Source organism: Homo sapiens, chromosome 13, assembly GCF_000001405.40.
Source record: "Homo sapiens chromosome 13, GRCh38.p14 Primary Assembly".
NCBI lineage: Eukaryota > Metazoa > Chordata > Mammalia > Primates > Hominidae > Homo > Homo sapiens.
In genome coordinates, this window is record NC_000013.11 from 32,808,386 (window position 1) to 32,952,564 (window position 144,179).

The 144,179-nt window shown below is 41.9% G+C and overlaps 1 long non-coding RNA gene across 1 annotated transcript, besides 3 other annotated features; it reads right to left on the reverse strand.

Annotated features, from left to right (window-relative positions):
• Positions 1 to 804: 804 nt before the first annotated feature.
• LINC00423 (long intergenic non-protein coding RNA 423) lies at positions 805 to 103,267 on the reverse strand. The gene is made up of 5 exons (NR_047020.1): positions 102,638 to 103,267; positions 102,252 to 102,335; positions 98,509 to 98,632; positions 69,046 to 69,112; positions 805 to 1,255 (listed from the first exon to the last, which is right to left on the reverse strand). It is a non-coding gene; the product is annotated as a long intergenic non-protein coding RNA 423 (long non-coding RNA).
• Positions 12,845 to 13,013: a silencer, noted in NCBI's record as "fragment chr13:33395368-33395536 (GRCh37/hg19 assembly coordinates)". NCBI's record gives its function as "represses an EF-1alpha promoter that drives an FKBP-Casp9 reporter gene in an ReSE screen in HepG2 liver carcinoma cells {active_cell/tissue: HepG2}" and the evidence as "EXISTENCE:reporter gene assay evidence [ECO:0000049][PMID:32094911]".
• Positions 29,016 to 29,175: an enhancer, noted in NCBI's record as "active region_7565". NCBI's record gives its function as "activates an Ori minimal core promoter by ATAC-STARR-seq in GM12878 lymphoblastoid cells {active_cell/tissue: GM12878}" and the evidence as "EXISTENCE:reporter gene assay evidence [ECO:0000049][PMID:35858748]".
• Positions 96,903 to 96,982: an enhancer, noted in NCBI's record as "active region_7566". NCBI's record gives its function as "activates an Ori minimal core promoter by ATAC-STARR-seq in GM12878 lymphoblastoid cells {active_cell/tissue: GM12878}" and the evidence as "EXISTENCE:reporter gene assay evidence [ECO:0000049][PMID:35858748]".
• Positions 103,268 to 144,179: the final 40,912 nt, after the last annotated feature.

Consider the following 144,179-nt stretch of genomic DNA (forward strand, 5'->3'; position numbering starts at 1 on the left):
AGAAAATTTCATAGTGAAAAATAAATTAAAAAGGGCACTATCCACATTATTTAATCTTTGTTATTATTGTTTTGTTGACAAGGCCAATGAATGTATGTCATACTCTACAAAATTGTTATTTTAAAATTGTCTTGATGACATATTAGCTTACAATTTATATCTCATGGGAGAAGATCGCTCGTGGGATTTTTTTCTTTTGAATTTTGACAGTTCCTCTGGGACAAAATACTAGGTAAAGAGTGCTTTATTCTAGTGTGTGAGTAGATTATAATCTGTTAAACTGAGGGTGAAGGATAGATTAAGAATAACTTTTTTCTAATGTAGATTCAAATAAAATATTAATCATAATGAAAACAGTTCATTTAGTTCAATTAGTCCTAGGTAATTTTTGTTATGTTGAGCTTGGGCTTTTGATTTTTTAAGAACATTTAATACCATGAAGTTCAGTTTCTGAAAAATGTACAGTTCAGTGGATTTTAGTATATTCACAAAATGCTGCATTAATCACCAGTTTTACTGCAAAACATTTTTATCACCTCTAGAAGAAACCTCATACTCACTTTTCCCTTCCCTCAGCCCGTGGCAAGTACTAATTTACTTTCTGTCTCTATGGATTTGCCTATTCCGAATATAGCATATAAACGGAATCATAAATACATGTTTTTTTGTGCTTGGCTTCTCTCACTTAGCACAATACTTTTAAGATTCATCTGTATTGTATAGCCTGTATCAATACTTCCATTGTGTGGATGTACCACTGAATTAGTTTCCCATGGCTGCTATAACAAATTACCACAAAATTGGTTGCTTAAAACAGCACACATTTATTGCCGTACAGTTCTGGGGGTCAGAAGTCTGAAATCAATTTCTCTTGGCTGAGATCAAGGGTCAATAGGGCCATACTTGCTCTACAGGCTCGGGGAGAGTCCATTTCTTCACCTTTTTCAGCTCCCAGTGACTGCTGGCATTCCTTGGCTTATGGCTCCTTCCTCCATCCTCCAAGCCAGCATGTAGCATTTTGCTTCAGTTGTCACATTGCCTTCTGTTCTGTAGTCAAATCCTCCTCTACCTCCCTCATATGGGGACCCTTCAGATTACATTGGGTCCACCTGGATAATTCAGGATATGCTCCCTCTTTTAAGGTCCTCAAGGTAGCCAGGCATGGTGGGTCATGCCTGTAATCCCAGAACTTTGGGAGGCTGTGGCAGGAGGGTCGCTTGAGCTGAGGAATTCAAGACCATACTGGGAAACATCTCTATAAGGAAAAAAAAAAAAAAAAAAATAGCCAGGTGTGGTGGCATGCAACTGTAGTCCCAGCAACTTGGGAGGCCAAGGTGGAAGGACTGCTTGAGCCCCAGAGGTTGAGGCTGCAGTGAGCCAAGATGGCGCCACTACACTCCATGCTTGGGTGGCGGAATAAAACCTTGACTGGAAAAAAATTCTTAACGTGATCCCATCTGCAGAGTGCTTTTGCCATATAAGATAACAACCACAGGTTCCAGGGGTTAGGGCCACTGGAGGCCACTATTCAGTCTATCAGAACCACAGTTTGTTTATCCATCATTAATTAACGAGCATTTGGTTTGTCTACATTGTCGCTGTTATGAATAAGGCTGCTCTGAACATTCATTTACAGGCTTTATGTGGACAAGTGTCTTCAGTTCTCTTGGGTGTATACCTAAGAGTAGAAATGCTGTGTCACATGTCACAGCAATTTGAGGAATTGCCAAACTGTTTGTTTATTTATTTATTTATTTAGACGGAGTCTCGCTCTGTCGCCCAGGCTGGAGTGGCGCCATCTGGGCTCACTGCAAGCTCCGCCTCCCGGGTTCACGCCATTCTCCTGCCTCAGCCTCCTGAGTAGCTGGGACTACAGGCGCCCGCCACCATGCCTGGCTAATTTTTTGTATTTTTTAGTAGAGACGGGGTTTCACCATGTTGGCCAGGACGGTCTCGGTCTCTTGACCTCATGATCCACCCACCTCAGCCTCCCAAAGTGCTGGCTGCACCATTTTCCATTTCCACTATCCATGTATGAGGGTTTCAATTTTTCCACATCCTTACCAACATTTGTTATTGTCTGTCTTTTTGAGTATAGCTATTTCAGTGGATGTGAAGTGGTGTCTCGGTGTGGTTTTGATTTGCATTTCCCCGATGACTAACGACGTTGAGCATCTTTTCATTGGCTCATTGATCATTTATCTGTCTTTCAAGAAATATCTATTGAGGTCCTTTGCCTATTCTAAAACTAGGTTATTTTGTTGAGTTGTAAGAGTTCTTTCTATATTCTAGTTATAAGTCCCTTATTAGATATAGGATTTTCAAATATTTTCTACTGTCTTGTACATTGTCTTTTCAATTTCTTCATGTTGTCCTTTGAAGCACAAAAGTTGTTAGTTTTAATGAAGTTTACCTATCTTTTCTTTTGTGCTTTTGGCATCCTATCTAGTACCATGGCGACCTACCATGGTTCAGACCAATGGGAACCACCCCTTTTGACACTTATAGCTGTGTGGGTTATCTTAGAAAAGCAGGGCTAGACCAGGTGCGGTGGCTTACGCCTGTAATCCCAGCACTTTGGGAGGCTAAGGCAGGCGGATCATGAGGTCGAGAGATCAAGACCATCCTGCCCAACACGGTGAAACCTGTCTCTACTAAAAATACGAAAACTTAGCTGGATGTGGTGGTGTGCACCTGTAGTCCCAGCTACTCAGGAAGCTGAGGCAGGAGGATTGCTTGAACCCGGGAGGCGGAGGTTGCAGTAAGCCAAGATCGTGCCACTGCACTCCAACCTGGAGACAGTGAGGATCTGTCTCAAAAAAAAAAAAAAAGAAAAGAAAAGAAAAGAAAAGCACAGCTGGCCATCACCAGGGTCCCCTGCAGGTCCCCCAGGTCAGGCAGTTATTTATCACAGTACTTGGATGGGTTTTAACCACAGAACTCTATAAAGTCACAGAAAAATTACTTCAATGTGACAGAACCCAAACTAGGAAATAAGATCTCTTTGCGGTTTATGTTACACACACACACATACTCTCTCAACCATAATTAGACACAGCAAACCATAAATAAGATGCAGCGGGGTTCACATGTCACCTTCCATCTCTCTCATGAGAGAGCTGGAGGGCGCCTTCGTCAGTGTGGATCCTGTCCAGCCTGCTCCTCTGTGAGCTCCCTGACGTGGGAGCAGTGCTGTTCTGTGCTGATCTCGCCCAGCAAGTTGCTTCCTCCTTTTGAGACTTTGTTGTCATTTGTCTTGGCCTCCACTTACTCTCGATCTGTGTTCACTGAATCAACCACCCAGGGCTGTTGCTAGTGTCACATAACCTGGGAATGGCTTTACAAACAAAACAACACCCATTCCTGGGACCTGCTGCTCCTTTCTAGTCTCTGACCTGCAATCAGCTGCCTCTCTATTGCATCCCTGCTTTAGCCACAGGAAGGGTGCTTTGTATTCAGCATCTTTTTTCTTTAATTAAACAAAAACAAAACTTCTGAATTGGATCTTCTGTTGTAGGGAAATGCAATGTGTGTCATTCCTGGGGGACACTCCAGTGGGCATCTCTGCAGCTCCTGCAGCCGGCAGTGCTCACTCATTACTGCATGTCTACTGCGGCACAGGTGGGACAGGGACCCCACGGGGCCTGAGAATCACGTAGTAGGTCTTCAGCAAAGGCTGACTGAATGAGTACAGGTTACTGATGGAAACTGAGATCCTTAGAAATGGAGTAACTCTCTCTAGAGACAGAGGACGAACTAAGTGGCCTTTTCTAAGTGAGTACTCATCAACCTTTGGGGGAACAGATACCCAGTTTCATTATAATTCACTTTTCAATTTATTGGAAATACTGAATTTATTATTCAGTTTATTGATGAAATGGAAGTAACAGTCCCCTGCAGTGTGTGTATGTGTGTGTTTGCTGAAGGAGGTGGCCATGTATTTAATGGTAAATTTCAGTATCCAGAGCATTTCCTGCTTTTAGTTTTGATTTTCTTTTATGTTACTAGATACGTTCTTAACGTGATCTTAATGTAGTTAAGTTAGCTTATAACGGCTACGGGATAAAATAGGCTCCTAGACAGCACATTATAATGCCCCTTCTGAGAAAAGAATTACAGCAAAAGCTGGACCCAATTGTAATAACATTAAACTTATAAAAGCATGAAATTGCTTCATAGGGTGTACATGAATTAATATCTTCTTTGCACTGGTGGTTTTCCCATATAGTACATCACTCAGGCTCAGCAACACACAAGTATGCTTTTGTACCAGCGAAGATTGCATTGCAAAGCTGTATCATCTACTGGAAAAAAAAAGAATAAAAAAGGAAAAGAAATACCCAGAATAGTTTGGGCTGGTCCAGGAGTGAAGGACACTTTAAAGATTGCCTTTCTCCTGAACTCCTACCCTGCTCTCTGCCCTTTCTTGTGGACTGATGGCCTTTCATGAGTTGGCAGGACTTACCTATCTTGATCTTCTGGTCCCATGTAAAACGCACGTTCTTATATCCAGAGGATCAGAGCCAGCCTAGACAGCCCAACACCATGCAGACAACCGTGCCATGGACACTTCAACTCAACTGCAATGTCGATTTGTTTGCAAAGATGAGCCAGTACTGTAAATGTCAAGCAACATTGCTCTGTGCAGCAGAGTCAGCCATCTTTGAACTCACCAGAAAGTACCTATGAGACTTGCGGACTTTTGAGCATATTACATTGATCATGTTGAAAGGTAGAGGCAAAAAGAACCTGTTCCTGCCTGTGTAGCAGTTTTTATTCTTTTGATTTTGAATAAGAGTAACATTTTTTGGCCAGCACTTTGAAAATGGCCCTCTCTGAAGAACGGTTCTCTAGCATACTTATAAACGGGCGGTAACTTTTTTACTTTGGAATGACCTGCAAGGAGCTGCATCTTCCAGAACAGGTGAAAAGGCATAGGCTCTGGAATCAGAAAAAGCACGTTTAGCTGCAGGCTCTTAACACAGGGGGCCATATTCATCTCTGTATTGTTCCAGTTTTAGTTCATGTGCTGCCAAGGCAAGCACAGCCATAGCCTTTTAACATGTTTCCTGGCTTTACTAATAAATCCACAAAAATGGGAAAGATTTAAGACTTAATATTTTTAAAATGCAGATCTGATTCTGTCACTCTCACCCCTACCCTGATTTCCTCAGTGGCTTCCCACTGCACTTGGAATAAATTCACACTCTTTGCCATGGCCTAACGGCCCTGCACAACCTGGTACTTTCTACTCTCAGACCTCACTTTATTCCTCCTTTCCCTGGCCCCCAGCTCCAGTTATAGTCTCTCTTCCCTAGAACACCCCAGACTTGTTCTGCCTCTGGGCTATTGCACCTGTGATTCCCTTTGCTCGGAACTCTCTTTCCCTAGAGCTTCAGCTCTTCATATGCCTGCCTGTCACCCTTCAGATATCAGCTCAGCTGGGTGCAGTGGCTCACATTGGAATCCCAGTGTCCCCGTGCTTTGGGAGGCCAAGACAAGAGGATTGCTTGAGACCAGGAGTTTGAAACCAGCCTGGGCAACATAAGGAGCACCCCCTCACTACAAAGTTAGCTGGGTATGGTGGTGTGCACCTGTGGTCCCAGCTTTTCGGGAGGCTGAGATAGGAGGATCACTTGAGCCTGGGAGGTTGAGGCTGCAGTGAGCCACAGCACACCAGCCAGCGTGACACAGCGAGACTCTCAGAAAAACAAACAAACAAACAAACAAACCAAAAAACCAATCCCACTCCCTTAACAAAATTCAAATATCTAGCTCACATGAAAGTAGCACCTTTTAAGAGGTGATACTTTTTTTTTTCTTAAGTCAACTTTTATTTTAGATTCAGGGCGTACATGTGCAGGTTTGTTACTTGTGTATATTGCATGATGCTGGTGTTTGGGGTTCATAGTTGACCCTATCCTCCAAGTAGTGAGCATAGTCCCCAATAATTAGTTTTACAACTGTTGTCCTTCTTCTCCCTCCCCCTGTATTAGTTCCCAGTGTCTATAGTTGCCATCTTTATGTCTATGAGTACCCGATATTTAGCTCCCACTCATAAGTGAGAATATGTGGTATTTGGTTTTTTGCTCCTGCATTAATAATAGCCTCCAGCTGCATCCATGTTGCTGCAAAGGACATGAATTCCTTCTTTTTAATGGCTGCATAGTATTCCCTGCTGTATATGTACTTCATTTTCTTCATCCAGTCCACCGTTGATGGGCACCTAGGTTGATTCCATGTCTTTGCTATTGTGAATAGTGAAGCAATGAACATAATGAACGCATGTGTCTTTTTGGTAGAACGATTTATTTATTTTTGGATATATACCCAGTCATGGGCTTGCTCTAAGTTCCTTGAGAAATCTCCACACTGCTTTACACATTGGCTGAAGTAATTCATGTTTCCAGCAACAGTATATTAGCATCCTCTTTTCTCCATAGCCTTGCCAGCAGCTGTTATTTTTGGACTTTTTAGTAGTGCTTCAGACAACAGAATTGCTGTCATGGTGGGCTATAGACTGCATTCTAGACCCTGGAGCTACTGTAGCCCACGCCCCAGACCCTGGCTCCTCAGCTGCTGTACTAACACCCATTCCTGGCACACCATCTCCAACACTGCAGTGGAGGAGGGGGTGGCGCCTGCATCCCAGGCACCAGTGCCACTGCTGCCTCAAACCCAGGGGCCATGGTTCTTCCACAAGTACCTGAATTCCCAACCTTGGCCCTGTGGATACTTCACAGGTGCTGCACACCAGACAGTAGTGCCACTGCCACCATGAGCATGCCTGTGAGCTGGCTCTGGCTTCAAGAGGGATCTGTCACAACTTCACCTGTGGGAGAAGAGATCAGGAAGACCCCAGCATCCTTCACCACCCCATAAGCCCTTGCTGTCTTTGTAGACACCTGCAGCCTTGGCCACTGAGGACCCCTACCTCTCTACAGTTCTGTCAGCTGAGGTGAGCATTAGTGAAGATTATAGGGGAGGTTCTGGCCAAAGGGACCTCTTGGCACAATAAATGACAATAGTTAGTTCTTGCCTATCAATAATTACTTTAAATGTGAATGGATTAAATTCTCTAATCAATAGACATAGGATTTAAAAAATAAGATCCAATAATATGCTGTCTACAAGAGTTTCATCTTAGCTTTAAGGATACAAATAGGTTGAAAAAGATATTCCATGCAACTGGAAAGCAAGAGAGGGAAGAGGTAGTTATATCAGACAAAATAGACTTTTAGTCAAAAACTGTAAGAAGAGACAGAAATGTCAATATGTAATGATAAAGGGGTCAATTTATGAAGAAGACATAATAATTATAAATATATACACATCCAACACTGGAGCACCTAAATATATAAAGCGAATATTAAGAGATCTGAAGGGAGAAATGGAGAGCAATGAAATAATAGTAGATGACTTTAATACACCACTTTCAACAGTGGGTAGACCATCTAGGCAGAATACTAATAAGGACACATTGGACTTGAACTACACTTTAGACAAGGGGTGTCCAATCTTTTGGCTTTCCTAGGCCATATTGGAAAAAGAAGAATTGTCTTGGGCCACACATAAAATACACTAACAATAATGATAACTGATGAGCTAAAAAAAAATCACACAAAAAAATTTCATAATGTTTTAAGAAAGTTTGCGAATTTGTGTTGGGCCACATTCAAAGCCATCCTGGGCTACATGTGGCCTGCTGGTTGTGGGTTGGACAAGCTTGCTTTAGACCAAATGTACTAAGCAGATATATGCAGAACATGCCATTCAACAACAGCAGAATACCCATTCTTCTCAAGCTTGCATGGAATATTCCTAGGATAGATCATATGTTAGGCTACAAATGAATTTTTATCAAATATCTTTTCTGACCACAATGCTATGAAATTAAAAATCAACAACAGGAAGAAAATTTGAAAATTCACAAGTACATGGAAAGTAAAAACACTTCTAAATAACCAATGGGTCAAAGAAGAAATCAAAAGGGAAATTAAAAAAATTTTTGAAATAAATAAAAATGAAAATACAACACACCAAAACTTATGAAATGTAGCAAAAACAATTCTACAAAGGACGTTTATAGTGACAAATGCCTACATTATGAAAAAAGAAAAATCTCAAACAAATAATTTAACTTTACATTTCAAGAAACTAGAAATAGAAGAGAAAAAGAAGCCCAAAGTCAGCAGAAGGAAGGAAATAATAAAGATCTGAATAGAAATAAATGAAATAGAGGCTAGAAAAACAAACAGTAAAAAAAAGATCAATGAAACCAAGGGTGGGGCTTTTGAAAAGATGAAATTGACAAAACTTTAGCTAGACTAAGAAAAAAAGAGAAGACTCAAATAAATAAAATCAAAAATGAAAGAGGTGACATTACAGCTGGCACACAGAAATACAGAAGATTATAAGAGTTTACTCTGAGCAATTATATGCAACAAATTTGATAACCTAGAAGAAATGGATAGATTTCTTCAGGTACATTTCTATATGTACCCATGTAGGTATATATAACCTACTTAGAATTCTGAAGAAATAAAAAATCTGAACAGACCAATAACAAGTGATGAGATCAACTAGTAATAGAAAGTAATAAAAAGACTCTATCAAAAAACTATTAAACTAGTAAACAAATTCAGTAAAGTTGCAGGATACAAAATCAACATATAAAAATCAGTAGTGTTTCTGTACAGTAACAAGAACGTATCCAACAAGGAAATTAAGAAAACAATCCCATTCATAATAACATTAAAAAGAATAAAATACTTAGGAGTAAATTTAATGAAGGAGGCAAAACATCTGTACACTGAGAACTATAAAACATTGATGAAGGAAATTGAAGAAGACACAAATAAATGGAAAGACATCATGTTCATGGATTGAAATAATTAATATTGTTAAAATGGCCATACTACTGAAAGCCATCTACAGATTCAATGCAATTTCCATCAAAATTCCAATGACATTTTTCATAGGAATAGAAAAAAAAATTCTTAAATTGATATGGAACCACAAAAGACCCCAAATAACCAAAACACTTTTGACAAAAAGAACAAAACTAGATTTTAAATTATGTTATGAAGCTATAGTAATCAAAACAATATGCTACTACTACACCCCCCCCAAAAACCTCAGACGTATAGACCAGTAGAGTAGACAGCCCAGAAATAAACCCATAAATATGCAGTAAAGTAATTATCAATAAAGGCACAAAGAATACACAATGAGGAAAGGATAATCTCTTTCATAAATTTTGATGCTGGGAAAATGGAATATCCACATGCAAAAGAATGAAATCGAGCCGTTATCTTTTTTTTTTTTTTTTTTTTTTGAGACAGAGTCTCTCTCTGTCGCCAGGCTGGAGTGCAGTGGCACCTCCGCCTTGCGGGTTCAAGAAATTCTCCTGCCTCAGCCTCCCAAGTAGCTGGGACTACAGGTGTGCACCACCACGTCCAGCTAATTTTTGTATTTTTAGTAGAGATGGGATTTCACCATGTTGGCCAGGATGGTCTTGATCTTGTGACCTTGTGATCCGCCCACCTTGGCCTCCCAAAGTGCTGGGATTACAGGCGTGAGCCACTGTGCCCAGCCAAGCCTCTATCTTACAACACACACAAAAATCAACTCAAAATGGAGTAAGGAGTTGAAGGTAAGACCTAAAACTGTAAAACTCCTGGAAGAAAACATACGGGAAAAGTTCCTTGATAATAGTCTTGGCAATGAATTTTTTTGATTTGACACCAAAAGCACAGGCAACAAAAGCAAAACTAAACAGATAGAACCACATTAAACTAAAAAGTCACAAAGGGTACATAAAGCACAGCAAAGGAAACAATCAACAAAATGAAAAGCAGCCTATAGGATGGGAAAAATATTTGCAAACCATGTTTCCAACAAGGAATTAATGTCTTAAGGTACACGAGGACTCATACAACTCAGTAGTAACAAAAGCCAAATCACCCAATAAAAAATGTGCAAAGGACCTGAGTAGATATTTTTCCAAAGAAGACATATAAATAGGAAAGAGGTATATGTAAAGATGTCACTAATCATCAGTGAAATAGAAATCAAAACCACAATGATATGTCACTTCATACCTGTAGGATGGCTATTACAAAAACATTAAAAGTTAAGTGTCAGTGAGGATGTGGAGGAAAGGGATCCCTTATACATTTTTGGTAGGAACGTAAATTGGTGCAGCCATTATGAAAAACAGCGTGGAGATATCGCAGAAGCTTAAAAATAGAACTACCCTGTGATCCAACAATCCCACGTCTGAGTATATATCCAAAGGAAATGAAATTACTATCTTGAAGAAATATCTGCACCCTCATGTTCATCTCAGCATTATTCACAGAGGCCAAGATTTGGAAACAACATAAATATTAGTCAGTGGATGAATGGATAAAGAAAATGTAGTGTGTGTGTGTATACATATTTCATTTTATATATACATATACATTGTATATATAATGGAATATTATTCAGCCAACAGAAAGCTACCCTGACATTTGTGACAGCATGGATTGACATGAGGTTGTTATGCTAAGTGATATAAGCCAGACCCAGAAAGACAAATATTGCAGGATTTCACTTACATGTGGAATCTTAGGAAAAAAAAATTGAACTCATGGTAACAGAGAGTAGAATGGTGGTTACCAGGGCTGAGTGATTACAGGTGGGGTAGGGATTAAGGGTACAAACTTTCTGTCCTAAGATGAATAAGTTCTGGATACCTAAAGTACAGCACAATGACTACAGCTAATAATAGTGTATTGTACACTTGAAATTCTCTCAGGGAGTAGATCTTGTGTTACCAGGCACACGCAAAAAGGACACTATGTGAAGTGATGGATTTATTTTATTTTAGTTTATTTATTTTTTATTTTTTTTTGAGAGGGTGTTTCACTCTTGTTGCCCAGGCTGGAGTGCAATGGCATGATCTTGGCTCACTGCAACCTCCGCCTCCCATCAAGCAATTCTGCTGCCTCTGTCTTCTGAGTAGCTGGGATTACAGGCGCCAACCACCATGTCTGGCTAATTTTTGTGTTTTTAGTAGAGACGGGGTTTCACAATGTTGGTTAGGCTGGTCTTGAACTCCTGACCTCAGGTGATCCACCTGCCTCTTCTCCCAAAGTGCTGGGATTACAGGCGTGAGCCACCATACTCGGCCAGAAGTGATGGATTTGACTGGGGTAATCATCTTACCATGTATACATATATCAGAACATCACATTGTACACCTTAAATACACACAATTTTTGTTAATCATACCTCAATAAAGCTGGAAAAAAAGAATAAATTCAGTTCTATCATCTCTCTTCTTTTTAAAATTTTCACTGACTCTCCTGCCCTCATACACACATTTGCACAACTAGACACGTCCTAGCACATGTAGGTACCTTTCTTAAGACTCTCATTCAATCCTCACTCATCGATTTACTACGTTAGTCATTCATCCATTCACAAACCTATCTGCCTACTTCTTTCTTCTATGGGCTTCTTGAGGACAGAGTGAATGCATTTTATCTTTGTGTTCCAAGCACATAGTGGGGATGTAATACATCTTTCTTTAATGAATGAATGAATGTATGAATGTTTTCTCCAAAGAGCAGAAGTGAGCAGACAGTTGGCAAGTGAATTGGGAGAAGAGGAGAGAAAAATATTTTTAAAATATTAAAAAAATCTAATATGATTCTCTGTGGCATTACATGTGCTTCCTTATATAGTTACTGATTTGATCCTCACAAAAATCCTCCAAATGGGAGCAGATAATACTATTTGCCTTCAGAAATGAAGGGCCAGAGGCCTCGTGTGTTTGAGTCTGGACTGACAAAGTTAGCAGGTAGCGAATCTAAGACAAAAAGCCAGGTTTTTGGATTCCAAGTGCAGTGCCTTTTTGTTTTGTTTTGCATCCATCTAGGGTGAGTTTGTTTCTGATACAACACAATGAGATGCATGCTCTTTTTTTTTTTTTTTTTGAGACCGAATTTCACTCTTGTTGCCCAGGCTGGAGTGCAATGGCATGGTCTTGGCTCACTGCAACCTCCTCCGCCTTCCAGGTTTAAGAGATTCTCCTGCCTCAGCCTCCCAAGTAGCTGGGATTACAGGCACCTGCCACCACGCTGGCTAATTTTTGTATTTTTAGTAGAGACAGGGTTTTGCCACATTGGCCAGGCTGGTCTCGAACTCCTGACTTCAGGTCATCCACTCATCTTGGCCTCCCAAAGTGCTGGGATTAAGGGTGTGAGCCACTGTGCCCCGTGGAGATGCATGGTTTTTTGTGTGGCTGATACACATGTGAAGGCAAATCCATAGAGGACAGCTGACATTGCTTTAGGCAAGTGCAGCATCACTGGAATAAGAGTGTCACTGCAAAAGGGCTAGGGTGGGAAGACCCACTTAGGTGTACAAAGCCATGGGGTTTTTTTGCTTGTTTGTTTTTAATTGTTTTTAATTAAGAGTCTCAGCTGGGTGTGGTGGCTCACACCTGTAATCCCAGCACTTTGGGAGGCCAAGGTGGGCGGATCATGGGGTCAGGAATTCGAGACCAGCCTGGGAACATGGTGAAACCTCGTCTCTACTAAAAACACAAAAATTAGCTGGGCATCGTGGCGAGCGCCTGTAATCCCAGCTACCCAGGAGGCTGAGGCAGGAGAGGCAGGAGAATTGCTTGAACCCAGGAGGTGGAGGTTGCAGTGAGCCGAGATTGTGTCACTGCACTCAAGCCTGGGCAACAGAGCAAGACTCCATCTCAAAAAAAAAAAAAAAGTCTCAATTTCATTCCTCGACTAAAACAGGAGCTGAGAAACAAACGAAGCATGGGTCAGAACTGGGGGTAGCGTAGGGAAAAGAGTGGCCGGAGCAGGGCGTGGTGGGCCAAATGAAGCCGGCAGCCTTGAGGACTAGAGGAAGCTGGGTGGTACTTAAAGGGACAATGAACCTTTGGTGGCAGGAAAGTGGCCAGAGGCCAGAGTGCCTTGTGCCAAGGTGAAGGACAAAGTGAATGCCCCAAGGCAGGCACTGGGAGCCGGTGTGCCAATACCCGACATTCTCCAAATCCACAGCAGTGTCCTGATCTCGGGAAGCCTCTGCAGGGAGCCCTCAAAGCATGGCTGCGTGCATTTCCTATGGGCTCTTTTACTCTCTCTATACCTCAAGCTTTGTCTTTGAACAAGCTGAACGGTCTACACTGGATCCTGAGAGCAAAATGCCGTAAAGTTGCAACTTCATTCTTTTCTTCCTTCATCCTTCGGGCAGGGCGCTTTTGCTGTGTCTTTGTGTCCTCTCTGGGTGGTGGATGCAGGGGGATGAGGACCGGCTGAGGAGTCCCCCTGGAGCCCTTGAGGGAGCTTGGAACATAGACAAGTCCCCCTGGCTGTTCGAGGCCATTTCACCTTCGCCAGCGGTTCATCCCTGGGGCTTGGCAGCAGCCTTGCTCAGCGTTGGTTGCCTTTTCTGAGCACTGGCCACTGCTGTGGCTGGTAAAGGCATTTTGGAAGTCCTTATTACGCCCGCCAGCTTCACCTGTCCCTAAAATTTTGATCCCTAAAATTTTCCTCACTTCTTCAAACAACCCCCAAATGTTGCTGCTTTTCATAATCTCAGATTTTTCCTAACTCTTCCTCTCCTTCTTTCCTTTGCAGCACAAAATGCCCACGGGAACCACACCCCTGACATCCATCACCACCCTTTCAACAGTGGCCCTCAAACCTGTCTGGAAAATGATGACATCTGAATTATATCATTTATAAATCATTTATATAATACCAAAGTGCTGGGATTACAGGCGTGAGTGGGGGCAATTTTAAATTAAGAAAATTCTATCGATGAACATAGTCTCCCGTCCCCAAATGGGGATGGAGGGATGATGAAATCCTGGCAGTGGAGCCCCTTGTGCTGCTGTTGGGAGGTGGCAGTATTTTAAGGAAGAAGTAGAAAGCGGGTGAGAATAACATGGATTGAGCACCTGCCATTGACCAAGGCCGGGGCTTTAGAGTTTTCACCCAGGAGTCATTGCGGGTGGGCCCAGAGGACTGGAGAGAGTTAAAAATGGCCAGCGGGTCCCTAGGAAGCTCCAGGCCAGCATTTTTACACCCTGGAGGAGAGCTGAGAAGAAGCTGGAAAGGATAATATTGTAAGAGCTAACACTTATAGTGCTGATTATGTTACACCAAGCACTGTTTTAGGTGCTTACGTGTATTAATTTGTGGAATCCTTGCAACACTGTGTGAGTAGGTGTATTTGAATTATCTCCATTTTACGGACGATAAAACTGAGGCACAAAGAGTTAGCTAGTCACCCAAGGTTACTTAGTAAAGGTGGGATTTACACAAATTATGCTTTTTCACTGCTGCCTTACACCACCTTGCTGAGAACTTCTCCACACGCCACCAGTGTGCTGGCTCATGAAGTCGTGTGTGTGTGTGTATGAATGTATGAGTGTGTGAGTGTGTGCCTGTGTGTGAGCTTGGGGTGAGCAGGAAGCTCCAGTGGTGCTGAGACTGTTTTACTCACTGCTTTGTCCTCGGCACCTAGCACAGTGCTCAGGAAATGTTTGTGGAATCAATGCAGGAATAAATACACTTAGATTTTTCCAAGTACAGGCTCCTGTAGCTCCTTTGTTAGGAGCTATTTTGCGGCTGTCATTATGGCCCAATTTTCTTTTTTCATTTGGGTGAAAAATGATTTTGGCATTTAAACAGCATGACTTCATTATTGATTTTTTTAAAAAATCTGCCCCTACTATCAAATTCCCCTCTTGGCATTTTGTTACTCTGGATATATTTAGAAACATCTTTGTAGTGTTCTCCTTCGTTCTTTTGTATCTAGGATGCATTTTAACAAGGAGTATTCTATGTATGCAAAATTGTTGTATTTTTATTTTTGTTTATCTCCTGCAGTCCATAATAGAGGTTAAGAGTATGCCATTTTGATAACAAAGAACTTTCTTACTATCTTTTTGATTGACTGAATAGGCAAAGGAAACACCATAATTGTGTGAAATGGTCTGATTTAGAAACCAATTATAAGGAATGTAATTATCTACTAATGAAATATGCATGTAAGTCCTTGGTTTGCTGCTTCTAATGTCACTGTAGACAAATGCATAGCCAGGAGAAAACTTGCATAAAGTAAATTGAAAATCACCCATTTCCAGATTATTACTGAAAATCTCCTGACACCTAACATCTCAGAACCAAAAAGAATACCTGCTTTTCACCTGCAAGTGTCTCACTGTGTGTGTATGTATATGTGTGTGTATATGTAACATGCATGTGTATATGTGTATGTATTTGTGTATATATGTGATACGTATGTGTTTATATGTGCATATGCATGTAATATGTGTATGTGTGTACTTGTGTGTGTATGCATGTGCCTGTATGTGTGTGAGTGGGTAAGTGTGTGCGTGTATATGTGTGTGTGTATATGTGTGTGTGCGTGTGTGTGTCTATGTGTGTGCACGTGTATATGTGTGTGTGTATGTGTGTGTATGAGTGTATATGTGTGTGTTGGGGGGTGAGTGGGGTAGTGGGGGCTCAGACGGGGTGTTTTCTGGTCAAACCTTAAGGTCCACAACTACCCCTTTCTGTCTACTGATAATTCTTGATGATTAAATCCATAGGTTTCTCTGGGCTACAAAGCCAGAACTCTAAGGTCCTTTTTTTAAATTATAAGAACGAAAATAGAAGAAATTCCCTTTGGTTCTCTTAGGAAATGCATGATTGAGAAACAGCCCGTTGTCCTCTTCAGTTTTCATATGCCGTGCACAGTGAGACAGGGGAGCAGAGCCCTGGGAGCCGGCGCGCTCTCGAGACGTGGACTGTCGCCCCGGGGAGAAGACAGCAGACTGTGCTTCTGAGCTTTCGCCCTCTCCTTCCCCGGCAGAGGCGCTTGTGAAACGTTTGCTACAGTTGGGGCAGGATGGAGAAGGCAGGGTCAAGCTGCACAGCCCCAGGGCAGTGGTGCCATTCTCCATGGTGCTAACAGACTGTGAGTGGGATGCTGAAATTTTAGGGTCCCATTTCCCACAGACGTTTGCCTTGCTCATGGCTGTGGTATAAGAGCAAATTCTCCTTATCCTAAGCCAACCAAGCTTGCTTTATTAAAATATCTTTTATGCCTTCTTGTCCCCACTTCACTGCTCCAGTCTCTTCACTTCCTGAATTTTGTCAATTCTAAGACACGTTTGGGTACATTTGAGCAATTCGAAGTGGGGATGCCTCTTACAGTCAATGCTTGTCATAGTTTAATTGGCAGCCTTGGGACATAACATAATGGTATGCTTTATAATCTATGGTGCCCTAGGTTTGATGAAATATGACAACTCTATGGGCTTTGCAAAACTGTCTCCCTTTCGAGCCTTGTCATATGCTACTGCTTCATACAAACTCTGTCCCGAAGGATGTTTTGTGATGACTTGTGTCCCTGGAATGCACTTTCTTCCCGGGCGATCTTTGCTCTGGTTTTTCTCTGCCTCTGACGCTTTCTATTACAGCTTCGTCTCTGCCTATGGAAATCCGTCCTCTTCTTCAGGGCCCAGCTCAAAGGCTCATCACCACCTGGAGTCTCCCCTGATGATCTCATCCTGAAATCATCCCTTCCTGCCCTAAAATCTTACAGGGATTTGCTTGTGCTTCCTCATGGCATTTAGAGGCCTTTAAAAAACTAATGATCAAATTATTTATCTTTCTTAATAAATTCTTATCCTTATCTTTCTTGGTATTTGGAAGCAAATATTACATTTATATTCTCAAACAGTTGATTTTTCATGGACAATGTGGTAAGGAATGTTGGGCAAAACTCAACTCCAATTCAGATGGAATATCTGTGTCAATTTTATGCAAAACCTTTCTTTTTTTTTTTTTTAAAAAAAACCACTTTTTGAGTTATGATTGAGATATAAAAACCTGTACATATTTAATGTATACAATCTGATGAGTTTGGAGATGAGTACCATCAGCCTTCCAGATCTACAGTTTCTGCATCTGGGGATTTAACTAACTCGAATCAAAAATATTTGGAGAAAATATATACAAATAATACAAATAAAAAGCAATGCTGTATAGTAACTACATAGCATTTAGGTATTATAAGTAATCTAGAGATGATTTAAAGTGTATGGGAGGATGTGCTTAGGTTATATGCAAATATTATACCATTTTATATCAGGGACTTGAGCATCTACAGGTTTTGGTATCTCTGGGGGTCTTGGAACCAATCCCCCTCAGATATTGAGGGATGACTGAAATCGCCTTTGCAAAATTATAACTGAGGAAATTATGACAGTGCAAGAGATCAGACCTAACTGACTCCATCTTTCTTCTAACTTTTAAGCTGTCCTTGTTCATTCCTGGGCGTAGGCTGAACTAACTTTGGGAAGGAATTCAGTTTATGGATTCCTTAACTGTTTTTGTTCTGAAACAAAATTGATAATAGCCCTTTCTTGAAAAGACCTCTTTCCTGCCTGGGGACAAGTTTGCCTTTGCAGGACTAACAATTTAGCTACAATATTAGAAATTACAGTTTAGGAGTCGTGCAACCTCTGGTTCCGGGAGTCTGAATCTCCCCACCTTGCTCCTGGAGATAACATCATTATTGTAAAACCTAAGATCAGTGCTTGAGTATTTTGCAGACCCTGCACTTGATGGATTAGCTGACACCATGGAGACTGGTAATTTGGCTCAACTAGTTCTGCAACCCCACCTAGGAACAGAAGACAGTAAGAAAACCTCACTTCGACCCTGACCCGCCAAATTATTTTTAAAAACCCTACACCGGGCCTGGTGGCTCACACCTGTGATCTCAGCACTTTGGGAGGCCGAGGTGGGTGGATCATATGAGGTCAGGAGTTCGAGACCAGCCTGGCCAATATGGAGAAACCCCGTCTCTGCTAAAAACACAAAAGTTAGCCAGGTGTGGTGGCGCATGCCTGTAGTCCCAGCTACTCAGAAGGCTGAGACACAAGACTTGCTTGAACCTGGGAGATGGAGGTTGCAGTGAGCTGAGATTGTGCCACTGCCCTCCAGCCTGGGCGACAGAGGGAGACTTTGTCTCAAGAAAACAAAAAACAAAACAAAACAAAAAAAACTCTGGTCCCCAAATGCTCAGGGAGACTGATTTGAGTAATAATAAAACCCTGGTCTCCCACACAGCCGGCTCTGTGTGAATTACTGTTTCTTCACTGAAATTCCCCCGTCATGATAAATTAGCTCTGTCTAGGCAGCGGGCAAGGTGAACCCACTGGGTGGTTACAAATTTGGGGGCTTTCCCGGGATTGCCCTTGTGGTTACCTGACCATGGTTTGGTAGCCCCTCTCTGGCAATAGATCCAGAGGCCAGCCCAAGTGGCTGCCTAGTTCTCTTGAACTGGGGGCTGACTCTGCTACCATCTCCATCCATGGGGCACTGCCGACCCAACGTATATGGATTTAATTGCAGTGGAGAAATAGTCCTGGGGAAACATCCCATAACTGGCCCTATCACAGGGTGTGTCTGTCTGTAGCCCCATTGCAGGGTGTCTCTCTGTAGCCCCATGGGGGGGTGTCTGATTTGTTGAGTATTGTAGGCGCTGCCCACAGCCCCTTTCTTCTCCAGATGTTGGCCTCTCTGGAGGTGCTGTTGTCTCTTGGTAGCCTCTTGGGGTATCTGTCTGCAGCCCCATCATGAGCTGTCTATTTGTAGCCCCGTTATAGGTGTCCATAGCTGTAGCCCTGTTACAGGGTGTCTTATTGGACAGAGAATAGGGGACTTGTTTGGAGGAATACTCTTGGTTTGAAACTGGTTCTGGAATTTGTGTCTTGAAGGCCTTCTGTTCGTTTTACTCTGTGTGTGTGTGTGTGTGTGTGTGTGTGTGTGTGTTTATATGTGCGGAGGGGAACCCTGAAGGAATTGCTGATGAACGAACGTCCAGCAGGCCTAACTCAGGGTGACTGCTCTTCTATCTTGCCTAAAGATGCCCATTGAGTCTGTGGTGGGAGGTTATCTCTCCCCACTGTGAGTGGATTAAAGACAACAGGGACCAACAGGAGACGGTTTGAGCCTTGCCAGATATTGGGTGCTGAACGAGGTGACTAGTGTCTGGTTTGTTACGTGTATTTTGCCTCGGCTGGGATGAAAAATGTTAATTCGGTTCCCCGTGCAACCTGCTGGGCAGCATCTTGCAAAAATAAGAATCTTTTGCCTACGGTTCCGTAAAAGAGAAAAGAGTGATTTTCTTTTATAAAGTGGTTTGACCTCTATAGCTATGGCACAGGGAACTGGGTCATCAAAAGCCGCTTCGTTCTTCTGGAAGCTGCAGAGAAGGGGAACCTGGAAACCTAGTATGCAGGCAAAAAGGGTAAGAATTTCTTACCAGACAAATTTCTGGTATTTCTCTCTCTCTTTCTCTCTCTCTCTCAATCTCTTTCTCTGTCTCTCTATGTGTGTGTGTGTGCTTGAGTGCAAACAGTAAACAACACTGTTTGTCTCCTCTGCAAAGGCAGACTGGTCCCCAGGCAACAAGGGGGACTTTTTGGGAAAGGGTTATTATCAATTCTGTTTCAGAGTCAAACCATGAACTGAATTTCTTCCCAAAATTAGTTCAGCCTATGCCCAGGAATGAACAAGGGCAGCTTAAAGGTTCGAAGCAAGGTGGAGTCAGTTAGGTCTGGTCTCTTTCACTGTCATAATTTCCTTAGTTATAATTTTTGCAAAGGCAGTACACCATATATCTGTGAAACCATCACCACAACCAATGCCATAAGCCTCCTTCAAAAGTTGCCTCTTACTCTATTAATATTTTAATGTGAATCTTTCCATTTAAGGCTCAATTGGAGGATACAAAAATATAAGTAATTAAGAATATTTTACCCTAAACATCTTATTAATTTTTCTAAAAATTCCAGATATATTTTTTCAAATTAAAAAATTTCAGGGAAAGTACAGAAATAAACAGATTTTAGGCCAGGCGCAGTGGCTCATGGCTGTAATCCCAGCACTTTGGGAGGCCGAGATGGGCAGATCTCCTGAGGTCAGGAGTTCGAGACCAGCCTGGCCAACATGGTGAAACCCTGTCTCTACTAAAAATACAAAAATTAGCCAGGCGTGGTGGCGGGCACCTGTAATCCTAGCTACTGAAGAGGCTGGGGCAGGAGAATCACTTGAGCCCGGGAGGTGGAGGTTGCAGTGAGCCAAGATCACACCACTGCATTCCAGCCTGGGCGACAAGAGTGAAACTCCATTAAAAAAAAAAAAAAGGTTTGAATCTGAATTTTTGTCCTTCGTTCTCCAGTTCTAAGCCTTTCATTTTTGGCATTGATGGGGACAGGGAACTAGCCCTTATTCTGAGGGATTTGCCTTAAATGCCAGGATGAATGTTTGGGTTCAATTCTCCTTAGCTCTGAGAAGCCATGGAAAGTTTTGAAGTGAGGGAGGTGGTTGAGAGTGACACCAGTTGGGTGGGGACTGCATTTTCCCCTGTCATGGCCATGGGAAGATGAGCATGGCACCAAGTCAGCCCACAGTTAGCGCTTCGACTGTGTGTCAGGGAGAGGAGGAACGCACGTGTTTGTGAGGAATGCATACCTGGCACCGGGCTTTCCATACTGTATATAAAAATGAGTAAAACTTTGGACATGTCCTAGGTTAAAAGTGTCAAATGTTGAGTCTGAATAAACCGAAGGATGGGACCACAGTAAAAGTAGATAAATAAGATAGAGACATAATTTTAAGAGACCAAATGAGGAGTTCAATTAGGCTCCCCAAGGAAATCTGTACTGTCTTGTGAACCCCAAAATATCTGAGTCAGGTCTCAATCAATTTAGAAAGTTTATCCTCAGGAGGTCCTGACAACATGTGCCCAGGGTGGTCGGGGTACAGCTTGCTTTTGTACATTTTAGGGAGACATGAGACATCAGTCAATACGTGTGAGATGTACATTGGTTCGATCTGATCTGGAAGGGTGGGACAACTCGAAGTTGGCAGAGAAGAGTTATTATCAGTAGAAAGGAATGTCTGGGTTATGACAGGGGGTTGTGGAGACCAAGGTTTTATCATGCAGATGAAGCCTCTAGGTAGCAGGCTCCAGAGAAACTAGATCATAAATGTTTCCCATCAGACCTAAGGTCTGTGTTGATGTTAATGCTGGGGGGATCTAATGAGGCGTGTCCACCCCCGTCTTTCATCATGGCCTGAGCTAGATTTTCAGGTTAACTCTGGAATGCCCTTGGCCAAGAGGAGGGATCCATTCTGATAATTGGGCCTCTTAGAATTTTACTTTTGGTTTACAGTCTCGGCCTTAGATGAAAAACTTCTTTAAGCTATTATCAGCATGTCTGCCTCAGTGTGAGTGAGTTTCAGTTTTCACAGAGCAGGTTTTAGAACAGCAGGAGTGGGGAGCTCTCTGCATCGCTGGTGTAGGGAAAGGGTGGCTGGGGAGGAGGCTCCTTCCCCATGAGCCCAAGGCTGCCCTGGAGGAAGAGTCAGGGCCCAGGCCTGCTCCTGTTTTCCTCTGGGCAAGGGTTATGCCTGCTGGGTGACCTGCAGATTCCTGAGAAGCTGAGTTCCATCTCCAGCACCTCCCCTGCAGGACACACAGTGAGTCAGCCACTGTCAGCCTCTGCTGGGTCTGAATGCTGTGAATAAGGTGGCCTTTGCAGCCACATGCCTTGCACGCACCTTCATCAGCCCTCTTTCCACAAGTCTTACTTACACCTGTGATGCAGCACATAAAGAAAGCTGGGTGAGTCACCGAGTGTCATGGTGAGAAACGGACTTTTTGTCATTTCTCCTGGAGACACCAAGAGTTAATATTGCATGGGCGTTGAGGCAGCCGGTGTCATCCGGCAAATAAGTATTCCAGTGTGTTCTCACTCCCCCATCACTCAAGATTCTTCCCTGCAGGAAACTCGCAACCAAACAAAAGGGTTGTTTTCTTACTCCCTTAGGTGACAGCAATATTGAATCATTGCATCGATCTGTCTTCTTATGGCTGGCTTTGTGTCTTTTAAGTGAGAAAGGGATACACAGCCTAACTGCACATCTTAAGAGCTTTGCCTTGTTTTTCAGAGCACGGCATGGCAATGGTAACAAGCATATACTGTCCACAGAAGGCGTTGTGGTCTCCCCACGGAACGGTTTATTGGCAATGCAATTTTCTTAATTCAGCTCCAAAGCAATTAAACATATTGAGCATCTGTTATGGGTAGTCTCGGGGCAGGGAGGGGGAGTGCAATAATGAATAAGAAATCATCGTTCACTGAGAGTTTCATTCATTTCTTTATTCAACAAATCCCTGTTCTAGGCACTGGTGACACCACAGGGAATAAAATAGAAAAAGTTCCTGCCCACATGTTGTTTTATTATAGCAGGGGCAGGAAACACCATCATAGCAGGCAGTGATACGTCATAGGAAGCAGGATGGTCAGAAAGACTTCTCTGAAGAGGCGGCATTTGGGTAGAATTGAATACCTCAGTGAGTGAGTGTGGGTTACCTGGGGGAGGAAACCCCTAAGTGAGGGCAGAGGCCTTGAGGTGGGAGCCTGTCTATTATGTCTGAGGAACAATGAGGAGGCAGTGTCGCCAAGCTTAGGGAGCAAGGGGAGCTCTGCAGGCCATGAAGGTCAGAGAGCCAGGCCAGATGGTGCAAGGGTTAGGGGCCACTTACGGACCTGGATTTTATGTCATTTCAGTTTAATTTTTGCATTTGGGTTTTTTATTCTTTTTTTAGCATATGGGACTTTGAAAAGTAAAACTTTTTACTGAAACATAACCAACACAGAGACATACAAAATCCTCAATGCATAGACACAGCACTTGTGTCTGTGTTACACTTGTGTAACCAGTGCTCAGAGTGAGCAATCGAATTTCACCAGCGCCCCCACCCTAGTGGCCTGTCTCAGTCACCCTCCCCTCCCCACGGAGAGCCACTATCTGATTTCTAGAAAGATAGACTGAGTCTGAACTTTATGTAAGTGGAATCATACGGTATGTACTCTTTTATATCTGGTTTCATTCATTCAGTATTATGGTTGCGAGATTCTTTCATGTTATGGGTTATAACTGTTCATTCTTGTTGCTATTTTCCAGTGTATGAACATTCCACAGTTTATTTGTCTATCCACTAGGGTTGTTTCCAATTTTTGGCTAATACAAATACAGCTTCTAGGAGCATTCATGTATGTGTCTTTTGGTCTATATATATGCGTTTCTGTTGAGTATAATAAACCTAGAAGTGGAATTGCTGGTTCGTGGGCCATATATGTGTTCAACTTAGTAAATATTGCCAAATATTTCCATAGCGCTTGTATCAGTTCACTCCCACCAACATTAAATAAAAGTTCCCATTGCTCCATATTCTTGTCAGCACTTGGAATAATTTGTAATGTTTGTTTTAGCCATTTTGATGTATATGTAGTGGTATTGCATTGTGATCTTAATTTGCATTTCCCTGATAACTCATGAAGTTAAGCACCTTTTCATATGTTTGTAGGCCATAATTAGGAAATCTACTTTTGTGAAGTACCTGTTCAAATCTTTTGCCCAGGATTTTTTCTGTTAATTGACCGTCTTTTAAAAACAGGTTATAGGCATTCTTTGTGTATGCTGGACATAGGTCTTTGACTGGATATTTATACTGCAAGGAACTTCTCCCACTCTGTGGTTTGCATTTTCATCTCTTAACGATATCTTTTAGGGGAAAATTTCTTGATTTTAACATAGCTCATAGGTTTTGATGACAGGCCTCATAAGTAAGTTACAGGGTAATACTGGCCTCATAAGTGAGTTGGGAAGTATTCCCTCATCTTCTAGGTTTTTTTCTTTTTCTTTTCTTTTTTTTTTTTTTTTTTGAGATGGAGTCTTATTCTATTGCCTGGGCTGGAGTGCAGTGGCTCAATCTCGGTTCACTGCAACCTCCACCTCCCGGGTTCAAGCGACCCTCTCTCCACAGCCCCCTGAGTAGCTGAGACTACAGGTGTGCACCACCATGCTTGGCTAATTTTGTATTTTTTAGTAGAGACAGGGTTTAGCCACGTTGGCCAGGCTGGTCTCGCACTCCTGACATCAAGTGATCCACCTGCCTCGGCCTCTCAAAGTACTGGGATTACAGGCGTGAGCCACTGCACTCTTCTCTGTTTTTTAAGAGTTTGTTAAGAATTGGTTTGAGTTCTTCAAATGTTTGGTATAATTTCAATGGTGAGGCCATCTAGGCTTGAGCTTTTCTTTGTGTATAGTTTATGGATTACTAATTTAATCTATTCACTTCTTATAGATCTATTCAGATTTTGTATTTCTTTTCAAGTCAATTGCAGTAGTTTGTCTTTCTAGGAATTTGTCCATTAATCATCTAAGTTATCCAAGTTATTGGCATACAATTATTTGTAGTATTCCTTTATAATCCCTTTTATTTCTGTAAGACTAGCAGTAATGTCCCCTCTTTTATTTCTGTTTCTAGTAACTTGAGTCTTCTTTCTCTTTTTTTCTTGGTCAATATAGCTAAAGGTTTATCAATTTATTTGATGTTTTTGAAGAACCAGGTTTTGATTTCATTGATTTTGTCTGTTATTTTTCTATTATTTTCTTTCATTAATTTCTGCTCTGATCTTTATTATGTCCTTAGTTTTGCTTGATTTTGGTTTATTTCGCTTCTTTTTCTATGTCTTCAGGTAGACGTTTAGGTTAGGTTATTGATTTTAGATTTTTCTTCTTTCTTAATATAGGCATCTAGAGTTAAAAATTCCCTCAAATCACTGCCTTCACTCTATCCCACGAGTTTTGGCATGTTGTGTCTTCATTTTCATTTAGCTGAAAGTATTTTCTAATTTCTGTTTTGATTTCTTATTTGACCCTTTTTTTAATTGAGAAATGTATTCTCTTATTTTCACATATTTGTGAATTTCCTAAATTTCTTTCTGTTACTGATTTCTAATTTCATTTAATCATGGTCAGATTATATGCCTTATATTATTTTTATTCTTTTGAATTTATTAAGATTTGATTCATGGTCTAGCATATGGTGTATATGGGAGAATGTTCCATGTGCACTTGAGAAGAAAGTATATTCCATTGTTGTTGGGTGTAGTGTTCTATAGATGTCTGCTGGACCTAACTGATTTATAGTGTTGTCCAAATTTCTATCTCTTTTCTCATTTGTTGCCTAGTTGTTATATCTATTATTGAAAATGAGGTGTTGAACTCTCCCACTATTATTGTTGAATTGTCTATTTTTCCCTTCATTTCTGACAGTTTTTGCCTCATATATTTTGGTGCTGTGATATTAGGTACATATATGTTTATAATTGTTATATCTACCTGATGGATGAAACTTTTTATCGTTATAAAATATTCATGTCTGTTTTGTCTGATATTGGCATAGTCATTCTAGTTTTCTTGTGGTTTCCGTTTGTATGATATATCATTTTCCATCTTTTTACTTTCAATCTATTTGTATCTTTTAATCTAAAGTGTGTCTCAGGTACGTAGCTAACATATAGTAGGATTTTTAAAAATCCAATCTGACAGTCTCTGCCTTTTGATTATATTGTTTAATCCATTCACATTTAATGTTTCTAGTTGGATTTACATCTGCCATTGTACTTTTTTTCTATGTGTCTCATGTCTTTTATTCTTCAATTGCTTCTTTACTACTTTCTCTTGCATTATTTAAATATTGTCCAGTGATATATTTATGTTTCTTTAATTAGGTTTTCACTGTGTTTAAAAAATTTCTTTACATTGGTATCTCTAACACTTACCATATTCACCTTGATTTATCAGAATCAGCCTCTGATTTACACTAGCTAATTCTAGTGAGATATGGAAGCATTACTTCTGTTTAGCTTTATTCTCTTCCCCTTCTTTTGCATTATTATTATTATTATACGTGTTACATTTATTCACATTACAAGCCCAACAATATATTGCTATAAAGACTTTATCATTTGTAATCATTTTTATACAGCTTTGCTTCCACCCGCCTCCTTTTTTCTATCATTGACAAATATATTACACAGAAATACATTACATTATGGAAATTTAATATAGATATCACATTTCTGTATGTTATGGGTTCAATAATATGAGGAGTCTTCACAAAATTCATGGAAAATGAATATTATGAAAAACTATGCATAGGTTTCAAACTTTTTTTGTACCAAAATAAACTTGTATTAATGTTTTATTAATGTCTGAATAGGATGTAGTTTGAGTTGATGTTGAAGATGGAGACCATGGTGCAGACTATACACATCAATTTTTGGTGCCCTAATTTATGCACCAATTGAAGATAACTAACAATAATACTACAAATAATGCCAACACCACAGACATCTCAGTTGGTTCAGCTTACACAATTCTGAAGGAAGAATTAATGTTGAGCAAAGTTTCCCCTTGATGGGTGCCAAAACTGTTGTGCCCACACCAGCTGCAGGCAACAGAGCTTTCGATGGAAATTTTAAACAAGTGGTATCAAGATCCTGAAGCATTTCTTTGAAGAATTGTAATAGGAGATGGAACATGGCTTTGCCAGTACTATCCTGAAGACAAAGCACAATCAAAGCAATGGCTACCAAGCGTTGGAAGTGGCCTAGTTAAAGTAAAAGGAGACCAATCAGAGCAAAAGTCATGGCAACAGTTTTTTGAAATGCTCAAGGTATTTTGCTTGTTGACTTTCTGAAAGGCTAAAGAACAATAACACCTGCTTGTTATGAGAGTGTTTTGAGAAAGCTAGCCAAAGCTTTAGCAGAAAGGTGCCCACAAAGCTTCACCAGAGTCCTTCTCAACTACTATGAATGCTTTTGTTCATTCCTCTCATCAAACAAGGGAAGTTTGGGGAGAGAGTTTTGATGGGAAATCATTAGGCATCCACCTTACAGTTCTGATTTGGCTCCTTCTGATTTCTTTTTGTTTCCTAATCTTAAAAAAGTCTTTAAAGGGCACCCACTTTTCTTTAGTTATAGTGTAAAAAAGTGGCTCTCAAGTAGGGACATGTTTCACTAACCAGGGACTACAGTTCTTTAAGGATGGACTAAATGATTGGTGTCATCACTTACAAAGTTGTCTTGAGCTTGATGGAGCATATGTTGAAAGGTAAAGTTTATACTTTTTGTTTTTATCTTTTAATTTTATTTTCCCATTAACTTTCTGAAGGCCCTTTGTATATTATATACATATTATTATATACAATTGCTTTTAAAATCAGTGAAGAGAAGAAAGGAGAAAAAAATTGCAGTTAAACTGTCTTTTATAATGGCATAATTATTTTACTGTTGCTCTTTGTTATTTTCTTGCAGATTTGAATTACTGCCTTGGGTCACTTGCTTTCAGCCAGAATCTGTCCACTCTTTTTTAGTATCTTTCACTGGTTGATTCTCTTCTTCCCACCCAGAGTTCATGTTCCCTAGAATTTAGTCTTTGGCTTTTTTCACTGTCTTTAAGCAAAAATTTGTTTTCTCATGGCTTCAATTTCCATGTAGTTGACAAGGACCAAATTTATGTATTAATCTTCAGTCTTGATTTCTCTTTTGATCCCCATATCCATCAACTTACTATACAACTCCTCCTATATATCCCTCCCCGTGGGGTACCTAACACAAAATGTCAAACCAAATTCATTACCTTTCCTAATAAAATTTATGCCATGGGATTCCCCCATCCACCCCAGACTACGTATCTACACATATTCCTTTATTGCTTTTCTTCCTTGTCTTCCCTAGACCCAGTGCTCACTATGTTCTTCACAACATCTCTGTTCTTCCAAAGCTCCTGTCCCTCCTTTCATACTCACCTCTCCATCTTGATTCTCTTCCTCTGCTTTTATAGCCATTTGTAACCTCTTTTATAGCTTCTTTTGTAACCTTTTATGATGGTGGCTCTCAAATGGGCACATTTGGCAATGTCTGGAGATTTTGGTTGTCACAACTGGCAAGGAGGTAGGGGAAAGTGCTACTGGCATTTAGTGGTAGAGGTCAATGATGCTACTAAACATCCTACAGTGCACAGGGCAGCCCCCACAACAAATAATTATCCAACTCCAAATGTGAACAGTGGCAAGACTGAGAATTCCTGTTTTAATGCAAAAAGGAATAAGTTCAGATTTTGTAGCAGCTGAAGCAAATATAATTTGGGGGAGCCTCTTTAAGCAAAAAATATAAAATCACAAATAGAAAATTGGCTAGATTCTTTTTTTTTTTTTTTTTTTTTTTGAGATGGAGTCTCGCTCTGTGTCCCAGGCTGGAGTGCTGTGGTGCAATCTTGGCTCACTGCAACCACTGCCTCCCGGGTTCAAGCAATTCTCCTGCCTCAGCGTCCTGAGTAGCTGGGACTACAGGCAATGTGACATCACGCCCGGCTAATTTTTTTGTTTTTAGTTGAGATGGGGTTTCACCATATTGGCCATGCTGGTCTCAAACTCCTGACTTCAAGTGATCCACCCGCCTCGGCCTCCCAAAGTGCTGGGATTACAGGTATGAGTTTCAGCGCCTGGCTGAAAATTGGCTAGATTCTTTGTTTGGTCTGCTATAACAAATGACCACAAACTGTGTGGCTTATAAACAAAAAAAAATTATTTCTCATAGTTCTGGAGGCTGGGGAGTCCGAGATGGAGGTGCTGGCAGCTTTGGTGTCTGGTGGGGGTCTGCTTCCTGGTTCATAAATGGCTGTCTTTTCACTGTGTCCCCGCAGGTGAAAGGGACAAGAGAGCTCTCTGGGGCTTCTTTTATAAGGGTAATAATCCTATTTGTGAGGGCTCTGCCTTCATGATCTAACCATCTCCCAAAGGCCCCACCTCCAAGTACCATTACTTTGGGGATTGGATTTCACCATGTGAATGTGATGTGTGGGGGGTTGGGGTACAGACATTCACATATAGCAGCTAGGAATGCAAATATTTATCTAGCATAAGAAAAGAAATCACAAAAACTACTAGAGTTTTAGATATCCAGGTCTCATTCTTCAGAGATATTTTTAGGGACATTTTCAGAAATGCCTCCTGTTTGCAACCTGACTTCCACTCCCCACCTAGACCACCCCAGGAACCAGTCTGGTGCAAGTAAAGAGCCCAGTTGCTTAAGCTTCATTATCTTCAGGATAAATCTGCTTCTGACTGTATCATTTGTCATATTTGCATTGCAATTGTCTATAGCAGGAAGGGAAAGACTAGAAACCTAACACAATTTGCTTCCTCCTTCTAGAAGATGTTCATATGCATGAGTGCGTGTGTGTGTGTACATGAGTGTGAGTATGTATGTATGTGTTTATGTATGTGTGTGTATGTAAGTGCATGTGTAAATGAGTGTATGAAGATATGTGAGCGTGCATGCACATGTGTGTCATGAGTCAAAGCATAAATGAGATAAATCTCCACTGCATCTTTCTGCTCAGAGGTGCTATTAAGAGGGGGAGGGGCCTGAGAATCTGATCCCGTTAAAAGACTGTAATTTGCACTGTCAAAACCTGGAGTCTTCTACTAGATGGCGCTTGGTTAGCAGTCAACCCAATGAGCCTTCTAACTTATAAGGCAAGAGCTGGAGAGATACGCAGGCAGGGAAGGGACTTTTCATGACAAAGTGGGAGAGAATCAGGTTTTTCTGCCACAGAGAGAGGGGAAGCTGGGTGCTCTGCCGGAATGACCCCAGCAGAGTGGTTTCTAGAGTGAGATCCAGGATGCAGGCCAGAGCAGTTTGTAAAAGCCTCAAGGCCAGGTGAGCTATGGAGGAGGGAATTTGGAAGGCGCAGAAACTAAGAGCCAAAGATCAGTAGGCGGTGGGAGGGGGTTGGGCTCAGAAAAGCTATTTTTATTAAAATATTACAAAATGTAACTTCCCAATATTGGTGACATCGTGAACACCTAGGCAGCCTGATTTGTTCCTGTTACTGTCTCCCAACATGGGAAGTGAACTCCTCCGGAAAATGAAAAGGGCCTTCATTTGAGCACACCTAGAACATCTGACATCCAGCACAGCAGGGGGCTTGGTTGTTGAATTAAATCAATCAATGAGTGAGGGATGAATAAGGATGGGAGAGAATCAAGAGAGAATAGAGAGACCAGGCATGCTAGAGCGGGCCAAACAAGCCCGAGTAATCTAGGCTGAGATTAGACATGAAATCCACAAGATCAAATTCGGCTGGGCTGAGACGCGCAGCAGCCACATTTTCCTGAGCAGAGAGGTGAGAGCGCTGCAGGGTCCCATCCAGCTGGGCTGTGAGGTCGCAGAGGAGGATCTTTACTCTGGCTGGGGACTGTATTTCCAGGCTTTTTTTTTTTTTTTTTAAGGCAGCCGCTGACCACTTGCCTTGATTATAAGAAGTATTGCTTGAGTGACTTTGCTCTGCCTGGACAATACTCAGTGAAGCGATGATGTACGGCAGCCATTGAGAGCAGTTGCAAACCCATCCCTGGGCCAGCGAGATAATATTGCTGTGTTCTCCAGAAGGTCCTTCTCCGGAATTTGCTATCCTTCTTGTGGCTGTAGTTGAACAAACTTACATTTGACTTAAAGGGAGGTGTTTATCTAAGCTGTCTTCCTTTTAGGAAAAATAATGGACACAGTGACGTGTAAATCCACTGAGCACCTTGGACATCACAACCAGAGGGTCATGTGCCCCTGAGATTGAGTGGACTATACCTTGGGGGATGGGAAAGGTGGGGGCGGGGTGAAAGCCCGCAGTTACATTCAGACAGCACAGCCCTGGAAATGGATCTTAATTCATTTCACAAGCAATTCCAATGTGCTACAGCAGCTGAGCCCTGTCTGCATTTGCTTGTTTGTTTAGCAAAGGGAAATGTCCTTAGCCTAGCAGCCTGCACGAACTGTTTGCCTAGAGACAGTCACAATAATTGAGCCAACCTGGAAGGCAGGAAATAGGGCCTTAGAGGCCCTACTTCTACTTTTAGAAGTAGGTTTTGGTTTCTTTTTTTAAAGAGGTATTTAAAAAATGGCTATGCAATTTTCCATCCCCCCCAAATGAACCATATTTTTAAGACTGTCTCTGTTTTGTAGCTCTTATTTTCTGAGTGTCACATAGAAGGCACTCAAATAAATATTGCTTCAATACATTTGGTTTGTTTCCAGTTTTTGCCTTTTTTTTTTTTTGAGACAGAATCCCACCCTGTTCCCAAGGCTAGGGTGCAGTGGCGCCATCTTGGCTTACTGCAACCTCCGCCTCCTGGGTTCAAGCCATTCTCCTGCCTCGGCCTTCTGAGTAGCTGAGACTACAAGTGTGTGCTATCATGCCTGGCTAATTTTTGTATTTTAGTAGGGACGGCGTTTCTCCATGTTGGCCAGGCTGGTCTTGAACTCCTGGCCTCAAGTGATCCACCGCCTTGGCCTCTTTAAGTGCTGGGATTATAGGCATGGGCCATCAGGCCCTGCCCCAGTTTTTGTCTTTTTAAGCAATGACGCATTCAACCCATGGGTACCTGCAAGCTGTGCATGCATCTGATTACTTTCTTGGGATAAATTCATTTATTCCTACAAATAAATTAGAGCACCTTAGGGTGTGTATAAATTACTTGGTGGGGTGGGTCTTATTTCAATGCGGGATCTGATTCCATAGGTCTGGGATGGGGCCTGAAAGTCTGCTTTTTTAAGAATCTTCTGAGGTGTGCCAGTGCTGCTGGTCTGGGGACCACACTTTGAGATGCAAGGCCCTAGGTACCACCATAAGCAAGTGGAGCAGTGCCCAGCCAGGGTGGTGGCTCACCTCCTGGAGGCAGATTAGAGCAAACCAGGCCCCTGTAGATTCGGGGAAAGGAGAACATTAACCCTGTCTCCAGTATCAACTCCCAGACTCTCCGGTGTGAATTTCTGCCTCTGCTCTCATGAAATGTCAGAAAGGGTAAAGATATCTCAGTGGCGAATTTTGTGATCTATTTGGAATCAAATGGTTGCTTTGGGAGCCCAGAGGAATTATTAATGAGCCAATAAATGGGATACTGGCAACTTGCCAATTGCTAATAGTGTCCCTCCAAGCGGCAGATGGGGAGCAGGTCATAATAGTGGTCAGCTCAGAGGCTGGCTTTGCTAGGGATAGTCACACTGTGGTCCCCCCAACTTTGCTTAAGGCTTAGAGCAAGCTGCTCCCCGCCTTTCTCCTCTGTGGAAATGTGAGGAGTGCTTGCCTTATCCTGTCCTTGGTCAGCAGAAAACCCTTTCTTAGGGGAAATTTGACCCTTGATGGCTATTTTCCTTTGTCCAGTTTTCCGCCTTTATTTATTTATTTTTTAAATTATTATTATTATTATTATTATTAATTATTTTGAGACAGGGTCTTACTCTGCTGCCCAAGCTGGAGTGCAGTGGCATGACCTTGGCTCACTGCAACCTCCACCTCCTGGGTTCAAGTGATTCTCCTGTCTCAGCCTCCTGAGTAGCTGGGACTACAGGTGTGCACCACCACACCCAACTAATTTTTTGTGTATATTTTGGTAGAGATGGGGTTTCGCCATGTTGGCCAGGCTGGTCTTCAACTCCTGAATCCAGTGATCCAACCGCCTCGGCCTCCTAAAGTGCTGAGATTACAGGTGTGAGCCACTGCGCCCGACCAATTGTACTCCTTCTTATACTTCCAGAAACTGTTTTCTTCAAGGCAGTATCCAAGGGGGCTTGTCAGAGAGAGGCAGGAAGACCCTGTGGGTAGCACGCGGCATCCAAGAACATCCCTTCTGGCAGATTTCCAAATGAAATCTGAGATCTGGCTTTTGGCTGACCTTCAGGGATAGCCTTAAAAGTTGCTGCGGTTTTACCTGGTCTTATGAACGGTTTCATTTGGAGAGCTTTCCCCCTGAGGTGGAATGCAATCTAAAAACTAAATAAAGAAATGATTCATCAAAAGCATCTTTTGACCAACGAGGGGAACAAAATGACTGCTTCCATCCAGCCCTGTGTCTGCTAAGAGCTGAATGACTTGAGAATGTGGAAGACATGTCACTAAATGCTGCAGTTACTTTCAGGTGGTCTGCTACATCTGTGTTTCTGCTGGTTCGACCGCCTGAGAGGAAATTTTGCCCTCAGCAGGCAGTTCCAGGGAGTTGAGGCATGCAAGCCACCATCCAGGCCCCCTAGGAAGGTAGGAGAGGCCTGGAAAACTTGGGTGTGCTTTAGCTCGGCTACATGACCCAGCTGGGGAGACAAACTGGAGCCATGCCCACTGTTCTGGGACCCCAGCCAATGTGGCACATTCACAGGAGTGAAAACTAGAGACCAGCCTGACCCACACATCAGTCTCATTTCCCAGGGGAAGCCGTGTCTCCCACCATGAAGTTCGGTGATTCCTGTCTCTTCTGTGTAACACTCTCATGTCACTTCTGCTTTTCATCTTGAAAAAGTTATTTACCAATTCATCTTTACTCCCTAACTTCTAAGCTTCTTGGAGACTCTGTTAGGTCCCTCTCCACTCGGTAGCCTTTGCACATAATAGACTCTTGGGCTCTTTTGAGTGAATAACTAGTGGAGGATTAGATAGGTCCCAGTCAATCTAAGAGGGCTCCCTGGAGGAGATGACTTCCCTCCTAGGTTTTAAAGGAAGCGGTGGTCTCTTGGATTTGTTGAATTATCCCCTAGGTTCTCCTTTTCCCTATTTTATTTATTCTCTACCTCCCTATTCTTATTTTTAAATGTGACTGATCCTCCATGTCCATATATATATGTGTATCTATATACACACACACATACACATATACATTAGAGGTTGAGCATTCCTAATCTGAAAACCTGAAATCCAAATTTCAAAACTTTTTGAGTATCAACATGACACCACAAGTTAAAAATTCCACACATAAGGACTTAACATAACTTTGTTTCATGTTAACATAAACTTTGTTTCATGCACAAAATTATTAAAAAATTGTATAAAATTACTTTCAGTCTACACACAAAGGAATATATGAAACAAATGAATTTTGTGCTTAGACTTGGGTCCATCCCCAAGATATCTCATTATGTATATGCAAAGATTCCAAAATCTGAAAAAATCCGAAATCTGAAACATCTCTGGTCCTAAGCATTTCAGATAAGGGATACTCTTTGTGTGTGTGTATGTGTATGTGTGTGTGTGTGTGTGTTTGTATATATTATCAAAGGAAAGAGTATTGTGTGTGCGCGCGCGCACACACACACACACACACACACAATACTCTTTCCTTTGATAATATTAACCCTCATCTACATTTAGATGACTTCTCCCTTGCTCTCAAACTTCAATTTCACATTTCTAAATACCCTGTGGCTGGCAGCCTCTGAGATAGACCCTAATGATTCCTGCCTCCTGGTACTGATGACTTTGTAAGATTATATTCCCTTTGAGTAACTTGCTTCTAACAAATATGGCAATATGAGAGATGTCACTTCCATGATTAGGTTACAAAAGATTGTAATGTCCCTCTTGCTAGAAGACTGTCTGTGTGGCCTCCTTGGCTTGCATGCTTCCATGCAGCTGCTGTGTTGGAGAGGCCCACATGGCAAGGGACTGAGAGTGGCCTCTGGCCAGTAGCCAGCAAGGAACTGGGGTCTCCAGGCCAACAGCTCATGAAAAATGGAATTCTGACAACCATATGAGTGGGCTTGGAAGTGGACCCAACCCCAGCTGAGCCTTCAGATGAATACGCAGTGCCAGCTGATGCCTTGACCACAGCTGTGTGAAAGATCCTGGAACAAAAGCACCAGCTAATTCCTGACCCACATAAGTTGTTAGATAATAAATGGGTATTGTTTTAAGCCACGGATTTTTTGAAATAATTTGTTACACAGCAACAGATAACTAATACATACTGTCAATCTAAATAACAAACAGAGAGAAGCTCTCTAGAAGAAAAATATATTTATTCCGGAGTAGGACATTGCAATGGGAATAGAGGTGTATTAGCAAACTGTGTGTGTATCCAGGGAGGTAAAGGAGGGAAAGGTTTTTAAAGAAAAATGAGGAGGATTACATAATTGTTTTGAGATAATTATCCTTGGGTACAAGGATCAATAACAAGGGTGACGCCAGTTTGAGGTTGCACAGGCGGTTGCTGGGCAGATGTCCTCAAAGACGTATATTTTTGTGTGTGAGGTTGTGATGGTCTTTGTGCAAAGTTGTGGCTTTTGCAGTTTTTTGAGATAGTTTTTGTTATCAGGCGTTTAGGTATGAGAATCCTCTCATCATAGCCTTCCCTGGCTCTATTTGTCAGGGTTTTTTTGTTTTTGTTTTTGGTGCCACACACTTTTAAACAACCAGATCCATGAGAACTCACTATCATGAAGACAGCACCAAGTGAGGATGAAATTAAACCATGAGAAATCACCCTCCCCCCAAGTCCAATCACCTCTGACCAGGCCCCACCTCCAGCATTGGGGATTACAATTCAACATGAGATTTGGGTGGGGACACAGATCCAAACCATATCAATGGAGAAACAGTGTGGGAGGCTCTCTGAGGTCCATACAGTTCTTTCTGGGCTGCAGTACCCCACAAAGGAGGCTTCCCTGCCAACGTTTGTGTGGTCACAAGCACTCATTTGTTTATGGTGTATGTCTTATCAAAATGGCAAAAATACTCCTTTTTACTGCCATTTTGGAGGAAAAATCCCATTAAGAGCTGATCATTTGAAAGGGAAAAAAGTCTACATGCCAAGAAAAAAATTTTCTCTTCTAATAAAGACCTTTTCCTGTTAAAAAAAAAAAACCCAAATAACCCAAAAAACACTGGTGACTCCAGTTCAATTCTGACAACTTTCACAATATGCCATGACTTTTGTCGCTGGAATATCAAGACTGAACTCATCACCTTCACCCTAGTTTTCCCTGACCAGCTCCTTCTGCTAATCCCCCTGCCCCGGTTCTTGGCCTCTCAGTCCCTATCTACCCAGTCTGTAGGCTTGGAAGCCCTTCTCACTCCTGCTCCCTCATCTGTATTTCTACATCTTGGGTCCTGCTCATTCTCCTTGTGCTGGTCCTAGGAGTGTCTGCCACGAAGGCCTTTGCCAGGTGGAAAGCTCCTTCCTCTTTCCCAGGGTGGGCCTGCATCATCGGGCTCCTCTGCTTCCAGAGGCTTCCTCCTCCAAACAAGATGCCAAAGGAACCTTTCAGTATCACTTTCTCTAGGCAATTCTTTTTTTTCTTTTTTTTTCTTTTTGAGATGGAGTTTCGCTCTTGTCACCGAGGCTCGAGTGCGATGGCATGTCCTTGGCTCACTGCAACCTCCACCTCCAGATTCAAGCGATTCTCCTGCCTCAGCCTCCAGTGTAGCTGGGATTACAGGCACACGCCATCACACCTAGCTAATTTTTTTGTATTTTTAGTAGAGACTGGTTTCGCCATGTTGGTCAGGCTGGTCTTGAACTCCTGACCTCAGGTGATCCACCTGCTTCAGCCTCCCAAAGTATTGGGATTACAGGCATGAGCCACCATGCCCAGCCGGCAATTCTTTTTATTACAGCCCTTCAGTGGCTCCCTCTTTTCTTCTCCTCCATTGGTGGTCAACATTGGCCTGTCTCTAAAGTCCTCCCAGATCCACCCCCTTTCACAGTCCTGCCTTCCCCCCTGTCTCTTCTACCCTGTAGGGTGCTCTCCTCACCACTCACACATATGCCTCATTGATGCCAACATTTAGGTCTCTGCTCACCTTGGTGTGGTCGCTCATGCCTGTCATCAGCATTTTGGGAGGCTGTGGCAATAGGATTGCTTGAGGCCAGGAGTTCGAGACCAACCTGGGAAACACAGAAAGACCTCATCTCTACAAAAAAATTTAAAAAATAAAAAAATTAGCCAGGGGTGGTGGTGGGCACCTGTATTCCCAGATACTAAGGAGGCTGAGGCAGGAAAATCGCTTGAACTCAGAAGTTCAAAGCTGCAGTGAGCTATGATTTTGCCACTGCAATCCAGCTTGGATGATAGAGTGAGACCCTGTCTTTAAAAATAAAAAAAAAAGGTGTTCATGTTGAAATCTCACCTGAGGGGATACAAATCCTGTACTTTCCTGGAAGCCCAGCTCAAGCTGTATCACCTGTGCTCAGTGGCAGATCCCACCGGAGCACCTTCTGTGTGCAGGCTCTGTGCTGAGGGTCTGAAATTCAGCGATGAGCAAAACTGACTTATCCCTGCTTTCAAGGTGTTAATAGTCCAGCAGGAAGAGAGAGAAAGTAGCAAATACACAAAGCAAATCAACACTGCAAATTGTGTCAAAGTCTCCGGGGGAAAAGACTCAATAGAGGATCAGAAAAGGTACCTTGAGGAAGTAGGCAGTGAAAGCAACCCCTGAGGAGGATAGGAGTTAACTAGATGAAGAGATGGGAAAAGCACGCCAGGCAAAGGGAACAGCACATGCAAAGACTCTGAAGCATAAGTGAGTGAGTCTCTCACTTCTTGTCTCCATCTCCTCTGATTCCCCACAGACAATCAACTCTGTGCTGCAATATTTAGCAATTAGCCTCATGTCTTTCTCTCTCTGCCATTTCATGGATTAGCCTTGTCTTCCCAATTAAACTGGAAGCTGCGACCATATCTCATAATTATTTTTTCTTTAGGGCACTGAAGCACAATGAGAAGGACAGAGCAGATTATAATAAAAAGGCATCAGCTGCTCGGCCTGAGGCCCAATGGTGCATGTCCCCTGGAGCTCCCAGTGTGGGTCTTAATTCGGTGATGGGACTGAAGAGCCACTGCGTGTGGGCACCAGCCAGCTGCGGGCGGATGTCCAAATACACAGAACAGACCATTTCTACCTTCATGAGTGAGCTACCCCACTGGGGTGCAGGTGGGGGACCTTCAATTTTGGCCCACGTGATTCTGTGAGGACCTCCTGTGCAGCAGGCTTGTTCCCACTCACTGAACAGTGCATGTCAAGCAGATATGACCTTGCTGACAATCTGACTCTTTTTGTAATTCCATCGCGGAACTGTTGATTCACAGTTTCCTTGCAGCCTTTTGCTGAGTGTGACTCAAATAATCTGTGACATTGATTCAATGACAGGAGGCTCACAGCTCAGGGGGAAATGTGCTGTGGCATCAGAGTGGGCAGAAAATGTCCACCTCCTCCTGTTTGTGCAAACATTTCAGATCCAAATTCAAGGTGCTCTCACCTTTGGCTCTGCTTGATTTATGAACTAATTAGTCATATTTGCAGTGAACCAAGCAGCCCTATAGGAATGACCTGATTTATTTCCTCTTTCAAGAATTCGTTATCAGCAGCCTGAGCCAGAAATATCTATGGAGCACATACTGTAGACACACATCTGGGAGGGCTGAGATTTAAAAATGAAGGGGAAAGTGGGCAGGGGTGATTCTTTGGTCATTAAACTTAACTTCCCAGGCATGGACAGGCAGGTCTCTGGGGAACAGGAGACACGTTACCTTCTGATCCACGGCAGGCAGGGGTGACTTCAGATCTGCTGTATGCCATGCTTCTGGCTTTTCACAGGCAAACTAGAGCTCAGTGGGGTGCCCTGGGGGGAGACCGTGAGGCAGGAGCAGAAGCAGAAGCCTTTTAGAAGAGCCTAGCATATTGGAGACCAGGAGAAAGCAGGAGAATAACATTTTATAGCATTGTATTTCGTGCATATTTCATCATGCAAATAAGAGTGTGACAATTAGGTGAGGGCAATAGTGAAGGATAAGACCATATTCATGTTGTCAGCAGTGTTTAGAGAGAGGAACACCAGGACACTAACAAGAAATAGGTACTTAGGGCTTCACAACTCCAACTCCATAGGCAGATCAGGCTTTGATTGAGGACTGTACTCCTGGAATAAGTACAATCTTCCTTCATCTTCTTCTGCCTCTTCACTTCACTGAGCTGTTATTCCTGTTTTTTTTTTTTTGAGATGGAGTCTCACTCTGTTACCAGGCTGGAGTGCAGTGGTGCGATCCCAGTTCACTGCAAGCTCCGCCTTCCGGGTTCGAGCGATTCCCCTGCCTCAGCCTCCAGAGCGCAGATGGGAGTACAGGTGCGGATGGGACTACAGGCGCCTGCCACCATGCCCAGCTAATTTTTGTATTTTTAGTAGAGATGGGGTTTCACCATGTTGGTCATATGCTCTCTATCTCTTGACCTTGTGATCTGCCTGCCTTGGCCTCCCAAAGTGCTGGGATTACAGGTGTGAGCCACCAGGCCTGGCCACTGCTATTCTTAATTCTGGTGCTGCTCAGTGCTTGGACACCAGCGACGGGGTTTGTCAGGCAAGTTTCCTTGTGTAATGTGCGCATCATGTAATCATTGCTTAACTTTGACAAATGATTTGCTCTCCATAGTGCCTCTTATGTCTGCTTTTTCAAAAAAAAGCTTCTGGTAGCTCTTCCAGTTAAAAGACAATAGTCTCGTCAGTGAGGGGGGAGTGTGTGTGTGTGCGCACGCATGTGTGAAGAAGGGAGAGGGAGAAATTAATGCTGAGTTGATTCTTTAGAATGTTTTTGACTCGACTATCACCAGAACTAACAGTCTACTTCTCAAAAGGAGCCTAATTCTTTTTTTTTTTTTTTTTTTTTTGTGAGATAGAGTCTCCCTTTGTCACCCAGGCTGGAGTGCAGTGGTGCGATCTTGGCTCACTGCAACCTCTGCCTCCTAGGTTCAAGTGATTCTCGTGCCTCAGCCACCTGAGTAGCTGGGATTATAGGCACCCAGCACCACGCCGGCTAACTTTTTTGTATTTTTAAAAGAGACAGGGTTTCACCATGTTGGCCAGGCTGGTTTTAAACTCCTGACCTCAAGTGATCCACCCGCCTCGGCCTCCCAAAGTGCTAGGATTACAGGCGTGAGCTGCCACATCTGGCCCCTAATTCTTTACAAACCGAACATGAGCAGTTTCTCTCCCTTGGCAGCGCCTAACAATAGCAGAGGCTATTTATAAAAGACGAGTACCCTGGGCACCATTTGAGCCGCAGCGCCTCTAACTCTGAGACAACTTGGTGATAAAGGGTTAGCACGTCTAGGGAAATGGGTGTTCCAGTTTCTCTCCCCGTCTTTGACCATTTTTCCTAACAACCTGTTTTTAATTCACTGTGTTCTCTAAAACCTACCAAAAAGACTGCAGGATTCTGTAGCAGAATTCTAGAGTCCCTAACTACCAGTAAGTAAAGAAAAAGCAGCAGCTGGAAACACAGAGCACAGGGAAGAACAGTTTTCAGATGCAAGTGAGTCTGGCTGGGGTTAGAAACTCTGTTACAGCAGGGCTGAGTGGCCTATAGCCCGACTGCACATGGCTTACTCCACAGTTCAGGAAGAAATGACAGGAAGGTGAGAAAGCCATCTATGGTGTCATTCCTCAAATTGGCCCAGATATGCACTTTGTGTGTAGGTATGTGTAGCAGAAAAATGATGGCGATTTCTTCCTGGGCATTCCTCTAATTAATAAAGCAGATACAGGCTGGGTGCGGTGGCTCTAGCCTGTAATTCCAGCAGTTTGGGAGGCTGAGGCAGGTGGATCACTTGAGGTCAGGAGTTTGAGACCAGCCTGGCCAACGTGGTGAAACCCCATCTCTACCGAAAATATAAAAAATTACCTGGGTGTGGTGGTGGATGCCTGTAATCCCAGCTACTCGGGAGGCTGAGGCAGGAGAATTGCTTGAACCCAGGAGGTGGAGGTTGCAGTGAGCTGAGATCGTGCCACTGCACTACAGCCTGGGTGACAGAGTGAGACTCCATCTCAGAAAAAAAAAAAAAAAAGGCAGATACATCTAGGACTTTCAGCCCTAAATTGGTTCTTACACAAAACACTTGCTCCACTCAGCTGTGAAACCCTGCTCACCCCAGAGTTTGCTTTCTAGGAACCTTCCAGATCCCCTGGATTTGAATTTCAAAGAGCTTTCTGAAGGGCCTAGAAGTCTATCTGTGAGCCTAGAAGTATTTAAAACAGGATGGAACATGAAGATGATTCTCTTTCTCATCATCTGTGAAAACAATTTCTAAAATATCTCTGGTGGGTCAGGGTCATGGCCAAGGTGGGAAAAGCAATGAGTGCCTGAAACACAGGCTTAGACCATCCCATAGGAGCATGTGCTCATCAAACCCTTGATTCAGAGTCTTGGGAGGAAGGTGTGTGGATGTGGAAGAAGCCTGGGACCCAGGGAACAGTGTGGAAAGCGGGACCAGGAGAAGAGTGGGGAGAGGAGAGACAGTGACTCATGGGGACACCTCCACCGTTGTCTTCAGACCTTTTGCTACTAAGCACCTTGAGTGTCCTGGGCGATGTACTGGCTCCGTGGGGTCCAACGATGCCATGACTCAGCCCCTCCCACCTGCTTCTCAGGGTCTAGTGGAGGAGTCGGTGTGAGGACTGCAACTCTTTGAAGGCATGGAACACTGTATTGTAATAAAGGTTTCATAAGTGCTCTGGGAACCCGCAGGAAGGAGAGACTAATTATATCTCGGGCCAGAGGGAAAGCCTTCACGCAGGAGAAGGAAGCTGAGTTCTTGCAGGAGACTGTTACCTAAGCCTGGGTTCTCCTCTCGGATGAAAAGCTGGGGGAAGACCGGGAGGAACAGAATTCTTTTTGGAATACTCCAGGGACTTGAAATAAACTCAGGATACTATTGGCATATGGAGACTGTCACAAACTATAAATAGAGACCAGAAAATATATTCTGAATAGTTTCTGAATGTAGAGGAAATCTATAATCTTTGGCAGCACTGAGGCATGTTCCACTCAAGCTGGAGCACTTGGCAGGATCCATTGACCGATCACTTTCCTTCCACAGGGAAGCTGATAAGCTCCGGAGCCTGGGGGCTGACATGGTGCTCAGTACTCAGTGCTCGATGCTGAGTGTTCAGTGCTCGGGGCTCAGTGTTCAGCACTCCATAGTCATATGGAGGACAGAAGACACTCTGGGATGTTAATGGTTTAATGGAATTCACAGACTTCTCAATAGCTTAAGAATATTGGACAATTATAACTTCCACTCTTCTTGTAGAGAAATCCAAAGAATACAGTTCTTTGGGCTGTAAGGGCTTTCTGCATTTTTCAGAAAAAGCAATCCTGGAATGAAAGAAACAGATGAGGGTTCTGATCCTACCTCCTCTCTGGCCTCAGTTTCCTCATCTGTACCAAGAAGGGGTGGGACCAATGAGGCACAAATATTGCTTTCTGCGGTGACATTTTCTCAGTCTGAGCTCTATGCAGCCCAGCAGCTGTTTGCAATTACTTAGCCAGGCAGGGTATGTTCTCTCCCCGCCATACTTCTGCATCTGCCAAACTGAGTTCTTTTTTGGGGCAACATCTGCTTTTATTTCCCATGCGAAGTTGTCTCAGTTGACCACAAAAATAATTACATACTTATTCCGAAGTAATCATTTCATCCCAAACCTTTTCAACAGGATAGCAAATTTCCCTGGGAAAGGTGACATCTCAGGAACAGAGTTGCTCTGGGGTACCGTAAATCAGGGAGCTTACCAGTGAGTGTCCTTGACTTTGGTGTGGAGGGGGGTGGGGGAAAGGCAGAGATGACCCTGTCATTTGAGCCATGCTAGACCTGAAAATCAGCCCCTTTTCCTCCCCTCTCTTCTTTCCTTTAGTGCTGAGCCGTGGGAGTGGGGTGTGGGAGGTGACTCAGATGGAGAGCCAACTCTAATATAAAGTTTATGGTCGCGTAGGCAAAAGGAGCAAGAGATTTTATTACAGCCAAGAGTAACAAAATTAAATACATTCTATTTCCTTTTATATGTACCTAAAATTCATAAAATAAGAAAGTAGTAAAATGAATAAACAGTATGCTTGCAACAATATCATGTCTTTTTGAGCTCTTGTACGTAACATGACTAGGGAGGTAGGGTCCAGGGGTGGTTCAGGATGATATGAGATGCATAGTAATTTCAGGGAAGTGACTGAGGGTCTGTATAGCAGAAGACAGTACTGGAAAGATAGACTAGCTGTTAGATCTTGGATGACCTTGAATGACAGGCTGAGGCTTTGTAGTCATCCTTATGGTAATTCATCGGAGGGCTTTGAACACTCCGTTTAGTCAGATTTCATGTCTTTCTTATCTCAGACTGCCCACTGTGAGGGAGAGGGAGCACAATGTATCATCTATCCCGGGGGTGTAGTGTTCTGAGCTCTGTATACTACCTTCTTTTTCCCCATATGATGGTTTGGCATAAATGTTTTCCAGGGAACTGGAGCTTTCCTGTGTCTGGGGGTATTGTTAAACTTTTTAAAGGCAATCATTACGGAACTGATCTGTGTTTATTTATTTGGTTAACTAATGTATTTAACACCTACTGTGGGTCAGATACTATGTTAGCTTCAGGGATGTGACAAGTAAATTATGGTCCCATACCTCAAGTACCTTACAGCGGGGAGAGAACCACTAAGAGATCATTATATTATAATATAGTAAGTGAGATAGGAAAACCACCAGGATTTGTGGGATTATAGAGGTTCAAAGGAAAGGCTTCTTAGAGAGATGAAATATGCCCTGCAGGTTAAAGGATAGCTAAGAATTCAGTAAACAGGTCAAGAGGGGTACAAGTGCATTTCAGGCAGGGAGAGCAGTTTGGTGTGTACGGTTTTGTGTTATTAGAATGGAGTGCTTCAGAGAGAGGAAAGCAAAAGCCAGATTGTCACCCTTGGGAACTGAAAGGAACGGGAAGAAGTGGAGGCAGGGAGTGAACAGGCCTGTTTCAATAAACATGCTGGTTCTAGAAATATGCAGAGCTAGAAAATCTCAAATCCTTCTGCAAATACCCAGAAATTCTGGAAACAATATAGCAAATAGTCCTTTTTTTTTTTTGAATGACTAGCTAGCTTTTTGTGAAAGAGAATAAATCTCTTGCTTTTAGAAACAGAGAGAAAACTAAAAACCAGAATGGTAAGCTCTTGTTTATTACCTGGGTTAGGACAGAGGAGGGCAAAGAAGGCTGTCGGTCTCTGTAGCCCAGGAACTTGGATTTTAATGTTCATTTGGCAATAGGACTTGAGGCCATGAGCTGATGAAAAAGAGCTTCAAATGAGCCAAACCCTTCCTTTAATCCAGATGCTTAAATGGCTGTACCCTCAGCAAAAGGTTTGAGTAGGAAAATCTGTGCACTGGCACAGAAAGATAAAGGAAGCTAGTTTGTCTTTGAGTAGAGAAAAAGAGACCCTCCTTCCCCCAAATCCATAACCACAAGACCACGTTTCATCCGAGTTTTGGGTAGTAAATTTACACTACCCATATAATCCAAACCAAACTACCACTACCCAGCAGCCAAACCAAAATTTTTTTTTTTTCATAAAACCTGGTCCTAGATTGGGGATATAGCTAGGACTCTCTGCAGGAATGAATGCAAAAATGTCCTGGAGGGAACTTGTGCATGCAGGAAAGAGCTGCTGCATATAATTTTAAATATTGGGTTACTCTACTGCTCAAAATGCTTTCTTGACTCTGTGTGTGACTCACCAGCAAACAGTAGGACTCTTTCTCCACTTCAGTAACAGATTGTTCTGCATTGTCTTCCCAATGTTAACAGCAAACCAGTGCATTTGTATTTATTGTTTTATAGTTACGCAAAGTGCTATTACTCAGGTTCTTTTTACAGATTAATTTTGGAATTGCACAAATATTTACTAAACACTTTCCCAACAGTGCCTTGATTCCACATTCATTCCAGCTGCTTCTCTTTCTTAAAAGAGAAACTTGAAAGTTTCTTAAAAGCCAAACTTTTTCAAAGAATGACTTACACTCACATCTCCATTTTCTTACCTCTTATTCATGACTCAGCCCTCTTTAATCAACCTGAACAGCTCTCATCAAGATCACCACATCATTAAATCCAACGTAACTTCTTTATTTTCATCTTACTGGCTTTCAATAGCGTTCAACCCAGTTGACGCCCCCACTTCTTCTTCAACAACCTCTTCCCTGGGCTTCCATGAAATCATTCTCTCTCTTCTCATATGTGATCCATTATCCAGCCTGTTAACTTGCTTTCTTGGTAGTCTCTTAATTCTTTTACTACACTTCGAGCTACCTTACCTCTTGCATGGATTACTACAGTGGTTTCCTAATTGATTTCCCCTCTTTCCTCATTCACTCAAATTAGTTCTCCACCCTCCAGACAGAATAATATTTAAAAAATTAAAATCTGATCAGGTTACTCTAGTGCTCAAAAGTATGTAATGGTTCACGATTGCTCTTAATATAAAGATCAAATGTCCTAATATGGCTTAGGAGACCCCACGAGCTCTATAGCCTAGGACTCCAGCCTCATTTTTACATACCACTCTTTGCTTCTTGCATGGCAGCACATTGGTCTTTTTTCCCCAGTCTTTCAAATTCACCATTTTTCTCTTGCAAATGCATTAGCTTTTGCACATGCATCACTTCTTGACCATCTACTAGGTCAAGGCCTACTCATCTTTAATTTTTTTTTTTAAAGAGATGAAGTCGTGCTATGTCGCCCAGGCTGTTTTCAAACTCTTGGGCTTACATAATATCCTCTTCCCAGCCTCCTGAGTAGCTGGGACCGCAGGCACATGTCACCTACTCATCTTTCAGCTTTTACTTCAGAATTTACTTCCTAGAAGAGAACCAGCTAATCATACATGAATAATTGAATTAATTCTAAGGAATGATAGAATTAGTCAAAGACCATTCTGCAACTGCTGATATAGTAACTGATTCAAGCTATGGATCCTCAATGGATGCTGAAACCACTGGGGGAAAGGTTATTGAGAAACATATATATATATATATATATATATATATATATATATATATATATATGAAGAAACTATATATATACACACACACACACACACACACACACACACACACACACACAGAGGGGGAAAGGTTATTGAGAAACATATATATATATAGGGAGAAACTATATATATATATATACACACACACACACACACACACACACACACACACATATAGGGGGAAAGGTTATTGAGAAATATATGTATATATCTCCTGTTTGTAATTTTTCAAAATAAAAAGTTAGGGAAAAATAGGGAAGGCAAGAAGGGTTTATGTGGTATAGGATTATAGTTGGAGTCATAATTGTGAACTCATATATATATATATATATATATACACACACACACATATATACAATGCTATACATGGTCTCCAGGGATCTCCCCACAGACCATCTCATATTACCAGAGGAAGATATGTTGTTACATGGAGAGGCCTGGTGGATGCCACCTTGACCAAGTGATCTCATTTAGCCTTCCTAATGGAGACAGCCTGACATGGTGTACCTCCCAGTTCATCAATAAGAAGAACACAATTTCACCAGTGAAGTCCTCTTGCCAAAAATGTTTAACCTGAATTTAATAATAATGAAATATTAGATAAACACAGAATATGAGAATTTTTACAAGATAACTGGCTGAATTCTTCAAAAGAGTCAATGTTATGAAAAATAAAGTAACAACAACAAAAAAGACAGGAGACTAAAGACTCAAGTGATTAAAAGAGATTAAAATGATTTAACCCAATGCAAATGTGCACTCGCATTGGATTATAAAACAAACAAACAAAATCCAAGGAGATATAAAATATTTAGGACAATCAGGGAAATTTGAACATGAACTCTATATCCTCATATAAGTATATGAGTATATAAAATTCAGATATGAGTATAACAAATATAAAATATTTAGGAAAACTGGGGAGATTTGAATATGAACTTTACAGTAGATGATATTATAGAATGATTGCTAATTTTCTCAGGGATGTTAGTGGAATAGAGGTTATGTAGGAAAGTGCCTTTGTTCTTATTAAATACATGCTGAAGTGTTAAGGGTAAACCATCGTGATATCTACAACTTACTTTCAAATATTTCAGCCAAAAGAAAAAAAATTCTCTCTTTCAACAAACCAAACATAGCAAAATAATTGGTGAATCTAAGTGAATAGTATATCCTATATTCTTTCCTGCTCTTTGTACTATTTTTTCAACTTCTCTGTAGGCTTGTAATTTTTAAAATAAAAGTTAGGGAAAAATAGGGAAAGCTAGAAGGATTTAAGTGGTATAGGATTAGAGTTAGAGACACAATTATAAACTCATGTTTAGCTTAATATAGGTACAAATGGATACATCTAGAATAGTTATAGTTGTGTGTATAAACAAGGGTTATTATGTACACATGCATCCCCCCTTGCTCTGTCATCTGGGAAGACTTAGAAACCATGACACCCCAGTAGCGATGAGCATAGCTAGCCTCTGATCTTGGTTTCTTTCTTTCCTTTTTTTCCCTTTTCCAAATGTCATCTTTTAATTGAAATCTGAAACAACTTCAACTTTTTTTTTCTTTTGGTCATAAAATCTTTCGTGGAGTTTTAAGTTATTATTCATTTTCATATCTTTCTAAGTGACCTATGCATACTTTTATGTACAAAGCCGTCTATTTTAATTGACTATATTAAGACCTGAAACTTCCAGACTAGTATAGGAGGTTCATTTTCATAGTCTCACTGTTCTTTCCAGTTAAATAAGTAGCTTCTAAAAATATCAAAAAGATGTTTGTTCTTCTCATCAAGGGAAAAAAATAAGTAAAATAAATTTCATACTCAATTAGGCAATTGTGCTAAAGGAGGAGTAATATATGAGTAGCTGAATCCATAGTATGAACAGAAGGAACGATGCAATGAAGGACTGCAATCCAGGTCTTGGTTTCTACTAGCATTCTCCAGTAAAAGAACCAGGGCTCTTTGGAGGAACAGTTGATTCTGTGACTGGGGTAGAAAGTAAAGAAGAAAAAGAAATCTCACAATGGTGGGTGGGTGAGGGTGTCAAGGCACCACAGGAGCCGACTGAAAGAGTTCCCAATAACCAAAGCTGGGACGACTTGAGTAACAAAATCAATGTATAACCCAAAGCATAAAATAGATATCCACGAGTCCATAGTGAATAAATAATTATATAGTTAAATACCGAGGAGAGAGAATAGACATATCTCCTGTGCAGACAGCTTCCAAGTAATTGGTATAGCTACTTCACCCTCAAGAAGGTGGAGCGTAACTCCCCACTCTTTTAAGTTTTTAAGTGTGGGATTCCCAGAGTGACTTCCTTCCAAAAAGTACTGTTTGGAAAGGTGGGGAAAGAGTAACTTTACGGTGAAAAGGCTGATGGACACTACCTCCACCAGGTGATGAGGTCAGTGTCAACAGTCATGACTCATGTTGCCATTATGTAGCCTCGATATGATGTAGTGAAGCATGAACTTTAGCTAAATAATGATGTATCAATACATTTTATTTATTATAATAAATGTATATGTTAATGTTAGCAATAGAGATACCGGGTGTGGGGTGTACAGGAACCCTCTATTATGATCTTTGTAACTTTAAAAATAAATCTAAGACTATTCTACAATAAAAGTTATCTTAAAATATTAAAAAAAAGGCGGGGGCAGATAGGAAGATGCTTACTTCTCCAGGGAAGCCTTTCCTGACTCCTGAGGGAGTCAGATTCTCATTAGGTGCTCTTGTGGCACTGGACTTTTTTCCTTTATGAACCAGCAGGCACATTTGCATCCTTCTAGAACATAAGCTCTGAGGGCAGAGGCTTGGTTTTCTTCTCCACTGTGTCTTCAGTGACTGGAATCATGCCTAGCACAGGGTAGACTCTGGATAATATCTGTTGGGTAAATGTGTGAGAGCATGTGGGTTTTTGATTAATGACTCTCTAATCATCTATAAGTTTCATAAGGCCGGGGCTTGGCTTTGCTCACTCTCAGAGCCCGGCCAGAGTTGGAGCTCAGGAGTGCAAGATGTGTGAATAGGTGAACACCAGGTGTGTGCTGGGCATGTGGATATGATAAGCAAGACTCAGCCTGGTCTATGCTTGGCTTTGTAGGACAGAATTGGCCAAGCTGGAAAGCTGGGAAAGCCATTGTTCATAGGGGAGGAGATCTTCCTCTTGTGTGATGTCTACATAGGCTTACACACTCTCCCCAGCCAAGGAGTGAGGGAACTAGCTGTCTCTCCTCTGTGCTGGGGAAGTGGTCAGTGTAGACCACTCAGGCCCGTTAGACCTGCAGGAAATGACAATGAGTGAGAGGCCAGTTTGACGCCATGGTCAGGGCAGCCAAGACAAGAAGCAGTCATGGTCAGTGAGGAGTTACAGGCCACATGAGGGCAGGGCCCACATTTGTCTCCTTCATGGTTGTAACCTCAGGTCTAGCACAGCATCTGGTGTGGTAAATGCTTGTTATGGGCAGAATCATGTCTTCCCCTAAATTCACATGGAAGCCTCAACCCTCAGTACCTCAGAATGTGACTGTATTTGGAGATAGGGCCTTAAAGAGGTGATGAAGTTAAAATGAGGCTCTTGGTGGGGTCCCTGATCCAATCTGACTTGTTTCCTGATGAAGAGATTTGGACACACAGAGACACCAGAGGTGCACGCCCAGAGGAAAGACCAGGTGAGTGCACAGCCAGAGGAGGCCATCGCAAGCTAAGGAGCGAGGTCTCAGAAGAAAGCAATCCTGCTGCAGCTTGCTCTTGGACTTCCAGCCTCCAGAGCCGTGAGAAAATATATTCCTATTGTTGAAGCCGCCCAGTCTGTGGTATTTGCTCATGGCAGCCTGAGCTGAGGAAGGCAGTGCCGTGTAGACACCAAGGAAGTGACCCAGTGCTGAGGCTGTGGACCTGTGCTCCAGAGGTCTAGGGCAGCCTTCCTAAAGTATTTCTTCTTGCACTTTAAATGCCTGCAGACCACCCGGGGCTCTTGTTAGAAGTGGGATTTCTGGTTTCCAAGGTCTGGGATGGTACCTGAGCTGTTGGATGTCTGATGAAGTCCCAGGGGAAGCATCAGGTCTGTGGGCCACAATTTGAGCAGCAGGGTTTGGGGAGCACTAGCTTAGGAGTCCTAGAGTCCCGAGGTTTGTCTTTGAATTGGACCATCTTTGGTGACTTTAGAAGAATATGGTGGAACTTATTCAAATTCAATTCAGCAATTACTTTGAGCAGTTTTTCACATCAGACTCTGCCAGCCTGTGTGCCCCTCCGGAACACCGGGGGGAGGGGAGAGGTGGCAAGACAAGGGCCTGCCCACACCCCAGGCTGTCTTTCGTCGAGGAGAGCCAATTTTATTCCACTGCAGGTATAAAGGATGAGGTCTGCCCATCAGTCATGCAGAGCCGCTAGGGAGACAACTTTTTCATCAAAGCTTAAGAAAAACTAGATGAGTTTTTGAAAAGAGTGGGAGGCAACTGGGAGTTATTTGTTGATGTCGGCGACCTTGGTAATTTCAAATGAGATTCTCTTTCATTTTTGTGCCCTTGGGTCAGGCTCCTTCTGCCGAGGCATCATTCTCCTCCCATACCTTGCCTGCTAGGATGCTGGGCTGACCATCAGGGGTCAAAGTCAAGCGTGTCCCCCCCGGGGTCATTTTAATACACCTTTCTCTCCGCAGAAGCAATCAAGACTCCTTGAGGAACAATGGCATGAAGAGTTTCTAGTGCTCATGTGAATAAATAACCCAGTCTTCACGTGGCTCATTTTCCAAAGCTCCAGGAAAACAATTTGTGATGAAAATTAGGTCTGAGCCATTGCTGAGAATTACAAGATGGTGGCATTTTTATTATTATTCTTTAATAAATCTATAAATAACCTAAAAAAACCCAAGTGACTTGGTCATCCCAAGAGGGCAGAGTCTGGGCTCCCTTGGATTGCTCTAGTGAGCTGGGTCAGGCTGGAAGAGCAGAGCTTTGAAGGGTGCAGGCCAGGCCTGGGGAGAGGCCTGCAGCAGATCCTGCAGGAAGGGGGCCCTCTCTGTGGAACATTTTGGGTAGAAGCTAGGATTTCTGTAAGGAGTTATTTGTAGAGGGTGCTGGGCCCTTTGAGTTTTTGTTTTTCTTTCAATAGAAAGGACCCACAACCACAGTATCTGCTTTAGAGTAGAGCCAGTCTCTTGGCCCCTAGGAGGGTGCCCCTGGCACCGTGGGCCTGGGAGCAGAAATGCCCTCCACTGCCTCTGCTCTAAACACAGCCTGCAGCTTCTTCCCAGAGCACAGGGAGAGTCCCGAGATCCACCCCTTGCTTGTCACTGCCCCTTGGTGGGATTCTGTTCAGAGAAGTCCATTAGAACAAATTCAGGGTTCTGAGACCTGGCCTTCCCTCATTTAAAAAAGCCTGACAGCTTTCACCCTTTTTCCTGGCTCATAGTGACATGCCAATTTAGGTGTCAGGCAGGTGCAGTTTCATCCAGAGACTGGGTTCAGGATGTAAGGCTCTGCCCAAATTATACCTCAGCGACTCGTGGAAGGGGCAAATCAATCACCAGAAACACCAACTAAGGGCAACTAATTTAGCTGTATATTTAATGTACAATCTGGACATTGCCAAATAGACTCCATCACTGCTGCGGCTCCTCTGCCTTCTTGTCTTTGCTGTTATTATCACTATTATTATTATCACACCTCCTCTTCCTGGCTCATCAAATGAAAGCTGTCTCTCCTACCAGCCAAGGCTAGTTACTCCACCTGTGGTTCAGACCTCCCTGCCCTCATCCGTCATCTCCAGGAGCGTGATCCTCTCCTGTATCTTCAGCTCCTTCATCCTATGCAGGCTGCCTCGTCTCTTTGTCATCGTTAAACTGAGTTATTTCCCTGCTTTTTCTTGGTTGGAAAGAAAGAATATCCAATTGGGGAAAACAGGCAAGCAGGATTTATTCTCTGGCTAGAGAAGGAGGAGTGAGCACTTGCTCCCAAGACACCTCCTCCTCCCGGAGCTGTGAGGAGCTGGGGAATTTTAAGGAGTTAGATAGGGGGTGGGAGGTTTGTATGTGCAGGGAGGAACTTTAGACGCGCAGGCGCAGATCATGAGCATGATCCTTCCTAGGGGGCATGTTCAGGAAATGGCGGCCATATTCTTCTAGACGTGGGGATTTTAATATTATAATGACGTGTTAATGATCTGAAGGTCACAGGAGTCGCTGGTTCTGGGTCGCTCTGGTTTTGAGCAGGCCTTCTCTTCCTCTGATGATGGCAAAGGGTCCTGAAGCTCCCGGCCCACCTGGAGTCTTTGTAAATGAGCATAGCTAGAGATTGAGGGACTAAAATAGACTGTTTAAGAGACAATACGGAGCCTTCTCAGCTACCTACTGCTTCAGAAAATAATGAGCTTTTTCAGCTGTGCTACCTTCTCAACTATTTCTCCAGGACTGCTCTGGTAACATCTGGAAAAGCCTCCGTGCTGGTGACAATGTCAGGGACAGGAAGGCCGAGTTTCTGGTGCCTGGTGGTTAACAGTGACATTGATGGTGGTTTCCTCAGCAGGATAATTCTGCAGAATGGTTTGGGTATTGTTCTAGAAGCAGCCTTGAGTCTATTTCTCCAACTCACTTTCTAGCACATTCCATTATTTCAGTGAATGAACACTCACCTTTATCAGCAACTTCTGCCCCTTAGCATATAATCAGGCACACATCTTGACTGTCTTAAACATCTTTCCTCAGCCCTATATCTTCCTCCAACTAGCCTTCATTGCAGCCAACCATCTTAAAAGCTTCAGTTGTTGTTTCTGCTACCTCACCCTCTACTTGACTTACCTATCCCACAACAGTTGAGATCTTGCCCTCACCAATCTATGGAAATCACTCTCACTGACCACTTTGTCACTGAGTACTTTGTCATCAAATTCAGTGGGGGCTTCTGGGATTTCCCAGTTCTTGTCATACTGGACTATCATAGCATGGAATAGCATAGATTGCCTCATTCCTTCCAGCATTTCATCTTACTGTATCCATCAGAAGGCAGTGCAAGCTGTAGAAAGCTTCTTCTGTAGTTACTCTTCTTAGGAAATACCATCTAGCAGGTTTTCCTCTCCTCTGTGTAAGTGAAACCACCTCCTAAAAACCTCTTCACCTGAATGACCACCTCACCTTCTAGGTAGTTTTCTTTCCTCAAGTTGTCTGTCATAGATATACAGGGAATCATGTGCTTGCAAAGCCACTGGGAGAGCTGCAGGAGCAGAAGTAGGGATGCCACTGCCAGGATAGAGCTTCAAAGTTACCACTGCAGGTGCAATCAGAGCAAGAAAATTGCTGTGATCATCACTGCCACCTTCACAGACACCGAGGCTCACAAAGCCAGTGCCTAGACAGGAGAATCTGGCCTCTGCCACACTGGCATATATTAGAGCTTGCCTGTTGGCCAGCTCTAGGGCTGAAGGAAGGCCTTTGTCTCCCATCCACTTTCCTGGTATATCTTATCGGTAGAACCTAAGTTACATAGAATCTAGCTGCAAGGGAGTCTGAAAATACAGCTATTAGTCTTTTAGCCTCTGTAATACAGAATAACACAGCAGGGAGTGAGATGCCAAGGGCGAGCTGATTAGACCCAGGGTCACTTTGGTTCTGTGACTTCTTTCTCTTTCTTGGATCACCTCTTACCAATTAGATTATTCCTTCTCTGCCTCTTTTATGTACTCTTATTCCTCAGCTTATTTCTTAAACTCAGTGTTGTCCAGGAATCTCCTTACATACCACTTTCCATTTCACCCCACTTATTCTCCTGATTGAATTATCATGGTTATGCCTATAATCTCAGCGCTTTGTGCATATTGGTGACTCCCAATACACATCTCCAGCTCCTACACTATCGTGGGCTCCTGCCTTGCACTCCTGTCTACTGGGCATATTCACATGGTGATCACACAGAAACCTCAAACTCCACATGTTCAAAACCAAACTCACTAGCTTCTCCAAGCTTGTTTGCTTTTGTGTTTGCGCCCTTGGTTAGTGGCATCTGCCCAGTCATCCAAGTTAGAAGCCTGGTGTCAACCTTGTCTCCTCTCTTTTGCCCCCTACTTCCAAGTCAATTACCAGGACAGTTGGTTTGGCTTCTTTTGTACCTCTCATATCCTTCCTTCCTGTCTGATTCCATTATTACTGTTCTCATACAGCACGTTTTCCTCTATGCTGGATAAGTGAAACCACCTCCTAAAACCTTTTCACCTGAATGACCACCTCACCTTCTAGGTGGTTTTCGTGCCTCAAGTCTGTCACCCTCCCCTTCCATCCATCTTGCTCATTAACATCATTGTGGTCTTTCTAATGGGAAAGTCTAGATATGCATATTAATCTCCTATGGAAAACCTATTCCATTTCCCTACACTTGTGGAATTAAGTCTAAACTTCTTAACATGGTGTTATGGGTTAAATTTTGTCCCCAAAAGGTAAGCTCAAGACCTAATGCCCAATATCTGCAAATGAGACCTTATTTAGAAATAGAGTCTTTGCAGATATAATCAAATGAAAACGAGGTCATAGGGGATTAGGGTGGGCTTTAGTCCAACAATTGTTGTCCTGATAAGAAAAGGGAGGCTGGGCATGGTGGTTCATACCTGTAATACCAGCACTTTGAGAGGCTGAGGTGACAGGATCACTTGAGCTCAGGGGTTTGGGACCAGTCGGGCAATGTAGTGAGACCCAGTCTCTAAGAAAAATAAATCAGATGCATACACCTGTAGTTCCAGCTCTGTGGGAGGCTGAGGTGGGAGGATCACTTAAGCTCAGGAGTTTGAGGCTGCAGTGAGCTATGATCGCACCACTGCACTCCAGTCTGGGCAACAGAGCGAGCCACTGTCTCAGAGAAAACAAACAATAACAAAAAAGAGAAATTTGGACAGAGACAGGCACACAGGAAAGAAGGCAATGTGGAGACAAAGTGGGAGATTGGAGTGGTGTGTCTACCAGCCAAGGAAGGCCAAGAATTGCTGACAACCATCAGAAACTAAGAAGAGGCAAGGAAGAAATCACTCCTGCAGCCTTCCGATAAATCATGATCCTGCCAACACTTTGATCTTGAATTTCTAGCTCCCAGACTGTGAGACAACACATTTCTGTTATTTAAGCCACTCTCTGTTTATGGTACTTCATCACAGCAACCCTAGAAGATCAATACACATGGCTTCATTGTCTTCATCTACCTGCTTATCTCATCTCTTGCCTTTCTCTCAAGTAAATCAGTCAAAGGAAAGCTTCTCCCTGCTTCCAGCCTCTGGATCCTCTCCTTTGCCTCTGGGCTTTTGCTCTGGAAAGGGTCCCTACCTTGCATGCAGACTCCTGCTCTCACCTTTTGAGATGACGTCAATCCCATCCTCCGCAGGCTTCTGTCATTCACACAGATTAACCATTCTCTCCTTGTGAGCTCTTGGCAAGCACCGGCAGCATAATATGGATAATACTGGGTGATAATTATGTTTGTAGATTTGTTTCCCGCACTAGGCCAGGAGCTCTTTGAGGGCAGCAATAAGCAGATCTTTCCGTCTTTCATATTCGGGGTAGAACCCAGAAGTTAGTTGCTGACCATTTGATGAGTGATGGTCCTTTGATCCCAAGTCACTGGATCATATTTCTGAGAGGGTGCCTTCTAGAATTGGTGAAATGTGATACTAAGTGTAGAGGAAGGTGCTGCCAAAATGTGAAGTGGAGCAGTTAGCAATCCTTGTTCTCGAAGGGGACTGGTGGGTCCCTGAGCAAGTGCTTGCTGCTCTTCTGGCACTCCTGCATTCCAGAGCGTGCTGTGTCAGAGGCTCAGGACTGACCATGCGGGGCATTATTCAGAGTGTGGATATAGTATTTATATTTTATGGACTGTCATTGAGAAAGTGGATTTTCCACTCAGACTGCAATCTGGTATTTCTGGGCTGTAGGAGAGGAGAGTGAATGTCAGGTTGCTGGATGGTTCCTTTTAGTCTGCACAAGCACCAGTGTGTCAAGTTCAAGTTCATGTGCAGATCACTTGAGCTCCACTGGAAATTGGGTGTAAGTGAAGGGGTGAGTCTTGACATCTTGCCTTGCCCAAACAGGTTTCTATCAGAATAATTGGTAATGCCTTCCTGAGAATTCATTTTTCTCTTCTGTCTCCTCTCTGGTCAATTCTGCCTGCTGCTGTTATATTTCAATCATGTCACCCTCTGCCCCCAAATTGTGGAAAACTCCACATGTCACACAGGATAAAGTTCAAGCCTCCACATACTCTTCACGTCTCTCTTCTCTCTGGCCTCAGTCTGTTATTGGGCTTGCTGCTGGCTCCCCTCCCTTCTCTCCTATCCTTTGTGGAAGGCCTTCCACTTAAATGCAGCTGTTGAATTGCTGTTCATTCTTCAAGGTTGAATGAGATGGCACCTCTTCCCTGAAGCCTTTTTCGTTTCCCGATGGAAGCCATTGCTTCCACTTTAGGACTCAGAGAGTTTTGTTGATATAGTCCATCCTGCTCTACACTGGTTTCTTTTATGTGAATTTCTTCAAGTGTTACTGGAAATAGGAAGTAATTTCAGTACAACTGAGGAATTGTGATAGTTCCCTGTGACTTTTTTCAGTATGCTAATGTTTTCCAGAAATCAAGAGCATGCCTTCTCATAATTAGAGAGCAATATATGAAGACATTAAGGAAACAGCCAAAGATCTATAGAAGTGCCTTCCTTTAGTGCAAGTAGTGGCTAGTTTGGTATATTAGTCTGTTCTAATGCTGCCAATAAAGACATACCCAATGCTGGGTAATTTATAAAGGAAAGAGGTTTAATTGACTCACAGTTCAGCATGGCTGAGGAGGCCTCAGGAAACTTACAATCATGGTGGAAGGGGAAGCAAACACGTCTTTCTTCACATGGTGGCAGGAGAGAGAAAATCAGCGAAGGGGAAAGTCCCTTATAAAACCATTAAATCTTGTGAGGACTAACTCACTATCATGAGAACAGAATGGGGGAACTGCCCCCATGATTCAGTTATCTCCATCTAGTCACTCCCAGGATGTATGGGGATTATGGGAACTACAACTCAGGATGAGATTTGGGTGGAGACACAGCCAAACCTCATCATTTGGTGACCTCAGGCACCACTATTCTTTGTACCTTTAGGTGTTTAGTGAAGCTGTGTTGATGAAGAAGCTGCAAAGACATTTACCCATGTGTTAAGACAATGGGTTGTTAAAGAAAGCCACATTCCAGATCTGATGTTTAATTATAAAAAACAGATTTCTGTAAGAAACAAATGGCATCCAGAATCTACATCTTGAAGGAGATCATGGTATCCCTGGGTTGAACACTGCACAGGATTAATTGGCTAATTCTGGGTGCAAATGCTGGGAGGGTCTTAACTATGCTCCTAATTTTGTTAGAATTTTTACTCTTTTTGTAAGTGGTTTAGATGCAAAGTTATATACTTCTTGAATGGTTTTCACCTAACCCTTTTCCCCCAAGGTCTGTTATTTCTAGTGTGTACTTGTGTAGAACCCCAGGTTTTTCAGAAGCACACATATGGTGTAATAGAGGAGACTGCTGTAATGTACATCTGGCACATACATCTTTTTGTTGCTTGTCTACTGATGTCTCACTTTTTCAATCGTAAAGGCAGAAACCAGGCCTTATTTTTTAAAATATATTTTCCACATTGGTGAAGGGGATATTTTCATAGCTTTTGACAGTTGTAATGGTTAATACTGAGTGTCAACTTGATTGAATTGAAGGATACAAAGTATTGATCCTGGGTGTGTCTGGGTGGGTGTTGCCAAAAGAGATTAACATTTGAGTCAGTGGACTGGGAAGGCAGATACACCCTTATTCTGGTGGGCATAATCTAATCAGCCACCAGCGAATAGAAAGCATGAAGAAAAATGTGAAAAGGTGAGACTGGCCTACCCTCCCAGCCTACATCTTTCTCCCATGCTGGATGCTTCCTGCCCTCGAACATCAGACTCCAAGTTCTTCAGTTTTGATACTTGGACTGGCTCTCCTTCTCCTCAGCTTGCAGACAGCCTACTGTGGGACCTTGTGATCATGTAAGTTAATAATAAACTCCCCTATATATATATATATCTTATTAGTTCTGTCCCTGTAGAGAACCCTAATACAACAGGTGTCTAGGTGAAGACACATCGTGTTCTATTTGAAACTGATTGAGCTGATTCCTTGTCCAACTTGTTGTCCTCAACCCAGCAGCCATATTTTCAATGTAAGAATAAATGTTCAGGCAAGGGGATTCTTCCTGATAATTTTGCATAGGGGTTGTCTCAACCTTGAAGATGTATTAGGATCTCCTAGAGGGCTTTTAAAATGTTATTAGTATCGGGGCCACACCCCTAGATATTCTGATTTAATTTGTCTGGAGTAAGACCCATGATTGAGGGCTTTTAGAAAACTCCTTATATTAGTCTAACATGCAGTAGGATTGAAAACCACTGGTGTAGAACATATGTGCTATAGAAAGAATAATAGGCCAGGCATGGTTGCTCATGTCTGCAATCCCAACACTTTGGGAGGCAGAGGTAGACGAAGCGCTTGAGGCCAGAAGATGGAGACAAGCCTGTGCAACATAGGGAGACCACCATCTCTAAAAAAAAAACACAAAACAAAAAAACAAACACTCCAGCATGGTGGTTAATGCCTCTACTCCCAGCTACTTGGGAGGCTGAGGCAGGAGAATCCCTCGAGGAGCTCAGGAGTTTGAGGTTGCAGTATGCCATGATCATGCCACTGTACTCTAGGCTAGGTGACAGAGTGAGACCTTGTCTCTGGAAAAAAAAAAGATAGAATAATAAATTAATTCAGCCCTGACCAAGATGGTTTGGCTTTGGGATGCAAGCAGGGGTCCTATCACCACAAGGGGGTGATGGTTCTTTTGCTGCAGAGATCACAATTGAAGGCCCTCGTACCCTTCTCAAAGACTTTCAGCCTCTGGCTCTGCTGGACTTATGGTCGCAGCTTCACTAAGGCTAACAATCCAGCTGCCATCACTTTATTGACTCTTCTAGAATTCTCTCTCACTTGCCTTTGTACTTTCATACTCCTCCTCTGGGATTCCAGTTTTATTTCATTCATCTTTCTCCGTGTACTTTTAGGGTTCCCATCTGAATTCGCTTCCTGCTCACCATCTCTCAACTCTGGATCTTTTACATTCCAGCCATTACCCTCACTTTAACAGTTTAACTATCAGCCAAAAATGCTTTGGGAGTTCCCCATGGAAGCTCTCTGATATTTCTATTTGTCCCACAGGAAGCTGTTGCTGCTTTAAAATAACTTATTTATTTCTGACCCTTTAGAGTAAACTGTTTCTCTTTAAAAATAAGTTCTAATTACATAAGGGAAAATTCATGAAGACCTGAGCATGAAGAATAAAGATAGATCTTCACATTCCTCTAAAAGGAAGTATAAATACCACTATTTCATCAGGGCCCTACCAAGAAATTTGATATAGTGGTAAATCCAAGGCTTTGGCTATCAGAAAGATCTAGAGTTAAATTATGAGTCTACCATTTATTAGTTGTGTGATCTGGGGCAAGTTATTTGTGATTTATGAGAATCAATTTTCTCATCTGTAAAGTAAGTATGATAATATCTATTTCATCGGGCTGTAAATATTTAAAAATTAAATACGTGCAAAACAGGAGATTTGATTTTCTAGTCACACAGAATAATTTTTTTTTTTTATTATACTCTAAGTTTTAGGGTACATGTGCACATTGTGCAGGTTAGTTACATATGTATACATGTGCCATGCTGGTGCGCTGCACCCACTAATGTGTCATCTAGCATTAGGTATATCTCCCAATGCTATCCCTCCCCCCTCCCCCGACCCCACCACAGTCCCCAGAGTGTGATATTTCCCTTCCTGTGTCCATGTGATCTCATTGTTCAATTCCCACCTATGAGTGAGAATATGCGGTGTTTGGTTTTTTGTTCTTGCGATAGTTTACTGAGAATGATGGTTTCCAATTTCATCCATGTCCTTACAAAGGATATGAACTCATCATTTTTTATGGCTGCATAGTATTCCATGGTGTATATGTGCCACATTTTCTTAATCCAGTCTATCATTGTTGGACATTTGGGTTGGTTCCAAGTCTTTGCTATTGTGAATAGTGCCGCAATAAACATACGTGTGCATGTGTCTTTATAGCAGCATGATTTATACTCATTTGGGTATATACCCAGTAATGGGATGGCTGGGTCAAATGGTATTTCTAGTTCTAGATCCCTGAGGAATCGCCACACTGACTTCCACAATGGTTGAACTAGTTTACAGTCCCACCAACAGTGTAAAAGTGTTCCTATTTCTCCGCATCCTCTCCAGCACCTGTTGTTTCCTGACTTTTTAATGATTGCCATTCTAACTGGTGTGAGATGATATCTCATAGTGGTTTTGATTTGCATTTCTCTGATGGCCAGTGATGATGAGCATTTCTTCATGTGTTTTTTGGCTGCATAAATGTCTTCTTTTGAGAAGTGTCTGTTCATGTCCTTCGCCCACTTTTTGATGGGGTTGTTTGTTTTTTTCTTGTAAATTTGTTTGAGTTCATTGTAGATTCTGGATATTAGCCCTTTGTCAGATGAGTAGGTTGCGAAAATTTTCTCCCATGTTGTAGGTTGCCTGTTCACTCTGATGGTAGTTTCTTTTGCTGTGCAGAAGCTCTTTAGTTTAATTAGATCCCATTTGTCAATTTTGTCTTTTGTTGCCATTGCTTTTGGTGTTTTGGACATGAAGTCCTTGCCCACGCCTATGTCCTGAATGGTAATGCCTAGGTTTTCTTCTAGGGTTTTTATGGTTTTAGGTTTAACGTTTAAATCTTTAATCCATCTTGAATTGATTTTTGTATAACGTGTAAGGAAGGGATCCAGTTTCAGCTTTCTACATATGGCTAGCCAGTTTTCCCAGCACCATTTATTAAATAGGGAATCCTTTCCCAATTGCTTGTTTTTCTCAGGTTTGTCAAAGATCAGATAGTTGTAGATATGCGGCATTATTTCTGAGGGCTCTGTTCTGTTCCATTGATCTATATCTCTGTTTTGGTACCAGTACCATGCTGTTTTGGTTACTGTAGCCTTGTAGTATAGTTTGAAGTCAGGTAGTGTGATGCCTCCAGCTTTGTTCTTTTGGCTTAGGATTGACTTGGCAATGCGGGCTCTTTTTTGGTTCCATATGAACTTTAAAGTAGTTTTTTCCAATTCCACACAGAATAATTTGTATGAGACTTATCCTTCACCATAAACAATGATAAAACTAGACAGAATATACAAGGCAATTACCTCCAGTCACTGGACAAAGGTAAAGAAGGACTGTGATCCCTGAGAGTAGGGGAACACATGTAGTGAGCCCTACATTCTTCCTGGTTCTCTAACCGGGAATACTTTTCATACTATGCTTCAGGGAGGCAGAAGCCAAGCATAGTAGCAGTCTTTCTGAGCAGGGATGGCAGATACTGGAATTGGTTCTTAAAGCAGCTGAAATTGGTGACTAGGGTACCTAAAAAGGGAAGTGTGTAGGATGGAAACTTTGGAATTCTGTGTGGAATTCACCATAGGTCTGTGGCTAAGAGCTGGCATTTAACACACATAGCAAGACTCCACAAGTCAAACTGAGAGCTACTGTATGTCTGAGAGCTAGAGAGAGATACCAGATGTGCCACAGTGTTAGGAGGCATGGAAACTCTAGCTAAGCCAGAGTGGGGAGACCATACTGAGTGTCTCAGGCAATAAGTGGAGACTCAAGAGAGGCCACACATTGATTAAGAACCATGCCCTAGCATAAGATTATGTCTTAGGACTAAGGGCAAAACCAAACTAGACCTATCCTGTTATAGACTGAACGTTTGTGTCCCCTCTCCCACCCAAATTCATATGTTGAAATCCTACCCCCAGTGTGATCATATTAGAAAGTGGGGACTTTATGAGGTAATTAGCTCATAAAGATAGAGCCCACATGAATGGGAGTAGTGCCTTATAGAAAGAAACATGAGAAAGAGAATCTCTGTCTTGGCCATGTGAGCATACAACAAGGTGGCTGTCTGAAAACCAGGAAGAGTGCCCTTATCAGTCACTGGACCTGCTGGTGCCCCGGTTTTGGATATCGCATCCTCCAGAACTGTGAGAAATAAATGTTTGTTATTGAAGCCACTCAGTCTATGGTAATTTTTTATAGCAGCCTGAATTGCCTAAGGTACAACTTAACAGAATTAAACTAAAACTATCTTGTTGAACCTAACAAGATAAAAGAAGCCAACAGTTATTTAACTTCATACCAGAAAAAAATTCACCACCTTTTAACAGAAAATGACATAATACAGATTCCATATAACATTGCATTACAATGTCTAGTTTACAATAAAAATTACTGGACATGTGAATAAACAGGAAGATGTAACCCATAGTCAAGAAATGAAAAACAGTTCATTTAAACATATTGTTGAGATAACACAGATGTTGAAATGAACAGAGGAGGACTTTAAAGTAGCTATTATAGCTCTGTTCAAAGATTAAAGGAAAAGATGGTTGTAATAACTGCACAGATGGAGAATCTTTGTAGAGAAATGGAAACCAGAAGAAAGATCTGAATATAAATTATAGTATTATAAGAAAAATATCTGAAGTAAAAATTAACTGTGTGGGATCAATAGCTGACTAGAGACTGCAGAATAAAGTGTTGGTATATTTAAAGATGTATCCATAAAAATTATTTAATCTTAAGAACATAAAGAAAAGGGACTGAAAAGAAGACACAGAGTCTCAGTGAATCAGGAGATAATACTGAGTGATCTAACATGCATGTAATGGGGGCTCCAGGAGTATAAAAGAGAGAAAATAGGTAAGAAAAAATATTTGAGGAATATTTGAAGAATTAATGCCTGAAAAGTTCTAAAATTTAGTGAAAAACTCAACCTATAGATCCAAGAAGCTTAGTAGACCCCAATCAGGATTTTTTAAAAAAAGCCTACCAAATTTAAGTATGTTAAACTGAAATAAAAAAACCCGTTAGCATTGAATTTTATACCTAATGGCAATATTTTAAAAATATGATGTGAAATAAAAGCAGTTCACATAAAAGCTGAGAGAATTCATCACCAGGAGACCTGCATAAGAAATGTTACAGGAAGGTTTTCAGACTGAAGTAAAGTGCAACCAGAGAGGAATTTGGATTTATGGGAAGGAATGAAGAAAACCTAAAATGGAAATTACATATGTGAATATGAAGACTATTTGTTTCCCTTAATTTTTTAAAAAGACAATTCAGTGTTTAAAACAAAAAGGATATTGTATTGTCATTTATAAAATATGTAGAAGTAAAGAATATAACAATAATAGCACAAAGAAAGGGAGTATATGGGGACCGTCTTCCTAGTTGTAAGTTGTAAATTTTTACATTTCCATGTAAAGTGGTAAAATTTTAACTCTAAGTAAACTGAGCTAAATTAAGGATGAATATTATAATCTCTAGAGCAATCAAAAGGTATATCTAAAAAAAGAGGAATTAAAATGAAATACTAAAAATAGGCAGTTAACCTATGATAAAATAGGAAAGAAAGATCAGAGGAACAAAAACCACACAGCAAAAGAGGAAACAAATAGCAATATGATGGACTTAAAACCAACCCTATCAGTAATTATATTAAGTGTAAATAGCTAGTCATTTCAGTTAAGGAAAGATATTGTCAGACTATATGAAAAATAAGGTTCAAATATGTGCTATTTACAAAAGATGCACTTTAAATATAAAGACACAAAGATTGAATGTAAAGGGATGGAAAAAGATATACCATACAATAGTAAGCATAAAATTAAAATTAGAGTGGATTTGAAGGTAAGAAATATCATCAGAGATGAAGAGAGACATTGCATAATGATAAATATATATTCATTCAGAAATATGAGGAATGAAAGAGGCAATATTATCTCAGATCCTATAGACATTAAAGAATATTAAGGGAAATGTTATGAAACTCTTTATGCAAAAAACATGGTAACTTAAAAAGGACAAATTCCATGAGAAACACAATTTATCAGAAATGTAGAGGCTGGGCGTGGTGGCTCATGCCTGTAATCCCAGCATTTTGGGAGACCGAGGAGGGTGGATCACGAGGTCAGGAGTTCGAGACCAGCCTGGCCAACATGGTGAAACCCCATCTCTACTAAAATACAAAAATTAGCTGGGTGTGACGGTGGGTGCCTGTAATCTCAGCTACTCAGGAGGCTTACACAGGAGTATCACTTGAACCCGGGAGGCAGAGGTTGCATTGAGCCGATTGAGCCATTGCACTCTGGCCTGGGTGACAGAGCGAGACTGTCTCTTGAAAAAAAAAAAGGAAAAAAAAAAAGAAATTCTAAAGACATGCATGTTTCCTGTGAGAATAGTGAATTCCCACATCTCCCTGAATCTTCTGGGCCTGCAGAAGTAGCCCACTGAAGCCTGATAAAGGCTAGCACCTTCCTTGCTTAAACATAATGAAGAGACCTCTGCCTTGCAATACAATGTATACTTCTCTCAGGATCTATTTCCACCTCCTCTCCAGGCTGTCAGATGAATAATGGGTTCAAGCGTCAAGCCAATCTGGCTGCATAAGGATTGGTTCTGTTTAGGGAGGAAAGGCACTCACTGAAAGAGCCACGGGTCCTCCACATTTACTGGCAGGAGCTGAGAAAGTCTATGTGGCACTAGATTCTGAGGAATGGTTCGAGGGTGGCAGAACACACACTTCGGAAGGGAAAGTTTATTGATATGTTAGCATTCTCTAGGGATAAGGACTTAGCACCCTGACATGGTGCTAGTATGGCTTGTGGTGGAAGCTTGGAAAAAGTGATGGTCCAAACAAAATGAAGTAGAAATGTCAGAATTGCTGTGGCAGACAGTGAACTTCTTCCACTGTCTAAGACCAAAAGGTGTAGAGAAGTGGGCAGGATAGAGTTAACATGCTACACAAAGGTGAAAAACCCACCAGCCAATCCCAGGGGACACCATGTTTACCAAAGAGACAGGTAATGCAAGGGTGAGGGACACCACCCAGGCTGCTGGTAGGCAATTCTGTTAAATAACTGGGCTCCTTGATAGTAATGCGGATAAGACCCTGAATAACAGAGGCCAGATGGCACAACGTTTTTAATGAGCATCAAAGTTGAAAGCCGCCTCATGGGCATGTGATGCTGAGCTATAGAGATGAGTAATGGGACATGGTGTCCTATGGGCAAGAGAGATGGGCTGCCAACAAGGGTATTGTTCAACTGAAGCAAGTAAAAGAAATCAAGGATAGATTACCATGAGGCTGAAGGCAGCTGCCCCAATAAAACAGCGTAATCCCTTGCCCTATTTCCTCATTTGAACCAGTTTTCAGGCCTAGAGCCCATTGACTGAAGGAGAGGCTGGGTCCCCAGGAGGAACAACCCTGCCACACCACAGCAAGTATATATGATAAGTCTCCCACTCCTTCCTCCAGGGACCTATGGCCATTTACTTGGGTAATTGTACACCATGGAAAGGGATAACCAGCTGTTTCAAGGACTGTTGGACACAGGTTTTGAGTCATTGGTACCTGCAACTGAAGCATCATCGTGGCCACCCTATGAGAGTGGGGACCTATGGAGGCTGGCTAGTGAATGGAGACCTGGCTCAGATTTGTTTCATGGCTCTCTTATCGAACCCAAGCTCCCTCCTGGTGGTCACTTCTCTGGTTCCTGGACACATATTTGAATGTGTGTCCACATTCAAATATGGTAGTATGGTAGTATGTAAACTACCACATACTTGGTAGTTTCAATAATTCCCACATTAGAGCCCAAAACTATGCTATAAAAGCTAATATAGGCCAGGCGCAGTGGCTCACGCCTGTAATCCCAGCACTTTGGGAGGCTTAGGAGGGTGGATCACCTAAGGTCAGGGGTTCGAGACCAGCCTGGGCAACATGATAAAACCCGTCTCTATTAAAAATACAAAAATTAGCCGGGCGTGGTGGTGGGTGCCTGTAGTGCCAGCTACTCGGGAGGTTGATGCAGGAGAATTGCTTGAACCCGGGAGGCAGAGGTTGCAGGGAGCCGAGATTGCGCCATTGCACTCCAGACTGGGTGACAAGAGTGAAACTCCGTCTCAAAGAAAAAGCTAATATAGTGGGGAAGACCCAGTGGAAACCGCTGAATCTTCACTCTGTCCCCAAAGATAGTAAAACAAAAATCATATTGTATCTGGGGTTGAATGGTAGAGATAGTGCCACTCTTAAAGATCTAAGGTCAGGGCATCGTGGCTCACACCTGTAATCCCAGCACATTGGGAGACCGAGATGAGAGGATCACTTGAGGCCAGGAGTTTGAATCCAGCCTAGGCAACATAGTGAACTACAAAAAAAGTTAAAAAATTAGCTGGGCATGGTGACAGGTTACCTGTAGTACCAGCTACTCAGGAGACTAAGGCAAGAGGATCACTTGAGCCCAGGAGTTCAAGGCTGCAGCAAGCTATGATCACATCACTGTACTCCAGCCTGGGCAGCAGAGTGAGACCCTGTCTCTAAAACAAATACATAAAGAAATTAGTTAAAAAAATCTAAAGGATGTGCAAGTGATTACCCCCTCATGTGTACATGTTGCTCACTTGACTGTCTCCTACACTGGATCCCAGGAGTGGGCTCCCACCAATTCAACTAGGTTAAAGCCCTAATTACAGCTACTGGGCTAGATGTAGTATCATTACTATGGTAGATGAACATGGCCTCTGGCTCATGGAATATGGCCATTCATCTAGCAAATGTGTTGTCTTCTCTCCATTTCAGGAAAGAATACCAGAAGCAGTTTGCATTAATGTGTGACAAACAACAGTATGGATTTATAGTCTTTCTCTAGGTTTTATGCTAACTCATGCCCTCTGTCATAATATAGTCCCATGGGACCCAGACTATCTGGACATTCTAGAAAACATTATATTGGTCTAGTATGCTGAGGAATTACGTTAATTGAACTGATGAGCAAGAAGTGGCAAGTATGTAGGAGGCCTTGATAAGACACATGCACTCCAGAGGGTAAAAGATAAACCCAATAAGGTTTCAGAGGCCACCTGGGCAATGAAATGTTAGAGGTCCAGTGGTCTGAGGCATGCCGGGATATTCCTCCAAAATAAAGAATGGATTATTTCTTCTTGTACCTTCCACTAGTAGAAAGGAAGCACAATGCCTGATTGGCCTTTTGGGTGTGTGGAGAAAGCATAGTCCACACTTGGGCATAATGCTCAGACCCATTGATTGGAGGATGTGGAAAGCTTCCAGCTTTGAGTGGGGTCCGGAGGAGAAAGGGCTCTGGGGCCTGGACTTGGCAGACTTTGCCCAATTTTGATAGTAAATGGATAAGGACAGTGGCAAGAGGCCAAGTCCTGAGAAGCCATGGTGACTAGGACTCAGACCCCTTAGGAAGGAAGTTCTGGTTCACTCCACCAGGCAAGTCACTAGAACAGCAGACACACTAGTCTAGGGTGAGGGAAATGTAGAATGGGTGGTAGAGGAAGGAAATCATGAATATCACTTGGGGTCTGTGACAACCTGCAGCAGCTGGGACTGTAGTTTGTCCTGTTAACATTCAGAATCCTAAAGGAGCTATTCCCAGAGGGGGTAAACTTACTATACAAGTCAAGTGAATACAAGCAGTACAAGGGCTGCACTATAGTGGAGTCTGTGCTGGTCACCCAGATGCCCCCTCTGGGACGGAAGAGCTTATTTTCCTAGCTGCTAGGGTTGCTGGCTGCTGCTGGCTGCTGGCTGACGCCTGCCCTGGGTGAAGCCCACAGTTAATGACGGGTCAAGGTGATGTTTCGAAGGCCAGACAATGTGGCCTCAATTGGTGACATCTATGAAAGGCCCTCCGCGTTTCAGAGCTCCCTGTGGTGTCTGCTGGGGCCTCTCTTGCAATTGTTTTATGGTTCAACTTCTTTCCCTGCCCAGGTCTGCTATCTAATTCCCTGATAGGTGTTGTTTCCAAGATCATGCCCAAATATGCTTCCTATACATGAGGGTTTTTCTCAGCTATTTTCCCCCAGAGCAGACCCACAACACTAGGAAATCTAGTATGTCATAGCCCCATCCACCTCCCCCTGGCCATCAGATCTGAAGCATTTGAAAGTCTGCTGATAGACAGAGTCCAAGCCCATGTCACAACTCGTCCAGAGTCTACTGACCCACCTGTGGTCATTTCCCTGGTCCTTGGGCGTATAATGTAAATGGATATATTAGTAGACAGAAGCCTCAGATTGGTTATTTTACTTGTGGTTCTCTGACTCATAGGGAAGGCCAAGTGGAGGCCTCTGAGATGACCCCCACCCATTCCCACATCTCCAGCCAAGATAATAAGTCAAAAACAAAGTCTCATTTTGGTGGGATGGCAAAAATTAGTATCCACTGCTGCCCCAACCCCTGCCCCAGAGATTTGCAGGGATGGTTGTCTTGACCCTATCCCCATGCAAGTCATCTGCCTGACAACGGCTGCTGTGAATTTAATCGAGTGGTAGCTCCAAATTATAGTTGTGTATATATTGTATCTTTACTTGAACAAATTAGCCCAGCCTCTGTCACTTAATATGTAGCTATCAATCTGGCAAATGCGTGCTTTTCAATTTCTATCAAGAGGAAGGATCTGAAGCAGTTTAAATTTACTTGTAATGGACAGCAGGATACATTCCTTGCCATGTCTCAGACCCATGCTTTTGCTATTGTCTGAATATTTGTATCCAATATTTCAAGACTATGCTTTTGCTATTGTCTGAATATTTGTATCCAATACAAATCCATATATTGAAATCCTAACCCCCAAGGTGATGATATAAGGAGGTGGGGCCTTTGGGAGGTGATTATGTCATGAGGGCAGAGTCCTCATGATTGAAATGAGTACCCTTATGAAGGAGACCACAAAGAGCTAGCTAGCCCCTTCCACCAGGTGAGGATGCAATGAGAATGTGCTGTCTATGAGGAATGAACCCTAACCAGACACCAAATCTGCTGGTGTTTCGATCTTGGACATGTTAATTTAGATCTGGAGGAGCAGGCGGCAAATACTTTGGATGCCCTGTTAGGACACCCATACATCAGAAAATAGGAAATAAATCTAAAAAATCCAGGGGCCTCTCAGATTAGTGAAATTTTAGCAATCCAGTTGCCTGGGGCAAACTGATGCTCTATGATGTAGCTATGGTGTACCAGAATGTTTTATGGTGTCTTTGACAAACATCACTGGGAGGCTTGCAGGGCAGAATCCTAGAGTTCTAGAGCAAGACCTTGCCATCTGTACCACAGAACTATTCAGCACTTGAGAAGCAGTTCTTGGCATGCTACTGGGCCTTGGTATAGACTGAACAACTGACCTTGTGACAGCAAGTGGCTGGAGTCTTCCCTCATATCTTGGGTATTTTCAGACTTACCAAATCAGACAGGTGCAGCAGCAACCCATCATACCATGGAATTATTACATTTGGGACCTGGGCATCTCTGAAAAACACAAGTTATAAGAATAAATCGTCCATATCTATGTACACCTATCTCTTTTGCACCAGTGTCTGCACTATGGTCTTATTGGTGCTTCCCTAGGACCAGCTGATGAAGGAGGAAAAGTGTTGGACCTTGTTCATGGGTGGGTCAGCTCAATGAGTTGGTACAATTGGTATGTTGCTACATTACAGCTCTGCTCAGTGATCGCTCTGAAAGACAGTGGTAGGGGAAATTCTCCCAGTGGGCAGAGCTTAGAATAACATGCCTGGCAATCAATTTTATGTGGAGGGAGAAGTCTGAGGTAAAGAAACACTCAGATTAATAAGCAGCATTGAATGACTTAGCTGTTCAGCCAGAGGCTTAGGATAGGCAAGATTGGAAGCTCAGAAACAAGATGTCTAAATAAGAGATGTGTGATACATCTAGGGGAGTGTGAGGACCTTTGTGTTCTCATCAATGCCAATGAGAAGCATCGTCTGCACAGGAGGCACAGAACAACCAAGGGAGTACGACGATGCATTCAGCGGAAATCAGTGTGGACCCTTTCCTTGGTCACCCTAGTTATTGCATAATGAGGCTGTGGGCATGTTAGTAATGGAGGTGGAGACAGAGGCTATGCATGGGCCCAAGAACATGGGATTAATTGCAAGGCTGATCTAGCTTCTATCATTGCTGACCGTCCGAACTGTCAGCAGCCAAGACTGGCTGCTGATGGTTCTGACGGTCAACAATGATAGTAGCTAGATTCCTTGATATGGAATCACCTGCTAGGAGACCAACCAGCTATCTGGTTGCAGGTTGATTACATTAGGACTCTTCCATCCTGGAAGGCATGCTGAGTCATTCTACTGGGATGATTTCAAACTCTAGGTATGGGTTTCCTTTCCTGCCTTTAGTGTTTCAGCTAGAATGACTCTACAAAGGTTCTCAGTCTTTTTGATTTGTCATCATGGGATCCCACACCATACCACCTCAGACTAAATGACCCACTTTACAGTGAAGGAATGTGACAATGGACACATGACCTTGCCCTCCACTCGTGCTACTGTATTCCACATCATTCAGAAGTGGCTGGCCTGATAGAATGTTGGGATGGCTTCTTAAAGGTGCAGATTACTTGTCAACTTAGAGATGATACCCAGAAAGGATGGGACACCATTCTTCAAGATGGAGTAAATACTTTAAACCAATGACTAGTATACATTTTTCTCATAGGTAGAATACACAGGTCTGGGAACCCGATGGTTGAAGTAGGACCCTGTGACCTTGCCTTAAAAAAAAGCGGCACAAGTGGATCTGAGTGGTACAGGGGCTGGACTGTGACAGCCTCTCTTAGTGCCCTGCTCACCTATCTGGAATCCTAGCATTTCATTGCATTCTGGATGACTTTCAACTCCCAGTGTCTACTTCTCTGCGCTAGAGAACTTTTCCTACAAGTGCAGAAAGCTGCTCTGCCTGCTTGCCCAGCAAGCTGGAAATACTGGGGAATTAACAGCTCTCTGGGATCAGCCCTCAGCCCAAAGGCAGACAGAAGTGAATGTATAAATACCCCAGGTCCTTCATCAGTCAAGTAGGATAGCTTTGAGGCATGTAATTTGCAGTTTCTTAGAGTTTTCCTGTGGGATTACTCGGTAGCTGCCCATTGTTTCAGCTGGTTTAATATGCACACTTTATTTGCCACTTTTTCCTGTCTGTATCACTTTTCTACTTCTCTGCAATTTTTGCTTGTGACTTCCAAATAAACTACTTGTGCTCAAATCCTTGTCTCAGAGTCTGTGTCTGGGAGAATCCAGATGAGATAGTTTCCTACAATCTTTCTACCTTTATTCTCCATTTGCATGGGTTTCTTACTCATATGTCCCATTCTGTTTTATCATACGTCATCTTTTGAATTATGTTTCCTGGCAATAGACCCCTACAGTTCCTTTTCCTTCACTGAAGGCAATCTAGTCCCTGTTACCTTCAGGCTCCAGAACAAGTGGAAAAATATCACCCGGGGCTAACTGAAAAACAGAACTCAAATATCTAAGGCAGTTTAACAAAAGCCATATGCAATTAGTAGTAGAACTGGGAATAGATATGCCTTTTCAAAGACAACAGAGCTGGCATAAGTTTCACCAGGTTGGGAATACAAATGATAACCTTAGGCCATCATCTTGCCCACAAGTTCTTAACATCCCTCAAAGATGATACCAATTATTTCTGAGTGATTGATTCCAAGTTGGCATTCCAGAATTTGGGTTCTTTCTCTCCCTTTCTGGCTCCCGTTCTAGTCAACATCCACAGCGCTGGAATTGGCCAATATGTTCTTGGTGATAATGCCAATGACTTTGCCAAAGGGATTGTCTCTCAAGGCTCTGGCTCCTTTGGTTCATGACACAGTCCAGGAAGCTGTCGAGTGTCCCTGTCAGCCATCGTGATGATGTCCCTGGTGAGAATACCCATGTCCTCACCAGAAGCCTGTCTCTGAAGCTCTCAGAGCTGCCATTCCTGGGGTGCAGGAATAGTCCAACCAAAACCGCAGAGCGTGGCCCCTTCCAGACTTCTGAAGCTACATGGTTGGTGTTTGAGTTTTCATTTCATTTCTCAAGAGCATCTCCTTTAGCTTCTGAGCCTCATCCCCAATTCTCTGACAGCCACCGATTAAACAAAAGCATGCATATCAACCCAAGAACAAACAGCAATTTTCCTGCATAAAAATGACTCAAACCATTCTTAAAATATAAAATGAAGTAAAATTTCCCCAAAGGCAACTCAATGTATAGAGTAGAAAGTGTACTTTACATGCAGATAATATTTTTTTGTGAGCACAAAGAGCATTTCAGTCTCAAGAACCACAGCTGTGTCTCAAAAGCCTCTTCTCCAATTATGGTCCTGGCTTGATATTTACATACCCAAATGGCCCATTTGAGTGGTTTTCCAGAAACAGTGTCCTCCAATGTCTTCCTCTCTTTCCAACCCAAATTACTTAGAAATGGCAGTGCTTCGCTTCCAGCTTCCCCTCCACTCCACACAGATTTCCTTCATTTCTATAATTTTTTTCAGTGATTTTCGGGCCAAGTTTTAAGAGACCAGGAGTATGTTCAAGGGATCATCTCAGGTAAATGTCTTAAAAATGGACCATTTCCCCTGCAGTGAGGGAGGGAGGTGGAAAGTCCTGTAGCTTTCCTGGACAGACTAGACCATGGATGCTGACCAACCCAGAGCCATAGGCCTGGGCCCTTCTCCAGCATATTCAGGCAACTAAGAGTCAGCTTTTAAGCATAGCCTCATGTCAGAGACCCTGGGTCCAGGCTGATGACCAATGGTCTTTCTGACTCTAAGTGCAAGACTGTTTTCTGATGCCTCTTAGAAAAGACGCTGGGATTTTGAGGATGGCAGGGCCACTTCCATGAGTGTCCCCATGGGGACCAGCTCTGGGCAGCTCTTGCCAACCACCCCAGTAGGAAAGTGACCATTGCAAACTTTTTGCAGGTGAGACAGACCTGCTAATCATTACAAAATGGCTGAACCATGCGCGGACAGCCTGGAAAAAGCAGTCATTTTCAATACGAGTTTTAAAGCCTTCACCAAGTCCCTTGCCAACCCAGCTAATAGAAGGGAGGCTTGGGAAAGCTTACTCATCCTGCTTAGCCCAACTTTGTTCTGCCTCCTACTCAGTCATAAATTGCTGCACAGGCTGTGCTGGCTAAATTGACATTAAGAGTTATTAAAGGAATGAGTCTACAGTTTAGGAAATGTGCATTCATGATAGGCTTCTGCAGTCTTAGGAAGAGCCACGGCAGGGCAGGGGAAGCTGACAGTTGCAGAGGTGGGGCCTCACAGCTTGGAAAGTTGGAAGAAATCCTGGTGCTCTTGGAGGCCCAGTGCCCCCAGTTAAGGAGACACAGCCATAAAGGAACCCTATGGTGACTCATGCAGCCTTGTCTGTGATACTGACTGATGGTCTGTGGGTTTATGTCTGGTTTCCACACACAGGTTTGTGTATGCATGTCTTCCTCCAAAAATCATCATTTTAATTTTTTGGCAGCCTAGTGGTATTCATCTTGGAGTGTGAGTGGAGGTTCCTCCTGTCTGTATATTGGCAGCTCTAGCTTCCTGTCTACCATGGCCCATGGGCCTCCCTACACCAAGAAGCAACACTTGTTCCTCTGTGTTGCTTGGTTAACATGGAACACACCCAATCTGCTCTTGCACTTGCTTCTTTAACTCTTGTGGTGTCACCTACGCATTTGTGTATAACTTGTTTTCTCTACCAGATTGTGACCTCCTGGAGTACGGAAAATATCTGGTCTTCTCACTGTGCTATGGAGACAGCAGGTGTTCCACAAAAATAGTTTGCATGAGTAATTATGGAGCTGCTTCTGGGGCTGGCATCTGGAGGAAGACAATTACCTGTTACTTTAATTTTCTATACAGGGAGAGCAGATATACTTGTTAGAATTTATTGTAAAACAAGATGAAGCTTGTCTATGACTTAAGCAGCCAAGACGTGGTGCCCAGGTTTTGTTGAAAGGTTTACTTTGGCACTTTTCCAGATAACTGTGTTTGCCAGAGGAGTGACCACTGGATAGTAGTAGCGAAGGTTTAATGACATCTTTGCTGTATGCCAGAGAACTTTCTGTGGGCTGTATGTGCATTAACACATTTAATCTTCAAAACAGTTTGAGTTAAGTTCCCCATCACACCTATTTTACAGATGAAGAAACTGAGATAGGCTGGGCACGGTGGCTCACGCCTGTAATCCCAGCACTTTGGGAGGCTAAGGCGGGCAGATCATGAGGTCAGGAGTTCAAGACCATCCTGGCCAACATGGTGAAACCCTGTCTCTGCTAAAAATACAAAAATTAGCTGAGTGTGGTGGTGTGTGCCTGTAATTCCAGCTACTTGGGAGGCTGAGGCATGAGGATCGCTTGAACCCAGGAGGCAGAGGTTGCAGTGAGCTGAGATTGCGCCACTGAACTCCAGCCTGGTGACAGAGTGAGACTCCGTCTCAAAAAAAAAAAAAAAAAAAAAAAAAAAAAGAAACTGAGATATGTAGAGATTAAGTACCCCACCCAAAATCACATAACCAAAAAATTATGGAGCTGGGATTTAAGATCAGGCATTCTGACTTGAGAAACTGTACTCTTAACCGGGATGCTATAGGACCTCTCAAAAAACTTGAAACACACTGACCCACCCACCCATCCATCCACCTATCCATCAAATGTTTAAGCCCCTTTGAAATAAATAGCTTATATATAATGACTATATCTTTAAATCTTCTGCTCCACACCTCTTCTCAATGCCCTTCTTAGCTCTCAGACTTGGTAGAGGGCATCCACAGTGAATAAAACCTCTGGCTAGGATTTTGGAAGCAATAAAGAACACTGGAAATGATGACAGTAAGTTGGAGTCCACTAAGTTTATCCTGGAGAAGTGAAGAGAAGGACTTGCTGGAAATTATATGATTTGGGATACATATGAAAATTCTAGGAATGATTTTCTCTGGCAGCATTCATACTGGGTAATGTTTGGGAGGAGTCTTTCCATGTTTTCTTTATTATATTCCATATGTTGGTTTATATTTTTCTATTTCATTCTTCCAAAAGTTATAAAGGATATTTTTGTCCATTAGGTCTTTAATAGAGTATCTGCCTCTTCTACTATGATTTGAATAGTGTACCTTTGGTCTAACTGAACCATCAGGGGTTGCTTAAAATGGGAAAAGGGGAGATCTGGGTTTGGTACAGTACTAATCTCACTGGGACCGTTTCCTCACCCGTAAAGTAATGGAAATAAATGAGATGACCTCTAAGTCCTGTCTCAGTTCTGAGTCTGGTCCTGAGTATTTTTAGCCACATTTCTGGAAGGCTCACCTTCCTACACATTTTTCTTAATGTGCATATCAAAACTTTTCATTCTTGGCACTGGGTTTTTGGCATAACAACATCTTCAGCCCATCCTTCCTATCTTGGAAAATAACATTCAGGGAAAGGGGTGATTTAATTTTTCATTTTAGACAAGTTAAAGGTGCTTTCTTCTGGTCTTATAGGCCTTCTCTTTATTCCTTCCCCTAACTATTGAGTGGGCAGGATGTCCCAGTCAGCAAATAACCTTTAAATTCAGAGGACTAACCCACAGCTGCTTCCAGAGGCTGCTTGCAGGCATCACTTTGTAGATGAACAAGTCTTTTAATAGGGATAAAATGCTGGTGCTGCCTGCTGGTCTGTTGGCACATGTCCCGGAATTCTGCTAATGTTGCTTTCGTATTCAGGATTTGGATTTTTTGTCCTCATTACCTTAACACCTCTTTGCTATTAAAAAAAATTCAATGTCAGTCAAAGATGAAAACAACCAGTGTCAAGGCAGTAACAGCTTAGTGATTCCAGTAATAATAATATGTGCTAACATCTGCTGGATACTTACTATTTGTCAGGCACTGTTTTAAGTGCTTTGTATTCACCAGCTTGTTTGATTTTCTATGAGGTAGACATGATTATTCTTTTACAGTTCCTCAACAAAGGCACAGAGAAGTTAAGTAACTTGATTACAGTCACAGCTAGTGGTAGTTTTCTGAACTTTGGCTCTTAATACTGGAGATGAGGTGGGGGTATGCAAGAGCCTGCTGAAGAATAAAATGCATCTCAATAGACCTGAAAGACTGTATTTGGTGGGAGATTTGCCCAGCTGGATTCTAATAGCTTTAAATAAGCACTTACTGGGGAGAAATAGAAAATATTTCTAATCCTGGATGCTACAGAATGGTGGGCATATATAATATTTTCGCTGCAAAAATATTTATGCAGTATCTGCTATGTATCAGGAAGACTGCTAGGTGATTTAGAAGACTAAAAAGAGAGGAGTTACATGTGCTTCCAGAAAAAAAAAAAAGAAAAAAAAAGCCAAATGATTGGAAACAATATTTCTGGCCTCTGATGATTTTATGCAAATGCACAGAGTATGGAAAATAATAAAACCTTGCAGATTTAGAAACATCTAGACAATGGCCCAGCACAGTGGCTCACGCCTGTAATCCCAGCACTTTGGGAAACCAAGGAGGCGGATCATTTGTGGTCACGAGTTAAAGACCAGCCTGGCCAACATGGCAAAACCCCGTCTCTATTAAAAATACAAAAATTGCCAGGCGTGGTGGTGGGCACCTGTAATTCCAGCTGCTCAGGAGGCTGAGACATGAAAATTCCTTGAATCCGGGAGGTGGAGGTTGCAGTCGAGATTGCACTCCAGCCTGGGTGACAAAGTGAGACTCTGTCTCAAAAAAAATCCAAACCAACCAACAAACAAAAAAACACCCAGACAAATATCGTCTTTCCTATATGACCAAGATGGAATGGGCTAGGACTGACAAGTAGAATGGGTGGGCTCCAAAGAAACAGATCTGGTAGCAGGCAAGTGACGTTTGTCAGACCAAGAGACGTGACACATGGCAGAGAGAAGAAAGCTGGACATGTTGGTCAAGGACATTAGCTGTCAGGAAACCATCTTTCACAGAATACAGAATGGGAGCCCATGGCCAGAGACGTCAGAGGGAAGAGCTGTCGATGGAAGGAAGCCTTTAATAAATTAAATAAAGGCAATCAGACCCTAAGAACCCACAACAAAGAGATTGATGGGGCAGGTAAAACATCGTGGGATGGCCCAGGAAGTTCAGTTCATTTCCAACATCTTAGCTGGGTTTTATAAGGCCAAGTTGGGTGATAGAAGCTAATATGAATGCCCACCAGCTAAAACCCAGAATGACCTGAATGAAAATGGATAGCAAACAACACATTCTAACTGTAATTGTAACAAGAAGAAAATGAAGGAAAAGTGGTTTCCATTGCTTTCAGCAGGTGATAAAATAGAAACATTACAGTCTAACTAATTGGTAAAATCTTTGCTATTATTGAAAAAAATTAATTAAAAAATTTATAATTGACTCAATAATAACATATTTATGGGGTACAGTGTGATGTTTCAATGCATGTGTAGTTGTATACATCAAATCAGGGTAATTACCATATGCACACTTTAAACACTATCATTTCTTTGTAGTGATAGCATTCAAAATCTCTTCTAGCTGTCTTGAAAGAATCCTGGCTCTTTGATTAACTGAAGCAGCATTGACTAATGGATTGATTGAAAAATAGAGGGAGAGCTTAAAACATTCTTTGCCCTACCTTATTCAACATTTAAACTTTTAATTTCAAAGACAAAATATAAAATATGCATAAAAGTGGAAAGAATAGTATAATAAGGCCTAATATTACATTTTAATATTAATTATATTATATTAGTTGTTACATGAATATAATAATCATAAATGTAATCAATGATATCAATTGTTACATTATGCATAAAGTAATATTCATGCTCTATGCATATTAATAGTATAATAAGTTTCCATCTATCCAATACCCAGTTTCTAGACTTAGCATGATTGTGCTACACTTGCTTCATTTGTCCATCATGTGTTCTCTGCTGAGGTATTTTAGAGCAAATCTCAGAAAGCACGTTATATCATCACCGTATAATTCAGCAGAAATTCATGAAAACAGAACATTTTAAAAAATAACACAACGATTGCATCAAAAGTAACAATAATTCCTGGTACCTTCTGACATCTTGATTGCCTCAAAATGGCTTTTTAGTGTCGGTTATTTAAACTGGGATCTAAATAAGATCCTCTTATTATATTTGGTAATTGGATCTACTGTCTCTTTTACCCAAGAGCAGTTTCCCTGTTTCCCTGTTTCTCCTGCTGCATATGTTTTTTTTAATTCCAGTTACTTGTTGAAGAAACCAAGATAGTTTTCCCACAGAATGCCCATATTCTAGAATTGTTTGTTTGCTTTCTTGCGGTGTCATTTAAGTTGTCCATCACAATTCCTGGAAGTGCCAGGGAAGTTGATTTGATTCAGATTTTTTTTTTTAATTTTTAACAGCAAAACTTCATAGGTGGTACTTCACATTTCATATTACAGCACACAGGAGGCACATGACGTATGCCTGTTCCATCTTTAGTGTTGCTAGTGTTGATTAAGGGTGACAGTCAGTCTTTCCAGTATAAATTCCCCCATTGATAGGGTGACAATAGCAGTTTTCATGGATCTGTCCCAGTTTATGACTATTTTGCTGGTGTCCTGCTCAGTGTAATCATTTGTTCTAGATTTTTGATTTTTAAACAAACTATTATTATTAATAATTGCACTAACATCAACCAAGATGATTTCCACTTTGTATTTCCAGCTTCCACCATACTCTCATCTAGAAGTGTGGGATACACACCTGCAGTGAGCAGAATTCTTTAGCATGTGGTTAATGTGAAAGGCAACCAGCAATGACCCACTTCTAGATGGAATGTTCTCTTTCAAGGACCGTGCAGGGTGTTTGTTGATAAAACAAGGTGTGCTCAGATGCAACTAGCTGGAGATGGCTAACTCCATCCAATTTCAGATGGTGGTGGAAGATAGATTCAATGTTACTGCCCTCATCAGACACTTGGTTTACCACACAGTTGGACAGAGGCCTGTGCTATGGCCACTAGGCTGCTGGTCACTGTGGTCATTGAGAAATGTGGGATTATAAGATAGGTTTACACGAAATGTTTATAGAAGTAGAGGCTGTGCTATTCTGCCATGGAGAATAGGAAAAGTAGTCTGAATACTCTGGCATTATCATTTATTTTATGGTTAAACGACTACAACTATTTATTTATTTATTGAGATAGGGTCTTTCTCTGTCACCCAGGCTGGAATGCAGCAGTGCAATTACATCTCATTGCAACCTCTGCCTCCTAGGCTCAAGCAATCCTCCTGCCTCAGCCTCCTGAGTAGCTGGGACTACAGGCACACACCATCATGCCTGGCTAGTTTTTTGCAGAGACGGGATCTCCCTATCTTGCCCAGGCTCCCCCTATCTTGTCCAGCTGGTCTCTAGCTCTTGGACTTGAGCAATCTGCCTGCTTTGGCCTCCCAAAGTGCTAGGATTACAGGCATGAGCTACCGTGCCTGGCTTATTTATTTGTTTTTGGTAAACTCTTGGTAGCAAAAATCTACAAAAATGGTGGTCTATGTTTAACGAAAACTTTAATACATTTTTACTTTTTAAAAAAGTTGATGATGAATGTGTAACTTGCTGCCAATGTTTGTCAACATTTACCACCCATCGGGGGCCCATGATGATATTACTGACTGTTACTGGTGGAAGATCTTGACTAGGAGTTGTACAGGTTTTTGGTGTGTTGAGCAAAGAATTGGACAAAATGCACAAACCAAGCAATGGAAGGCAAAAGCATAGATTTAGTGAAGTGAAAGTACACTCCACAGAGCAGGAGCTGGCTGGAGCAAGAAGCTCAAGAGCCCTAGTTGCAAATTTTCTGGGATTTAAGTACCCTTTAGAGATTTCCTATTGGTTACTCCCTGTTTAAATGAAGACTTGGCCTGCCGCCAGTTGGAGGCTGAAGTGAAGGCTTGGCCCGTGACCAATCAGAGGCTGAAGTGGAGTTACACTCTATGCAAATGAAGACTTGGCCCATGACCAATTGGAGGCTGAAGTGAAGTTACCCCCTGTGCAAATAAAGGCTGGGCTGGTGACCAATCAAAAGCTGAAGTGCTGCCTGTCTCCAGACCCTATTCTGCCTCACTGACCACATAAAAAGCAGAAGACAAAAATCTCATGAAGAAGCTTCATCATCTGCTTCAAAAATTGGTAATTATTTCAAGAAGACTGTGCCTAAAGATGACAATTTAGCACCTGCAGTTGCAGAAGGTGCTTTTACACATACTTGGTTAATCATGATTTTTCATTTAGATCAAATAACTAGTCTTCTAAACTAATCTTCCTCATTTGAAATTCCAAATTTTCTCATTCATTTATAGAAAGTGAAATGATAGCTATTTATATTTTCATGACATTAGCAGAACTTTGTAAACAGGTAAATGAAGATGGATTCAGATCAATGTCCTTAGAGCCTTCAAATTGAAGTTAGTTAATTCCAATAATGTTTGTGTTTTTCATCTGCTTCATGGAATCAAAATAAAGCTTTTGGAAGTTCGCTCTTTGAAGGGAACATTATTGTAATAAAGTTATTGTAAATAAAGTTTGATATTGGAGATATTTATAGTTATAAAATTAGTTATATTTATGGTGATAATGACAAATACAAATTTTGATAGGACCAACTATTGTGGTCAAAGCAATGTTTTTACTAAAATAAGAGCCTATGAGGCATAAATCTGTGAATAATTGTTATACACATGATTATAATTTTATTCAAATAAGCTAAAACATTTTACTAACCAAAACAGAAGCTGTTGTTGTCAAAATTTACAAATATATACACTTTATCACAGTTGCAGTATTTGAGCTACAACATTTTCTTTTGTAACTTTTTTTTAAAAAGATGATGCTTTCTCTCTTCACTGCCAACTATGAGCTGGAGTTCAGTTATGCTTGAGCCTTTGAAGAATGACTTTGTAAACCAACCTTTGTGTTCTACAAGGGCATTGAATTTTCTATTTATGCTTCTGATAAATTTGGGTTATAGTTTGTTTAAAATCAGCTGGAAGTTTTTAATTATTGTACTCAAAGGATGACACACCAAAATCTTCAGCTTTTGAAGTTTTTGATGAATTGTAATTATTGAGAGAAAAGCTTGCCTGGGAAGGCATTAGAATTCACCTCTATAAAAGGCAAGAGAAAAACACAAGAAATTAAACAATGAGAATTCAAACTATATTTAAAATTTGATTTTGAGTTACTATAATTGCACCTTGGAATATATCGAATTGCAGGAAGAACTTTTTGATGAAGTTTTTACTTTAATTGTAAGTCTATATTCTGTATTGAAAGAAGGTCTTTGATTTGCAGTCCCTACCTTTGGTGAAACCTTAAAATAATCATAGAGACAATGTATTTAATGAGTTTTATCTTGTAGAAATAGTTGTTGAAAAATAGAGGCAAATAACAAGTCTTTAAAAAATACTAGGGCTGAAATATTTACGCATTTAAAAATGGACAATGTATTCCTCTTTTTTTTTTTCTTTTTTGAGATGGAGTATTGCTCTGTTGCCCATGCTGGAGTGCAGTGGTGCCATCTTGGCTCAGTGCAACCTTCAGCTCCCTGGTTCAAGCGATTCTAATGCCTCAGCCTCCCAAGTAGCTGGGATTACCGGCATATGCCTGGCTGACAAAACATTCTTTACATCTAAGAATAGGTGTCGGTGGAAGTGCTGAGGAGGGAGGCAAATTCATATTTTTAATGGATCTCTTCATGTGAAGACAAAATGTTATCCTTTCCCCAAGGCACTGACTGTTTTTCCCAGGGGATCGTGCCATACTGGGGACTCAGCGTTAGCCTCTGAGTTTGGGGCGTTGGGTACCCTGGAGTCGTGGTGGCCAGATCAGACGTGGTGAAGGAAGATCGTGCTGTTGAGCATGCACAGCCTCCATGGAGCAGGCCCTGGAGTGGCTGACTGACAGGCTTTGAATGGGCTCTCTTTTCCACCTGGCTACTAGGACACTCCTCTGTCAGGAGTGTCTTTGGCCGACATATACATGAGCCATAAACATCTTTGTGTTACACGCTCATTCTAAAAGAGCCAACTATGTGTCTCTATCCTAGACTTCCTTGTCACTAATTTTTCAATTCTTTCCAAGTCTGTGAGCAAGCAGCCAAGCCATTAGCTGTTGCCTATGAGTCATTACAGATTTGTATCTCAGGCCACTTCTCCTTCCGCATGAAGTAGAAGACTAGATGTACCACTTGAAGTTCTGCCCACCAGGATAATTTGCCTTCATCACTGCCTTTCAGGGCCATCTTTAAAAGTGTAGTGCTAAAGGCATCCACATCTGGCTCATGCCTGCACACCATGAGGATTCATTTGTAGACGAGGCCTGTGCTTTATCTTTTCCTGCTAACTGGACATAGGGGACTCGCCCTGAGGTCACAGGTATGGATAAGGGTGAGGTGGTGGAGCAGTGGCTGCTGGAGTCATGGCAGTGAGGGGCAGCTGTTGGTGCAGTTCGTGCATGCTTTCTGGACCTGCTTGGGCTTGGTCTCCTATATACCACTTCCAATTTGTAATGGAAAGTTGCTGTACATGTCTGACTTGGTGGTTTGGTGAATTTAACTTATGATGGACAGTTGGGTTGCACAGTCAAGTTGGTATACCCTGGTGAAGCATAAAGCCTCTACCAGGGCCCAGCAGCCAGACATCAGCTGCTTTTATGATGGAGAATAGTTGTCAGCAGAGGAGAGCATTTGGGGCTTGCCAGCTACCCCAGTGGAGCTCCACAGACACTTTCCATTGGGTCTGTTGGTAATAAGGTTTAAGTGGCAGGGCAGCTTGCACCAGAGCATCAACCTGCTGAAGAATCCTTTTTTGATTTCTGCTAAGCTCTAAACTGTCAGCCTTATGGTTTTCCTGGCAAATGAACTGTAATTGCATATACTCATACTTGCCATATATTGCCTCCCCAAACAAAAGAGGGCCACCAAGCATCATGCCTTCTTTGTGGTAGTTGGTGCAAAGTGCAGCAACTTGGCTTTTATTTTAGAGGGAAGTCCCGCCACACTGCACTCCTCTGGACCCCTAGAAACTTCAATATTACAGGCCCATGTGAAGTTCCACAGGGAATTATCTCCTGGCCTTTGGCATGCACATGTCTCCTTAGGCATCTAGGATCCTTAATATGATCTGATCATAAGACCAATTAGCATAATGTCGTCAATATAATGGACCAGTATGATGCTCTGTGAGATATCAAGTTCATCACAATCCCTCCAAGCTATGTAGATAAAGCTGACTTAGTCCTGAGGGTCAGGGGTCAGGTAATAGTAAATGTTGGCCCTGGCAATAAAGATGCTACAAATGAAACTGCAGCTTTGATTGTCATTATCATCATCGGATTTTATTTCTGATGATCTGTGGTCATTCTTCATAACCCAACTGACCTTTGTTTTAGGCAAAAGTGTGATAAATTAGGGATGTGATGGGAATCACCATCACTTTGTTTCTTGGGGCTTTGATGGTGGCACTAATCTCTCAATCCCTCCAAATATGTGTTTTGCCTTTGCTTTTCTACCTTGGCTGAGAGTGAGCACTGGGGAGAGGAGGATAGTTGCTGGGGTTTCCACTTGATTCTTCCTACCATAATTTAGCCTTCACTCAACAGGTTAGGAAATGAGTGTAGAGATTTTGCTAGTTACTCTGTTATACCTATTTCTGCTGTACAATACATCTGGATTTGGGGATGGAGCTACCACATAGGTCCACAGCCCCACTGGCCCTACAATTACATGGACTTGGGCCACAGCTGTTTCCAACACGGACTTTCATTAGGCCCTACTCTAACAGGTGCCCCACACTGGGATTTTGGATTTCTGTGTGGCCAGTGTGTACATAACCAGTGAAATCTACATAAGGTTTATGGATCATACCAATGTTAATTTCTTGCCTGCGCTATTGTGCTACAGTTGTGTAAGATTTCAGCATTGGGAGCAGGGGAATTGTGGGCAGAGCTTCCCTGTACGTTTCTCTGTAATCTTGTGAATCTACAATTATTCAAAAGAAAAGAAAATTTTAACAGGTGTAAAATTGTTTGTTTTGCTAGGCTATTGAAAGGATTAGAGTAAAATGCATTTGGTATTATAATGTCTAGCACAGAGTAGGTTTTTAATCCATTATATTCACACAAACACAGACACACACACACACACAACCCTGAATGCTTGACATTCCTAGCTTCCTACCAGCGAGGCATGAGCTTTGAGTTGTCTGCCTGTTGGCTGTATTACGCAGGCCTCACGCTGTATTCTTATTTTCCCTTTTGAACCAGGGCACCACTAGTAAAGCAGCTGTCCGAGATAATGCCTACATTGTTGGCCTATGACCCAAGGAGCTCCCTGGCTACTCTGGGGTGTGATGGTAGTCACAGACTCACTCCACAGTACCTGGGCTGAGTGAGATCCAGCGAGGCAGCCCCACCCATGGTGGTAGAGGGTGGTGGTAGAGGTGACAGTGGGAAGAGTCAGGTATAGACTGAGATGAGGATGCTGAGAAGGCCAGGGGGCGATTGGAAACTCCGCCCTGGCCGCACCTCACGGAACTGTGGCTCTGGCCACTCATGGGCAGTTCTGCTGCGAAAGACGGGACATTGCTCATCTTCCTACTGACGCTTGTTGAAGAGCTTGGGCACGATGTCTAAATACGTAATTAAAGTTAATCTTGTTGCCATTACCTTATTCATTACAGTGATTTTCTGGTGGCTTTTATGGATCATTGTAAAACTGGTTTTGAATGAAGTATGTCTCCTCACTTTTTCCGTCTTAATTTTTAAGAGTGCCTATATTCTTTGGTTGCTAAGTAACATGCCTATAATGTGTTATCACAGTGGTTCTATCTGAATAATTTCAGTAATCACTTAGGAGATTGCTTTAATAGTATATCATCTTAAATGGGAAGAAATGACTAATTCTAGGCTGTTTGGAGAAAACTGACTGAAGCATTTCCTCAAAGACAGGAGGTTTGTCAGCCAAGGAACTTAAAGACAGAGCACATAACCCCTAACTCAGGGCAGTTCTCCTTCAGAAGTTTCCCCCCTGCCTCCAGTGTCTCCAGAGACAACACACCTGCTCCAGGGACTTCAAAAGTTTTAAAGAACCAAAGGATCCAGAAGAGGAGATATTTAAAAAGGAATATTTGAGAATATTAAGGAACATTTTGTTGCCATGACTGGAAAAATTGCATTTATTACAACCCCGTAAATACAGATATGAGATGCGGAAGTAAGGCAGTGTTGGTCTTGTGAAAGCCGGGCAGAAACACGAGCAGAGTTAACTATGGAGCTATCATTATGGTTAACCCATGGGAGCCCCTAGATCTGAGACCAATCAGCGACACTGCAGATGCAGCTCTCCGAAGCTGAGTTTTTTTCTTCCTCCTAGATGAGCATCCTGGAAGAGGAAGCCAGGAGCTCAGAAATGTGTTCATCTGAGCTGGAGACCAACAGGACTAAGGCTGTGAATCTGAGCCCCAAACACAGGCAAAGTGTGTGTTGTTCTCATGTCCAGATCCTACCCCAATCCTGACCATTTCATGGAAGTCTACAGTCTGGGTCGGGTGTACAAATGGCACGAGACATATTCAGGTTTTTCTTATTCTGCAGAAATGTCTCCTTCAGCCTTCCCTTCTCTCACTTCTTGACTGGCTGTTTTCTCTACTTTAGCACCAAACTTTCACTGTCTCCACCGTCTCACCTCTCATTCACTTTTCAACCAGTTGTCATCTGGATCCCTACTCTCCTTCCCAACTAATGACTAAACTGCTCTTCCTAACGTCAATCTGATGTCCCTAACACCGGCTTCCCTGCCTACCTTCAACCCTCTACCTGACGGGCATCTCTGCTGCACCTGCTGTGGGGCACTGGCCTGCCCCTGCTTCCTCTCTCTTGGTCTTTCTGCAACTCCAACTCCTACTTCTCCTCCTATTTCTCTCCCTGTTTCATCTTGGTCCCCTTCGCTGCCTCCTCTTTGTCTTTCCACTCTGTGATTGTTGGTGTTTGGGAGGATTCATTCCTTAGCCCTTCCTCTCTCTGCCTCTGTCCTGGGCACTCTTCCCCCACAAACCCAGAGCCATCTTATTTGTGATACTTTGTGCCACGTGCTGTACAGAGATGAATAAAACATAACTCCCGACCTCACGGCACACACTAGATCTAGAGGGAAAGACAGGCAAGGAAATAAGGAAAAGTAATAAAATGTTAGTGGTTCCATGGTACAAGTTTGGATGATATGGTGGGGGCAAAAATTCATTCTACATGAAAAGGAAGAACAGTCAGAACAATGCCCCATTGGAGGACTTACCATGTTGCATAATAATTAGAAGTGAAGGGTTGTCAGGTCTAAGGTATGCATAATAATGCACACAGAAAATGAATAAACACACACGTGTGTGTGTGTGTGTGTGTGTGCATTTCTGGGCGGGGGATGGGGTGCATGAGGAGGGTTTGGGGTAGCTGAGGCAGAATGGAGGAGACATCTAAGCATCTTGGGTCAGTGCTATTTCCCAATTATATATAAATATTTCTTTATTTTAACATCCTGTACAGCCATACAGGAACATTGCTGCCTTACTCCTTGGACTGGGAATTCCATGAGGACAGACTACATCTTAATCATTTCTGTGACCCTAGCTCTTAGTATAGTACTCTGTTTATAGTGAGTGACTGATAAATGTTTTATGAACTAAATAGAGTGCAATTAATGGCTTAGATTCACCTTTATTCAGAAAAGCAACTCAACTCACAAGAGAACATTGGCAAATGAGTCATGTAGAATAGGTTTGGCTGTGATTACAAATAGCCCCAAATCTTAGTGGTTTATTACACAATGGCTTATTTCTCACGCATATGACTTGTCTGTCGCAAGACATCTGGGGGCTCTGCTACATATCTCCTCTCTCAGGGACCCAGGCTGATAAAATAACCACTATCTGAAACAGGTGGTCAACACTGCAGAGGGAAAAAAGAGAATGTGACAAATTGTGCACTAACTCTAAAAGCATATGCTGGAAAATGAAATGTCAATCTGCTTACATTTCATTGACCAAAGCAAGTCTTATTTGATGCCACATTTTCTTTTATGAAAGACAGTCTTCATAGGTGCAACATGATTGCTAGCTGTGGGCCCCATGCTCTGCTAGGATCTGTCAGGGAAACAGGGATAAGGGAGTGCCCCCGCTCTTTGGAGAGAGGATCACACTATAGTGAGGAAGATGGGTATGTAAACAGGTGTACTGTAATAGGTCTTGCTGGGGGAATGAGCTTTTAAAGGACTGAAAAAAGATTTCTCTTTTCCTTTCTTTCTTTCTTCTTCTTCCTCCTTCTCCTTCTTCTTCCTCTTTTTATTCTTCTTCTTCTTCTTCCTTCTCCTTCCTCCTCCTCCTCCTCTTCTCCTTCTCCTTCTCCCCCTTCTTCTTTTTTGAGTGAGGCTGAAGTGCAGTGGTGCAATCAGAGCTCATTGCAACCTCTGGCCTAACTCCTGGGCTCAAGCCATCTTCCCGCATCAGCCTCTTGAGTAGCTAGGATCACAGGCGCATGCCACCATGCCTAGCTAGTTTTTTAATATTTTATTATTTAGAGACAGGATCTTGCTCTGTTGCCCAGGCTGGCCTTGAACTCCTGGGCTCGAGTGATCTTCCCTCCTTAGCCTCCCCAAGTGCTAGTATTACAGATGTGAGCAGCCACACCCTGCCGAAGAGGGAGTTTCTTCCATAAACTCCACAGGGGTTCAATTTCATGTCAGCTTACCAGCCCCTCATATGGATAGCATACAGGCTTGAGGCCTGTGAACCTCTATATCCAATATATATTTTTGTACTTGTACTAAATAGTACAATGCTTATACTATCAAACATTGCTGGGACTATTTGTTATGTTTCAGTGTCTCCTCTCACCCTCCAGCTAGAGAACAAGGACACCAAGACAAACAGACACAATTCCATTAGGTAGCAATTGGTCTCTGTCACCTCAGTGCCTAGTAATGGTGGTGGAAGGTGGTACTTAATATGAGGATGTACTTGACACATAATGAATGAATGAGCAGATGAATGCATGAATAAATGAATGGCCATCCTTATATTAAGCACCATTCTTGTAGCTTCTCATTTTTGGTTCTTCCAGGAGTCTTCACCTAGCTCCTGTGTACACACCTCTCAGTTTGGACATAGATTTCATTGCCTGTTTTCCCACTTTTCCCCTGCCTTTGTTCTTAGTATGTGGCTCCTGACAAATAGTGTCACTGTGGCCCTTGTCATTGCAGCTTCTGTTTGTCTTCCAGGGTTTCTCCACCTCTCACACTCTCTTGCCCCCTCTGAATTGAGGCCTGATTCACACTGCAGTGTTCATTCTAAGGAGCAAGAAGCAGCTGGAAAATCAACACTGTGTTTTATGTTTGTTGTGTGTACTGAGTTGAATAGTATTCCCCCAAAATTCATGCCCAGCCAGGATCTCAGACTGTGACCTGATTTGGCGATTTGAAATAAAAATGTCAAAGAGACATCTGCACTCCCATGTTTTTTGAAGCACTTTTCACAATAGCCAAGATGTGAAAACAATCTAAGTGTCCATCAATGGATGAATGGATAAAGACAATATGGTGTATAGACATAATAGAATGATAGTCTTAAAGAAGAAGGAAATTCTATCACTTGTCACAACATAGATGGACTTGGAGGACCTTATGCTAAATGAAATAAGCCAGGTAGAGAACAACAAATAAGCCAGGTAGAGAACAAATGCTGCATGTTCTTACTTATATATGGAATCTAAAACGGTTGAGCTTATAGAAGCAGAGGGTAGAATGGTGGTTCCCAGAGGCTGCAGGTTTAGGAGAATGTGGATATGCTGGTCAAAGGCTACAAAGTTTCGGCTAGAGAGGAGGAATAAGTTTAATAGGTCTATTGCACAGCATTGTGGCTATAGTTAATAATAATGTATATTTCAAACTTGCTAAAAGTAAATTTCAAATGTTCTCACCACAAAAAATGAATATCTGAGGTGATGAATATGTTAACTAGCTTGACTTAATCATTCCACATTGCATACCAGTATTATAACATCATATATTATAACATCATATTGTACTCCATTAGTATATTATAAAATTATAATTTGTCAATTTACAAGGACTAAAAAAGAAATGTGATCTTATTTGGAAATGGGGTCTTTGCAGATCAGATGTAATTAGTTAAATTAAGACAAAGTCATACTATAGGAGGATAGACTGTAATTCAACGACTGGTGTCCTTATAGGAAGATAAAACAGGGACACAGACACACACACACATACGCACACACACACACACACACACACACCATTCCACCACCACCAGCAACCATCAGAAGCTAGGAAGGGGAATGGAAGCTGTCCTTAGAGCCATTAGAGAGAGCCTGGCCTCTCTAATGTGAGAAAGTACATTTCTGTGGTTTAAAGCCACTCAGTTTGTGGTGATTTGTTAAAGCAGCCCCAGGAGGCGAATCCATGTTGCTCTTGTCTGGTCTTGCACTGGTAAATGATGAAGCAGCTTCTTTTCCCCACCTGTCTTCCCAGTCCTGGCACCTGGGCAGGTGTCCCAGCCTCCAAGCTTTTGCAAACTGAGAGGGTGAGGCAAGCGGCTTTGCAGTAGTCTTCCCAAAGGTCCTCAGTCCAAACGCCCATTCCCTGCGAGCTCTGCTTCCTCATGATGGCCAAGTTGTCTTTGTTGTGCTCAAGTAAGATCAGATAAGAGCTAAAGGAGAGGCAAGAAAGAAATCTTCCTAGGTCTCTAGAGGTGGGGGCCAAGAAAGAAGGGTCAAATGGGAATTCTCTCTTCCAGCCTTACTCTCTGGGGCCAAGAAGGTGGTTAGTGAAATGGTCAAGGAAGTCATAATAAATGTCCTCGTCCTACAGCTTCTGTTGTTCTTATGGCTCAGCTATCCTTTCCTGTTCTCTACCACCCCCACCCCTCTCCCAGCTACCACAACTCCCCAAATGTAGAATTAGTTCACTCCTATACACTAATGCCAATAGCTCATAGGAGGATGAGTAGCAGCAGTAATGCCAATAGCTAATATTTATTATGAAGTACTTATTGTGTGTCATGCAGCCTATTTAGTGATTTACAAATAGTAACCCCTTTTATCCTCACAACACTCCTATGAGGTAGGTAATATTATTATCCGCACTTTATAGATGACGAAACCAAGACCCAGAGAGGTCACATAACTTGCCCAAGATCAGCTAGCAAGTGGCAGAGGAAGGATTTGAACCTGGCTAGTCAGACTACAAAGCCCCTGTAACCTAATGACTACTATTCATTCCAATTCAACAGACCTTCCACTGTGGCCATAAACATTTCTAAGATATGACTATTTTTAATCTACAAAATGGCAATTTCTTATAGTTCAAACCAACACATACCAAGCATCCTGAGCTAAATTCTGTACGTAACAAGCACAAGATGCCTGGGATCATGTAATTCATTTTCTTCTTTTTCTTAGCATAGCACCTTCAAACATTAGGTCTCATACAATGAGAATTGATTGTGGAGTAAGACAAACTTTGATTCAGATCTGGGCTCTGTTACTTACTGACCATGTGCTTTTATGTACAAGCTATTTCTCTTCTTTGAACTTCAGTTGAACTTCCTCTCCCTTATCTATAAAATGTGGGATATTAGTTCTTATATCCCAAGGTGGCTGTAAGGATAAAATGAAATAATGTATTCAAAAGTATCTAGAGCACGATAAATATTATTGATAGGAAAGGGAGACACACTGCACCCAACATCCAGTAACTTACAGTCAAGAGGAGGGAACAAAGTTATTTGTAAATAATTCTTACACGATGAACAGCTGGCCAACCAGAAGATGGCCCACCAGAAATTAAATTTGGGTTCTTCTCTCACTTGAGAGAAGTTGCCAGCTTCTTCTGTTGTGTGCATCAGTGGACAAATGCACAGAAACAGACCTCCCGGGAAGAAATGATGGAGATGCTACTGGAGGGTGAGCGGTCCCTTTATCCCAGAAGAAGTGTGTAAAATAAGACTTAGTTTCCTGAGTGGCTGAGGCAAAGCCACCTCAGCTCTAGGTATAACCTGTAGCCTAAGGAGTCCAGGGTTTCCTGGGAGGCAAAACAGTGATACTCCAATAAGAGACATTGGTAAACCGAGGGTAGCACTGCAATTCAATTGACATATATATCAAGAAAGGCAGGGTCAGCAGGCTAGAGAGGAACCAGGATGGCAGTCTGGTGGGCCCAAAACATTTCTATTTAAATTATGCTATAATACTATATAAACAAAAATTGCTACAAGTAAGATTTGCCCTCACAATTATTCTCAGAAAAGAGTCACTTATAAGAAAAGTTTCTTATATTTCAGGGCATATACTCAATTATATAATTGTGAACAACAACCTTTTCTCCTCTTTGTTGAAAAGAGCATTAGCCCGAAATAACCTCCTTTAATTCTAGTTTTAGGCACATATGAGTCATCTGATAGAATGAGAGCTGGAGAGAGATTAAATAAATTTTACCAATTGATCCTAGGAGGAATGGCTTCATAATAGCATGGCTTCAATATTGTTTCAAGTAAGCCCTTTAAAGATCACTTAGAGGCCTGGCACAGTGGCTTACGCCTGTAATTTCAGCACTTTGGGAGGCCGAGGCAGGCAGATCACTTGAGGTCAGGAGTTCGAGACCAGCCTGGCGAGCATGGCAAAACCCTATCTCTATCAAAAATACAAAAATTAGTTGGGCTTGGTGGCGCACACTTGTAGTCCCAGCTACTTGGGAGGCTGAGGCAGGAGAATTGCTTAAACCTGGGAGGTGGAGGCTGCAGTGAGCCCAGATCACACCACTGCCCTCCAGCCTGGGTGACAGAGCAGGACTCTGTCTCAAAAAAAAAAAAAAAATTACTTAGTAGAGTGATATAGGATGTGGTTCCACCGTGAAAATCAAGAACATTAAGATTATGCATTGTGTTACTCTATTATCAAGATTATGCATTGCGTTACTCTATTTTCATGGTTGCTGTAACAAATTACTTCAAACGCAATGGTTTAAACAACTCCGACTTATTAGTCCCCCAGTTCTGGAGCTTAGAAGTCCAAAAAGCATCTCACTGGACTAAAATCAAGGTGTCCAGAGGGCTGAGTTCCCTCTGGGGTTTCTATGGAAGAATCCCTTTTCTTGCCTTTTCCAGCTCCTAGAGGCTGTACGCTTGGCTCACGGCTGTCTCTTCCATCTTCAGAGTAGGTTGGGTCATTCTCGTATCACATTACTGTGACCTACCCTTCGGCAGTCTCTTCCACATTGAAGAACCCCTGTGATTACATTAGATGTACCTGGATGATCCAGGATAATCTCCATATTTTAGGGTCAGCTGATTAGCAACCTTATTCCATCTGCTACCTTAATTCCCCTATGCTGTGTAACCTAACATATTCACAGGTTCTGGGGATTAGCACGTAGACATCTTTGGAGGGCCATTATTTTTCCTACCGCGTGCACCTATAAGATTAAAAAAACAAAAATGAAAGGCTCTCTCCTAACATAATGTGAATGGCTACTTGAGGCCTGGGATAAATCCCCTCTGACAGTGCCATGTGTCAAGCAACACATATTACCAGGAAGTTAATCTACTCAGAAAATTCTTAGATGACTCAAAAGTCATTTGTTAGAAATTGACCCTGATGATCAAGAAATATAAAAGTTTGGATAAAGTTGTTGCATAAATGAGAGATGAGAAAAAGCAATATTTAAAAAACAGTATGAGTAGTTCATTAAATATGTTAAGCAGATATTTGACTATTTTTGCTACACCCCTAAGGGTTATGTATTTGAGTTAGCCAAAACACTTATTTTTTAGGTATTTTTATTTAAAAGCCGGATCCTGTGGTATTGGGGTCACCTTATATTTGAGCATATGATAAATATTTGTTTATTATAAAATTAATATAAGATCTAAATAAAAATTCAAATGGTCAGGGGGTAGATAGCAAAAAATAAAATTTTCTATTTGTCTCCTGATCCTATCCACCATTCCATCCTCTAGAAGTAACCACAGTTAACAGTTTCTTATGTGTCCTTCCAGAAATATTCTCTCCTTATAAGCCTAAGTAATCCGACTTTTGTTTATTTCTCTTAACACTCTTCTCCTGTCTCTGTGCTCCCGCCCCACTGCCTGGTTTTGTTCTGCATCATTCCTGAAGCCCCAGGGCCTTTGCACTTTCTGTTTCTCTTCCTGGATGGAATATTTTACCACCAAATCTTTGCATGCTCAGCTCCTCCTTGTCTTTCAGGTATCAGCTCAAAACCTCTTCTTCAGTGAGACTTTTCCTACGCCCATATACTCTCTATCAAATAATTCTGTTTGTATTAGTCAGCTCAGGCTGCCATAACAAAATACCACAGACTGAGTGGCTTACCCAACAGGAACTTATTTTTCTTACAGTTCTGGAGGCTGCAAAGTCCAAGATCAAGGTGCTGGCTAATTTGGATCCCTGGTGAAGGTTCTCATCCTGCTTGTAGATGACTGCCTTCTTGCTGTGTCCTTAAATGCCAGAGAAAGAGCAAGCTCTTTTGTATCTTTTCTTATAAGGGCACTAATCCCATCACAAGGGCCCTCATCTAACTCTGATCACCTCCCAAAGGCCCAATCTCCAAATATCATCACAGTGGGGTTAGGGCTTCAACATAGAAACTTGGGGGGACATAGTTCAGTCCATAGCACTGTTCCACTTCTCATAAACTTATTACTAGTTGAAATTAGCATCTATTTAATTGCTTGTTAATGGCACATATCCCACTATTAGAACATAAACCCCACCAGAGAAGACCTTGTCGGTCTTTCTCAATAGCCCCGGTCTTTGAGCCTCCATGAGCTGTCCCAGAATGGCACCAGCCCTTGAAACAAACTAGTGATTGATTTTACTGACCTATTTGCTAAAAAGACTATCTCACAATGTCTTGACTACTTATAGACTTTGCCATGCTTTCTCCACAACAGAGTAGAAGGAATTATACCAGGATTGATTAGGTGTGGAGAGTGCCCAATGCTGGACACATTCAAGCACCAGCAGTGCTCTTCAGAGCTACGTTGCTCAACTTTACAAAGTGAAGACATTTGCGTGGCTTATGCCTCAAGGCACTGCTCATCTGGCCAGTCATGTGAAAAATGAATGTTGAGGATCTTTCTCTGGCTGCAAGCCTGTATGTTGATGATGAAACAAAAGCTCAGAGAGGATGAATGACAAGCTTGAGGTCTCACCTCTAGGGACAGAAGGAATGGGGGTTGGAATCCAGGTCCCCTGGCTTCCACTGAAGAACATCCTCATGACAGCCCCACTGCCTCTTCTCATTTTAGTTGAATAGCCATCTAAAGCCAGCCTCTGCTCAGATGGAGCCTCCAGTAGTTTGGCATCAAAGGCCATCCTTTGCCATCAAAGGGAAATGAAACAGAAAAAAGTTCCAAATGTGTTCCCTGGTGTGGTGTGTCTGCTCATCGCCTGTGTGGCTTGGCAGAGGCAGCCTGTGTTTGGGGCTGAGAAGACCTTGTTCCCTTTACTAGTTGTGAACATGAGGTTATGGCAAGAAAAACTGAACCAAGAAAGGAGGAGAGGAGTGACTAAAGCTAGGATCATCAATCCAGCTGGTCTGTAGGGCTCATCAGAAATCCACCCTCACTCTGAAGGTCTTCCTCAATTTCCACCATTTCTGTTGAAAACACAGACACACTACTAATGTATTCATTAGAGAATACACTCTTTAAAATTGGCAAGTAAGCAAATGGCGAGCAGGCTGCATTCAGTATCAATTTGTTTTTCGGAGAGTAAAGCCTATAAAGCAGGCAAAAGACGACTTCCTCATGAGTGCTCATTTAAAATGCACACTGAGAAGGAATGAAGCGCAGATTTAATCCAAGGTTTGGGTCATGCGTCGGGGCTTTGGGACGGCAGCACTGCCAAAGTGCCTTCAGATAAACAGACGCTGTGTCTGAAAAGCCTCCTTGGCCATTTGCATTCAGGCACAGTCATGTAAGATTCCTGAGGCCTCTGGCAGGCTCCATGGTGGAAACACCAGCAGGATTGGCTCAGGCCCGAGTCTGGGAGGAGCCAGGCGTTGAGGTCACACTCCTCCTACTGTCCCTACACATGTGGGAAGGCAGAGCTCCACTGCTGGGTGAGAACACTGCTCCTGGTTGCAGGGGCCATGGAGCACCCCACTTAGTGCTGACAGCACCCTATATCCCACATCCACTCACTCTCCACCAAGAACTTCCAAGGCCACCCCACTGTGAACAGAGATATAAGAAAAAAATTGGTGATAGAGGTGGTGGAGGAGAGTAGAGAAGGAAGCAAAAGGAAAGCACAGTGAGTGCGGTTGGGGAGGGTGATTGGGAGTGAATGAAAAAAGGTGGAGCACACAGCGTTGATTGCTTAGTGAGCCAGATCACATCACTGGCCCCACATCATCACTTTTCTTTTTCTTTTGTTTGAGAGACAGGGTCTCACTGTGTCACCCAGGCTGGAGTGTAGTGATGATCATAGCTCACTGCAGCCTTCAATTCCTGGGCTCAGGTGATCCTCCCACTTCAGCCTCCTGAGCAGCATGGACTAGAAGTGCACACCACCACATCCAGATAATTTTTCTATTTTTTGTAGAGACAGGGTTTCACCATGTAGCTCAGGCTAGTCTCAAACTTTTGGGCTCAAGCAATCCTTCCACCTTGGCCTCCCAAAGTGCTGGAATTACAGGCATGAGTCACTATGCATGGCCACATCCTCACTTTTCCTTGGATCCACACTCTGTGCCAGGTGACTTTGCAGCTTCTCCCACTAGTAGGTTTCTCCAGCCCTGATTTCGGGTTTGGCCATACAACTAGCTTTGGCTGATAGAATGAGACGGCGGATGACAGTGTCCTGGTCATGAGTCTAGACCGTAGGCGGCCCTCTATGATCCTGCTTGCACTCCTGTGTCTGGGCTGTTACCATGATAAGAGCATTCCTCAGTAGCCTGCTGGTCCAGAAGTAGGAGGGACACATGGAGCAGAGCCTAGCTCTGTGTGGATGTCCTGGTGATCTATAGTTCTCTGAACAAATTCAGCTGAGAGCAGCAGAACCATTCGACTGAGCTCAGTGGTATCAGCTGACCTCTATGTCCCAGAGAAACACTCAGAGAAATGGGTGCTGTTTTAAACCACAGAGTTTTGGAGGAGGTTTGTTGCACGTTGTTAGTGTGAGAGTTGCAGATACTAGGATGAAATCACTTTTGTCAGACCCAGGCAAAATAGAGCTGGAAGGCCAGATGGAGAGGAGGCTCATGCTTATGTGTCTGGGATAAGAACTATTTCCAGTGACTTTCTAAAAACCTTTGGAGTCCTTCATGCATCTCCTGCTTTGATAAGGTTCATCACCAGACATTCTTTAGAACTGCGGTAATTCACATAACATGTTCTTGAAAGAACATTTGCTCGGTAATGACATCTCCACCAATGAATTGACAAGAACTCTGGCTTCAAACCTCTGGAACCAATGAACTCTGTTTCTAAGCATCTTGTGTAAATCTGTTTTTTTGCTAATAAAAGTCCCCTTACCCTTCCCTCACTGAATGCATTGGTGGCTTGCCATTTCTTGCATTCCAGATTATAGTCTTATCTCTATTCCTGAGTTAACCCAGCATATTTAGAGATAATTTTCTCTGGTGTCTTTTTTATGTAGTTAACTGATATACTTGCCTAACAGCCACACACCTTTCTTTCTTGTGACATAATCCTGTTTTTTTTTTAATGATGGCAATGTTACCATTTGCCAGATAATTTCTCTCTTAGGTTTTCTTTCAGCTTCGGATGACCACAGAATCTAGTTTTGGCCAAGGAGAAATAAAAGGAAATCTTATTTCTGGAAAAGATTTTCCTCCCTGATCCAAAAGCAAAGTCCTTTTCTGCCCATCCCTTTCTTTTCTGCCTGGGCACTGGCATGACTACATAATGCCTGGAACTGTGGAAGCCATCCAGTCACCATGAAATCACAGGTTCAGAGATGAAGGATTTGCACACTGCAGGTGCCCAGACAGAAGGATGAGAAAAGCCTGAGTTCTTGATCACATCGTTGAGCAGCAGACAAATCCTGGGGCCACCTACATCCAGCCTCTCAACTAGGAAACAAGAATTATCTTTATGGTTTTAACCACTGTCTGTTAGATTTTCTGTTGTGGCAGAAAAATGAATTCTTCAGTGGCAAGGGACATGATGAAGGTGGAGGAGAGAATGTGGGTGATAAGTCAGGATGTGAGTCATAGAGCAGTGAAATGAATGTTGTACTGAGAATTAGGAGACCTTTTCCTAATTAGTAGTGTAACCCTGAGTAATTCGCACAACTCTCTTGGCTGCAATGTCTTCTTCTGAGAGAAGAAGGCACGTACCTGGATGATCTCTAAGGTTTTTACAGTTCTAACATTGATTCTGAACTTACAACAAGGGCTCTGGGTGCCATAGCTGGGCAAATATTCACAGAGGATTTTGGGGAACTATTAATTACGTTCAAGGAAAAGATTGAGAATGGTGGTTTTATAGCAAATGCTTAGGTCTGGGCTTGCAGATAATGAGTTTCTTTTTCATTTTTGAGTTTGTGCCTCATGTAAGTGTTACCTGCTCTAGGGTACTTCCATGAGAGTGCTCATTAGATGCCTCATTTACAAAAAACGATTTGCATGCGAGGGGCAAATGCTTCCTCTTTAGCAGCAGGTGTTGTGGGAGGGAGAGAAACATGCTGGCTAATGCCTTGTCATCCAAATTCACAGAAATTTCTGGTATCCTGGGCAGGTTTAAACCATTCTAGGGAGAGAACGAAGGGAACACATCTGAATAAATTAGTCTATTTAGTTTTTGGTTCTGCAGAATAGAGCCTTGGCAGGATCCCAGAGATGCATCAGCAGGGGAAAAATCACGTTATTTTCTGTTCTAGCCAACAGCATTTTCCTGCCCGGACTGTGCAAAATGAACTTGCTTAGCTTTGCAGCCTTCTCCAGCTGCTGCTGTTTCTCTCTGGCCTTCTGGTCACATACGGCCCTGGCTCAGTTAGGTTTATTCAATGCTATCATTTTTCTCCCATACCATTTTTCTTTCATCTCTCTTTGTGCTTCACCACAATGATATTCATTAAGCTCTTTTTCTTCCCTTTCCTCCTAACTTCTATTCTCTCTTCTTTATCATCCCACCTCCCTTTCTCCATCATCTGCTACATTGTGAAAGCATTCTTTGACATTTGCACATCAATATTCCTAAAATCTACCAAGAATTCTGGGGAACACGATTGCTCTGAGGGGGTCACAATTGTCTGATGTAATCATACAAAAGTATTTTTTACCAGCTACTATTTGCTGTTCAAAGAGAAGTTCAAAGCTAGGATCCTGGCATGTTGGATAAAAGTGGAATTTGGAAGAAGGGCTAATCCTAGAGCAGAACCAGGGCAGGGCATTGGAGACCCCTTGAACATGTGAACTACATTTACTCGTAGACATGTTTTACATTTACCAAAGATGACTGCCAAATTCCAGGACACTGAGCTTAAGACTATAAAGGGAGACAAACCACCAAATGCACACCCTTGTCATAGATGGAGCTTTTTTTTTTTTTTTTTTGAGACAAAGTTTCACTCTTGTTGCCCAGGCTGGAGTGCAATGGCACGATCTTGGCTCGCTGCAACCTCCGCCTCCTGGGTTCAAGCAATTCTTCGTGCCTCAGCCTCCCAAGTAGCTGGGATTACAGGCATGCACCACCATGCCTGGCTATGTTTGTATTTTTACCGGAGACTGGGTTTCACCATGTTGGCCAGGCTGGTTTCGAACTCCTGACCTCAGGGGATACACCTACCTTGGCCTCCCAAAGTGTTGATTACAGGCACGAGCCACCGCGCCTGGCCCTGGATGGAGCTTTCATAGAGGAGGAGCAGATGGAGTTGTCAAGGCAAAAATGTCCACTTTCAGCCACGTTTGCCCTAGGAGATATCAAAATCAACATTGTGTCTCCTCCTAACCCATTCTAAGCAGCTGAAATGGACCCAAACACAAAACCCCTACAGGCCCAACCAAAGACTCTTGCTTGACCAATGAATGACTGGATTTGTTTGAGCCAACTGGGTTCAGGCCTTTGGGTTCACTGGGGCCACCTGCAATGCTGGTGTTCAAACCCTAATCTGTGAGCCCTCATTTTCTAGATTGAAAAATCCCTAACTTTCCCCCTCTCTGCTAACTATTCAGTGAATTTCTTTACTAGTGTGTGCTTCCTTGCCTGGAAAGTTAACAAACTTGGTTTTGTGGTTTTTATTTATTTTATACCTCTGGTGGCCTATGTTTTATTATTTTTCAGAATGCAGGCTGTCGGGGAGCCAACTATCACTTAACATCTGGCAGCAGCACAGAAAAAATTCTGAACATTAAGACCAACTGAAAGAAAGCCCCAAACCAAACCAAACCAAACACAACCAAAGCAAACAAAACAAAAAACATAAACCAGTAACAGCAGCACCAACAACATAATAACAGCAAATCTCACTCATCAGACCACCTTGCTGGGAAATGCTACCCAAAATAATTTCCTGACTCAGGTCATTTAAACTTGGAGTTGATTTCAACTGGACTAAGCCAATTTCAATAGTGGTCTAGATTTGAATACTGCTTCTAGATGTTTGTGTGACCTCCTTGTTTGGTTTAGCATTCAAAGTCTAGTAGACTGATAAAGAACCAAGGCCATAGGGCCGGGTGCTGTGGCTCCTGCCTGTAATCCCAGCACTTTGGGAGGTCGAAGCAAGTGGATCACCTGAGGTCAGGAGTTCGTGACCAGCCTGCCCAACATGGTGGAAACCTATCTCTACTAAAAATACAAAAAGTTAGCAGGGCATGGTGGCGGATGTCTATAATCCCAGCTACTTGGGAGGCTGAGGCAGAGAACCACTTGAACCCGGGAGGCAGAGGTTGCAATGAGCTGAGATCACGCCACTGTACTCCAGCCTGGGCGACAAGAGCAAAACTCCATTTCAAAAAACAAACAAACAAACAAGCAAACCCCAAAACAAAACAAAACAAAACAAAACAAAACAACGAACCAAGGCCATAAAGTTGACAAAAATCACTTGTCTGTTACTTTTGAATTATTCATCATGTGTGCAGCACAATCTGGTGAACTTAGGTGGAAGCTGTGCATGTTTGATTTTGTTCTATGAAACATGGATTTGCTCAGAAGAATCCTCCCAGAAGTTTAGTTCACTTTGGTTTGTGGTATTATTAAAGGAACCCAGGAGATTTTCAGTTCTAACTGGTGCTTCTGCAGCACAACTTTCAAATCCTGGGAATTCTGAATCCTGTACGTAGTTCCTCACTGAAAGAAACGTCCAGCACTTTCCCCATAAGTGTACTTTCCTCTTACATCAAGATGCTGTTATGATTTGCTTTCCCCCTCACGGCAAATTACTAATGTACTTCATATTTGAAAAGGGAGTTTGCTGAAAATGTAGCAGAATCTATTTGATGTACATCTTGCTGTAGCCTTAAAGTATTACAACCCAATCTTGTTTCTGCCTCTGGCTGTTCTGATCTTTAAAAGATTTTGGTTTTTAATACAAAGTACATGATGATTTGCATGTACTGAATAAGATTGTGATCCAATGTCTTTGATGGTGGCCTTCCCTTTTATTGCTATCTTCAAGTAAGGTTTATTCAGTGCCTACTGTTCAGGGCTTTATCCTGGGAATATACAAAACGATGTTTGAGTATCTTGCCTCTGCCTTCTAGGAGTTCAACTTAAGCCATCTTACTTCTTCCCTCCCTCAAACGTTTTTAACAGGCAGAAAAATGAACATAAGAGGAATTCTTCAATAATTTAAGAGACAGGCCAGAACAAAGGCTCCTCCAAAGAATGAATGTTTAATGGCATGTTTCCAGAATGTAGGCTGCAGGAGAATGTGCACCCGGGGTGGGAGTAGATCAAAGGAAGGAGGTTAAATTATGGTTTATTTCTCATCCTTTTGTAGAACTCTTTCTGCAAGACATAGTTTCTTGGAGGATGTACCAGTTATCAATTGCTGTATAACAAGCCACCCTAAAACTGAGTGGCTTAAAAAGCACAGTGATTTATTATCTCTAAGGATCCTTGGGCTGGAAATCTGGGTGGTTCTGTTACTTGTCTTGCCTGGGCTCACTTACTGGCTGTCGTCACCTGGGAGTTTGGGGCTGAGGGTCTAAGATGGTATCACTTACTGTCAGCAGATGGTGCTGACTGTGAGATGGGGTGTCTCTGTTCTTTTTCACACAGTCTCTTATCTTCCAATAGACCAGAATGGACTTCTTCACAGCATGGTGGTCTCAGGGTCCTAAGACCTAGCCTCTAGAACTTGCATGGTGCTACTTCTGCTACATTCTATTGGTCCAAGTGGGTTTCAAGGACCTTCCAGATTCAAGAGGTGGAGAAATAGACTCCATCTTTTAATGGAAGGATCAAAGGGACATAGACCCAGAAAGCCATGATTCACTGTCATTATTATAACAATCTGTCACAACAGAACAGGGGTCAGATGAATGGGGATGAGGGGAGGGCTAGAAGATGGGGGGACAATAATCTAAGAACTGAAGACAGAGACTTCCTTTAGAATCTTTGTTCCTGTCTGCAATTATAGGATTTTCATGTGTCAGCAAAGGATAGGTTGTCTCTAGTTATTTGTTTCTGGGGAAATAGGCTCAAAGGGATGTATTAGTGAAGGAAAAATAATCAATGCTAGCAATTTTATTAATGTTTGGCACTTGGGGAAAATATGTAAAATGGAAAAGCAGAACAAATAAGAATACCAAAGAGATGTGGGGAGGTTATGTACCCAGATGCAAGTACACTAAAACAGAAGATTTTATCAGGAAATTATATATACATTATATGCTATATGTATATATTTAGCATACACATGAAATTCTTTCTTCTATAAGATAAAGTCAACTTAGGGTTGAAGCTTTTAAAGGTGGTTTTCCTTTTTATAGCCCTGCAATTTAGGCAGGCCATCACAGGGCAAAAGACATGTGGGTCCTTTTATTCAAGTCTCTTAGAGTCACATTCATGAATTTCTTATACATAGTCAGGAAACATGTAACCCTTTATTAAAGGAATTTAACCTAAAATCCACTATAAACTCGTTTTTTTAAACGTGACTTTTAGAAAAAATTCTCGTAGCACATTGTATACCTTTCTCATCAATCTTAAACTTTTCCTTATTCATTTTCTCTGAATCTAAAATCAATAGTCTTTCCAAGCAGTTTCTGTCTTAGCAGCTACTATCATTTGTCTGTTGAAGCCACAAGAATACTTCAGTCTTCCTTCCGAGGTTAGTGGACTTCATTAAAGAAATAGCTTTAGTTTTCTTTCCAGCATGCCATGTCTCTATTTTCTTTATCATGCGGAAGTGAAAAAATGTCAAATAAAAGAGGAAAGAAGTCACAGAGATCATAGTTGTGTCTTTATCCACTGCTAGTTGACCCTTGAATTTATTTTTGCAGAACTTCCTCATCTTTTCCTCCTTTTAATTGATTTCTCTAACCAGAGCTAGTATGAGTCTGAATGAAACATAGGCAGCTTACATTTTCTCCATCCGTCATAATCGATAACCACTTCCTTATAAGCTGTCGTAACTTCAGGCTTCTATGGCAACTTTCTTGGTGGACCTACAAGAATTTTTAACAGTTTGAAAACCAATCTTAAAGGTTAGAAAGGGTGACTCACACCACTTTTATTGTATAAATGCCTTCTTTATTCCTTGAGCCAGGACAACTCAAGTAAATCAGGAAATAGGCAAGAAAACAAAAATCACTCATTTGGAGATGATTACTCTGAAATATATGTCTTAACTATGCCCCACACTGAGACATCTTTTTGAAAAGTGTTCTAGTTAGTTCTAAATGAACTTACCTAATTCTCTTTCCTCCACAGCCCTCAGATAACACAAGCAATGGCCCTTCTCACTCACCAACTCAAGCAACGGTGCATCTCCACCTGGTATTGTGGTGTGGCAGGTCTATGTGGCAAGGGTTTTGTCTCCGTACTCTGGGTGAAGGTGTTGAAGATGATCCTGAGGCCTCAGTTCTCTGGAGGGAGTCTTGCGGGTAGTTAACTTCTGCTGAATCTCAGTATAGCAGTGCAAGGTCAAAACCCAAAATGCGCTCAATCTTGAGTTGTTGAAGTTGGATGAAAAGTGAAGTCATTATTGGGCATGACATCTGGTGTTTCAGTCCCAAGGCCACAAGCAGAATGTTACAATCTCTGAAGCTTAATGATTTTGCATTTCATGTAGCAGCTTAAGTTTTTCACAGCCTGAACTCAATTAATTTTCACAGCCCACTGTGGAGGTGGAGAGGGAAGTGCCATATATTTTTGCAGTAGGTGTGATAACCTGTCATTGATCACTCATTTGATGAACACCAAAACTTTGCCTGCACTTCTGGGAGGACAAAGAAGCCTCCTAACTGTCTGGTCTGTGGATCAGGTGCCGCAGGTCCTCTGCTCTAGACTATCAATCTTTTCAGCTGGTCATTTGGAGGGCATTACAGGGCAAACCATGCGCAGTTGAGACCAATTGCCTGTGCCCATGGGCAGAACTGTCTGTTGATGGGCAGAAAGGACAGCTCTAGATAACAAGCATGTGAACAACACCCCCTGGTGTTGGTGAGGATGGATCAGCAGGCATAGACATAAACTGCTGTCAGGGCTGTAACAGGAGCAGGCTTTCCTACCAACAGTGCTCAGGCAATGGAGTATCAGTGTGGTGATATATCATTATTCTAATTGGCTGTTTGGGTTTCATTGTATGGGTATGCTATAATTTATTTAATCAACATTTAAGTTGTTTCCAATTTTTCACCATTACAAAAATGCTTAATGACCAGACTTGTATATCTTTCTCTGTCACCTTGACCCATTATGGCTTCGGGGGAAAAAAAATCCCACGAATGGAATTGTTGATTCAAACTTTAAAATACTAATACATAGGGTCAAGTGACCATCTAAAAAGTTGTGTGCTAAGATTATAAATCAATTACCTAAGTTTTATTTCAGTACTTTAATAAAAATGTATATTTTTATGTCTAGGTATTTGCTCCTTCTGAAGCTTAATTTGGGCATAGAGATTTGTTATTTCTATTTTTTCCAAATGATTAGTCAGTTTATCCAACCCATTTTGTTGATAGTCCACCTTGATCATATATCAAGTTCTCACACACACATGAGTCTGTTTCTGAATTATGGATTCTGTGCTATTGGGCTTTCTGTTATTATATAATGGTTTAATGTTTATACTTGTATGCTTATAATATCCAATAGGACAAATGCTCTCTCATTAATTTGCCTGGCTATTTATGCATGCTTATTCATTCAGAAGAAATTTGAAATAAATTTTTTTCCATAACAAAGAAAAAAGTCCCAAATGATTTTTGATTTGGATTTGCATTAAATTTAGTTTTATTTCAAAGAATTGTTATTTTTACAATATATAGTACATGTTAAAAAAGAGGATGTAGTTTTCCCTGCAGTCAAACATCTTATGTTTCTCAATAGAATTTTCTTATTTTCTTCACATGTCATGCACATGACTTATTAAACTGTATTCCTAGCAGTTATATATATATAAAACTATATATTATATTTATACATATGTGTTATAAATGTATTCCTAGGAGTTATGCATATATATAAAATACAGTTACACACATATAGCTCTATATAGATAATATTTACAGATAGATAACATATATAGTAATATATAGATAATATTTACAGATAGATAACATATATAGTAATATATGTTATATATTTATATATGTTATAGCTGTATTCCTGTATATATGTTATAACAACTGTACATATGTTATAACTATATTCCTAGGAGTTATATATAATATATAAACTATTATACATAAAATATATATGTAGCTCTATATATAGAAATATATATATATAAAACTATATGTAATATATATAACTCCTAGGAGTACAGTTATAACATATATATAATATTTATATGTATAAGTTATACATATATTACATATATTATCTATTTGGTAGAGATGGGGTTGCCCAGGCTGGTCTCAAATTCCTGAGCTCAAGCAGTTCTCCTACTTTGGCCTCCTAAAGTGTTGGGATTACAGGCATGAGGCACCATGCCTGGCCTGGAATTTTATATTTTTTGATTTTATAATTCAAGGGATTCCCCCACTCCCAGTTATAGGTCTCTAGCCTGCTCCACTGGAGTCGGCTAATCTGCTTGGCCCCTGGTTGTGCAGTCATCCGGGAGCTCCACTCAGGACTTTGAACTGACACCTGCAAGGGTCGGCGGAGTGAAGAGGCTGGGCCAGGCCCTCTGCCTTCTCCTCTTCCTCCTTCAGTCCTCATCCACCTCTGGTTCCAGTGTGTGGAGCAGGCTCTGTTGTCCTAGTAAATAAAGAAGAATCAACCAACTTCACAAAACCCCCCAGAAGTGACCAGCCATAAAAATATAAGCTTATTCCAAATACCTGGGACCCTGTACCTGGAGTCGTCTGCCACAGGGCAGGTCAGATGTCCCATGGCCGAGGGCTCAGGAGCTGTGGCTGGCGGCTGGTAGCAGCACTGGCTTCTTACCTTGGCCGTGGCCCTAAGTTCCCACATGTGGGAAGTCAGCCTAGTGTGCCATGTGGGAAGTGTCCAGGTTCTTCCTGGGGACACTCTTCTGCCTACATATGTAAAGAGACAGATTTCTGGGGTGAGAAAGGCAGCTCCAGCTTTTAGAGGAGCCAGGAAATCTCCCCAAGGCTCTGACCTGAAGAAAGAACACTCTCTAGAGAACAAGGGAGCTCAATCTTTTTTTAGTTCTGATTTCTATCTCCGTCATTAAAAATCAAGCTTTAAAAATAAGACCCTATCCATTATGTTTTAATAATCATCACTCGGGCTTAAAGTGACTAATAATAAAAGGTTTTTGTTTAAATATTAAACACTAATGGTTTTGTTCTGCTCTTGAGAACTGGAGGCAGACAGTTGAAAATGGGTTCACAGTGTGCCCTGGCCCTGGGGTCTGGGCTGATGACTAAGGTGACCCCTGGGAAATGGCACCTGTAATCGGAGGCTTGACTGTCTCCCACACTACCCTTACCTTGGCCCATGTCACAGTCCCAGGCTGCCTCCTCGCTCTGGCAGCAGTGTGGGGCTTCCCAAAAGGCTTTTGCCTTTTTGTTTTCCCAAATGACCAATGGATCTTTTAGAGAGGAATCTATTGTCAATTGCTTCCTTTTTTTTTTTTTTTTTTGATGCTACAAGACTACTTTGAAGCTCAGAAAGCCAAATCCTTGATCTTAATAATAGTAGCTATTATCTGGCACTGAGCTGAAGCTTTATATACATTATGCTATTTAAAGTTTACAAGAACCCTGAAGGATACACAATATTTTTCCTATTTTAAGTATGAGAATTCTGAGGCTTAGAAATTTTAAATAGCTTTCCAAGGACACCAGATTGTAAGCAGTAGAAGGAAGATTTGGAATCAGTTTTTATCTGATTCCAAATAACATGCTCTTTCCATTGCCCTAACTCACATAACTAGATAATAATTACATAATGGGTGTAGCCCTCTTGAGACATAATTTTACTTTTATTGGACAAACCTCTTTTTTTTTGAGTGAATGGTATTTCAGGGATGATTTCAGAGCATGAGCAACTGGGCATAGTGGCATAAACATAGTAGAAAATACACTGGGCTTCACCATGTGCCAGCCATTGTTCTGAGTATTTTGTAAAGATTAAATCATTGGATCCTCACAACCATGCCATGATGTAGTGTTTCAGCATGTTCAGGCGACTATACCAAAATACCATAGACAGGAGATGGCTTATAAACAACAGAAATGTATTACTCACAGCTCTGGAGGCTGGGAAGTCCAACCTCAAGGTGCTGGTGGATTTAGTGTCTGGTGAGGGCTTGCTTTCTGGTTCATAGATGGTGCCTTTACTGTGTCCTTGCATGGTAAAAGGGGAAACAAGTTCTCTGGAGTTTCTTTTATAAGGACATTAATCCTGGTTATGAGGGCTCTGTCCTCATGGACCTAATCATGTTCCATAGGTTCTGTCTCCTAATACCATCCCCTTGGAAGGTAGGATTGCAACAGAGGAAATTTTGGGGGACATAAACATTCAGACCATAGCATGCAGGTTCCGTTACTATCCCTCCATTCTACAGTTGAAGCACAGAGATGTTAAGCAAATTGTCTAATGTCTGATAACCAGCAAGTGGCTGAGCTGGGATTTGAACCCAGACAGGCTAGATGCAGAACCCTGTGCTCTTAACCATGTATATAGGGCCTCTCTAACCAAGACAAGGGAGGCTATAGGAGGAGGCTTCATGGTGGGGTGAGGACCAGTGGTTAAGAGTTCCATTTGAGCATATTGTATTTGAGGTGGACTATTATGTATCCAAATGGAGCTATCAAGAAGGCATTCAGGTCTCAGTTTGGAACACAGGTAGTACGTAAAGCCTGAGATAAGATGGAATCACCTCTAGAGAGTGTGTGCATGGAGAAGAGAAGAGACCCATGGCCCTTTCCATATCCTAAAGTTGGGCAGAAGAGGGAGGGTTGGCAAAGGACTCAAGTGGTTCTTCCCTTTCTCTCACACCCACATCCCAATCCTCAAGCAAGTCCTGTGGATTCCAACTTGACTCCCCCCACTCCTTATCACTTCCCAGACATCCACATGGCTCTCTCCTACAATCTGCAGAGTCCCCTCGCGTCTACTCTGATTCCTTTCTGGCTGCCACCATCCTTTCTAAGCTCTTACCACACTAGCCTTCTTGTTTGGAATATGCAGGCACAGATCTAAGTTATACCAAACTCAGCCAGGGACATCATCACTTATTTTCCTTAAAAACATTTTTTCCCCCATATGCCTAGAGTCTGCAAAACAAACTGTGATGAGAACATGGCATGCAAATCCAGCTCTTCTCTCTTCTACATGCATCATTAGCCCAGTCACTTTTGACAACGATGAGCAGTGGGACACATTTGGCTTGCTTCCTAGGGATTTCAGCGTAGAGTAAAATTCACTTTTATTGAATAGGTAGAAATCAAGGTCAACCTCTAAAATGGGTTTTCTTGGAAAAATGGAAAGTAGTAATTTACCCCATGAATCATATTTTTAAAAATTAAATTCTACTTCAATAATAAGAGGTGATAGAAGATGCTATTGTATTTCCTTTTTTGCTTTGTTAAAGAATCAGGATTGAGGCCAGCTGTGTGTGTAGGAGAAAGAGTCAGCAGAATCTCTTTTTATTTCTTCCCTAATCTAACTCTTTCTGAAGGGTCAGAAAACTAGTTGCTGTTCCTTTCTTGTTTCTTGATCTTTTCTCAGCCCTCTGCAATATTACTTTTTCCTCTCTGGCTTCTTATTGCCTGTCTTCATTCATTCTTACTCCTTGCCTACCACCCACCGCCAGGAGACTGTCCTGTGTCCCAAGAGCCTACTCTGGTTCCCGATGTGTAGTAGCCCTCCCCGCACAACATAGCCCAGTGGCCCAAGTTCTCACACACTGCTCTGCCTTTGCTTAGGTAGTTCTTATTGCGTGGCATGTATTTCCCTCATTTTTCTACTTAAAAAACTTACTGCCCATGACTGGCTCAACTGTCCCTTCCTCGGAGAATATTCATCAACCACTCTCTTCCTCCCCCAGGGAGAACTGAGTCTTCCTAAGGCTGTTCCCATAATACTATGAATAGATTGCAATGCAGGGGATCAGAATATGCCAACCTTGAAGATGCCACTTTGGCTTAAGAATAATTTTAAGCTGAAGGTGATTGAGAAGCAGCAAATGGAGGAAAAGCTTTCTATCCTCCCTTTTCCTAACTTAAGGCAGAATATGAATTTCCCTTGGTGAAGTTGTTCCCCTTTCCTTTTCCCATATCCAGAGTTGAGAAACGACAATTATCACTAGAGACAAAGAGGGCACCAGGTTGGGTCTGCACAAACAAACATTACCAAAATAACTCTTATCATCCATTAATTTTCCCCATATATTTACCTTTCCACAATTTACCACCCCTAGAAGTCCCAATCCCCTTTTGCTTGCTTTGTCATTTCTCCATAAATTTATTGCCTTTTGTTAAGATGGTATATAAGCTCCACATTCTAACATCCCATTGAGTTACTCATCACTGTTCTCCAATGAGTACATCTATTGCATATATAAATAAATTCTGTTTTTTCCTCATGTTAATCTTTTCTCATTTTGATTTGCGAGTCCCAGCCACTCAATAAAAGAGGATAGATGGGGAGCTTCTTTCCTCTCTTATAGCAGGTACTGAGCTTACTTCAAAGTCACTGTGACTTCATGTCTCTTTCTTTTATTAGACTATGTACTTTTGCATTTTTAGTATTTAACACAGTACTTGGTGCAGAGTAGGTGCCCAGCCCACGGTTGCTGAATAAATGAATGAATGATTCACAGTGAGGCAAAATTCATAATTTTGCTGGAAGTTTGTCATCCTGATTATAAAGAGTCACATGCATGTCAACTCCCCACCCAGTTACCACTCTGACTATCCTTCCAAGTCTACATAGTAGATAGCCCCAGAATTTTAAAACTGACAAAATTCCTGTTTCTGATTCTGTTTCTGACTCACTCTATCGCTTTAAATTATTCACTTCCTGTCTACAATGGTGTTTGTTGGCTTACAAAGCAAGGTGACCCTTGAGGGATGATAACAACTAAGGGCTTACAAATGATTTCAGAATACCATGAACTGTGTAAATGTGAATACTGTTATGAATCAATAAAGTGGGTGAGGGAATCGAAACTGCTCAGCTCTCTCTTGAATTGCTAACTGCTTTATCTGTCAAATTAAAAAAGTACTAAAACCAACCCAAGGGGAGAGTCTTGGTATTCACTCTTCCTGTGAGTAATTTTTTATTAAGAATAACAAATTAGACAAGAAGCCAGAATTCCAGACAAGGGGGTTGGGTGGGGGTGTGGGGGTGGGAGGTTATGGGGGTTGGGGTTGTCTCTCTTGCTCTAATTCCCACTTTTGGTGTGTTTATTTAAGTATGTGCTTGCAAAGAGAATGATGCATAAATTATTAGTACCCAAAGGCAGTTCCTCTAAAGGGAAGAGACTTTACAAATGTTGCAGCAACTTTTTTTCCGTGGGGTGCTGAGGGGTCCTGAAAGGATCAAGAGCCATTGCGGATGTTTCTCCCTTTATGCTGCGGGAAAAGGAGGGGAGGCCCTCATGTTTTCTCCTGTAGTCAAGCCAGGGTGAACATCTGGTGCTGCTGGACCCCTGGACTACCCACAATGGGTAGGTTATGATGGGAAATAATTAGCTGATTCAGTCCATGGCTGGAGGAGAGAAGCCATACTGAACGCGAGCTAGCCTGGCGTGAGAAGATGTGCCTTCCCAGCAGTCAGACCTCAGTTAATACCAGGACTAAACAAGGACAAGCAGTCTCTCAGGGAATGAGGGTCCCCTTTTAGAGGATGATTGGCTTTAGGACTAAAAGTGAAGACCCTGGTGTGCTGGCTTGTCTCACGTGCCTTGTAACCACGGCCTGCATGCCACCCAATATTATCAGATACAGACGGTAGGCTGTGTCCTGAACTCTGCCTCCCCACTTCCCTGCGAGGTGTTCAGGGGTCTTCTTTTGACTTAGGAGTGTCCTGAGGGCCCTGTGGGGAGGAGGAAGGGCCCACAGGGGTGGCAGGCACGGTGGTGCTCAGAGGCCTGGCGCTCATTTTGCAGACGTCGCTGGGAAAAGGAAGAACAATTCCAGCTGTGTGAAGACTGAGTGGCTGCAGGTTTTCCACTCTGGTCAAGTGCAGTTTTCAAGGAAGAGGTTTGCATCTCACCCTGGGGAGGACCAGCCTTACCCTCAGGCTGAGCCAAATGCCCATTTCCAATGCCAAAAAGATGACCAAAAAGCTGTGTTCTGACATTTTAAAAAAGCTCAAATATTCATATACAGCCACATGCATATATAAAATATGAAAACATAGTGTATAATTGTTCACAATAATTGTGGGTGTGTTAGTGTGTATTTTGTATGCGTATGTGTAATATGTGTTGTGTACATTCTCATATTCTGAAGATAATACATACAACCCCTTCTTGAATCACATTTTTTCCTGGAAAACTTGGGTAACACCCCCTTTGTTTCTAGTTTCAAAGACTCAAATAGGAGGAAAGAAATTCTTTTCAAGTTAAAGCAGCACACATGAAGTTAAAACTGGAAAAGGCCCATTGAGATTTTTATTCAATTTATACCTCATTTTAAAAACATGAGAAGTATCTTGGAAAGCACTTAGAATCGATTGAGTCGGGAGACCCTGAGTGGGCACTGACTTGTCTGTTTGGGACATGTTTACTGATGTATGAAGTGGATTGGGGGCTGGGGACAATCAGATCCTAATGGACTCCAGGAGGCTCCCTGACCCTTTTGTATCCATTCCAGGGTCCAATGCTGATATATTTGTAGATTTCATTTTTGTGACTAGATCCCGGAACATACTGTTGAGTTAAACCACTCCTGCCCTGGAAAGGTATTATACGCTTAGAGAAACAACAACCACAATAACAAACTGAAGCTTGATGAAGAACTACAGAAAGATTGAAATCAATCACTTTCAGAATGCTGAGGGACCTCTGCGACTGGAGGCCTGGCAACACTGCCAGTTTATTTACATTTTGTGTTCTATGGTCATGACCGCAGAAGGTTGGCCCTAAAATGGAATCTGTTCTCCTATTTTACGGGGCAACTCTTTGCTATGACAAAATAAGAATGGGCCTCTTAGCTTCTTGGATATTCCATCCAAGATTACAATGGTTTCCTTACTGATAAACCTTAGGCCTGAGCTCCTCAGGTAAGTATTTCACAGGACAAGTATGATTCTTGGCCATGCCTATTTATTCATAAACACATTACATTTTGAATAACCTTGTGAACAAATATGTTAGGAGTTGCATACAATTATGGTGGTTGTGGACTCTGCCTTAGAGTCGGTGGACAGTAATCAGCTACGGACTGGTCTGAGGGGCACAATAGAGGCCCCTGGAGATGGATATTTCTATAGAACTTGTTCATAAGTACTGATGGGTTAGCTGGATCATCTTCTGATAAGTCAGGTTAAAAAAAATTATTTTTTAAGAGACAGGATCTTTCTCTGTCACCCAGGCTGCAGTGCGGTGTTGCTATCACGGCTCACTGCAGCCTTGGCCTCCTGGGCTGAAGCGATCCTCCCACCTCAGCCTCTTGGGTAGCTAAAACTACAGGTGAATGCCACCACACTTGGCTAATTTTTAAAATTTTTTTGTAGAGATGGACCCTCACTATTTTGCCCAGGCTGGTCTTGAACTCCTGGCCTCAATCAATCCTCCAGCCTCAGCCTTCCAAAATGCTGGGATTACAGGTGTGAGCCACTGCACGCAGCCTCAGGTAACAAGTTTTAGTGAAGTAAGATGGATGTATTCTCATGTCTCTCTTTTACAGTTTATAATTTAATGATTTAAAAACACACATACACATGCACAGGTGTATCAGGGATGGCAAATAGGTGTCATCTTTCATGGAAATGCCAGTTGATTGGTGAATGCCACCCTGAGCTCTGTATTGAGAAGAATGATGAATCTGTGGGAAGGCCCTATGGGAAAAAATTGTAACAGTTGATTAGAGATATCCTGTAAGGGAATGGACATTCTTGGGGGTTGAGGGCGATTTTCTATACAAATACGAGGGCTTTTCTTGTAGGGGGATGCTGAAGTAGTGTGGAAGAATGAAATATCACATAGACGTGGGTTTCCAACCTGTCAGGTGCATTATTATTTGATTCCAGCTTGTTAAAATAACTGCAGCACTCATTTAATACATAGTAATAGCTTCCTTAAAAATATCAAAAGTTCAACTATAATTTGTGTAGTAAGTATAAAACAAACAACTCAACTGAAGACAGGAAATGGGAAAGAAAAATAGTGAGTTCATTTTAAGCTAGTTATATACACAAAAATTAACATTAAGTTAAATTCCTATGTTATCCCTAAACTTACATTCGCCATGTTTCCTCATTTCCCACTATTAACTCAAACATTGTTTCACAAACTTTGACCTCCATAAACACAGGAAGCATACATTTTAATAGGGTAAAGATGGGCTTTGTAGCAAAATAATTTTGTAAGAGGGCCCTTATCTCTTTGCATTTGATAGCAGGGAAGGAACCTCTGACTTATGAAGGAGGAAAGAGAAGAGTCAAATTTATGTGACTTGAGCCCTTTGCTTCAATCTGATTAGTTAGCAAATCGTTTTTTCAAATTGTTTAGTTCACTAAGCCATTAATTCAGCTTCCTTATCAGCACAGAGCAAGGCATTTTATAGAATAGCACTGGAATAAACAAAAGCACTTTAACTCCAAGTGATTTGCTTCATCGTTTCATTAAAGCTGACTCTGTTCAAATTGTGTCTGATTTCATATTTTCCTCTCTTAAAGAAGGGCTTATGTTATTTTATTGGCCCATAGGTTAAAAAAGAGAAACAAAAAAGGATGTTTTCAGACAGTGATTGCGTCGTTTAGATATTGCATTCAGCTACTAGTCACAGACACCCAGTGAGAGTCCCTTAAGCAAATTAGAAGCTTATTTTTTCTGCCATATTAGAAGGATGGATGATGACATGAGCCCAGTGGCGCTGTGCAGTGCCAAGGACCCAGGCTCCTTGAGACTTCTTGCTCTTCATCTTTGGTCGCTGGCTTTCATCCTCAAACTCACCTCATGGTGCAAGATGGAAGGAGCTTCAGCAGCCATCATGTCTCCATTCCAGGGAGGAAGCAGGAGGAAGAGGGGCTGGTCTTCTTTTAAAAAAACTTTCCAGAAGTCACACCCCACCACTGGCCATGTTCCAGACGACTCTCACTGGCCTTTTGTTGACCTCACCCACCTCTGTGGCCCTTGGCCACTCAGCCACCCCTGCATGGACTCTGATCCAGCCCGACAGCACCTTGCCTCCTGCCTGCATCCTGCGTATCTTGTTCCAAGGTTTCCCTATTGTTGCTGAGACCTGAGGAGCCACAGAGAGTCCACGTGACACCCATGCTAGCATGATCCAGAAAGGCAGATGAGTTGTTGCTTCACAGGTGGAGCTTTGGCTAAGGGGAGATGAGAGCAGTCAGTGTGAATGAGATAAGCTCTTCTCCCCTCCAGCCCCCACCTCCAGTAGTTCAGTTGCCTTTTGGGGCGGGGCCCCGTGAAATTAAGCAGTCAGTTGCACTGTCCAGCTTAGTAACATATCCTCATATAGGCTCTCTCTCCTCCCCTGCTTTACTTCCCCTGTCCCTCACCTCTGCTTTCCTGGGATTGCATTCTCCAACAAATTAGTAGCACATATAGTTTTATGTCAGGTTCTGTTTTCTTGGGAACCCAGGCTAAGGCAAGGCAGAGCTTGGTGACATGGCCATATTCCATTGCTAAGGGGCCAAACAATGTAGTATTTTAGTTGGTAATATTGACATCTCTAATAACATCAGATTTCTATTGCTAAGGAAGGATGGTAGAAGCCTCTGCTGTAGTGACACACGGCATACAGAAAAGTAAACTGAGTGATGGCAGACAGTAAGCAGGAGCAGGGCCACATCAAGGACTGTGTCTACAACTGGCTCAGTCTCAATTGCAGGCCAAGTCAACATTGAAAAATTCCATCACCTGCATTTTTGGTAAGCTGGAGATGCTGGTGCCTTTGGGAATGCAGCACAGGGACAAAATCAAAGCGAGACAAATTGCACCAGCTGAGATTGTTTTTTCCTCTTGAGTCTGGAAGAGTCCCACTATCTAGATGCAGCTTGCAGCTACAGTCCCCCAAGGCATGGTGTAATTCAAGCTAAGCTGCTTCTAGAGAAGACGGTCTTAGGAGATCTTGGCCGCCGTGCCAATAAAGTGACTCAAGAGGCTGCTCAGCTGCCCCCAGAGGTCTATTATTTTTATCAGGACTGTGGAAAGTGGGAGTTAGTAGGTGCCAGTGGAAGTGAAGTAAGGTGGGGAGCCTAGATGAAAATAGAAGTTCAAGATTTAAAAAGATTTAAGAAGACTTACTCTCATGGGGCAGGGCCATCAGCACCAAGAAAGCAGCTGGTTAAGATGCAAGTGAGTTGGGCATGGTGGCTCATGCTGTAATCCCAGCACTTGGAGGGGCCGAGGCAGGAGGATGACTTGAGTCCAGGAATTCAACACCAGCCAGGCCAGGATAGCAAGATCAAGTCTCTACAATAATAAAATTTTTTTTAAAATTAGCTGGGCATGATGGTACATGCCTGTAGTCCTGCCTACTTGGGAGGCTGAGGCAGGAAGATCACTTGAACCCAGGAGTTTGAGGCTGTAGTGAGCTATAATGGTACCACTGAACTCCAGCTTTGATGACAGAGTGAGATCCTGTCCCTAAAAGAAAAAAAAATTAAAAAGAAGAAACCAAAATAGTTGAAGTAGGAGAAAGAAAATGGGGTTACCCAGAGACCTTTAAGGACGGAAGGTGAGAACAAGTCCTAAGGAGTTTGATCTGTATGGACGTTTTTCTTGGTTGCGCGTACAGGGGCTGGCATCTTAGCTTGATTCTTTTGGGTTCAGCTTGTTTTTTCTTTCTAATTTTGGACATTACTTGCAAAATACAAAATCTCTGGAAAGCTTCAGACCTTAAACACATTATTGATCAGTGAATACCTAAATAGGGATTAGTTGATAAATCCTGACAGCCACAGGACCCTTGGTTGTGGGGTGTGGGGATGTGGGGCTGGCATGTGGAAGAGAGCACCTGGGGCCTGAAGCAGACAAAAGGACAGAGTTACCAGTAAAGGGCTGGTTGAAGTCCACAGCATTTGATTCTCTTCCGTAAGCAGCTCATCAAAGCTGCAGAATGTTAGAAATACCAGGAAGAGTACAAACAGTGCCAATCATATCACAAACCATTAGTCCAAAATCACAGTGCAACCCAGATTGTCTTAATAAATGAGCAAAGCCAGGACAAACTTCACAGCCTAATTTTATTAGGTGCTTCTCAAAGTGCAGAGAGAAAGGATGAAACCAGATAGGATGCTTTAGGCTGCAAGTAACAAAAAATCCAGACACAGTGCTCTTAAATAATATGGCCAGTTGCAGGGGTGGTTATTCAGAAGTTCAGCAGCATCTTCACAGGCCCAGCATTTTCTTTCTCTCCTTCTGTGTGGTTCTACCATCCTCAGCATGCCAGCTGGGATCTCCTCTTGGTCCCAAGGTGGCTGCCATGGACCCAGACATGGAGCAGAAATGCAAAAATGTTTTGTTCTCCAAGTATTTCTTCTCAAGTTCTCATTGCATTAGCAAGAAAACTTTTCCAGAATCCCTTCAGCCAACTTTCTTTCATGTCTCATTGGCCAGAACTGCCTCTGCCCAAGCCTCACCCTGGAAGGGAAAAGGAGCTACCACAATTGGCGTAAACTTATCTTGATACACCGCTTAGGGCTGGAGCTGGGGCCCATTTTCCCTAAAGCACTTAGCGACGTGTAGGAGGCTGGACACCTGGTGGAAATCTTAATCTTTCTGAGACTCAGTTCATCTGTAAGACTGAACTAATAGTTGTGTGTACTTCACAGACTGGTTGTGTTGAATAAATAAGATAATGGGTGCGAAGTGTGAACCACACAGCAAACGCTCAGTTAGTGGTTGCTATGATTACAGGAGTTTCAGCTGTAGAATGTGAATCGCTCCTGTCACAGAAAAAAGATCAAAGCAAGGGGAGAATCACAGTTGCAGTGCCTGTGGCACTTAGAGAAGGTGTTCTTTCTGTTTGATGCTGAAGCACTAGTCCTCACTCTTGTGTCTAAATGGTAGTCTTTCTATCTCCCCACAAGAATTCAGGGACGTTTCATGATGCTGGCATTACAATTGTCTTGTCAGCTTTTGCTGTGACAGATGAGACACAGGCTGCAGAATTTGGACATTGGAATGGAAGATTAAGCACATACATTCCCTGTGTACTGCTCAAGGAAAAACATATGTTCTCTGAGGTTTCCATCTCTGGGGTCTCAATAAGCTGCCTGGCAGATAAGGACTGCAGCTTCCTTACGTTCTGACTGCATTCAAGGCAGGGCCTCAGGCTATAGGCCTGAAGCTCCCCCAAGCTGTCCTGTTGCCACTCTGGCTTCCCCAAACCGGGGGACAGACAGTGAAATGGGCATATGCAGCAGACACACCAACCTGCATTTGAACACTGGCTCAGCCGCCTACCAGCTGTGTGACTGTGTGCAGGTCACTGAACATCTCTGCAGCTCAGTTTATTATATTTTATTTTTTCATCTGGAAAGTAGGTTTCATACCTATCTTGCAAAGCTGTGAGGTTACAGATAATGCATGTGAAGTAGCTATCATTTAACATACATTCAATAAGTGATAGCCACTGTGATTACTGATTGGGTTCATTTTTGTGCATATGTATGCATATATTTTATTTTTAACAGCTTTATTATATTTATTATGTTATATGAGGTATAATTTACATACAGTAAAATTTGTTCATTTTAAGTGTGTGGTCTAAGAAGCTTTGGCTAATGTGTATCCATGTAACCACCACCATAATCGACATATGGAACATTTCTATCACCCCAACATTGTAGGCAACCCTGACCTCCCTCTCTGGCCTCAGACAATCACTGATTTGCTTTCTGTCATAGGTTTTTTGCCTTTTATTGAGTTACATAAAAACAGACTCATATAGTATACAGCCTTTTGTGTCTGGCTTATTTCCCCTTGCATAATGTTTTTAAGATTTATTTAGTATCACATGTATATTCATAGTTTGCTCCTTTATATTACTGAATAGAATTTCATTTGCCAGTTGATAGACATTTGAACTCTTTTCAGCTTGGAGCTATAATTAATAGTGATGCTATAAAGATTCATGTACAGTGTGTGCACCTATGCTTTTATTTCTCTTGGGTAAATACCTTGAAATGGAATTTCTAGGTCATATGGGATGTTTAATTTTATAGGAAACTATCAACTGTCTGCCAAAGTGGCTGTAGCATTTTGCTCTTCCGCCAACAGCGCATGAAATTTACAGTTGCTTTAAATCCTCCCCAGTACTTGATATTGCCATTTATTTTAATTTTAGCTATTCTAATGTGTGGCTGGAGGTGTCTCATGGTTTAAATTTTCACATCTCTGATAGCTAGTGATGCTGAGCATCTCTTCATGTACTCGTTGGCCATTAGTATGACTTTTTTGTGAAGTCTCCATTCAATCTTTAGCTCAATTTTTAATTGAGTTGTTCATCTACTTATTGTCATGTTGCAGAATTCTTGAGATATTCTGAGTTCAAATCCTTTGCCGATATGTTTTACAAAAATTTCCTCCCATTTTGTGACTTGCATTTTCATTTTCTTAATGATACCATTTAATAAGCCCAAGTATTTTATTTTGGTGAAGTCCAGAGTATTCAATTTTTCTTCTATGGTTTGTATTTTTGTGTGCATGTTATATCTAAGTAATCATTGCCTACCTTAAGGTAACAAAGCTTGCCTGGGCTGGATGTGGTGGCTCATGCCTATAATTCCAGCACTTTGGGAGGCCGAGGTGGAAGGTTCACTTGGGGCCAGGAGTTCAAGATAAACCTGGACAACATAGCAAGCTTCTGTCTCTACAAAAAGTAAAAATATTAGCTGGTGTAGAGGCATGCACCTTTAGTCCTACTTTGGATTATGAGGCGGGAGGATTGCTTGACCCCAGGAGTTCGAGGTTACAGTGACATATTGCACTACTGCATTCCATCCTGGGCAGCAGGGTGAGTCCCTGACTCTAAAATAAACAAATTAAAAATTAACAACAACAATAAAACAAAAACAAAGATTATATCCTACTTTAGCTTTTACATTTAGGTTTATCATCCAGTTCAAATTAATTTTTATGCATGGTGTGAGGTAAGAGTCAAGGTTCATTTTTTACCCCATATGGATATCCAATTTTGTAGCATCACATATTAAAAAGACTATCCTTTCCCTATTGAGTTACCCTAGCATCTTTGTAAAGAAATTGATCATATAAGTGTGGATCTATTTCTGGACTCTATTTTTGTACCATTGATTCATATGTCTACATTTATGCCAATACCACATTGTCCTGATTAATGTAGCTTTATAGAAAGTTTGAGATCAGTAATTTCCTTTGTTCCTTTTCAAAATATTCTGGTTATTCTAGGTCTTTTGCACTCTCAAATACATTTTAGAATCAACTCGTGACTTTCTACAAATAAGTCTGCTGGGATTTTGATTAAGGTTGCATTGAATCTATAGGTCAATTTGAGGAGAAATGGCTTCTTAACAAGACTGAATTTTCTAGTCCACAGATATGGCGCATTTATCCATTTATTTACATCTTCTTTAATTTGTCTCAGTAATATTTCATAGTTATTAATGTAAAGATATTGCATATGTTTGATCCAATTCATTCCTAAGAATTTTTTTTGTTATTATAAATGAATCTTAAAAAATTTTTTTCTAGTTGTTTCTGGTATTTAGAAACGTAATTGATTTTTTTTTTCTTTGAGACAGAGTCTCCCTCTGTCGCCCAGGCTAGAGTGCAGTGGCATCATCTTGGCTCACTGTAGCCTTAACATCTCAAGCTCAAGCTATCCTCTCACCTCAGCCCTTCAAGTTGCTATAACTACAGGCGTGTGCTACCACACCTGGCTAATTTTTGTATTTTTTGTAGAGATGGGGTTTCACCATATTGCCCAGGCTGGTCTTGAACTCCTGAGCTCAAGGGGTCCACCCGCCTCCCAAAGTACTGGGATTACAGGTGTGAGCCACCGTGTCCAACCAGAAAGGTAATTGATTTTTGCATAGTCACCTGATTCCTGTGACCTTACTAAATTCGCTTATTAGTTCTGGTAGCATTTTTTATGTTCTTTGGGATTTTATATATACATATTAATAATAGGTTATTTAAAAATATAGACAGATTAATTTCTTCTTTTCCAAACTACATGCCTTTATTTCCCTTTCTTGCCAAATGCATTGACTAGGACTTTGAGTAACATGTGGCATAGAAGCAGGGGGAGCAAAAATTCTTGCCTGGTTACTGATCTTAAGTAGAAAACATGCAGTGTTTCACCATTAAGTATGATATCAGTTGCAGGATCTTCACAAATTCTATTTATCAAATTAGAGAACTTTCCCTCTCTTTCTAGTTTGATTAGAATTTTTTATCATGAATGACTGTTCAATTTTGTTAAATACAATTTTTTTGCGTCTATTGAGATCATCATAGCTTTTCCTACTTTACTGTATTAGTATGATAAATTATATTGATTTTCAGACATGAAATCAACCATTCCTGACATAAAACTTACCCAAATTTAATGTATCATTCTTTGCATATGTTGCAGAATTTGATTTGCTAATATATTTTAAGAATTTTTATATCTAAATTTATGAGTGATATTGTTTTCTTTTGATATTTTTGAATGCTTTTGGTATTGGAACACTGGGTTTATAAAATAAGTTGGGAAGTGTGGTAAGCTAAATAATAGCCCCAAAGATTTGTCGATGCCCCAAGTCCCCAGAGTCTCTAAACATTACCTTTATGGATAAAAAGTTTTGCAGATATGATTAAGTTAAAGTTCTTGATATAATATTATCTTGAATTATCAAGGTTGTCTGTAAACACAATCAGAAATGTCCTTGTAAATTGGAGGCAGAGGGAGATTTCACACAGACAGAAGAGGAGAAGGCACACAGAAGAGAAGGCAATGTGATCAAGTAGACATAGCTTGTGTTAATGAGGCCAGAAGCAGAGGGATGCCAGCAACCACCAGCAGCTGGAAGAGGCAAGAGAAGGCTTCTATCCCAGACCTGCTAGAGGGAATGTGACTCTGTCCACATCTTGATTTTGGCCCAGTGATGTTGATTTTGGACTTCAGGACTTCAGAACTGTGAAGGAATACATTTCCATTTTTTTAAGCCACCTAGTTTGTGGCATTTTATTACAGCAGCCTCAGAAAACTAATAGAAAAATATTCCCTTCTCCTGTATATTCTGAAAGGGTTTGTGTAAGATTGGCATTATTTCCTTTTAAAAATATTTCTTAGAATTCATTTGTGAGGCACTCTGGGCACACATTTTTTAATGCAAAAGCTTTAAAATGACAATTTCAAGTTTTAAAAATTAATATGGGGCCAGTCAGGTTTTCTATTTTGTCCTGAGTTAGTTTTGGTTATTTGTGTCTTCCAAAGACTTTGTCCATTTCATTGATATAGTTGTGTTTATTAGCATAAAGTAGTTCATGATAATTTGCCTGTTCTCTTTTTAATGCCTGTAGGATCTGTGGTAATGTCCTCTCCTTCATTCCTGATGCTAGTAATTTGTGTGTTTTCTCTTTGTTCTTAATCAATATAGCTAGATATGTATCACTTTTATTGATCTTTTTAAAGAGCTACTTTTAGTTTCATTAATTTTCTCTATCTTTTGTCTAATTTTTACTTATTTTTAACCCATTTGCTTTTACTTATTTTGAACTTAATTGGTTCCTTTTCTAGCTTCTTGAAGGAAAATCATAATTGATTTCAAGCCTTTTTCATTTCAAATATAAGCATTTGAAACTATAAATTTTCCTCTCAACATTGCTTTAGCTAACATAAATTTTAATTTCTAGCATTTTCATTTTCATTTAGTTAGAAATACTTCTGAGTTGTTTTGTCACTTCTTTCTCTGACCCATGGGTTATTTAAAAATGTAATACTTAATTTCCAAATATCTGGGAATTAAAAAATATTTCTGTTATTGCACTCTAATTTTATTCTGTTGTGGGTCAATAAACATGTGCCATATGAATTCATTTTTAAAGATTTTATTGTGATTTATTTTTTGGCCTGGTATATAGTCTATCTTGATGAAAGCTGCATGTGCACTTGACAATCCTACTGTTGTTAAGTAGAATGTCAATACATGTCAATTTGATCAAGTTGGTTAGCAATTTTATTCAAGTTTTCTATAGTTTTAGTGATTTTCTGTCTACTTGTTCTATCTATTACTGAAAGAGGACTGTGAGACTCTTGAACTCTTTTGTCTATTTCAGTTTCATCAGCTTTTGCTTTATATATTGTGGAGTTCTGTTATTAGGTGTATATAAAGTTATAATTGTTACATCTTAAAATTTTCCTGTCTCTGGAAAGCTTTCTTGTATTAAAGTCTATTTTGTATGATATTAATAGAGCCTCTCCATCTTTCTTATGCTTGCTGTTTACATGCTATGTCTTTTTCATTATTTTATTTACTTTCTTTTTCTTCTTTTATACTTTAAGTTCTGGGATACATGTGCAGAATGTGGAGGTTTGTTACATAGGTACACACTTGCCATGGTGGTTTGCTGCACTCATCAACCTGTCATCTCCATTAGGTATTTCTCCTAATGTTATCCCTCCCCTAGCCCCCCATGCCCCAACAGGCCTCGGTGTGTGATGTTCCCCTCCCTGTGTCCATGTGTTCTCATTGTTCAACTCCCAATTATGAATGAGAACATGTGGTGTTTGGTTTTCTGTTCCTGTGTTAGTTTGTTGAGAATGATAGTTTCCAGCTTCATCCATGTCCCTGCAAAGGACATAAACTCATCCTCTTTTTATGGCTGCATAGTATTCCATGGTATATATGTGCCACATTTTCTTTATCCAGTCTATCATTGATGGGCATTTGGGTTGGTTCCAAGTCTTTGCTATAGCGAACAGTGCTGCAATAAACATATGTGTGCATGTGTCTTTATAGTAGAATGACTTATAATTCTTTGGGTATATACCCAGTAATGGGATTGCTGGGTCAAATGGTATTTCTGGTTCTGGATCCTGGAGGAATTGCCACACTGTCTTCCACAATGGTTGAACTAATTTACCTCCCACCAATGGTATAAAAGCATTCCTATTTGTCCACATCCTCTCCAGCATCTGTTGTTTTCTGACTTTTTAATGATCACCATTCTAACTGGCGTGAAATGATATCTCACTGTGGTTTTGATTTGCATTTCTCTAATGACCAGTGATTATGAGCCTTTTTTCATATGTTTGTTGGCTGCATAAATGTCTTCTTTTGAGAAGTGTCTGTTCATATCCCTTGCCCACTTTTTGATGGGGTTGTTTTTTTCTTGTAAATTTGTTTAAGTTCCTTGTAGATTCTGGATATTAGCCCTTTGTCAGATGGATAGATTGCAAAATTTTTCTCCCATTCTGTAGGTTGCCTGTCACTCTGATGATAGTTTCTTTTGCTGTGCAGAAGCTCTTTAGTTTAATCAGATCCCATTTGTCAATTTTGGCTTTTGTTGCCATTGCTTTTGGTGTTTTAGTCATGAAGTCTTTGCCCATGCCTATGGCCTGAATGGTATTGCCTATGTTTTCTTCTAGGGCTTTTATGGTTTTAGGTCTTAGATTTAAGTCTTTAATCCATCTTGAGTTAATTTTTGTATAAGGTGTAAGGAAGTGATCCAGTTTCAGTTTTCTGCATATGGGTAGCCAGTTTTCCCAACATCATTTATTATACAGGGAATCCTTTCTCCATTGCTTGTTTTTGTCAGGTTTGTCAAATATCAAATGGTTGTAGATATGCAGCATTATTTCTGAGGGCTGTGTTCTGTTCATTGGTCTATGTATCTGTTTGGGTACCAGTACCATGCTGTTTTGGTTACTGTAGCTTTGTAGTATAGTTTAAAGTCAGATAGCATGATGCCTCCAGCTTTGTTCTTTTTGCTTAGGATTGTCTTGGCTATACAGGCTCTTTTTTGGTTCCATATGAAATTTAAAGTAGTTTTTTTTTCTAATTCTGTGAAGAAAGTCAATGGTAGCTTGATGGGGATAGCATTGACTCTATAAATTACTTTGGTTAGTATGGCCATTTTCACAATATGGATTTTTCCTATCCGTGAGTATGGAATGTCTTTCCAGTTGTTTGTGTCCTCTCTTATTTCCTTATATGTGAACTTACTGCTAAAAGCTGAGGTATTTGCCAAGAGAAAATTTGAGAAGGTAATTAGAACAAGGGGAGCCATATGATAGGTCATCATGCATGCAGACTTACAAAAGGCAGAGGAAGTTCAGAGAGGTGGTGGCTATTGGAGAATGAGAGAGGGGAATGTTGTCACTGAAAGTATGACAGATCCGAGGTTCAACTCATGAGCTGTAGCTCATAAAAGACATGTGGTTTTTGAAAGATAAAGAGAACTGGGGGGTAGGAGGCAAGATTTGGAAACTTAGTTGAGGCACTTTTTAACTAAAAAATCTACAAAAATTGTGCTAATATGAAAAAAGCATATTTTACTGCAACTTTGACTATTTTATACCTAAGGGTAAGCTGAGTTAGAGAAAATCTGACAGTGAAAATGTTTAGAGATATTTATAGAAATAAATAGAATGAAATGAAATAAATATCCAAAAAAGAATGACTGGAACTGGAATGTTGCCATGACTAAGAAACTATTAACCCCACTTTATAGATGAGGAAAGGACTTTATGTTTTTGCATAATCTGTAAGTTTAGGGTGAATCAACACATTCTTGTTGTGTGATAAAATATTTTTTTTTTCTCCCTGTAAAACACTAGCAAGTAAAATGTGCTCTACCCTGGGTTTGTTATGTTTGTTCCTAAGGAAAGTCTTAAGTATTGCACTCGTTCTGCTACTCAAAAAGCACCTTTAATCACTTGGCAGATGTGTCAGTGGCAAAGGAAAACGTGAAATCCCGAGCAGCTCATTAGATGAGCTGTAAGATAGAATTGGTTACATTTAATTTCAAAGTTCTCTCACATTTCTCTGTAAAGGGCTTATTGCAATATAGAATTATGAACTGGGAGGTTGTCTTATCTTGGGAAAATTTAATATTTCATCTTGTCCTTTAATGTGCTTGCCAAGGTATTTAAAGAGCTGAGTAAAAATTAGGATGACTGGTATTAGAATGATGAAAAATGCTTTAAGCACTTTAAACCACTGGGTGTAAATTCAGGAAGATAAGGTTAAGAAGCCCGCGTATGCTGCCACATGGTAATGTCAAGGTTGAAATGGACATGGTGACATTCCACAGTGCAATGAATGACAACCGAGTGCAATTAGCTGCCTCGTGTAGCCAGGTCTCCCAAGACTCATCAGTGGCACTGATGGGGGTCATATCAACACCGATAGATCAGCTTGTGCCCTCACCTACTGACAGCACCTCCTGCCTTGGAAAGTTCCCTCAAGGCAGGTTTCAGTGTTCCTGGGGTTTCATGTGTGTATTCCTGAGTGATCACTCCCCTAATAGCTTTGCCATGTCTCCCTTCTCTTCTATGTTGAAGCCTGAGGAAGAGGTGTGGGGAAGGGTGAAAATGTCCCCATCTAGTTCATCTTATGCTCTGTGAGCCATGGGGAATGCAGGCTGCTAGTGCTCTCAATGATAGAGGCTGCAAGGAAGCCTCTCTCTTATTCTCCTTGCAACCTTTCTGTTCCTGGGATGCAGTCCATGAAGATAGACATGGGATAGTCCACAGGACAAACACTGCCAGACTCAAAATAGTCGTTCTCCTCTGGTTCTGAGGTCTGATTACCTGGCCAAGTGGATGCTTCTGTTGCCTTGGTTCCTTAAGGGGGATTTTTTACAGTTAGGCTTTCTGTTCTGTGAAGGCAGGGGCCATACTTGTCTTGTTTAACTCTATATCACTGCAGGGTGGGCAAACAATAAATACTTGTTATCGCTCTGCCTGGGACTCTCAAGTCTTTTGGAAAACAGGTTCTCCTGGGGCTGGCCCCACAAGTTTGCTGGAATTGCCTACGTTCCATCTTGGGCTCAAGCTGGAACCCTCACTGAATTTAAAATGTCTCATAATATATCTTCTGGTAGTTACTTTATGCTTAATTGTTTTATTCCTAGAGAGCTTCGAAATTGTGATAACCTTTATTGCCCAGGTTGTTATCATTTCAACTTATGTTTTTCCTGACCTCCACCGGTTAGTTTTCTGTTTAAATGTAGACTAACATGAGCATGTCAACATTTTAATCATGACGAAATAATTGCCCCTTGCCTTGACACTAACAAATCATATGACCTTGGGCTAGGGTTGCTAGAGAAAACACTGACCATCATTCAGTGTGAATTTCTGGTAAGTAATGAATAATTTTTGGTATAATTATGTCCCATGCATTTTGGTGGTAGAGCGTAGTGCCAAACTTATGCTAAAAATTCTTTTTGGTCTGAAATTCAAATTCAGTGAGTTTTCCTGTTTTTCTTTTTCTTTTTTATTCTGGACAAATCATTTTTATTTTCTGTGTTTCTGCTTGTTCATCTACAAAATGAAGTATCAACCTTGTGTACCTTGTTAATCTAAAGCTCAAATGACATTAAGTACATTAATATTTGTTCATAAGAATTTTCAATAAAATGTGAGATATTGTTAGTCATACAATAATGTTTATTGGGTATCTGTACTTGTTCTTGCTGATGTTAGCCACATTTACTCTAGTGAATTAAAAACAAGTAGAAGACAGGTTTTGCTTTTAGGAGCTTTGTAGATAGCTAAGAAGATAAGCTCTATGGCCTTTCAGACACTACAGAAGATAAGCAAACACAGTGTAAGGTAGTAAGAACTGTAGTGTAATGCTAGATGAGACTGGACAGGCAACACTCCAGGAGGATGCTGAGGATTGAGTCTTGCATTGGACCTGAAGGACTTAGTGGATCCTGGACTCCTTGCTGGGAATCCTCAGCAATCCTGTGTGTGTCCCTCTGTAGAATGACAGAAACAGGGAACATTATGAAGTCCAGAAACAAAGCTGAAAAACAATGAAGAAATTTGCCTCTGGAGCATAACTTCAGATCCATGGTCCAAGTTCCAATGTGAGTTAATTTGTTACCATTTTTAATTTATTTTCAACTTGGAAAACAAGCTAACATAATGTTCTTTACAAATGAGAAAATCCTCCAGTCCCCCATATAATCCCTCTTTTTAGTACATATTTAAAATGGAAGATTATGCTGTTTTTTAATTCATTTATTAATTATTCATTTAAAAAATGGGTATTGAGCACCTGCTATGTACCAAGCAGGTGCTAGGTGTATAGGGTTTTTTTTTCATTATTATTTCAATACGTTTTTGGGGAACAGGTGGTGTCTGGTTACATGAATAAGTTCTTCAGTGGTGATTTCTGAGATTTTGGTGCACCCATCACCAAAGCAGAACCCAATGTGCAGTCTTTTATCTCTCACCCCCCTTCCACCTTTTCTTCCAAGTCCCCAGTCCATTTTATCACTCTTATGCCTTTACATCCTCATAGCTTAGCTCCCACTTACGAGTGAGAACATACGATGTTTGGTTTTCCATTCCTGAGTTACTTCACTTAGAATAATGGTCTCCAATTCCATCAAGGTTGCTGCAATGCCATTATTTCGTTCCTTTTTATGGCTGAGTAGTATTCCATAATATACATATACCACAGCTTATCCACTTGTTGATTGATGGGCATTTGGCTGGTTCCATATTTTTGCAATTGCAAATTGTGCTGCTATAAACATGCATGTTGATGTATCTTTTTCATATGATGACTTCAAATATAATCAACTATCAAATGATAGTTGTACTTTTAGTTATTTAGGGAATCTCTACACTGTTTTCCATAGTGGTTATACTAGTTTACATTCTCACCAGCAGTGTAAAAATGTTCTGTATAGGGTATTTAAAGATAAAAATGGGACAACTTCATTGAGGAGCTCACTTCACATGCTTCTATAAATGGATCTTGAGGTCTTGTGTAGAGATTCTAGTGGGACAGCTAAGCTTTGAGTGTGCCCTTGACCTGGGAACCCTCTTTCTTTCTCTGTGAGGAATTACTTTTCCCAGTGAACTTGATATTTGTGTAGGATCATATGATCTAACCAGCTGATCAACTCTGGTCTTTAAGAAAGTACAGTTCACTCCAGCCTGGGCAACAGACGGAGACCCCGTCTCTTAAAAAAAAAAAAAACGACTGATGTTATAGTCAGATAACCATCATTTTTGAAAAACAAAATGAAGTCTGATGCAGAAGACAGGCGTGTCATGAACATAGCTAATACAGTAGGATAAAGAGATTGTGCAGATGCGGTAGAAGCAGAGGATACGGTGCCTGTGAGGGATTTCAGAGTAGGTGGCCCTGGGCTTTAAAAGAGCAGGGAGCTCACTACGGTGTGAACGTGGGAAAACATTCCTGGCAGGATGAACATCTTGTGCCTTTGAATAGCATTTGTCGTATTCTGCCTCACGGCTTCCTGCCTTCTTTCCACAGTTCCACCACCAGATTGTGGGTGCTTCCAGGCCCAACAGTGCTGTGTCTTAATTGTTTTTATATCTTCATCATCTAGCATAGTGTCATTCAAGTTGCAGTTTTCACTCAATGGGATAAAATTGTGTTGATAACCTTTTTGAATAGAATTCATAGTGGCAAGGTGGCATATGCAGAGCATGCTCTACTTATTATTAACAGGCACTGTGAAGACAAAGACTTTGGTTCAGACATTGGCTGGCCGCTCACTGGATTGTACAGTCTTGAGCAAGATACCCTCCCTGAAACTTTTCCTTAGAAGAAAAATGAGAAAAATAATATCTACTTTGTATGTTGAAGACTGAATGAAATTGTGTGTAAAATGTGACTGGCATAATTGCTGGCATCTTATTCAATATTAATTCCCCATACTCACCCATAATATACTCATTAAGCTGACTTAGAATTTAGTTGTACATTTGTTGGAAGAAAAACTTAAGGACCTGAAATATAGCCCACTACAGAATAAAAATTCTGCTTGTGGGAAATATAACTATGTTTACAGCTTCTTACACATTGTTACGTACCCACATATTACAAATATATCATGTTTACACGATTCCCCTGTGGGGGATGCTTTGGTTGGCGGATGGTTATGCATGCATCCCAGATGTGTTCTGCTGAGGCTGCATCTGGAAATCAGGAGGATATTTGCAAGACATCATGAACATTTGAAATGTCAAATTTAACAAGTATTGAATATATATTTTGATGCAGAATCATTATAGATAAAGAATAGTAACCCATGAGAAGTGTTTAAGAAAATAATTTTGGGGAAAGAAAACTATTCCCTCCACAAACCTCTGTGAATCAAAAGAGCTGATCATTATTTGATTTAGGGACATGGGCAGGGATTAGAGCTGTCTCAGGGCACCTACATTCCTCAGCAGCAGAGTTTGAGTCTCTGCTTTGTTAGATGAAGCAGTTTCAGTGAAAACTGGTTTCTAAACATTTTCAACAGTTTGAAACTGGTGTGCTTCCAAATATAGACCCAATCTTGAGAAAGGTAGGCTATTTTGGGGAATGGTCAATTTCTGGAAGACTAACTGAAGACTTAGTTTAAGCATTTGGATAATATTAGAGGATGTAAAAGTCCCCATTCCCCTTGACCATCTACCCAATTCAGTATCACTTTTGAGACAGGGAGTCATTCTATATCCGGGTTCCCAATCTTCTATGTTCTCCAATTGCCTGTTCTCTACCAGGGATGAAGAGAGGAAGCTGAGATTCATGAGGACTGTGTTCGATGGACAGTGTTTTCTACTTTCTATCCTGGTTCAGCAGGATGCAAGAGTAAACCTCAGATTGGGTTGAAAGATGGAGGAATGTCTTTGTTGTCTCTCATGAGTGCAATGCCCAGGACAGAGGGTTTAAGTGGCTTGATCTGTGTGAGACAGTTAACATTCCTGGGAAACATCTTCTAAGTAAGGAGCTGGTGAGGGGTGGAGGTCCTATGAAATTGAAGACAGCCTTGGCCCTCTGAAGAATATCACAGCCTAACTCCCAACTTCTCCAGCTGCATCTCCTGGCACATCCTCTGTCTCCCAACACATCCAATATGCCAGCCACATTGAGCTGATAATGATGGTATCATGACCCCAGGAGGATTTCACAGAGCTGCAGAAGGGAAGTATGCTCCAAACACTATTTGTCCCTACACATGCTATTCATTTTGCTTGGAATACACTTCATCCCATTATTGGCTGGAAAGCTCCTATTCATCCTTCAAGAACTTCAGCAAATATCACCTCTTCTGTAAAATTTTCTTCAGCACCCCAAGGCAGTTAGTCAATTCTTGGGGCTCTTATGGCACATCTGCTATCTCAATTATAGCATGTTTTGCACTATTTTGCAAGTCACCTGCTTATGTGTCTGCTTCCCTGCTGCACACATTGTTTGCTGCCTATTAAAAACCTTTCCCTTTCCCCGCCCCTTCTTTCTTTCTTTTTTTTTCATATTGGACAGAGATTTTAGTAGATTCTTTGAACCAGTAAGCTTCTAGTAGTTGTTGAGGGGCTCTGTGTGCATGTTAGGGCAGGCCTTTATTGCTCAGCTAGGCAGTTTATACTTCTGTCTTAGATTTCAATTCCTGGATATGCAGAACCTCAGAGTCAAACAAAAGTGTGAAAGCTTAGGTCCTTCTCCGGTCTGAGAACACAGCCCTTGGCATACGCACAGCATTACACATGCACATGACCTTCCAGGAATCTATCAGAGTTTTTTTTAAGCCTGCTGTGGACATCTAATTCTCCAGTTTTTCCTGTTAATCTTTTTGCTTAGCCTGCTGGTTGCTCTCCTAAGATCCACTTGCCTCAAGCAGCCAAGATATTTAACAGTTTCCTCTAATTGTTTTAAACAATTTCCCAGGGAAAAGGCTATCCTGCACTAGGTGAGCTCTGAGTGACATCAAAAAAGACAGCCTTAGGAGTGATCTTCCTGGGAACCACCAGACAGATCAAACAATGATAGTTTTCTGGCAATGGTGGTTTGAAGGAGCTCCATCCAACCCCATTTTGCCACCTCCATTGGCTGACAGGCTGCTGCTTTTCAAGACTAATGCCTCTTCTTACTGATGGAATCTTGATGTTGTTCAGGTAACCAGCTTCAAGGAAGGCTGGGCCTTCATTTCAGCTCCTGGGGATGTATCTTGATGAGCCCAAGCCAATCATGGCAGTTCTGGTTTGCCTGCCAGTAACTGATTTCAGGATGAGAGTGTGAGGCACTTCTGGCTGACGATGAGTCACCTGGGAATCAGGGACAAGGCAGACTGTGATTGTGTAAGTCTAGGGTGGGCCTGAGTGTCTGGATGTCTCCCCAGGGGAGGCAGAACTAGATACTGCCAGTGTGAGGTCCACACTTTCAGGAAGCTAGATGATTTCTAGGTTAAGCCTCCTCCTTTAAAAAAAGAGATATAAGAGGCCAGGCATGGTGGCTGACGCCTGTAATCCTAGCACTTTGGGAGGCCGAGGTGGGCGGATCATGAGGTCAGGAAATCGAGACCAGCCTGGCTAACATGGTGAAACTACGTCTCTACTAAAAGTACAAAAAAATTAGCCTGGTGTGGTGGTGCATGCCTGTAATCCCAGCTAATTGGGAGGCTGAGGCAGAAGAATCACTTGAACCCAGTAGACGGAGGTTGCTGTGAGCCGAGATTATGCCATTGCACTCCAGCCCAGGAGACAGTGTGAGACTCCATCTCAAAAAAAAAAAAAAAAAAAAGGAGAGCTGCAAGAGAAGAACAGGTCCTTTAAATGTCTCTGATGTTGGCTCTGTGAAGTGTGTTATCTGGAGCTGCAGTGTCTTGTGGCCACTAAAGAAGTAGCCAACATGCTGGGATGGCAGAATGGAAGGATGCAGAGAGCCCTGGCCAAGAGCTGATGCTGTTAAATTGTTGAGTGCAGCAACCCTGGAACTGCCAATTTTCAGTACATTTTACCATGTGAGATGATTAATGTCCTTGTGGTTTCAATCATTTTGATGTGAGTCTTCTGTTGCTTGCAGCCAGAAGTATCTAAAGCGTCCTTTGTGGGATGTGGGCTCCTTAAACTCAGGCATCCTGTGTTGCTAATCTCGGAATTCCCAGCACCAAGTATAGAGAACCTGGCCCATGGTAGTCGTTCCATACATGTTTACTAAATGAATGAATGAATGAATGAAGGCCTCGTGGGGTCAAGGAGATTGTCATTAACAGCTTGGTCCACAGGCCCTGAATTAATAGAGCAAGGCCTGAGATTTACATATCTGGATTTGAGGACTGTTGAATGTTGAATCCCACTTCTGCAACACATTCCATCTGAGATTTGGGTGATATTGATTAGCCTAAGTCCTGTAAAATGTTTAATGTTGTTTGTATTCCATCTCCCAAAAAGCCCGACAACTCCTTCAGATGGGTTTAGGTTAGCGTTTTTCAAACTGTGGATTGTAACCCCTTGGTACCTTGTGAAATGAATTTAGTGGGTTGCAACCAGAATTTTAAATCAACAGAATAGACCAGGAAAGAAAGTATCAGAGTGCATCCTATGTATCAAGGATAAGGCATTGTTTTATGAAATGTTTATTTCCATTAGGTATGTGTATATATCTACTGGGTCATGATGTAAAGTATATTTCTTACTCTAGGTTATGGTCATAAGCGTTGGAAAAACGCCAGCCTGGACCAAAGGTCCAGTGTCCCTCCGAGGAATTATGCATGTGCCACAATCCCACAGGGGCTCATAGCCACTACTCCCATTCCTTCCCTCTCCAGTCTCCAAGCCCCATGCTGAGTGGCCCGGCCTAGGAACTGTTCCTTTTTGAACTTTGCTGACTCTCCGAGGAAACAGCATTTTGAGGCCGCTTCTTTTACTCTTCATTCAACTGTTTCCTGTATTCAGCACTGAGGCTTCTGAGAGGCTCTCTGTATCCCTGTGAGTGGATCGGCCTCTTGCTGGCTGGCTGGCTCCAGGCCAGACCACACAGATCACAACCAGGGACTGCTTGGCCCCTGGGCCCAGCTGTCTGTGCTCTGCCCCAGCAGAGACCTTGGCCAGAGCCAGCATTTGGGGATCAAGGGGCTTTAACTATTTAGTGGCCTCCAATTTTGAGCCACATCTTGCTTTGCCTGCTTCTGGTTTGGGGCTAGATCTTGCTTTGCTTGCTTCTAGTTTTAGGCTAGATCTTGCTTTGCCTGCCTCTGGTAGTCCTGAGGAAGAGACATATTTAAGGACAGGACTTTGGTCCTGAGTTTGAGACATCAGTCTGTAGACTGTGTGGAGACTCAACAGCCATGCTTACCCTTTAGGGAGAGGATGCAGAAACCCAGCCCCCATCTCTTTCCCTCCCTATATATCCTGAGTCCTACTTATAATCCCAGTCTCCCCTGGGTCTGCAAATCAGCAGATGTCGGAGGTGCTGGAGAGGGGCATTCTTACCTCTCCTTCTTCCTATACAGTTTCCGTCTGCATATAAACCATGTTTCAGCCAAAGCCAATCTTCTGCAATTTCCCACCTTTGGGCAATTTCCCACCTTTGGGCACTTTCTTAGGCTGTGCCCTTCATCTGAAATTGCTGCCCCTCATCCAGCTTCTACATGTGGAAATCCCATCCATTTGCCAAGGTAGAGCTCCCATGCCACCATGAGCTTTGAAAACTTCTCACATCTTCCTTGCTGGATTGAACTGTGCTTCCCTCTGGGTCCCCCAGGGTTTTGTTGGTGCTCATATCACATTCTGCCTCACACTGTGGTTATTCAGTTTCCTGTCTGAGCTCCTCTGTGTGATTCTGAGCTCCTTACAACTGTATTTTCTTCGTCTCTTCTTAGCAAACTGCTAGGAACATAGCAGGTACTATACATGTTGTAGGAGTGATGTGCTGTTATTTCGGGGTTAAATATGGTCAGTGACATATACGATCCATTAATTTTCAAAAAACGTGCTAAGACCATTCAATGAGGGAAAGGATGGTCTTTTCAGCAAATGGTGTTGGGGAAATGAATCTCCACATGCAAAAGAACAAAGCTGGACCCTTACATTACAACACGTACAAAAATTACCTCAAAATAAATCCAAGGTCCAAACATAAGAGCTGAAACTGTAGAAAATGTAGAAGGGAAAAAGTTTCATGACATTGGATTTGGTGATGATTTTTTGGATATGACACCAAAGACACAGGCAGAAAAAAAGAAAATAGATAAATTGGACTTCATCAAAATCAAAACCTTTGTACATCAAAGAACACTATCAAGAGAGTAAAACGACAACCCACAGAAGAGGAGAAAATATTTCCAAATCGTGTATCTGATAAGGAGTTAATATCTGGGATACATAAGGAACTCCTACAACTCAAACAAAAATACAAACAACCCAATTCAAAAATAGGTAAAGGACTTGAATAGATGTTTCTCCAAAGAAGATAAGCAAATGGCCAAGTAATCACATCTGTTCACAATCTGTTCAAAATCACTAATCAGGCTGGGCACGGTGGCTCAAGCCTATAATCCCAGCACTTTGGGAGGCCGAGGCGGGTGGATCACCTGAAGTCAGGCGTTCAAGACCAGCCTGGCCAACATGGTGAAGCCCTGTCTCTACTGAAAATACAAAAATTAGCTGTACATGGTGGCGGATGCCTGTAGTCCAAGCTACTTGGGAGGCTGAGGCTGGAGAATCGCTTAAACCCTGGAGGTGGAGGTTGCAGTGAGCTGAGATCATACCACTGCACTCCAGCCTGGATGAGAAGAGCAAAACTCCATCTCGAAAAAAAGAAAGTCACTAATCATCAGGGAAATTCAAATCAAAACCTCAATGAGATGCCACCTCATACCCATTAGGATGGCTGGTATATAAAAAACCCAGAAATAACAAGTATTGTTGGGAATATGGAGAAATTAGAACTCTTGTGCACTGTTGGTGATAATGTAAAATGGTACAGCTGCTATTTTTAACTTTTCAAGGAAGCTGTATACTGTTTTCCATAGAAAAATTAAAAATAAAATTCTCATATGATCCAGCAATTCCACTTTTGGGTATAAAAAGAATTGAACGCAGGATCTCAAGGAGTTATTTGTACACCTATATTCATAGCAGCATTATTCACAGGAGCCAAAAAAAAAGAAGCAACTCAAGTTTCCATCAATAGATGAATGGATAAACAAAATATGGTCTATACATGCAACAGAATATTATTCAGTCTTAAAAAGAATAAAATTCTGATGCATGATGAACCTTGAGGACATTGTGCTAAGTGAAATTAGCTAGACAAAAGAACAAATACTGTCTGATGCCACTGATATGACGTACTTAGAACAGGCAAATCCACAGGGACAGAAAGTGGAATAGAAGTCACCAGAGGCTAGGGGAGGGGAGGAGAATGGGCGGTTACTTAATGGGCACAGAGTTTCAGTTCCACATGATGAAAAAGCTCTGGAAATGGATACTAGTGATGGGTACACAACAATGTGAATGTGCTTACTGCCACTGAACTGCATTCTTAAAAAGGATTAAAATGGTAAATTTATGTTATGTATGTTTCACTAACATAAAACAAAGAAAAAAAAAAGCTCAGTGAATTGCTAGCCTAGATGAGTAGGGAGGATGGTATCTCTTCTCCCGAATGGAGAAGAGTGATCAAGGTATTCCCAAGTGCTCAGGACCCTGGGGGACCATGAGATGCCTAAAACCTGCCCCACTTCCATCTCTGCCCTCAAAGTCTCCAGCATCTCTACAGAGGTGCAGGAGGTTGCTAAGTCGCCTAGTTGTTCTCTAAACTTGTGGTTCTAGAGGGTCCTGGGGTTCCCAAACTTCTCAGGTATCACAGTCAGGGGAGAGACCAGTACTCCATAATGTCTGTTTTTGGCTCTGATAGCCGGTCAAAGGAGGAGTCTGGGACCTCTGTTAGTGAGAACATGAAATTGTGGTCTACTTGGGCCAACGTGAGGAGTTCAGGGGTACTATAGTATTGGAGGAGACAGTGCTTCAGGGCAAGAGCTTCCTATGGGGTGTCTGCTGCTCCCCGAGGCCTGTGCCCCAGGAAAAGTAGTCTGATGGGGACACCCTGAGAAATGGTGGAAGGGCCAGCTCTCCTGAGAGCAGCCCAGAGTCCATGATCTGTGAGCTGCTGGGCCTTCTTGAGCAAAGACCTGGCTCTGGATCCCAGACCTTGAACCAGGTAGAGGATCCCAAGTATTGAGAAAACAACTATCTTTCCCTTTGAAATAGGAATTTAGTTTAGCCTAAATGAAATGAGTTTCTGGTTGCTGTTCTTGTTTTTAGCCCATGGCTTCTTGTTGAACAGTGGTTTCCTTCATTGCCTTCACCTAGCTCTCTTATTCTTAACTTGGGCTCCCCTCTTCACCCATGTCCTGGGCACAGTGCAACTTCATACAGATTCCTTTATCTTTCAAAAGTCCTTCCAAGATCTCAAGACCCTCTTCAATGGGTTGTGGCCTAATGTGATGGCTGTCACACACCCATGGTGTCTGGCTGACCATATGGGAGAGTGTTAAAACCAGAGACTTTGGGAGGCCAAGGCAGGAGGTCAGGAGTTTGAGACCAGCCTGACCAACACAGTGAAACTCTGTCTCTACTAGAAATACAAAAATTAGCTGGGCTTGGTGGCGGGCATCTGTAGACCCAGCTACTCAGGAGGCTGAGGCAGGAGAATTGCTTGAACCCGGGAGGCAGACGTTGCAGTGAGCAGAGATCATGCCATTGCACTCCAGCCTGGGAGACAGAGTGTGACTCCATCTCAAAAACAACAACAACAACAAAAATAACAGAGATTTCTAGGCCCCATCACCTTTCATCCTGGGGTAGGACCCAGAGTGCTATATATATTTTTTAACAGCCCTATTGAGATAAAAGTCACATGGGATCTCTCTTTTTAATAGCATCTCTGGTGATTCTGATGAGAAGCCAGGTTTGGGGGCCACTGGCTTAAGGGGGAAGTCAACCAGACCAGGCATAGTTCCAGGGGATATGGAGGGAACAAGTTCAACAACAAAACAATCCCACTCTCATTAAGTCTCCATTCTATACAGGAATATGATAGTCTATTAGTAGATAAATAAGTTCATTTCAGATGCTGAAAGGTGCTATGGGTAAAACAGGGCCATGTGAAGTTGACTGACTAGGGAGGATGATTTAGCTGGAATCCAGGAAGATTCTCTGAGCAAGCAGAGTGTTGAATGGTGAGAAGAGACAGCTATGTGAGGGGACAGGAAGAGGGTTCCAGGCAGAGGGAGTATCCAATGCTAAGACCCTGGAGGAGAGTGAGGCTGGCAGGTTCGAGGACTGAAAGCAGGACAGGTGGCTGGAGCTTAGTGTGTGGGTGGGACCTGGAGGCAGGTGAATTACAGAGGAGGCAGCAGGCTGGTCATGCAGGCCCTCTAGGTCTAGGTTGGGGTAAGACAGTGTGAATGTTATGATAACTGTAATTATCATGTTAAGCAGAGAAATGACATGGTCTTATTTATAAAGATCATGTGGCTTCTATGGGAAGATAGACTAGGGGCATGTGGAGCCAGGGGCTGTTGCAGAAATCCAGTTGCAAGATAATGAAGATTGGGTTAGGATCATGCCCTTGGAGATGGGGAGAAATGGGATCCCATCAGATTTGGGATCTACTTTACAAATAGAGCTATGAGCCTAATAATGGATTGGATATTGAGCACGAGGAAAAGAGAGGAATCAAGGATGATGCCTAGGTTTTTGGACTGATCAGCTAGAGAGTGGAGCCATTTCTCAAGATAGATAAGGCTTGGGGTGGGGATAGATGGCAGATGTAGGGGAGAAAATGAATATGTTTTAGTCATATTCTTTTGAGATGCTCATTGGACCTCCTAAGACAATATGTTAAGTAGGCACTTGGGTGTAAAGTCTGGATCTGATGGAAGAGTTCAGGGCTAGAAACACACATTTAAGAGTCAACAGAGTGTATGATCACCTGAGGGAAGAATATGGATTGAGATGAAGACCAAGACCAGAAAGCTGGGGTCAGTGGGACATTTAGAGGTTTGGTGTAGGAGGGTGTGATAACGCAGGAGATGGAGAATGATATGTGGGAGGTGGGAGAGAAGCAGATGAATGTGCAGCCTAGAGAAGGCGGCATTCAAGAAAGAGACAGTGGTTGACCTTGCTGAATGCCACTGAGAGAGCAAGCAAGAATGGACAGTGAATTGAATGATGTCTTTAGCAAGATGTAGGCCTTACTGGTTTAGTAAGGCCTACATCTTACTTACTGATGTTGTTTTAGTGGTAAGGGCAAAAGCATAACAGGAATAGAATGAAAAGAGAGTCCTTGTCCTAGTTCTCAGAGGACAGCTTCTCTTCCCTACTCAAGAGCTTGACTCACAAAACTGAAACTGTGTACCCGTTAAACAACAATTCTCCATTCCCTCTTCCCCCAGCCTTTGGCAACCACCATCCTACTTTCTGCTTCTATGAATTTGACTACTCTAGATACCTCATATCAGGGGAATCATACAGTATTTATGTTTTCATGGATGGCTTATTTCACTTAGCATAGTATCCTCAAGGTTCATCCATGTTGTAGCATGTGTCAGATTTGCTTCCTTTATAAGGCTGAATATATGTGTTAGACTTTCAATGTATGTTTATGTTCTGTTTCCCTCTCCACCACCCCACAGTTTCAAACAGATAGTTGTACTTTTGTTATTTCTCCTTATCTCAGGGATTTTTGCAGGGCTAAAAAGAAGAACCAGTTGAAAATAATTGCTCCTGCATTTTAAAAAAAATCTAAGCCACTGAAGACATAACTCAAGATTGATGGAGGCAGGGCATAGTGGGGACAGAAAGGATAGATGACACCTCCAGGACAGGAGGGGACACATGAGAGGATGGAGGAGTGGCACGATCCTCAGAGGAAATGGCTCGTGGGTGCTCAAGGAGTATGGGCTCCACGATGCAGATTCTGTGCCTCACCTGTTGCATGAAAAAGCACAAGCTTCAAGGGATCACATGAGCTGAGATCAGAGAATACAGTAGCAGCTGCTATGGACTGGAGGTAAAGGACCCTTTCTCCGTTTCACAGTTATTTCTTAAGCCTCATGCATCTAGGGCTATCATGAGTGATACTGAATTTTCTTCCAAACCACCGGGATGAGGCCTCAATTCAGAATTAAGCTACTCTAAATAGAGTACTATGTCTTTTACACCTGAGTTTGTGGAGTAAAATTCATTCCCACTATGCTCTGCAGTTTCCTTCTAAAGCATTGTAATTAACTTCCATGCATCATAGCATAGAGGTTTATAGAACAGTAGGATAATGGATGTGAAAACACTTTGAAAGGTTATAAACACCAAATAAATGGAAGGGGAGAAATAGCCATGCCGCACTCAGAATGAAAATCACCGTCCCATTAACCCAGAAAGCTCCAATAAACCACAGACCTAGCTAAACTAGAGAAGGTCACTCTTTTTAATAGTGTATGATCAACAATATTAGCTTGAATATGTTAACATCTTTTGTCATCAGAAGTTCCAGGAGAGTAGGAACTAGTATGAGATGAGCCCAGCTAAACGTTAAATATTATTAGTAGATTGCCACTTTTTTTGTTACAATTTATGTTAAACAGAGAGGAAATGAGGAAAGAAAGGAGGAAGAAACATTTTCTTTTCTCTACCTCCTTCCTGAAATTCTACCTTGCATCCTAATAATGTAAATACTGCTGGAAAGGGTAGGCTAGGGTAAGAGTAAGCTATTATCAGTCATTCATATTTACACTTGGCTCTTTCATAGGAGCTGAGCAGATTTGCTGGAAAGTGTAGTAAACCTGTGAGCAGTTAGAGAAAGCTCCCTGCTAGGGAAAAGCACTTTCCCTCTCGCTCAAATTATTTAGGGTGATAAGAATAAACTTGAGTGACTTTGATATTTGGTCCAGAGCACTCCAATCAGTACCAGACCAATCCGCCTTTGACGCAGATGGTAATTTGATAATTTCTACAAGAAATGGTTCAGATTCCTGCCCTACACTCAACAGTTCAGGCTGCAATCTCAATGTAGTTTAATCTTTAGAGGACCATTTGTTTTTTGCCGCAAGGCATTCTTTAAGTAGGCAGCCTGGCTCACTTGAGCACAGGCAAACCTGCACGTCGCAGCACCCAATCCAAATGGAAAAAAAAGTCCAGGGAAAACATTAATCAGGTGTGAATCTTACAGATGAGAAAATTGTGAGGGGCAGCAGGATAGCAGAGGAAAAGCATCTGTCTAGTGTTTGTTGGATCACCAAGCCCAGGAGGATGGGTTGCCTAGCAACTCCCAGTCACTTCAGACTAGTGCTAGGCAACAAGATGCAATCTGTCAGCCACATCTGATCGGTGTTTTCTCCTGGTTTTTAGAAGACATGTAGGTATTTCAGCAGCATCTAATTATCTTGATTTCATTCACTTCACTGTCTGCATCGGGTATCTAGTCTCCCCCTATCCCTCCCTCCTTGTAATGTTCAAATGCTCTTCTCATACAGGAAGGAACCTAAACCTTGGAGGGAAATTTCATCCATTTCAGGGAAGAGGAATATGAAAATGTGTCATTTTTGTTACATTAGGCATTTCCCACTTTTCATTAAGCCAGCTCTCTATGATCATTTTCAGGGTTCCTTACAGACATACAAATCGTTAGAGACACAAAGAGAAATCAACTGACAAATGCCTAGGAAACCAGGACCTATATTTCATGATGATGGTGGCCATTCTACCGCCTTCTTGCTTCCCCATGGGAGGAGAGATGGGCACGTGGTAATACGGCTTCATCTGATTTCTGCAGTCCAGCAATCAATGGTGTTTATTGAGCCGATTGAGCACTTTCTGTGTATTCATTTTTTTTCTTTTTAAATTCTCACGGTAACCCTATTGCTAGTTCCATTTCACATTTGAGGAAAATGTCTCAGGAAGCCCAAGTCTCTAAGACACGCAGTTCCTTGATGGCTCTAGGTGTCCTTTGGTGTCTTTCCAAAGGTATATGTGACATGGTCTGTGCTCATGGTCTGTGCTAGTTGGGAAACTGGTAATGATTTTGAATTATTGGATTTTTTAAAAATTCAAGACAAAATGGAATTTAGAGGGATTCAGAATAGGGGAAGTCTATGGTTGTCATCTTGCAGGGAATGAGCCTGTAAAAAGGCTTAAAGAAATTGAGGAGAGGATTCCATGCTCCCCTGAATATCCTTCCAGTAAAGCCACTAAAAAGCAGTGGCATCTTTTGGGTCTTCAGGCCAGTCTTTAACTTTCAGAGGGCAGTGCAAAAAGTGGAAACAAAAGTGAACCTAGACCGTACTCTGCCCCTGGTTTTGGTTGAACTTTAGACTCATAGTTTTACAAGCCCCTATATGCATAGGTCTCCAGGCACCCCACCACTTCATATAGGTCCTGGCTGCCACGTAAACATCCACCTATTCAGAGACCGGATTGAAAATGAGATAAATATTAATCTTTCCTGGCATGGCAGTGCCTGATTTTCCAATTAGGAACTAGAAAACAAACGGAAAATCAAGTTGCCCAGAGAACAGAAAAGGGCGGGGGTTGGGGGAACGAATCAAGAGGATTGGTTCAAGGTCAAAGTGAATAAGGTGATAACTTACCAGCATGTGAGCTATCTTTTTATTTTTAGAATAGCTCTTTCTAAGGTTTATTGCTTTTGGAAAGAAGTTTTAGGATATTATTATATTTGTATGTTCTAATGCCTGGGTATCATCCCCTACACACACACACACACACACACACACTCACTCACACACATCATGGCTTTGTTAAGCTATTGAGTCTCAGATCACCTGTAAAAGGTATTAAGTAGGGCAATGATTCTTAAACTTTAATGAACATATAAATCATCATGCCAAAAAGCAGATCCTTAGGTGAGGTGAAGCTCAAGATTCTGTCTTCCTAACAGACTTCTGATCCAGAAATCATATTTTGAGTAACAAGGCTTTAGAGGCTTACTGATTAGAGTCAGAAATTGGGTTAGAGGATCCCACAGGTACTTCTGCTTTTTAAGATATTATTCGTGATTAGAGTGTTGTTTAAACTGAAACCATCAAAGGTAGCAAAAATTGGCAGACTCACTGAATCTCAGCATTGGAGACCACTCTGTTCTCTGGAAAACTCCCTGCTGATGTAACCTATTCTTTTTCCCCAGCAGCAGTGAGGTTTGAAGTGATGCTTGACACCACGGTACAGAACCTCTTGGAATCCTTGCCAAAATTCTTTGAAGTAACTGTTATTACTTTTATTTTCAAAGTGAAGAAATGGATAGGAATGGCCATAAAGTATGAGCATGAACTGAAGAGAGGTAAACAATGATTAATAGCAATGTCTGCTGGGCTGCTCCAGGGATCTTTATTGCATTTTATCTAACAGCCTCATTAATGGTCTAGAAGAGGTAGATGCTAACAGAACTTTAATTACATTCATGGTGGATATTAAATTGGAAGTGATTGTGAGTCTCAGGAAAGGCAGAAAGGCAACCTCAGAGTACATGATGAGTAGAAGATAAAATGAAATCCACCATTAATAGGTGAAGAGAAATGCCTTCTGCACATGGCTGGCATGGAAATAATAAGGGTTTCAGAGACTGGCTTACTGTGTGCCAGACATTGTCCTGGGTGCTTTGGAGATTAAGTCTTTTGTTCTTTCCAGTAACATGATGGGGTGGACGCTATTGTAATTCTAACTTTAGGTACCTAAGGAGATTGAGGCTGGGAGAGGTGAAGGGGCTGACAAGGTACCCTGGTAGCAAGTGGTCTAGAAATTTAACAAAATAAATCCTCCTGAGTCTTTTGGTCTTATAGTTATTTTCCTATAGAGTTACAAAAGAGTTGTAAAACTATGCTTTAGACTTGTTTCTGGTTATTTGGCTTAAGTGAAATATTTTTTGTGTATTAGCCTCAGGACAACCTATTTCAAGAAATCCTTTTTGAGAGAGATGTTTATAGCATCCATTTCATGACCGCCATGACTACTTGGGCATCCAGAAAGGGGCCCTGGCTGTCAGAAAGCGGCACACACTTTGGGGGTAGAGGCTTGATCTGTTGGTTTACTCTACGTCTCCAGTTTCTAGAAGAGTGCCCGGCATACGGTAGACATTCAAGAAAGAATTACTAAAAGTATGTCAATTAGTCCACGTTGATTTAGCATCAATAGCTTTAACTTGGTATTCAGAAAGAATTAGGTAGTGGGTTTAATGGCAGAGACAAAGGCTGTGGGTGTGCCTTTGTGACACATTTCTGCTCCATGGACTTAGAAGTTTGACCTTGGCCTTACTGCCATTTCTAATGTGTAGCCTGGGCAAGTAATTCATCAAGGTTTTCTTGCCCATAAGGAGGGATCATGGTTGTGCCTTTCCTTGCCTTCACAGATGGGGAGAATCATATAAGAAGAAGGCTGAGAAGGCATGCTGTCAACTGTAAGCCACAATACTAATGTTTGTTATTATCATACAATTAGGATCTTGCACTGTGTTTATCAAATTTGATATCCCTAGGCTAATATTTGGGAAACAATTAAGCTAGCTTAACCACTCAAATAAATTCACTGTACACTAAGCTAGTCCAAGAGAGTATGGCTCATCACTTTGGAGCAGATGGCAACAGACTATATTTTCTTTGCTGGGTGAACTTCAGAATCTTTGGAGACTGGGCCCAGGAATGTTGTTATGAAAAATGCCTCCATATGATTGTGATGTTCTGCCAGGTTTGAGAATAATGACAAGGTGAAGAGAAAACTTGCTTCCTAAGGAGAAAGGGGAGGGCTCTGAGAACAAATGGCTGGAAGGCAAGTAAGTGGTCAAAGGATGCCAAAGGGTGGAGAGTGCTGGACAACCTTGACTTTAGACAGGAAAGAGGTAATAGGAAACAGTTTCATAGTCAATGTCACAGGCTGTGCCTTGAGTGGGTAATGCAGGGGCTCCCATCACCCAGCTCAGGGTGGAGTGCTTAGTGTCTATACCAGGAGAGGAAGCAGAGTCAATATTTGCTAGTTCTGGTAATTGAGGATCATTTTGCAAACAGATGTTTCTAGCGTTGGCTTTCATGCCACTGACTGAGCTCCCTCCTTCACATAGAGTTGCATTAGTTTCCCCTTTCTTTGTACCTTCTGACCCATCCATTTCCCCATGCCCAGCAGTGGGTGTAAGTCACAGTCATTCATTGATTCAACAATTATTGGTTGAGTGCCCGCTCTTTGCCAGCCCCTATGAGAGGCCCTGAGAACTCTATTCCCAGGGAACAAAACAGACAAGTCCATGCCCTCTTAGAGACCACATTGAAATGGGGAGACAGACATGAATGAAATAAATAAATGCACATAAAAGTTTAAAAAACCCCAAAGCTCTGTGTGTACCATGAAGGAAATGTGTGGGGCTGATGAGAGCTTACAGTAGAAAGGTGTGCTGCAGTGAAGGTGTCCAGAACGGTGTTCCTGAAGGAGTGGCGTTTGTGCTGGTACTCAAGGGTGGTGGAAGCTGACTAGGTGAGGGGAGTGGAGGAAGGAGTAATTCACAGTGTTCAGGATTGAGGGATCTGTCACAGGAAGACAGGCGTGGCTAGGGGACAGAGATGGTGGCCTGGCAGGTGTCTGTGTTGGGCCTCTGTCTTAAGGGAAATGGGAGACCTGGAAGTTTCTAAGGAAGAGTGGCAGTGTGCATAGGAGGTATATGAGGAAGAGAAAGAGAGAGAGAGAGAAAGAGAGAAAGAGAGACAGAAAGAAAGAGAGAGA